Source organism: Ambystoma mexicanum, chromosome 8 (genome assembly GCF_040938575.1).
Source record: "Ambystoma mexicanum isolate Mex_15411 chromosome 8, UKY_AmexF1_1, whole genome shotgun sequence".
Lineage (NCBI taxonomy): Eukaryota > Metazoa > Chordata > Amphibia > Caudata > Ambystomatidae > Ambystoma > Ambystoma mexicanum.
In genome coordinates, this window is record NC_090929.1 from 570,212,482 (window position 1) to 570,356,660 (window position 144,179).

The window sequence follows — 144,179 nt, forward strand, 5'->3', positions numbered from 1 at the left end:
CTAAAAGTCCAGCTTTAGCATTAGACAATTTAAATAACAATCTTCTACATGGTACAGCCAAAGACCTACTCGAAGAAATAGAGCATATCCAGAGAAAATATTTTGGAAGTGAAAGCCACTTACAAAATGTAATAGCTTTACAACAGACTAGGATACAAAAAATAAATACTAAAATTTAAAAGTACATCCGCTGAAGTACAAAACCATGTGTGTGTGTGTTGCCGCAGAACTTTTTATAAAAGTAGAACAAAAACTGTAGACATAACATACAAAATAGAAGACAATGAAGATTCCAAAAGGTTTGAATTAGCTCTCTACCTTATAGCAGAAAACAAATATGAAATATATGTCCCATTAATACTTTGCAGTTACTGCACTCAAAACTTGACAACAACCAAACTCCTTCACATGCTATCACAAATAACTTAGAATTATTCCCACTACCGAAACCCTTGCAACAACTCAATTTATATGAGAGCATGATAATTCAAACAGTGCATTAATTTCTAGCAATCATACGCCTTCAAACAAAAACAGCAAAATTACCTCCCTCAGAATTAGTGAAAGGCATTTGTGGCAAATTAGTTTATTTACCATTAGATCTGAAAGAAAATGTACACACTCTAGGAGTGCAACGTCCAATAGAACAATCTTTAATTGTCTTAGTAAATGGTGTACCTACAAAAGACAACAACATTTGTCAACTCGTAGACTTGCATAAAGTTAGACAAGCCTTGCAATATCTAAAAGACAACAATAAATACTACAAAGAAATAAATATTGAAGGAAACCTGAGGGAAACGACTGAAATAATTCAAGAGTCAACAGAAACTGGTCAATTTGAACTTCTAGATTATGCTACAGTATCCCATATTTTAGACCATTATACAATTCATCCATTACACTCTAATGACACCATAGATGATGCACTAGAAACATACCAAATGGGACAAACCAAAGGATCACCAATCAGCATATGGGAAAAATTATAGAAGCACATGCTTTTCCTCTACTCTTTCCTACTGAGAAAGGAGGAATGTACGATGAAAGACCCACACAGATAACAGCATCAGAATACCACTTGTTACGAATGTATTCTGAAGATCCCAGATTTAGACAAAATGTGGAATACCTATTCCACCTACTCTTTGAAAGTGAACTAGCAACTCTATGCTCCGGAGTTGCACACACATTGAAATCAGGTACCCACTTTCAAAATATGTCAGCTACGCAATTACTACAAAAAGAGCAAGAAAAAGATGAGGTTTTACAATCAAGCATTACAAATCTGTTAGCAAACATGCATGGTACTAAAGAGTACTGGTTCCGACGTCACAGAGATGTACGTTGTATGATAAGAAACCTTGGCCCACCCACTTGGTTTGTTACATTAAGTTGTGCAGAATATGCATGGGAAGATTTACATGATTTCCTACGCATATCAAACAGAAACAAAACAAACATAGATATAGAAAGTTTAGTCTGACCATTAGCATTATTTTTCTGTCCAAAGGGGATCTCAGGGAGATTATAGCACCTCTCTCACAGATATTTTGCCACAAGGCAACATAAAAGGACATCAATGGGAGAGAGGATATAGTATTTTCGAGTCTGATAGCCTTTTCCCTAAGAGCGATCTTCAATTTGGCTTGGGAGTTAATTTGGTTAAGATCGATGCCCCACTTGTTTATCAATCTATTACCATATTTGTACCATGTATATTTTTCTTGGGCTGGAAAGAGTGTTTCCTGAGCTACATTACACCTAATAGGGTTTGGGGTATCAAATATATTGGTTTTAAGATAAAATTCCAATAATTTACGCTCTACTAGAACTGCTATGCTATTAACGCAATGTTCTGCTCGAACAGTGGCCCCTGTACACTAGGGCCAATCCCTACTATATTCCTTGGAAATTCATTCTGCACCATGTTGATCCTTGTGCAGTCAGTGTAGCCCCATATTTCACACCCATACAATACGGATGTGTGTATTTTTATGTCCATGACCCTTAAGAATTTGTCCAGTCTTTTGCCTCCATACTTATAGTAAAAACGTGTCAACCCTCTGAGGCCCGTCTGTGCTCATTTTATCGTCCTTTTGATATGGTACGACCAGGTACCACTCTGATGAAAGAAAATTCCTAAGTTATTGTAAGTATTGACCACTGCAATGTTTACAGTATTTATTGCCCATATACACTTCTTATAGTAGTTGCCAAATTGAACTATTTTAGTTTTTTCCAGGTTCAATTTGAGATTATGCTCCTTAAAAAAATTGGCTGAATAATTTAAAGACTCTTGAAGGTCCCTGTGTGTTAGGTCCAGCAGAGCCTTATCATCGGTGTATGTAAATGCCCCATATTTAGACCCATTGAAATCTGGGGGGATTGTCCTTGCTAAAGAGATATATGGGTCTGATAGATATGTAGGAGTGTTTAGCGTGTTTTGGGACCACAGAGTACAGCACCACTGCACAGGATAAATGTGTAGCATGTTTTTTTTATGCAGCACCACTGCATGGGTTTGGTGCATTGCTATGATGCAGTTGTTTCAAGCTATGTGTTGCCAGTGTAACATGGACATATAAGTAAGGGCAGGTTATTCGGTCAAAAACGATTTTTACATATAAAATGCAAATACATTTTTCACAGTTAAAAGCACACATCTGTACCTTCAAAATGCACACCATTTCTCACCTGAAATGCCTATGTTGCAAGAGACACATTTGGTAATTAACAAACTAATTTCACTAACAAGACTAATAATTATAACTCATTAATAAAAGAATGTGTCTTCACTGCAAAATGAGGCCTACTCTGAAAATCAGTTTTAAACACACATTCAAGTTTTTTTTTTCTTTTGCCTTTCTGTGCTCTGTCCACTGTAACTGCAGGAAGCAAAGACTTCGAATAAGCAGGAAATCAGTTTGGTTACAGTTGCAACTGTATAAGTCAAGCCATTGTGTACAGAGGGTGGTTAGGGCATGATAGAATTTTATTGGTTAGGATCCTTTGGTAGGAGGGAACCAGAGTTTTTTTTGTTTAATCTCGAGGAAGGAGCGAGGGGAGACATCTGGACACAGCTCGAAGAAGGACGGGGTTGACAGCTGGGGATGCCTGATTCCTAAAACAGATTCAACTTGGTTGCAGAGACTGGCTTTTCCAGTCAAGAAGTCCCAGTTCGAGTGACAGCAGATGCTTGTCCTTGCTGGGTGAACCCATCCAGAAGGCGAACAGCCAAAGAAGTTACATGCTGAATAAGCCTGGTAATTATCTCGCTGAGGTGTGGGGGCTGAGTGTGTACGAGAATATTCAGTCAGTGTAGGAAAGGAGATTCCTGTGCTTTACCCACGTGTTTAATGTTGCAAATTGAATTCTTGTCTCCGCCACTCTTTTTTCATTGTATCACAAATAACGCTGTTACTGTGCTATTTCATTTATTTTGTAAAGAGTGAGATCGTGTTTAAATGCAACTTTTATAATACACAAAAATATCTGAAAGCAGACGGGTGGTGTGTTTTATATTTACCAATTAAGTGCTGATGATGTGGGGAGATGTTTAGACAGTGCAATTGTCATTTTCAAGGTAGCTAAAAATAAGATTTGGCTGCAGCCATTCAGTGTGTGCACAATGTCATTCAGTATGAGCAATTATAAATAACTGTGTGTGTTGTAGTCTGCCGGAGGTCTATGAGTTGGCAAAAAGGGAGGCCCGGGATATAGTTCACTACCGTATATGAGGTAGTGAAAATTACCACATATAGCTCACTGTTGTAAATAATTCAGTGGGAATCGCCCATGGTGGCACACTAAAACTGAAGATGTGGTATTTCTGAAAAGTAGGCCTGAGGTCTCTCTAGTGATCACATGAAAAATCAAAACAAAACAAGGGGTCTGGATATTGGGGTCACAAATAAACCAAAGGAATTATGTTCATCACTATACATACATACCAACCGCGCATGCCATCTAAATAGGTCTGTGTGCTGAAATAATGCATGCCCACTGTATTATTGTTGTACATGGCCCAATCTGAATACAAGGAGTGATTGTTACTAAAAAAAATTTCGGCGGTAAGAAAATACCGCCAGGCCCCAAATGTACACAAAATACCCAACATATTTATGGTGCGTTGCAGGCCGGGAAAGTGATCATAGAGTACCTATTGGGCGTGGCAAGCGTGTCTCACACTGCCATTTGCACTTTAAAGGGAACCCATTTTATAATAGCAGTGTGCCACTAAAAACGAATTTCAGAATGTCACAAAGGGAAACCACATTTTCAGACATAGTGCAATATTTAGAGGCAAAGTTGTTTGCACATGGGACGTGGTCGTCGAACAATACCTTAGAATGGCGTGACCACATTCAGGGTGAGGTGCAGAAAGAAAAACTAGACAATATTTTTGCAGAAGGCAGCATAATTCAGATCTGCCTTACAAGATTATTGAATGCAGCCGATATAAGTGCAGAGAAAGACTGTTTAATATGGCTTTGCGGCAAAATATGGTTTATTTTGAATAGGTCCCTGCGAATGCAGGAAAATGATACCCAGCTAATTAACAGGTTAAAGACTGAATTAGATGGGGCAAGTAAAAATCAGGAAATGTAAGAGCAGAATTGGATGTATGCCAAAAAGACATGCAATTAAAATGCAGAGGCTTTGATGCTCAGTTATCCAAAAGCAAGAAACAATTTGAGGATAGTGAGCAAGAATTGGTACACTTAAAAGCCTTAGTGGACCACATTAGACAGGATAAAGATGAGGTTCTTTCAGAAATGCAGATTTTACAAAAAGAACATTGTGAAAAAGAATGTGATCTCCAGAGTGCAGAACAAGAAATGATTAAAATGACTCAAGTAAGAGACAAGAGAAATAAAGAGTTCAATGAATGCCAAATGCAAATGTGCGACATGCAAGAGGTGATTAATAAGATGAGTGATGAAAACAACTATTTGCAAAAGGAAGCAAACAGACTCCTTAAAAAGTGTAAGGACTTAGAACATCAAATGTGCATTCCCAGGTCCCAGGAGAGGCGGCGGGGTACCACATTCAATGGAGTGGAGGTGAATTCTAGTTCTGCCCAAAGAGCTAGTGCTCCAGTGACTGGGCCGGTGACTGAACTTGGTTGCGCGCCCTTGGGGGATTTGATACTCCCATTGGGGGCAGCCACCAATCCCATACACCTGAAACCAGGATTGAATCACAAAGTAGTACAATCCCATGCAATGAAATAAGTAGCCCCATAAAAATAATGAAATCCATTAAAGCCCTGATCAAACCATTTAAAAAGGGAGGTGAATGCTGCATTGAGGATCACTTAGAAGCGGTTCATGACATTTTTAAAGCACTCCAGATACCTCAGGAACAGTACAGACAATATTTTCATTTAACTTTAGATGCCCCGATGGCCAGCATCATAAGGGGATTAAATGAACAGCAGAATATGACATGGGTGGAGTTTGAAAAAGAAATTAGGCGTCATTTTTCTCCTTTTCAGTCATTGCAGGAGGCAAAGAAAGTTGCTTACACAATCACTGCTGGGCCTAATACATCCCCTCGCCAATTTTTACAAGACTTAAAAAGAGCATTTTCTCGCTTTGATGTATCTTTTGACCAAAATTCCAATGAGTTTAAAACTGCATACTTCTATGGGCCACAGAAAGACATCATATGCCAATTGGTCCGTGAATTTGACCGTGACAAGTCCCTTGAATGGATTGTACATCAAAGCACAAAACTATATGAGGTACTCTATTGTCAGGGTAGAGAAAGTAATAAAATGATAGATACTAGACCTAAATCTAAAGAACCCTCAGCCACAGTAATGGAAATCAGGTCAGCCAAAATGTCCCTTGAGTCTGCTCAAAGCCAAGGTAAAAATAATGTGACACCTGAACAAAGGGGTAATCAACAAAGATCGCCCTTTCCTGTACCAATGTTCCAATCACATGATCCTAGTAATAGGGAGAGCTACATCAGTCCTAGGTGTTTAGGGGACAGACCCCGGGTAGGATATCGGCCTGATATGTCAGGTATGAACAATAACCAGAGACAAAATCAAGATCAAAGAAATGATGGTCCCTACCAGACATTGGGGACACAGAGCAGATTTGATCCCAACACCATGATATATTGTAATCAGGATAGACCCCGATATGTGGATCGATTTACTGATAATGGAAATCAACATAGGGGCCAGTACCCACAATCTGAGAGACAGGACATGAGGCAAAACATGGACTACAATCCACGTCAGTACAATGATTCCCTACCAGGGGACTATAATCAAAGGATGGGTGCACCCCGCTCCCCTCCACAAATGAATCAAGAGTTCAGAAACCATCCCAACAAACATCAATCACCTGAGAGGTATCAGAGTAGATCCAATCAGGGGGAAAACAACCAATATCGACCTAGGCCACAGAAAGAGAATTCTAGAGAGATGGAAAGGTTCCAGTGCCTTGAGACCCAAGTGAAAATGTTAGCTGAGCAAATAGGAAAGCTCTATACAGCACAAAAACAACCATCTAAAGATGGCCCTAGCAATGACCGGGGGGCTTCTGAGAAGTGACTAAGTACTTATGACACCTGCAGTGCCAAAAAGACAGATTGCCCTGATGTAATTTTGCATAATGACTCTGAGATGCCTAATGATTTAAAAGTGAAAGCACCAATAAATGAACATGTAACAGAAAATGCAAATACTTCTAAAAAAAGAGGTACGGTTTAACCTAGAACTAAATCAAACATTGAAGATTTGTGCAAATAAAAAAGAAACACCGGAAATTCCAAAAGAACAAAGAGACAGATTTAAGAAAAATAACTCATGCATGGGGAATACCAGTGAACAGGCAGTACGTGGGTATGCTATAGCTCCTTCCCTGGGCAAGCAAAACAATGACCAAACACAGGCAGAAAAGGGAAATACTCAAAAGGAGGGTACAGGTCAATCATCTGAAGAATTATTTGAGCCACATATTTTTGAAGAGGCTGAAAGGGCTGGTATCACACTGAATGATCACAAATGCACAGAATTAAACAATGATAAATTGCTGAATGATGTTGTTACAGATGTTCAGTTGGAAAGTTGTAATGTGGTCTCTGATGTTACCCAGATGGATGGGCGAACAGTGGCCACACTCCAAAAAACCTCTGATCATGGAGAAATGAATAAAGTCTCTCGCGCAGAAATGAGTAAAAAGGAGGGAAAAATGTCTTTCCATTTACCAATGTGCTTAGCCAAAAGTGAAAAAGTCCTGAGAAAGGTGAGCCCTGAAATCAGTAAGTATTCACACTTCTTATGTGTATTAGAGGAAGTTGAGGACAGATATTATGCACACATCACTGTAGCAGAAAAATGCCACACATTTGCTATGATTGACACTGGCGCACAGGCCACAATTATGTCCAAGGAGCTGGTAAAGAGTATCAATGAAGGGAGACCCCCACAGAGTCAGATCAAAGTGAAGGAAAATCAAGGTCCAGTGCATAACTTTAATGGGGAGAAGGTGCCCATCATAGGTGTAACTGAGGTTGACATAAAAATAGGAAAGCACAGAATGAAGCAAGAGGTATTCATCACATCTATTTGTGAAATTCCATTTCTGATGGGGACAGATTGCCTGAAAAGATTGTCTCCTCTCATAGATGGGGTGAACGGAGTGCTGTGGTCCTTAACCAAAAAACCATTGAGGCCTAAGAAACTAAAATCACAAAACAGCAACATAAATGAATGTCACACCATTGCCAAAACAAATGATGCAGTGGAGGTATATCTCCAGAATAGTTGCATACCTAGTATCACTGTTATATTGATGTGTCAAGACAAAATGCAGAGCGACAATGAAAAACTACCTGTACAAATCTACTTGGACCCAAGGAAAAATTGGCAGACTGCCATAGATGAGCACACATTACGTTTTTATTTAAAAGAGAAAACAATCAAGCAGAATATTGCTCCTAAAATAGATTCAGAAAAACACATTACCACTCTTGCTGAAATACACATGGAGCATGAGCAACCATGGGTTCATGTTGGTATAAATGACTGTTTGAAAACAATAAAAGCCACTTTAGCGCTTGAAGAGGAAAGGAGTTTCATTAATGAGAAATAATTGCAAAAAATGATGGAGAGGGAGGAGATCCCGAAATTTAGAATTAATTAGCAATATGTCTCTGGTTTGGACAGTCCAGACTTTGAAAACCGAATTGCAGGCAGATGCATGCTGAAAATTAACATTGGACAAAAAACAATTCACCATAATGTGTGGATAGTGAGTGGAGCACAAAATGACTTTTACATGGGCAACGACATCATGCATAGGATGTGCATGGTGTTAGATTTCCTTAATCAAAAGATATGGTCACGCCTAGGTGGGCCTGCACCTGAATTTGAAGACAAAAGAAGAGATTTTCTTTGCACGCAGCTGGTCCCATATGCAGTTGAATTACAGATGAGGAAGGATACTATTATTCCTGCATTCACCAAACAGGTTGCAATAACACTGAAGTGCAGAAATGGACAGCAGATGAAAGATTCTGATGCATTTGTGTGCCTGAATGAATCCATAAAACAGCAGGGTCTGGATTATGAATACACTCCATTGGTAGATATTGGTGAAGGATCTGTAAAAATTATGGTAAATAATAAAGGTTGTCAGGATATTCATTTAGAGGAAAACTCCCCATTAGGAATGGCCATACAAAAATCACATTATACGGCAGATTTAAATAACATGGTGATTGGAAATATCCCTGAAAAGTATGTAGATGCCAAGGGTTAGATGCCAGAACACCTGGACTCTCAGCCCAAAGGAATATTTAAAATTCATTCTGTGTATCCTTATGATTCAAATGAGACAGTGTGCTGCCATCAAGAGGATTGCATAATATTTAATTTAAATGAAAATGAAACAGAAAATCAGCCCATTGAAGTGGAAGCTGATATGCCAAAATATCTAAAAGTGGCAGCTTTACAAAAAGACACAGCCACACAGTTAGAGGAAAGCGCAGAGATTCCCTTACCAGAAGATTTTCCAGAATTTTCCAAAATGGTAGAAGAGCAGATCTCCTTAGCAGATGCGTGTGACAGCAATGAGGATAGAAACAATCTGAGGGAGATATTTATGGAGTTTAAGGATGTATTTGCAAAAGATGCTTATGATTGTGGTTTAACTGATTTACATGTGGCCACACTACCAGAAGGGTGTAGCAGAAGTCCATTGTTTGTACGCCAGTATAGACTACCGCTGGCATGTTTAGAATCATTGGCAGAGATTATCAAAAATTTGGAATCGCAGGGAATCATCAGGCCCATTCATAGCACATCCAATACACCTATTTTGGGTGTGTTAAAGCCAAATGGTCAATGGCGGCTATGTGCAGACTTGAGAGAGTTAAAGAAAAGAGTACCAGTGTCCAGATGGCCATTGCCATTCATTGATCAGGGCTTAACGCAGGTACATGGTTCAAAAGTGTTTACCACATTAGATCTCACCTCTGGATATTGGTGCGTGCCATTGGCAGAGGAGATACAGAACTTATTTTCCTTTACATTTGACAGGACTCAATACGCCTGGCTTGGAGCTCCGTTTGGGTACATCAATAGTGGGAGTGAATTTGGCATATTTTTGAGAAAGGCAATGCCAGATGTAGCGGAAAGAGGAACCATAGTTTACGTGGATGATGTCTTGATAAAAAATGAAATAAGACATGTGCTTGGCCAATTGCAGAAAGCAGGCGCCAAAGTGTCTTTACAAAAAGCACAATGGTGCAAGAAAAAAGTTAACTTTCTAGGCCATGAAGTGACTGAACATGGGCTAAATCCACAAAAGAAAAAAATAGAGGCCATACAAAAACTAAAGGACCCTAAAAATGTGAAAGAGGTAAAAAGTTTATTAGGGATGACAGGCTATAACAGAAAATTCATTGAAAATTATGCTGAAATCACTCAACCATTGACTAAACTGCTTAAACTGAATACTCCCTGGAAATGGGAAAAAGAGCAGTCGAGGCAGTGGCTAAACTGAAGAAATGTCTGGTAAAGGCACCATGTTTAGCATATCCCATAAAAGGTAGGGATGTCTTTATAGAAATAGGTTTTTCTGAACATTGTATGTCAGCAGTGTTATCACAAAAACATGATTTGAATCACAAAACAATTGCCTATGCAAGTAAGGCATTTTTCCAAGTTGAAATGAAATTTAATGAATGTGAAAAGGCCCTATTAACCACTGTGTGGGCGCTAACACATTTCCGCCCCATTGTTCAGGGAGAAAAGGTGATTATTGAAACAAATCATCAACCTTTGCAGTTTTTAGAGAGTAAAGGAATTAGGTCAGGTAATCTAGCGCAGTCCAGAATCCCTTCATGGACGCTGGCATTACAAGGTTTTCCTGTAGAAGTGAGATATGGACAAAATAAAAAGAGCCCAATTGCTCAAGGGTTAGCTGACTTACATGACTGCACAGCTGAACAAATATCAAATGAAATGGAAGTGGAACCTAATTGGCAGGAATTTGAACAATCACCACACAAAGCTTTTGATGAAAACACATGCAAGGATCTGCCAACTGTATATTTGGATGGTTGTGCTTTTCACATTGAAAATGACAGTAATAAACAATTAGTGTCAGGAATAGGAAATGTATGGTTGAAATGTGAAGGAGTCCCCAGTATAGGGATGAGGATTGGAGCTAGGAGCAGTCAAGTGGCGGAATTGGCAGCCATTTATAAAGCAATTACTACTGCAGTTGATAGAAAGTTCAGTGAAATTGTCCTGGTGACTGATTCTGACTATGCACGGAATAGTTTTGTGGAGTATTTACCTGGCTGGAAAGCAAGAGGAATGATTACATACAACAAAAAGCCACTTAAACATGGAAAAATGATACAAGCCATAGACAAAATTGTGTCAGAGAATGATATAACAATATACTGGAGAAAAATTCGTGGGCATTTAAAAACACCAGGAGAGGATAAGGAGGGAAATGATAAGGCAGACCACCTGGCTAAAATTGGGGCTGTGATGGGAGAATTGCTACCTATTGATGATTTACTGGGTGAAATACAAATTGATGCAGTAACACGTTCTAAAGCACCAAAGGAGGTAGATCAACCAGTGGTGCAATGGGGCCATGACACGCCAGACCAAGATTTGATTGAGGCACAAAAGAATGATCGAATTTTGGGAATCTATTATAATCATTTGATAGATCCTGAACAAAACCCTTTAACAGAAAATGATTGTATGGGAAAAGAAGAGTTGAGGGTACTATTAAAGAATAAAAAACGAATTCGATTACAAGATGGACTCATGATTAGAGAGACCATAACAGGACAGATACAGTGGGTTTTACCCCTTTCATTCAGAGGGCTGATGCTACACCATGCACATGATGCCATAACTGCAGGCCACAGAGGTTCACAAAAAACATTGGAGATACTGAAGGATTATGCTTACTGGCCACATATGTCCCAAGATGTGGAATTATATACTAGAGGGTGTCTAGTATGAGTCCAATTTAAACCTGCTTCACCAATGCATAGAGCCCCATTGATGAAAAGAGGCCTAACTCTCCCATGGTCAGATTTGCAAATAGACTATGTAGGCCTTTTAAAAAGGTCGAGCAGGGGAAACCGTTATATTTTAAGTGTGGTATGTTTGATGTCGAAGTGGATTGAATGCATTCCTGCACCAGATTGTAGTGCGCAAACAGCAGCCACGTTGCTGGTGAACCATGTGTTCTCAAGGTTTGGGTTGCCACAAAGAATTGAGTCAGACAGAGGAAGTCATTTCACAAGTACCCTAATGAGTAAGGTATGGCAAATACTGGGTGTGAAAAGGAAACTATATATCGCATATCGGGCAGCCTCTTCAGGTGGAGTTGAATGGAGCAATAGGTCTGTTGTGGATATTTTAAAGAAATTCGTGGCAGAAGCAGGTTCCAGCTGGGATTTACGTTTACTGTTGGTTTTGATGGCAATCAGATCAACTCCTGCCAAAGCAACAGGTGTTATCCCCCATGAGGTCTTGACATGTAGGAAAATGGTGTTACCACAACAACTGCTATACAAAACACATGAGCAGACACTTGTGAGTGCATCCACAGTTCATTAGTACATTGATGAACTGAGGAGGCATTTGCCACATGCATTTGCTTTTGTGCAGAGAAATCTGGAAAGGGCTGCTGACAGTGCTAAGACATACTATGATAAAAGAACATCAGTGAGAGAATACAGTGTTGGGGAGCAGGTGTACAAGTTTCATTTTGGAAAAAGTAAACAGAAAAATTCTAAATTTCTAGCAGCCTGGCAGGGGCCATTTCGAATTATAGATAAGATCTCTCCTGTAGTGTATAAAATTTTGAAGAATGAAGGTGAAACAGCGATAGAGCAGTTTGTCCATGTAAATCAGATCAAGCCATGCCATCCAAGACACGAGATCAGGCGGCTTGAGCATGTAGAAACAGAAAGCCCTGGGGCTGCTGCCCACTGATGCACACAATACAACAGAAAGTCCCTTCAACACAAAAAGATAAGATAAATGGGTACAGTCAGGAGGCAGTGACAGAGAAGTTAAAAAGTTGATTATTATAATGGCACATAAACACTGTAATATATGTAAATAAATAAATAATATAAAAAGTAAAAAAAAATATAATGCAAGCTCATGGTCGATTTGCAGAATGAAAATGCATTGAATTTAAAATGTCGTTTCATGTATGCTTATTTTCTTTTTAACCAGTGTTTAATTTCAGAAAAAAATGTTTTATTTTTGGCAAAAGGGTGGTTAGTATTGTGCTATATACTTAATCTGTTTCTTTTCTATTTTGGTTTAGAACATTAACTATTTATACCGGAGGTCACGGGAGACGATGGAATATGGAGTCCCCTGGATGAAGACCAAAAGATGCCTGCCTCCGGGTGGAGGTGAAGACAAAATAGCCGGAATGCCAAAGAAAAGATGACTTCTATAGAGAAGGATCCAAGAGTACCAAGATGAAAGAGTACCCAAATGAACCAAAAGAGGCAGACAAGAGTCCTGACATATGGAGTGCCACGTATTTATTATTTTAATTAATTGTTTTAATCTGTTATGTTAATTATTTGTTTTAGTTAGTTGTTTTATTTTATTATTTTCAATTGACTTCAAGTATACAATTGAATTACTGGACTGGACACTTCCATTGGGAAGGCAAATGTAGAACATTTTATAAGAATTGATAAATTCAGTTGAATTTTAATATTATATTGATTGAACAGCGACTTTCAATTTTCATCTTCACAACAGGGATGTTAATTGTATTGGATTGTTACATTTTTGAAAGAAGGAAAGGAACAAGTTGGATTTTTTCCAATTGTGGCTCGGATTAGCCAAATTAAAAAAAAAAGGAGGGTATATGTAGGAGTGTTTAGTGTGTTTTGGGAGCACAGAGTACAGCACCACTGCACAGGATAAATGTGTAACATGTTTTTTTTTATGCAGCACCACTGCATGGGTTTGGTGCATTGCTATGATGCAGTTGTTTCAAGCTATGTTTTGCCAGTGTAACATGGACATATAAGGAAGGGCAGGTTATTCGGTCAAAAACGATTTTTACATATAAAATGCAAATACATTTTTCACAGTTAAAAGCACACATTGTACCTTCAAAATGCACAACATTTCTCACCTGAAATGCCTATGTTGCAAGAGACACATTTGGTAATTAACAAACTAAGTTCACTAGCAAGACTAATAATTATAACTCATTAATAAAAGAATGTGTCTTCACTGCAAAATGAGGCCTACTCTGAAAATCAGTTTTAAACACACATTCAAGTTTTTTTTTTCTTTTGCCTTTCTGTGCTCTGTCCACAGTAACTGCAGGAAGCAAAGACTTCGAATAAGCATGAAATCAGTTTGTTTACAGTTGCAACTGTATAAGTCAAGCCATTGTGTACAGAGGGTGGTTAGGGCATGATAGAATTTTATTGGTTAGGATCCTTTGGTAGGAGGGAACCAGAGTTTTTTTTGTTTAATCTCGAGGAAGGAGCGAGGAGAGACATCTGGACACAGCTCGAAGAAGGACGGGGTTGACAGCTGGGGATGCCTGATTCCTAAAGCAGATTCAACTTGGTTGCAGAGACTGGTTTTTCCAGTCAACAGGTCCCAGTTCGAGTGACAGCAGATGCTTGTCCTTGCTGGGTGAACCCCTCCAGAAGGCGAACAGCCAAAGAAGTTACATGCTGAATAAGCCTGGTAATTATCTCGCTGAGGTGTGGGGGCTGAGTGTGTACGAGAATATTCAGTCATTGTAGGAAAGGAGATTCCTGTGCTTTACCCACGTGTTTAATGTTGCAAATTGAATTCTTGTCTCCGCCACTCTTTTTTCAGTGCATCACAAATAACGCTGTTACTGTGCTATTTCATTTATTTTTGTAAAGAGTGAGATCGTGTTTAAATGCAACTTTTATAATACACAAAAATATCTGAAAGCAGACGGGTGGTGAGTTTTATATTTACCAATACAGTGATGATGATGTGGGGAGATGTTTAGACAGTGCAATTGTCATTTTCAAGGTAGCTAAAAATAAGATTTGGCTGCAGCCATTCATTGTGTGCACAATGTCATTCAGTATGAGCAATTATAAATAACTGTGTGTGTTGTAGTCTGCCGGAGGTCTATGAGTCGGCAAAAAGGGAGGCCCGGGACATAGTTCACTAACGTATATGAGGTAGTGAAAATTACCACATATAGCTCACTGTTGTAAATAATTCAGTGGGAATCGCCCATGGTGGCACACTAAAACTGAAGATGTGGTATTTCTGAAATGTAGGCCTGAGGTCTCTCTAGTGATCACACGAAAAATCTAAACAAAACAAGGGGTCTGGATATTGGGGTCACAAATAAACTAAAGGAATTATGTTCACCACTATACATACATACCAACCGCGCATGCCATCTAAATAGGTCTGTGTGCTGAAATAATGCATATCCACTGTATTATTGTTGTACATGGCTCAATCTGAATACAATGAGTGATTGTTGCTAAATTATTTTTCGGCGGTAAGAAAATACCGCCAGGCCCCAAATCTACACAAAATACCCAACAGATACAAAATAAACAGTAGTTGGGCCAGATGGCATCCATGTCTGACCCCTTTCTTGGTAGTGAACTCCCTAGAGTAGGTTGTCAAGCCTGGGCATCTTACGACCGCACAAGTACCTCTTTTAAATGTTGGATTAATGTAAGAAAACCTGCAGGAACCCCTAATCTATGTAGTTTTTTTCCACAGAATTGCCCTGTATAGGGAATCAAAAATCGTTTGATAAATCCAGGAAAGCAACATAGAGACATCGCAACCTAATCTTAGTATATTTTTCAATGATCGTATTCAGTAGAAAATAGTGATCCACTGTAGTGTATCCTTTTCTGAACCCTACCTGGCTTTCAAGTAGCATTTTATTAATCTCTGCCCATTTCTCTAGTCTTGTCAAATTAACATTTTGAAAACATTTTGCTTGTACTATCAAGCAAAGAAATGTGCCTGTTACTGTGGGGGTTGATCCATTTTTGAAAATCAGCATGATTAAGCTCTTTTTCCAAGACACAGGCATGCGCTGTCACATTAAAAACTCTAGTCAGCGTGGGGACCCAACATGCAGGGAACCAATTGATAACCTCGACGTTAATACCATCCGGTCCTGGAGCCTTTCCCCCATTAGCAACCACCAATGAAGTGATAATTTCAAAAATGCCTGAGAAATGCATGTGCGATTCCTCAGGCTTGATTATGTTAGCTTCATTGTTATCCCTCAATGTTGTACCTTTCGCCACCAACCTTCCCAAACCCTGTGTGTTATTTTCTCGTACCATTTGGTCCAAGTGATCCCATTGTTTTTCTATATAGCCAGCATTTTTTTTTTTACATAAGCTTTTATAACCCAATTTTAGAACATGGAATTCTCCCGAAATGAGAGCCCCTATCCTAGATTCTTCACATAGTCTCCATTTTGCCTTCCTGCACTCTGAATCAAACCATGGTATGTCCACTCTCCTACTGGTTTGGATATTCATTGCTTCAATTTGCTTTTGATCAAGAGGCTTTGCTATTTCTTGCACTAGGAGTTCAACATTGTCAATTAATTTAAGGTCTTCTGTGTTGGGGTTAAGAATAGCTGCTTTTGAGAGGCCAATATTTGGGCTATTTAACACTGATGCTATCCAGTTCTTGGTTAGAGTTGGTTTTGGTTTGCACTGATTTTCTACAGCCATTTCAACAGGGCCATAAATTAAGATTTCCCACTTAACCACTATAGGGTTATGGTCACTCTCCGGGCGGAAAACAACCTTAAAGTCCAGAATATTTTTAAATGTGAAATAATTTGTCAACTCATAGTCTATCACTGAGGACCACAACCCTATCCTAAATGCAGGTCTTGGTGGAAAATCTCCAGGGCATCTTCCGTTTAACTCCACCAGCCAGGCGTGTTTCATAAAATCATTGATCAAACATCCTCTGGCATCTTGTTTAGGGAGAAATGGACTACGCCCCGGGATGCCACACATTTTTGTAAGAGCTTCCTGATCCTTGTCAAGTTCATCCTTTATCCCTAGTTTGGCGTTAAGATCACCCAATATCAACCAGCTGAGATGTTTATCCTGCAATAAAACCTTGCTAAGCATAAGTCAGTTTTACAAAAATTCTCATCATGCCTCTCTTGGGTGAATATAGATGTTCACAATACATAGTTTCTCACATAAACTCGGGTTAATATCCAACAACATAAAACATTCTTTATTATTTTGGGCATCTCTCTCTGCTTTATAACATGACCTCTTATGCATTAGGGTGGCAATACCTGCACTGGGCTGACCTGGGCCCAAATGTCTTGCAGAATACGTAAGAATACGTAATAATCCTTGAAATATATCAATAGACAGCTCTCATTAACCAACCAAATAATCTGAGAGTAGCCCAACCCTACCCACTCTTCAGAAGGAACGACATCCAACATATCATCTCCAATAACCATTAGTCACCCTATCTCCTAAGCTACATTTGCCCTGGCCCACCCTATCTCCAGGCTATGAAACTTTGACACTGTTCCTATACTCCTAGTCGAATTATGTCATGCTATCTGCACCGTTTTTGTGCAATTTACCCTGCTAGTTTGTGATTCCTTGTACATTATTGTAACTTGTATAATCTGTAACATTGTAAGCTTTGCATTATCTTATTGCTGCGCCCTGCTACCCATGGGTCTGGTGCGCATTAGAGGTTAATAAACCAACAAACAAACAAACAAACCATGTTTCTTGCAGACAGATTATATCATGCTCTTTTATCCGTGCTACCCATTCTGAGTCACTGAGTTTGTTAAGAACTCCGGCAACATTTCAGCTAATTAAGCTAATAGCTTCCTTTTGCTCTAGAGAGTTGATCTGAAGACTAAACGTTGAGGCTTCTTTAGGGCAGACTTGTGGGTGCAGGTGTAATACACCCGTACACTGATGCGCATGCCTGAGCTGATATTCTACTTTGAATCATCATATGAGGTGGACAAGGAGTTTGTCTGAGGTTGAGTTCTAATTCAATGCTAGCTTGATCTATGATGAGACATCTGTTTCCTAAGGTAATAACAGGTTTGATAGTCTGGCCTCAACTCAGTGGTTGTGTTGGCTTGGCTCTCCCTTCAAAATGCTTTATCCACCTAGGGTCAAATCATGTATCATGCAAGTGACATACTTCATCCTTTGTGTCCTTATATACCTTAATGCATCTATATGACAATGCTTCACAACAAATCATAACATAAACCCTGAATAAAGTGGGTTTGCCATCCCAAATTTGACATTGCACCTCCACAAAACATACAATCTGATAACATTTGAGTGGCAGTAAAAGTATTAAAGGAGAAATCTTGGACTCCCAGAATGTCCGCTAGGGCCATAAGTAAAGTTTGTAGGAGTTCCTATTTCCACGTGTGAGGCCTTTAAAACAACATATTATATTCTGATTCCTCCATCCCTCCAGGAGATCATCTGTATTTTTTGATGACCAGTTTCATTCCTCTCTGGGGGCAGGGGAAGAAAGATTTGAGTTCCGTTCCTGGAACTCTCCTCTCGTTTGCTGCACAGTGGGCACCGTAACTCCTATTTTGCCCACCACAGTGTCTTCGGGCTTTCAAGCATTCGTCTCTAAATGTGCTCCCGCTGTAATTATTCCAGGGTTTCTACTCAACCTTGCACCAGGATTGTCACTTCCTGGGCTGGGGGGGATACACAGTTCCCACTGCTCAACGAGCTGGATAGTTTTTTTTCAGTGGTGCTAAAGCCACTTGGTCCACTATAGCCACCTCAGTATTTAGGACTGAAACTGTTGGAGAAGCCATGTCCCTCTTTTGAGCAATCTACAGCCTCTTTCCATTTGTAGCTCTCGCGGCAATGTTTCAATCCACCAAATTGGAAATAATGTCCAAGCATTTATCTAGCCATAAAATGGCCACCACCCAGTGTTCTTGTAACAGATGAAGTTGATTGCTCATGTTGGAAAACTTAGCGTTCAACTCTGCTAGCCACTCAACTAGGCGACTATTACTCGGCCTTGGCTGAATCTGATTTGGATCAATGCTAAACACAGTGGTCCCTTCCTCCAGATGGAATTCCGAGTATGAGTAATTACCCAGGTTTTCCACCACTTCAGCTTCTTCTGTCATCAAGCTGCTCTGAAGTTGATCATGGGTTTGTGCCTCCCTAGCTGATTGGGTAGATCCAGCTGTACATCCCTCAGAATCAGGCCTCCCCTCCATCGTTTGATCAGTTGGTTCAGTCAGATCAGTTTATCTTGAGATGAGATTGTCCAAGTTGACCATACAATCCCTAATAAACCCACTGAAGAAGGGAATACGGGTGGAGACAGCCCTCTGCTGTGCCGCATCCTTGGCGTGCTCCATATCCTGATGTTGGATGAAACCGAGGGTATTTATTGAAGAGGTAAAAACAACATCTGAGGCATTGTCAAGGGGGTGTGGCTTTGGTAATTGCACTGTTTCAGTCTCTGGTGCTGTCACTGATAACAATGATTGATTACCAGCTACCAGAGCCCCATGCTTAGGTCCCAGGCAGTTTTCCTGGTACAAACAATCTATATACCGTTCTAGCCCCTCTACATAATCCAAGAGAGTGACATCTGGGTTAATTTGTTCTGAAGCAGATGTGTCTGCTCCTCTGTCTGCTCCTTTTCCTATTTCACCCACCACTGTTGTTGCTGACTTTCTTGATAATAGATGAGGACCAGGGCCAGGCCCTTCCAACATAGCCTGGTGTAACTCTGATGGGGAATGCCAGAGGGCTCCTGGTGTCCTTCTGTGTCCTCTACAGAATATCCTCCAATTGGCCTTGCCCTTGCTCAGCTGGGAATTCTTTGCCTAACCCTAGGTTTGGGCGATCATCCAGCTCCAGCCCCAATGTGGTTTCATGAGCGGCATTGGGCTCTTCAGTTTCATCCAGTCTTAGTAATAGCTGGCTGGCTTGCCTCCTAAGCACCCAACTCATTAGTGCTTGCGTCCAATTGTTCATCTGAGTGGGGCAGCAGACAGTCCCTCTGCCATTAGCCATACCTCTACCTCTACGGGGCTTATTGGTGGTTTTGATAGCAGCAATTTGTTTTAATTTAGAGATCACCCCCATGCTCTCTGCTGCTCTCTGTTGCAATGGGTGTTTACCCGCAGGTGTTACTAAATGGCTTGTTGGATTATTAACTCTCGCCAGTCCACACACCGGGCCTCAAACACCACTCCTCTCTGCTTGGGGCATTAAGTGTGGCGAGCTGTCAGCATCGAGTGGTGAACCTGCAACAACAAACATTCTGAGTACAGCAGGGGAGTGAAAAGATTTGATAGAAGGAGGGGGGGTTTGGGGCTGGGTCTGGGGGCTCGAAGTCTCGAACGATCAAAGGCTGGAAGACTTGGGGCTGGTGCTAGGCTGAGTATGCCTGGTTCTCTCCAAGTTCACTCCACTCTAGACAGTGACCTAGCAGGGTGCAGCATGCACTCACTGCATGACACTGGCTGCAGAGGAAAGAGGGTGGTCAGGGGTGGAGCATGATTCGCTTGTGTGCAAAGAACGGCACAATGTTCACTCACCCAGGCAGAGAGGAGAGGAGAGAAGAGGAGAGAGAGCAGTGATAATGTATTTTAGCTCTAAGATGATTCTTCTCTCCTGGCAGTGCTCAGTCACCATCACCGTATTCACTGCAGGCTTCTAGAAGCTGACCGCCACATCACTCTTCCACCTCTGATACATTCGTTCACCACCATCCTTTGACATCAAGGAAAGGACCTGACTCCACCTGGCTCCACCGCCGCCATCAAGCCGTTAAGACGCACTGCTGTGTCACAATGTTTTCAGCAGTCACCTCCAACGGACCACAATTATACATCAAGGAATCAAAGGTGGTCCTCTAACTGTGGAGAGTCACGAATGTCTGCGGACACTGGGAATTAGCAAATCAGGTTGCGTGGTTGTGGTGTACATGAAGACAGGGCAGCACATGTTTTCTTTGCTCTGTGCGTTGAAGGTGGCTATAGCCATGGCTATGAAGAAGCAGAATGTCTGGATCATGAGGGATTCTTGGATTCCTTGGTTAAAGGTGTATGTGGATTATCTGTGAATGTTGGATTAGTAGAATTTGAAGTTTCTTGGTATGGTGATTGGGAATTGAAGTGGGCAGAATTGCTACCGTTTTGCAAGAGTATTGTTAATTTGAAGCATCCAGACATTATTATAGTTCACTGTGTAGAGGTGAGGTAGTCCTTTTAAGGATACCATTTTAAAGCTCTCTGAAGCATTTCTGACAGTGTTTTACTAAAATTGTGCCTGCTTATTTAGGGTTCTGGTACTGCTTTTATTATTTTCCAAAGTTGTGCTTTTACTTATTGCCCACATTGTTTTTTACTGTTTCTAAAAGTGTGCTGGACAGCTAGTCCTCTTTCTGCTTCTTGTGGGTGTGTCTTTGCCTCACTTGAAGCTTCCACAGCAATAAATGTGCTGATGCACTTGCCTCCGGTGGTTGTAGAGGTGAGGTAGTCCTATTAAGGATACCATATTAAAGCCTCTCGGAAGCATTTATTACAGTGTTTTACAAAAATGATGCCTGCTTTTTAGGGTTCTGGTACTGCTTTTATTATTTTCAAAGGTCATGCTTTTACTTATTGCCTGCATTGACAATACTGTTCTATTAGTGTGCTGGACAGCTAGTCCTCTTTTTGCTTCTTGTGGGCATGTCTTTGCCTCGCTTGAAGCTTCCACAGCAATTAATGGGCCGATGCACTCGCCCGCGCTAGTTATAGAGGTGAGGTAGTCCTTTTAAGGATACCATTTTAAAACCTATCTGAAGCGTTTGTTAATGTACCAATGCACTCGCCCGTCCTTGCTAAGGCTGGGCTGCAGGGGTTTGTATACCATATCCGAAATAAAAGTCTCACACTTGCTCCTTCTAATACTCAATTCCCGGCTGGGTGGCCCGTTGTCTCTGCTACGTGTCTGCCAATTGAACCACCATTACCTTCTGTGCAGCTTTTAAAGACACTTGACCTGTCACTGCTGCTCCTTAACACTCATTCGCTGCCAGCCCCTGTGACTGACATCCACCAGTTATTGGTGGATAGTCAGCCTGACTTATTGTTTCTAAGACATGTCTGCAAGAGGCGTCGGCCCCAGCCTTAGTTCAAGCCATCCGGTCGATTTTGGAATCATCTATGCTGACCGCCATTCTGCCCAAATGGGAGGCGGGGTGGCAGTGATTTTCAGATCCTCCCTAATGATATTCAAGCTTGAGTTTTCTCATGCACTTGCCCTGGAGGCTTTAGTACTTTGCTCTATTTTCTATCCTTGCCTCACTTGTCATTTCTTGGTTATCTATCGCACCCCTGGCTCCTATGCTGGGCTGTCTGAGCCCCTAGTGGGCATGGTGTCTGATCTCCATGACCGGTTCACTCACCTTGTTGTACTGGGTGATCTCAATTTGAAATGTAATCACCCCCGAACTCCTGCTCTCAATCTTTTTTTTTCAGCTCTTAGGTGACTTAGGATTCGCCCAAGTAGTTTCCGGACCTACCCATAAACTGGGCAATTCTCTGGTTTTGGTTTTAGCTAATGAAGCGCTTGTGACATCATTCCCTGCTAAAACCAGTACTCTGGTCAGACCGCTAGTTAGTGCCATGTGTGCTAAAAAATATCAAAATGCAGCAAAAGGCTGCTCCTCCAAAAAATGGCAACGGTGTTGGCGTTCCGCTGATTTAACAGATTTTGTCTCACTGGTCAAAGACAAATGTAGCAAAGCAACTGCAACCACCCTATCTGGGCTGCCCCAGTTCCTGCTTGAGGCAGCGGATAAGGTGGCTCCTATTAGGCTCATTCAACCTCAGAGACTGTCCACAGAACCTTGGTTCTCTGATACACTTAGGATGCATCGCCTTACATTGCGCCAGGCTGAATTGAAGTGGCGGATATTGTATGACCCCAATTCTAGACTTCTCTACAAAGCCTATGCTACTTCTTATACAGCAGCTATTTTGGCAGCTGAGAGGGCTTTCTATGCCCAGAAAATTGAGTCTGTGCTTGGTCAGACTAAGACCCTTTTCTCTGTGGTGAGATCTCTTTCACTGATGCTAGCCTCACGCTCTATGTTAGTCCTACACAAGATCTTTGTGACTCGCTTGCGCATTACTTTACCACAATACTATATGTACCAATACTACCTCTATGCATCTTATCAAGTCAGGGGCTCAATCTGATATCATCCCTCTCGCTTTGATGAAGGATATTTCCCCTGTACTGCTGTGTGATATCACATGGGCAGTCAATATTTCTTGTCAATCTGGCATTATTCTGCTGGAGCTTAAAGTGGCTACTGTCATTCCTTTTCTTAAGAAGCCTTCACTTGACCCTCTGTTACCCTCTAACTATCGCCCTATTTCACTTCTACCTTTCCTTATGAAACTCCTTAAGTCACTGGTCTCTCCCATGCTTTCTGCTTTCATAGAATCCACAGATATTTTTGATCCTGAGCAATCTGGTTTTTGGCCAGGTCAGGGGACTGAGAGTGTCCTGGTCTCTGTCCAAGATGACATGGCCAGGCTGGTCAATATTGGTGGGGTTGTGGCCCTGATCCTTTTAGATCTTTCAGCTGTGTTTGACACCATAGACCACCTCATCCTGCTCACCCATCTGGGCCAAGTTGGGATCTCAGGCCAGGTGCTTACTTGGTTTGCCTCATTCCTGGCCAATAGAGCCCTAATTCTCTCTCTCCCCCCTTTTCTCTCTGGGCCTTTTTCTCTCTGTTGTGGCGTTCCTTAGGGATCTGCCTTGTCTCCCATTCTCTTCAACATTTACATCTGGCCTCTTGTGTGTCTTATCCGCTCCTTCGGCATCAGGTGCTATTCATATGCCGACGACACACAGATCCTGAACCGTTTAGATCGGGATCAGGCTGAGGTGTTGTCGTGCTTGTCTCTGTGCCTGACTGCTGTGGGGGCATGGATGGACCACAATTGGCTGAAGTTGAATCGAGACAAGACAGAGGTATCCTTCTGGCCTTCTTCTCTTGGCCCTCTTCGGGTCCCTACTGCTAAGGTGAAGGACCTAGGTGTTGTGGTTTCCGCGTCACTCTCAATGGAGGCACAGGTGGTGGCAGTAGGTCAGTGGGGCCACTTTTACCTTAATATTTTAAAGACGGTTTTGCCATTTATACCTTCTCACCTTCGCCCCCAGGTAGTTGCAGCCCTAGCGCTTAGTCGTCTGGACTACTGCAATTCATTGTATCTGGCCCAACCTAAGGGTTTAGTCCAGAGGCTTCAGCACCTTTAGAATATGGCTGCCTGGGTGGCCACTGGCTGCCCCTATGGAGCACACATCTCTCCAGTTCTGCGCTCACTTCATTGGCTGCCTGTCAAACAGTGCATTGTTTTCAAGGCCCTCTGGTTGGTGCATCACGCCTGGTATGATCAAGTGGCAGAGTATATTTGTGACAAGTTTACCCGCTATTGCCCCACGCAGCCTCTAAGATCAGCGGCTGCCGGTCTCATTGTGGTCCCCTCCTTCCGATGCACCCGCATCAGCAGTCAGGCCTTCTTAGAGGTCTCGGCACAATTGTGGAACAGTCTCCCCCTTGGCCATGCACACTTTTTCAAATCACTGGGTCTTTAGAAAATCGCAAAAAAAATGTATTTGTTTGGTTACCTATCCCTAGTTTAGGATATTGCTTCTCCTCTCCTCCAGCACCATGATAACCTTGGGTGACCATGCGCTAAATAAATGTCCATATGTCCATCCTTAATCGATCAACGGAAATCAGCCTTTTTAAAATGTTTGCAACAATATAGGTTATACATTGCGACAGTACAATTCCGTTTAGCTTTAAAGTTGACTGAGTAGAAGATCTTACTCAATTTTATTTAAATTTATACTCGCATTGGAAAAAAACAGAATAACCTTATATTTTAGACTATATGATGTTTTATAACCTCTGACCGTGCACTTTATATTACTACAAACCTTTAAGAATATTTCATCTATCTGAAGCTAGTGTTTTATAATATTTGTATTTATTATGTTAACACATGTAGTTAATTGCTCTAAAAAGTTGAACTGTATTCTGGAAATTGAAAAGAACAAATGTGGAATTAAGTATTCATTGTTAAAAGTAACTATTTGAACATCACAACAGTGCTATTTATTTTAGTGCTAAAGTCGTCTAGCAGAATTATTTTGTCTAACCTTAAAACTCACATAGATAAGATAAAGATTGTTTCTTTTAGATAATTTGATGTTTCATTATTTCTAATTGCATATTTTATATAACTATGAGCTGCATTTTCCCCTTTTTTAGAATATCTTATTTACTTGAGGCTACTGTTTTATAATATGTATATTCACTATTTCAACATATATAGAGTTTTAATATGTAAAGAAATCAAAGCTTACTGTCAAATCAAAAAGAAAAACTGCCTATTTTCTACAAACATTTATCCCTATGAAGGATCTTAATGACAATGTTAAATATGCTGGATTACTACCTGTTCATTAATTGTACACAATGTGAATCAATTGGAAAAGTAGATTTTAATCAACTAAAACAATATTAAATAAAAGAAGAAAAAGTTATATTAATAAATGCATTTAACATAACATAACATAACATAACATAACATAATATAACATAACATAACTGTGGAGGCATCAGTTTGGGCTATGTGACTGGAATATCCTTACAGTTTGCCATGAAGGATACATTTACAAAGTTGATGGAACTGTTTCCAGGTTTGAAGATTATTTATTTTCGGATAGCTCAAAGGCAAATGTGGAACCCTTCTAACTTGTAAAAAGCCAAGCAGAATGTAAATAAGGAAGTATGTGGTTTTTAACAGGATGTTGGAATGACATCTTTCCACAATGAAAATATCAAGTTTGATGGTGTGAATATTTTTCATACAGATGTTGTTCATTTGACTGATGTAAATCAGATTTTTCCAATGTTCAGAATGCATTGAAACAATGTATTTTAACAGGTAACATATATTTGAAGTCTTTTTTAGTAGCTGTAGTAAGTAAAAAGCAAAAACATTAAAAAGTTAGAAGCAGTTTTTGTGAAAGTTGCAGAAATCAAGTACGTACAGTAGAACATTTGTTAGTTCAGTTTATAAAACCCCCAAACATTTAAAAAAGGCTCTTTTAAGAGCCACTATTTGTGAAACAGAAACAAGTTAATTGATTTTAACTCCCCCACCGCCTTTAAGGGGGTCCCTGCACTAATATACTGTCTGCAGACTATGTGAGCTACAAACGCTGCTAAGGATGTTATGGTCCTTATTGTATGCTTTAGAAAAGTATTTTGGACAGAAAATAGTTTCTGTCCTTGGTTTGTTATCTCTAGTTTACAATTGTACCTTATTTCCATTAGCATAGAACAAAATGTTGGGGAATCATATAGAGTCTAACTACTTTACTAACTACTTCACTGAAAAATGTAAAGCAGATGGAGTCTATAAGAACATTTGTTTGTTCTATTTTTTAACTGTGAAAGGTGGCTCCAAAAGGAACTTATTTTTGTTGGGATTATTGGATTTTGTATTTTGTTTTTTATTGTTTTTAGTTTTTCCAGGGGAGGCAAGGAGGAAAAATGGGAAAGGCGTGGTAGGGAAAGGGAACCAAACAAAGATATGGATGGGCAGGTGGACAGGGGAAATGTTGGGCCTGCCTTAAATCTAAGGTGGGGGCAGTGTTTCTTGTGCTCCTTGACCGCAGCCTCAAAAGCACAGCAAAACTGCTCTCCCCTGCAGAGTGGTCTGCCGCAGTACATACAAAGTACTCTTGTCCTAAAAAGTGAAGATCAACAGCCTCTTCTATGACCTGCGAGGCAGCCAGTGGAATCCTTAGACCCACTGGAGTGGGCTGTCTGTTGGCAGGAGCAGCTTAGGAAGATGGGGTAGAGGAAGATAGCCTACTCCCTGAGAAAGGAACAGCCTTTCTCAGAACATCCGGGTGAAATGTGCTGGTGTGAAGGCGCATGCAGGTGGTACCAAAGGAATACTGCCTGTGTTGTCCTTGACTGAGTGTGACTACACGCTCAGTGCATTTAACATGGGTAACTGAGCCTTTGGTACCCCTCCAATGGTTGTAAAATATTGCCACACCCATGATTCGTTCTCGGTTCTGGAGCTAGGTACTTCCTCTACCTCATCTTAATCAACCTCTTCATCCTCCTCTGCATCAGCACACCTGTTCCCCTGTCTTGGCCCTCCTGATGGTGGTGGTGTTGGTGGCCCATGGGGAGGAGGGATGGGCAGGACTGATGCCATTTTAGCTAAATAGCAGGTCTACAAGAAGGTCTCAAAGTAGGTCTTCTAAGAAGGTACTCTCTCCTGGAGTGCCAGATTGAGAATGACTAAAAGCAATGGGTGGTTCCCTTCAGAGGAACAGTCCGTGGACTTCTCTCCTGTCTGCAGACTACCAAGTCCCAAATAGGCCTTGGAAAGTTGTAAAAAGTTGAGAGATCAACTGAGAATGGGTCTAGGTGCTCCAGAAGGGTACACTTTCTACTTCGATCTTCATAGATCGTCTGGAAATGCAGTTTCAAAATGTCAGCGAAGCACAGACACCGATCACAGACACATCATCATGCCGCATGGACGTGGTCACATGATGCAGTCTGGGGATGTCTGCGATGCCGTCATAGGTGTGGAGTGGCAAAGTTTTCACTTGAAACTTCCTAGATTTGCTGAAAATGCAGTTTCAAAATGTCCACGAAGCACAGACATCGATCGCCAACATGTCATTACACTGCATGGGCATGGTCACATGATGACATCCAAGGACGTACGTGACACCACAGCAACATTCAAGGACCAGCAGCAGCAGGAGCAGCGGGGCGCATGCACCGTGACATCCGCAAATATCATTCATTGAGTAAATGGACACAGACATTCATATAGTTCATGAACTATCGATTGGAATTTTACAAAAAAAATGTTTAGACAAATATATGAAAGATATTTATAGTATAAACAATAACTTAATTTATTAAAGGGATGGGGTATCGGAAAGGAAAACCTAAATGTGAGTATTTGGAGTTTCAATAAAGACATCATCAGGGGAGGCAGTGAGAGTAATTTAATCGAATTGTCTGTCATATATGTTTTTTGCATTTGATTGGGGTGATTGCTGGGAGCAAGGGGGGGGGCAGGAACAAGTAGGGCAGTGATAAACAACATTTCTAATGTCATGATTTTTCACATAAATTAGAAGTTCTTTAAAGTTGTTGCTGAGTTTATCCATTTGCAAATACAAGTTCCTGAATTCATTTTGTAGAATTGGGTATTGGCAGTTGTACATAATTTCTTTGTAGTGCGGTTTATACTATAAAAAATATATATTATATCAATAAGCTCTACATAAGTTGCATTATTTGTGTTCATTCAAAGATTTATTTACCATTAAAGAATTTGTCATCACTCCATTCTTCTTTGGGAACGTTTTCTTCTAGCCACTCAAGTTTGTTTGCCATTTCTGTTAAAATAACAAATGGTAATATTTGCTTTTGAGAAATGTTTATGTAATAAGTGGTAATGATAGAAAAAAGAATAATACATAATGTGTACTTAGTGTTTAGTATGAGATTATTTTCTGATGTGTTGCTGGCATACAATAGTGTCTATGAAGGGTTGTACTAACATGATAATATCAGGTGTACAGTTATGCTTTGTTTTTGGTACATTCGATAATATTGTGTGCTAAATTAAAAATGTATTTGTCCATTTCTAAATGTTGAATTGTGTACAGATGTATGTTTGTGTGTGGTAAATATTAGTAATGTTGGTTTATGTATATGTTTGTGGTATTAGAAGTGTACAAAGTGTTCTTTTGTCCCCTGTGCTTCTGGTCTTTGTTGATTCTACCTGTTGTCGGCGGCCCTTTATACTGTCCATGGACTAGAGAGCTGCTACATTGTGGGAGAGTAGGATATTGGGAAATTTTAGCAAATTAGGGTGCACTGTTAAAAACCTATGAAATCAGTGAAAAGAACGTTGTTAAACAGACGTTATGGTTAGGTTGCACTAGTACAAACCTATGAATATCAGTGAAAAAATGTTGTTAAAGAGATGTTATATTTCCAAACAAAATCGAAAAACCCCAGAATAGTGCCAGTTATGGTAAGCTAAGCAACCATAACGCACACCACCACTGTGCACTGATAAGACTAACACCCAGCACATCAAAGATGGCATCACAAATATCATTGATGGCATCACTGATGACATCACATATCAAATTAATTCAAATTAATTGTGATGGAAAGCCTCTACAAGAGGTTGTGTTTACCATGTTGGTAGAAACATATCCAGGATGATAGGGTGTGCTCTTATGAACTACTTAATGTATTAAAAAATGTACTAATTTAAACACAATGTTATATTGGAGTTGTGTTGTTAATACAATAGCCTAATAATACATAGACATGAAAAACGGGTGCAGCATGCACCACAGAAGTACAGTATTTTTAATCTGGGAACATTGGGCAGTAAAATAATGAATGTAAATCTATCAGGATCTGGACTTATGTTAACCTTGGATTTAATAGCTAACAATACACAAATTACTACATTTGTGTTAGTACAAACAATACATATGAAGAGCCACAATGCATAGAAATCTTAGGCACATACAGGGAAACTGCTGTTTAGCAGTAAAGAAACAACATCACCAGAAATGACAATAATGTTAGAGTTTATTTTCATGTATGCAAAGTACTTGTGTGTTTGAGGTGTCCTTTTTTCCCCATGTCTGTGCACCGCGAGCTGAGTCCAAAACCTTAGGAACATAACTTAACATGGGACAAGGTTAACTTCTAAATATAAAGCAACTTTTCAATTTATGAATTCGTACTGTCGGTGAACAAAAACAATTGGCCTAGATATGTCAATGAATAAAAACAAGTTGCCCAGATATGTGATGTCATCAGTGATGTAATCAATGACATTTGTGATGTCATTTTTGATGTCCTGGCTGTTAGTCTTAGCAGTGTACGGTGGTGGTACGGGTTAGGGTTGCTTACCTTTCCATTACTGGCAAATCTCCATTTTGTTTTATTTTACTTGTAACCACAATGTCTCTTTAACAAAGTTTTTTTCACTGAATTTCATAGATTTGTTTAAGTGCAACTTAATCATAATGTCCCTTTAACAAAGTGTTTCCACTGAATTTCCTAGGTTTTTTATTCATGCAAATTAACCAGAACATCCCTTTAACAACGTTGTTCACTGATTTAAAATTAGATAGATAGATTGATCAACATGATTTTACACAAACTACAAAACAACAATGACATTAAATGCAAGATCTATGATAAAAAAAACTATTACTTTTAAATCATACCATAACTTTGTATTATTCTCAATAACAAATCAAAATAACCTAAGGATTTGGTTTAACATGTTAATCTTGTGGGTTCCTCAGATTCCTTGAGCTTGTTTTCAAATGTGCAAATGATCCAAAACTTCATATACATTTGAGAGTGAAAGACATCCCTTGAAGGAAACCTCTATTAAGCGTAGTCTTGCAGATGAATGTATGAATATGTGGGAGTGTCTCAAAATGTAGTCTTCATAAAAGTCTGCATTTACAGAGTCTCCCTACTATTGTACAAGGCAAAAGACCTGATCCACAAAAGCTATTTACAATGGCACAATCCAATTGAAAAACACTCTGTAAATCAGGTTGAAAGTGTTTTGAACAGATAAGGCATTTTATAGTCCCAGAACTTAGTCTTATTCTTATGTCCTATCCCATTTCCTCGACAACTGGGATTTTGTCCAGAGTACAGAGGATGGTGGGCAGGTGGCACCAAATGACTCTGCACTGCAGGGCCAATTTAAGGTTGCCACTTCATGCATGCCACCAGCTATAAAGGTTTTTTATCAGCAGCTCATCACACTAGGGTGATCCTAAATATATGCATAATGAAACGCATATATGTCTTAACTCTGGTTGTTTTTGATCATTTAGGGTTTGGCACTGTTGTGCTGGGTGTGGTTCCTCTCCATGAAACCTTCTGTCTTAATCTCAGCCTCAATGAATGTGCTAGAAAGCAGTAGAGTAGGATTTCCTGTGTACTCCTAACCATTATATTAGCATTGGGCCCAGTGTTAAATAGCTTAAGGGGCAGTGCTCCTTCCCAACTCCCACTTTTCTCCTCCTCTGATCCAGAATTGCATGACTATAGCACAATATGCTATTAGCTCCGGAACCTCATACTCCCTTGCAGATTACAGTCAAAGTGACCACCCTCCCTCCTGTCCAGCATGTAGGGCTTCTCTGCTCCTCATGCTGATCCATGTATGTCAGCTACCCATGCCACCTCTTCTGGTGAACCATCAAAGACCCTAAAAAGACCAATACCCAGAGGATGTGTATATTTCATATTCAGGAACGGTACTCCACAAGAGAATGCTAGAGGTGAACGTCTTCCTGTATTTGAAACTCTTTGAATGTCCAATTGAAAACATGTGATTTGGTACAGTGCTTTCTTCAGAAGCTGAAAAAACAGCTTGATGTGTGAGGGCAACCCCAAAGATGTAGATAAAGCCTAACATATTCACACTTGTAAAGGCTTCTGTTTGCCACTGTTCGCCGCAGAGAGTAGCGGCCCCTTTCCTTATCCAGCCTACTCATTCAGTCGGTCTCATCACTGCTCCGCACATTGACTCAACACTATGCAGGCATCCTTTCCACTATATGCATGAGTAGCACATATGCCCTAGGCAAGTAACCTAGTGCTGTAGTTTCAATCATCATCAGCGCTCACCTGACTCAAGGTAACTCTATGCACAATGGGCCTTTGCCTAGACTAGCCTAAAGATATCTCTCCCAACACCCCTAGGGTTCCGTGGTCGATCTAATCCTCTATTCCGGTACTCACTCCTGCTCACATGTTCTAGTCCACTTTGAATGCTGCATTTTGTAGACATGATCTCATTGAACTAGCCTACGCCATCGTATACTGAACTCACTGATCAAGCCTATGCCATTGTGTACTGAACTCAGTTGAACTAGCCTATGTCATTGTATACTGAACTCACCAGAACTAGCCTATGCCATTGTATACTGAACTCCTTTGAACTAGCCTATGCCATTGTATAATGAACTCAGTTGAACTGGCCTATGCCATTGTGTACTGAGCTCATTTGAACTAGCCTATGCCATTGTATACTGAGCTCACCAGAACTAGCCTATGCCATTGTATACTGAACTCCTTTGAACTAGCCTATGCCATTGTATAATGAACTCAGTTGAACTGGCCTATGCCATTGCTTAACTGATTTCATTGAACTAGCCTTTGCCATTTGGTGCACCGGAACATATTTGAACTAGCCCACGCAATCCAGTGTAACTGAGCTTATCAGAATTAACCTATCCCACTAAACTAGCCTGGTAGCTATACGTCATATGCACTGCTCTGACTGACCGATTACTGTGCCCTCTTTTTATATCCGAGATATGACCTTTTCTATGACTAAGATTCCTACCTACTCTGTGCACACCCTCATCCTATCCTCTCACCTTGCCCTAACCACCATGGCAGCCATTTGCAGCAGATCCCCACTAGTAAGAAAACCGAATACCACCCAAGCTCACATAAAAGCCATCCTACCATCCATAAGAAAAACACTACCCCCTTCCAACCTAATTAAACCCACATATTTCCTACTGCCTCTTATCCCTAGTCAAAAGTTAACTAGCATCAGGATTAACTATGCGCAAGACTCTTCTGAAACCCAACAGATCCTTTGCACTGCCAATAAACCCAACCCCAGCCAGCCATGCTCCACCAAATGGAGAAACTACAGACTAGGATCCAGACTGTCCAAGCCACCATCAGCCCACATAAACAGCTGTTTCCAGCCGCTGCCTAAAAGGTCTTCACACAAGCCCTCCAAATCTGAACCTATTCCTAAATTGAAATCATTCACCAGTACGCCTTGCTTGACTGGAACTTCCGCTACTATCAGCAAAAGCCCTACCAGGAACATAACCAAGGAAATTCATACTTAAGGGAGCCCTTATTAACACCAGATCGCTCGTTGCCCATGCCCCAGAAATTGCTGACATCATCACTTGCAACCAACTAGACTTCCTAGCTGTCATTGAGGCACTGTACCCTGCATTTGGACTGATCACTACCTGATCGTGTTCACTATCCAAGACATCCCTCAAACCAATGCAACTAAGCCAATGGCCCACCAGCCCTTACCAGATGTAAAAAGAATAGAACAGTCACCATCCTCCTACCGCTGATCCATCCGATCACTAATCCTACCCACCTGTCTACTGATCCTACAGAACTGGTTGGTCTGTATAATAATACTATCAACACAGCTATAGATACCATTGCGCCCTTGAAATTGAGCAAAGAAAAACCTCTGGCTCATCTCAACACTTGGTTTACCTCCAGCCTAAAAGACCTGCGCAAAGAAAAAAGACAGGTAGAAACTATTGGAAAAAAAACCTTTCGACTCAGAACAAAAATATCCTCACCTCCCTCACCGACAAATACAAAAAGGAAATTATACAAACTACAAAAGAAACTTTTCATGAAAAAATCAAAAAAGCCAATTCAAGTACCAGGGAAATCTTTTCTATTCTCAGATAATTAGAACCCCAATTGCGCCTATAGACTTGTGTACCAAAAATAAAATCTGGTGTACGAACATTCAAAATGCCCTATGCAATAAAATCACCATGCTACACGACAAAATATTATTCAGAAAAACCTCCCTCCACAAGATCAGACTTGCTACTCAAGAAGCCATCTTGCAAGAATTCGCCAACAACCAAACTAAACCACACAACCAATTCAGGTCAATTTCTACTATTGAAGCTGAAATTATCATTACTTCAATTAAACCTTCCCGATGCCTTGGGGATACTTGCCCAGCACCCATCATTAAAGTAGCTGACAAGGACCTAGCTCCTTTCCTTACCACCTTCATTAATTCCTCTTTCAAATATTGCTCTGTACCGACCAACCTCAAAAATGCCTGGGTACTACCCCTCCCAAAAAAAAAACAACCTGGACCCTAACGTCCTGACCAATTACAGGCCAATAACAACAGTACTGTTTCTCCTTAAAATCTTATATAGAACTGCCTATCTACAGATTCAATCCTACTTGGAGATTAACAACCTATTAGGCACTAGGCAATCTGGTTTCAAACCAAGACATGGTACTGAGACGGCCCTTCTTGATCTCAAGAACCAATTAGATGAGCGGAAAGACAGAGGAGAAATCTCCATTCTCCTACTCCTAGACTTTTCAGCCTCTTTCAATTTGGTTTACCGTAAAGTGTTCTGTAACCACCTCAAATCTGCCATCAACTTCTCCACAGAGGCTACCACATGGATGAACTCTTTCTTAGATAATAGAACTATAAGAGTCTTTTCGCCCTCTTCAGCAGCAGACCCAGTACCAATCACATGTGGCGTACCACAGGGGTCATGTGTCTCCCCCACTTTGTATAATATATTTACAAAGCCGCCATTTGATATACTGGACAATCTGGGTGTCTCATACACTAATTATGCAGACGACACCCAGATCCTCACCCCTATCCAGGGAGACTACAATAAAGACACAAGCCTCATAAACAAAATTTACCAAATCATACAAACCTGGATGGCCACCCATGGTCTATGTCTTAATGACAAAAAGACTGAACTCCTAATCATTGGGTCGACCAATAAACTATACAAACTCCCTCACCAATACAAATCCATCACCATTGACGGTATTAATATTAAAGTCGACAAGGAGTAAAAACCTTAGGTTTTTACTTAGACTCTGTTCTCAACCTCAACAAGCAAGTAAATGCCACAGCCTCTGCAACCAGTTACACATGCAAATAAATGTATGCATGTAAACCTTTTTGAACACTGAACGCTGCACCACGGTTGCACGGGCACTAATACTATCTAAATTGGATTACTGCAATGCACTTTACTTAGGCACCAGTAAACATAATACTATCAAACTTCAAACCCTCCAAAATAATGCCCTAAGAACGGCCCTAGGCATCCCCAAAGGTCTCTGAACATAGACGATCCTCCAAGTGGTTAGCCATCAAAGACAGAATTAAATTCAAAACACTAAACCTAACATACAAATGCCTCAACAACAAAGCACCGGCATACCGTACAGAGAAATTCACTAAACTTACATCTGAACGCCCCATTAGAAAGGCACAGTCCAATAGTATTAGAATCCCTAACTTTAAAAGAACTGGAGGTTCCAGCTTTCCAGTCTTGGCAGCACAACTCTGGAACTCAATACCGGACACCTTAAGAGCCTCACCCTCCTTCCATTCATTCAAGAACAATGCTAAACAATGGTTACATTCCAGCGACCTCTGACGTCCTCATCCACAACTTGTATAAATGTATCTATACTACTGTACCTTTACTCTAATGACCTGTTTGACCAGTTATGACTTGTATAAATGTATTACTGTACCTTCTCTGCACTTTCATATATTATTGGAAATTATCCTTGTATACTGTTGTTATCTTGTATCTATCGTGTTCCGTTGTAACTATAACCAAACATTTGCTGTTTGCAAGTGCCCAGAGGCCTGACAGCCCAGTGCGCTCTATGCATAAATACACAATACATACTACATGAGGCCTTTGTCTCCCAGACGATCCAGAATCTTCATGAGACACCTGTTGCAATGCTCTAAAATCCTCACAAACATGATGATATTATCTAGTTTTACAAGTACATATAAAAGGTTGAAATATGCAACCATCTTCTCCATACTTTGCTGAACATTGCTGCAGCACCAGAGAGTTCCAGGGGCATCCTGAGAATTTCAGATGAATGCTATCCTCTCCATGAAATGCAGGTACATCTGTAATTCATAGTTTTCCCTGCTAAGATACAGGGAAAATCTTAGCTGAGAAAAAAACTGAGAAAAATATATTCCCCAAGAGCCTGTACACATGGAGGGGGGATTACTGATCAGGGATGATGTAGATGTTGAGGCAACAGTAGCTTAAGTACACCCTGACAGCCTTGCTATTCTTTCAGGCAACAACAATGAGAGAAGCATAGGTGTGCCCTGACTAATGGTTGATCTCAACCTGAGGCAGTTAATCCAGATGATGTTGGACATCCTCCACACCTCCAGCATCCAGGATGCTCTCTGATAGCCCAGGAGAAGGTACAGCATTCATCAGTGTGTTGCAGCATTTGCTCATGCATCTGGCCTCGGTCTATCCTGGAGAGTGATGATTCACCAATATTGAACCTTTGAGGAATTGCCATCTGGTGAGTGGTTCAGAATAAAAACGATGCAGGTAATTCCATCTCAGAAAAATTGGTCTGCTAACCAGATCCCCCTCTTTTATTAAACTCCTTTCCAAAATCATAGTGTATAACTATGTCCTGCTGCCTCAGTTTCCCGAGCTGCATCTCCTGCTTTCCCAAAGCATGGAGCAGACTCCAAGTTCTTATGTGCCCTCTTTGACATGTGCTGAGATAGCCCAAGGCACTGTAATGTAGAGATGGCATTTAAGTCTACACGCCTGCATTAAATTCAATATAATTATGATATACTACCCACTTAGTGTCTGGAAAATCTAAATATAAAAGCCATATATCTTTTTGTATGGTGGTGTAGAGTTCACATAATTATTAAGGTTAGCCAGCTATGGGAGGTTAAGTAATTTCAACACCTGTCTGTCTGCATTTTAGTCAATGAGACACAGTGCAGGTTGCATATCTCTATTGACTCTGTAGGAGGGAAGTTAATACCCGTCTAGCCATGTCTGAGATCTCCCACCTGGAGGTGCCCTGTGAGCCTGAATTCAAAGAGCTCAGTCAATAACAAAGGCCTGCCTCATACTATGGGGCTACACACCAGAGATCCTGTTATGCTGCAAGCTGGAGTTAGGAAAATCAGTGCTCACAGTTGGGTTTGAGAACGGATTCCTCCATCTACATTTTCTGTGAGCATTTCTCTCCTTCCTCTTGCCTCTACTACCTGTGAAACAAACATTGGACTCTGGTATGATATGATATGAAAAAGCAAGGGGCACTGTCACAAGGACAGGGATTGGACCCCTTAAAGCAGGCTTGCTTTCCTTCAATCCTGTGCAGAATATTGCTTATAAAATACGGGGTCTCCCAGCCTTATTTGAGTCAGTTTCACGTTTGGACCATCGAAGACGTAAGGAAGAATTCATTTGAATTAATTTGGGAAAGTTAATTGTTCTAAATCGCTTAGCCATTAAGGTGTTGAAAGAGTGATTCAAGGCAGGGATAGGCTCTTCTCCATACCCTTTCCTAGGGTTCATTGGAGGTGATTGTTACCGAGGACGAACGCCTGCCACTCTGCTAGAAATTCTCCCTAAGGAAGGAGAGCAGAGAATGAAAAGGACTCTCCTTTTCTAGAATGCTCTGCAGTCGGTCTCACAGCATCCTGAGAGTCAGAACAGTCAGGATCCCTGATTTTGTAATTGAAACCGATTCGAGCCGTAATCAAATTACATTTGACACATTGGAACCAGCGGCATCAGGCGGCACTGCCTTTGGCATTCACTCAACCTTCAAACCAGCGTGCTAAAATCATCAAACAAGCTCATTGACACATCAGAGCCTTGTTAACGGCTTGCGCACAAGTGCACTGTGCAGATAACTTTGAACCATTACATCAAACTAAACCTCGAGCCATCAGGAATAGACATTGAAGCTCGAATGAAACTGCTGTACCATTGCACCATTGTCAACCCAAACCAGCACTACTTGCAGTTTCAAACCATGCTCAGTGCCTCATTGAACCACACAGAGCACCAGCTTGAATCCAACTTAACGCTGATTAACTGCCGGCGACCAACCCATATCAATGCCTTTAAATTCAGTTTGACCCACAAGCACAACCACCCGAAGCCTGGTTTAAGACCTTCAAACTGTTTTCCTTTGGAATTAGGTACCTTTTGCACCTTTCTCCACCAAGACATATCCTTTTTTAACCCTGTTGATTCCTCCCTCACAAAGTCTCCAGAGTACGTCTACAGTTTTTTTTCTGCACCCACTGTCTTTTTTTACTGGTGTGGTTATTTTGTGTGTTTGTTTATAGTTGCATGGTTGATTTGTTTAATTAATATATATAAGGCCATTATATAAGGCCATGGTTGTATTTTAAAATGGACAGTGGGCTTTGTCGAGTGATCTTAACTTCATGCCCCCTGATGTGCAGCCTGTGACCACAAAGATGATATCACAGAGGACATACCTGATCACATCACTAATTACATAATCAATGGCATCACGGATGAAAACTCTGATTACATTACACCACTAACCAGCTATGGCCAGGGCCCAATGTATAGTTTAACACATTAAGGGGCCACTAGACATGGCCTTCATTTGCCTACGCCAACTGTATATTCTACAACAAACAGTAACCAGACACTAGCCATGGCCTTCATCCATGCCCACTCTATATATTACCACATTAAGGGGCCATTAGCTATGGCCATCATCTGTGGCCATCGGCCACAGTCTTTTCCCATGCAAACAGACACTGTATATTTCACAAAACTAACCAGACAGTAGCCATGGCCTTCGGCCATCCACCTTGTATATTATAACACATTAAGAGGCAGAAGCCATGGCCTTCGGCTGTGCCCACTGTATATTTTACAACACTCATGAGCCAATATCCATGGCCATAGGCAGTGATTCAGCCTTTGGTGGTGCACCCATATATTGTACAACACTAACCAGCCACTAGCTATGGCCGTCAGCCATGCACAGTTTCCACAGCCTTGGCCACGGCCTAAATTATTTAGTTAATCAAAGCTTTTATTTGCTAAGTCATAAATTATATTATTATGTCTGATGTCAACATAGATGTAATCAGCGGTTATATATTTGATGTAAACAGTGGTCACCAGTAATGTCCCCAGTGATTCCATCAGCAATGTCATCAGTGATATCATAGATGATAAAATGAGTGATGTCACTAGATATGGCATCAGTGATGTCATCATCTGCACACCAGGGAGCATGAAGTTAGGGTTGCTTTAGCTAAGTTTCAGGGGGTTTGTTTTCTCACCTTAAAATCCCTGCAACTAAAATATTTTCCTTTGTTAGGGAGAATTCTCTGTTTAGGCTGAATTTCCTAACCTAGTGAGTCCCCCAGCAGCTTTGCTGGATTTCTGGAGTTTGTTTTTTTCCATCCTGCCAAGAGTGAGACTCTTTTCCTCCCACTCTTGGACATGAATGTGTGTAATTCCTTTGAATATCAATGTGTTCTATGGGCTATGGGGTCTTTTACTCCATGGGGTCTCATATGTTTTTCTATGTGTGTTACACCGCACCCTACGTGCCGTAACACTGGGGCGTCCTAGCGGACCTCCACCATAGACTCCATACCCGGGGACTGACTACTGTCTCCCCGGGCATGTAAAGTCACCATTGGCTTTACTAGACCTAAATTTACTAACAGAACTAGTACAAACCATCTTATTGTGGACGTACTAGTAGGGGTAATTCGATTACTCCTGGATCTGTTACTCGAGGGGGCACTGTCCCGTCACCCCTCGTCGAGTTTTGGCTGGTGGCAGTGGAAACTACTTGTTATGTTCGACCCCGAACATAACCCTATGGGATTCGTCCCATTGTTGGAGGTTGATACTTTTCCTCGTTAATCTCTAACGTACCACTTGTCTACTTATCGTAAATAAGTTTATCGGATGGTATTTTCTGCCAGAACTCGGTTTTTAAAATGGCGTCTGTGTTTCGTCTCTGTGACTCCTAAACCAAAGGTTGAGCCCTTTGTTCCACTTTTGGCGGGCTCTGTACAGAGACCCTCCAAAGTGGTGCCATTCTGTCTGGGTTACCACAGGGGTGTGGGAGGGGGTTTAGGCACCCTGGACCGAGTTGCCTTGCCAACTCCGGTCGCACTCTGGAGTGATTGGCCCAAGTGGTGAGCCTCCCCGCTCACCACTTAGCATGTGTTGATTGACAGCTAGGCTGAATGAATGGGGGTTTCTGCATAAAAGCAGGGCTTTTGGGACTGGATCTTCAGAAGTCGCCACAGGACCTAAGAATCCGACAAGGGTAACGCTGAGCCGACCTGCACGACGACACCTCTGGTGGAGCCCTGCGGAACCGACTCACCACTTCCCGACGACAGAGAAGATCTCCCTGCCGGAGAGTCTCTTCCCCTGACTGGTGGGAACAACCAGTCCCCTTTGCTTTTTATCCGCTTCAGGACGCAGTGGTCGAATTGCCCGTGCTGAGCACCTCGGCAACCGGATAGCCACTAACCCTGACCCACGGCCAAAAGGTGGTGCCTTGTGACGGAGCACTCCGCGGCTGGTCTCTGTCCCTGGTGGTGAACCAGACTTCACTTTCCTTCGACGACGAGAACATCTCTACTCTTGGCAAAGACCCGAGGTGCATCCACCACCAGGAACAACTGCCCCCGCCGTAGCTGCCGTCCACAACAAGGTACCGTGTCCGCCTGGCTTCCCTTTCAATCGGTTCGAGTGAGGTGTCTTAATCCTCTCCTTTCCGTTGGGTCGCCTCCAAGCGTTCTCACGTATTGTTCTGAACTGGTTCAATCTGCCGATAACAATTTGCTAAAAAGACTCAAACGCATTTCCACTAGAGACTTTTGGGGACATATCGCCTTGCCTCTCTCTGAGTGGGCCTGGCCTCTGAACTTTATGATCTATTGTGATTCTTGTCTTCTTGCCTTGCATTTTTCCCGTGAAGTATTGAACTGTGTTGCTTTCGTAACCTGCCTATTTTTCTCTCCCGTCCTAACTAATATTAGAGTGCCATCTAGGTTGAGGCGTACACCTCTGTCTGTAAATAAGTGGTGCCGGTAAAACCTAGACTTGTCGAAATATTGCTAGAGGGATTGATCGTTTCTTCTTCGTAGAGTAATTGGGCCTCATTACACGGTAGGCGGTAACCATGGTGCTAATAGCACCATGGTTGCCGCCGGTATTTTACCGTGTCCGCCTTGGTGGATGGCGGAATTACCGCCCTACTCCAAGGTGAGCGAGGGCGGTAATTCCCCATTCACCAAGGCTCTTCCCCATTCCCATTTTTTCCCCCATAGGGCATAATGGGAATGGGGAAGGTGCTAATTACGGTACCGCAAATTGCGGTACCGTAATTAGCTCCGAGGTCCCTTTGCGGCACCCTACTTTAACGGCTGGTAAAACCAGCCGTTAAAGTCAGGTCCCGCAAAGGGAACTCGTAGTAAGGCGGTAGAGGTTTACCGTACCGGTGCCCTTACCGGTACCGGTAAACCTCTACCGCCTACCGTGTAATGAGGCCCATTGTGTTTGATTTGTTTGCCGTGATAGTGCCATAGTGTTTTGATAGATGTTTCATTATAAATAAATACCTTAATATGTTTACACTGAAGCCTTGTTGCGTGTTTGCTTGTTTTACTGTGAAGAATTGTCCTATATTGTATACTCCACATACTGCTTAACTCTTCTTGAGAGAAGTCTGACTGCTCAGCCACAGCTACCAACAGTGAATCTGTGTGGTGCAGACTGCTACCAAGTGGGTTTACTGCCAAACACCTGTAGTCCTAAATCTTTTGCAGTGGTCCCAGAGGGAACTGCACAGGTTTCCGCCTAACACTGGTGTACAGCGGTGGGATTTGTATCGAGTATACAGTTTAGAGTGCTTTTCGACACTTTAGGATAACTAACCACGAAACTTAGCACAAAAAGCAACTTTCAAAAAACATGTCTACGATGGAAACTTACAGTCAAGAGTCCTTGTCAGGTGAAAATACTGAGAGTTGCGAGCTCTCTGTAGGCAAGAGAATCTTCCTGTAAGAGGCAAGAAGTTATAACGAATAGAGAGATTGCTGGCGAACCAAAGTCTGGGTACTGGTTCAGAGGAATCAATTACGCCAGCAAATGTAGAGAACAGTGATGGTGTTGATCTAAATCGTAATTCTGATGATAGCGATGAAGAGGCTGAAGAGGAAGGAGAGGCTAACGAAACTGTCTCCCCTGCTCCTCTACCTGCCTTACCAGCTGTGCCTATGGGGCCCATACCAGGTCCCACAAGTAACCCTGCTTATTTTGAACTTGAAAAAATGAAGCTCGAATTAGAATACAAACGGTTCTTGGCTCAATCTGAACGAAACCAAGAGCTCGAGTTCAGATGGATGAATGCCCAAGCTGAGCAGAAGCAAGCTGAGTTAAGACTCAGGGAAATAGAACTTAATCATGAGTTAGAGATGAAAACGTTGTCCATGGAAAATGCTTCTCTCTCCTCTGGTTCCTCTAGGAGCTCCAGTCCCAAAAGACCCCGGATGCCGAAGGAATTAGTGGGTATGTATGAACCGAGATTGGATGTGTTGGATTGGTTGAAACTGTTTGAGTGCAATCATGGGCTCCAGGACATCACCGGGAATGATTTACTTCCCTGGTTGTTCTCTAGGCTCCCTCCTGTTGCGACGGATGTGGTAATGGAGTTGGGGGAGGCGGATAAGACGGATTACGAAAGTGTGAAACTGGCTTTGATAGCTAGATTCGGGAAGACCCCTTCCCAGTATCTTAAGAGGTTTAGAACCCTCAAAAAGCATGATGGTACCCCTTGGGCTACCTGGGTGAGTGAAGGGTTGAAAAACTTAGAGGGATGGATTAAGGGTTACAAAGTGAACACTTATGAGGGTATGAGGAATCTTTTTATGTTGGAGTCTATTTATGATGCCTGTTCTCCTGAGCTCAGACAGCACTTGGCCGATTCGAAGGAATTGGATTCCCGTAAGCTAGCTAAGGCTGCTGACTTATGGGTTGCCAACCGGGCTACTCATAAGGATTCTGGGGCAACTCAGAAAGAGGATGAGGGAAAACAGCCTAAAAAAGACTCAAAAGAGAATTCTAATAGCTCAAATTCCAAAGAGGGCCCCAAACAAAACCAGAAGGGTAAGCCACAAGGAAAACCACAGCAGAATAGTGTGTCTTCTGGTGCCAAACCGGAAGGAGGTCAGAACAAGCCACCATTCCAGAAAGCATTCAGTAAATGCTTTGTTTGTGGCTCGACTGACCACGTGAAAGGAGATCCCAGATGTAAGGGTAAACCTTCAGGGGTCCAGCTTGTCTCCTTAGCCTTCACTCCAGAGGAGGAAGTCCAAATGGCAAGTGGAAACTTTCTACTGCTAGCTGACGAACCCATTGAAGTCTCAGCCAGCGTTTCTTTAGTATCTCTGAGGTTGTGGGACAACAGAATTTAGATGTCTATAATTCTATCCCCGATAAAACTAAAGAGTATTATAAGGACAGTGTCCAGGTGAATGGTCAGGAGACTCCTGCCATTAGGGACACTGGGGCCAGCATAACTGTGGTGGATAAATCGTTTTTTCAGGCTAAGGATGTTGCTAAGGCACCCAAACGCCTCACCAAGTTAGCTGGAGGGCCTGTGCAGATGCTTCCCCAATTACCAGTTCTCATCCAGTGTAACGACATGACTGTGAAGATACCTGTCAGCATACAGAGTGAGGTACCAGGACGCGTACTGGTGGGTAACAATTTGAAAACTCTCGGAGTTGTATCGCATACTCCCAGACCTCCTAGTAAACGGTTACAGGAGCTAACCAGACCCGCAAGAGAGAGGACCATGCGCGGTACTCTCCAGGAGATGATGAAGAAAGAAATCACTCCTGCTCCACTGGAATTGTCGGCCGCTGTCTCCAAGAAATCAGAAGCGAAAGGGAAACCTAAGACTTCTATCCCGAAACCAGCAGCCAGCATTCCAGTGAAGCCAAAACGGACTTCCCCGCGGTTGTCCAAAGTTACACCCGTAACTCCATCTCCAGCCGAGGCTGAGAGGGAGGTACAACCCTGTGTGGTAGAATTAGACTCTGAGGAAGAGCTAATGGAAGGCCAAGAACTCATTGGAGATCTGGATCCTGTTGACCATCCTGAGCTGCAGTCTTTACTGGCAGAAGATGGGCCCAGCAGGGCAGACTTCAGTAAGGGACAGAGGGAATGTCCAACTCTGGAAGGTCTTCGCCAACAGGCAGAAGCGCAGGCTGAAGGGCAAGAGCCTGGGAAATACAGGTTGCACTGGGAAGATGGCCTCTTCTACAGTGAACCGACCGAGTCTGCACCTGGAGACTACAAACGACTTGTAGTACCCCAAGAGAACAGACCACAGTTCTTGCAGTTAGCCCACGAGATTCCTTTGGCTGGTCACTTGAGTTTCAAGAAGACTAAGGAAAAGCTCTCACTCTACTTCTATTGGCCAAAGATGGGGGCCGAAGTAGAAAAACACTGCAGGAGCTGTCACACCTGCCAGACCTCTGGTAAGGTTGGCTCCAAGAATGTGGCACCTTTAGTGCCTCTCCCAGTCCTGGGAGTACCGTTTCAGAGAGTAGGGATTGACATTGTTGGTCCCCTTGATCCTCCAACCTCCCCAGGCAACAGGTTTATACTTTTTGTAGTAGACCATGCTACTAGGTATCCTGAGGCAATTCCTATGAGGACTGTTACAGCCCCGGCTGTGGCTAAGGCCTTCCTTGGTATTTTTACTAGGGTCGGGTTTCCTAAGGAAGTAATCTCTGACAGGGGGTCAAACTTTATGTCCCACTACATGAAAGCCATGTGGAAAACCTGTTGTGTTACTTACAAGTTCTCAACAGCGTACCACCCACAAACCAATGGGTTGGTAGAACGGTTCAACCGAACCATGAAGAGCATGATAGGTGCTTTAGAAGAACCCCTTAAGCGTAAGTGGGACCTTCTACTGCCATGCCTTCTCTTTGCTTATAGAGAAGTCCCTCAGGAGGGAGTAGGTTACTCTCCCTTCGAACTACTCTATGGTCATCCCGTCAGAGGTCCATTGGCCCTGATTAAGGAGGGGTTGGAGAGTGCTCCTTCCCCCAAGCCAGTTAGAGTGACTGACTACGTGATAGGTCTCCGGAGGAGAATGTCACACATGATGACGGAAGCAAGCGATAACCTGAAAGCTGGCCAAGCATTGGTCAAGCACTGGCATGATCAAAAGGCTAACATGGTTGAGTTCACTCAAGACCAGCTCGTTCTCGTTATGATCCCAACAAGGCAGAGGGCCTTGCAAGACAAGTGGATGGGACCCTTCAGAGTTGTGGGTAAACTCGGAGAGGTCAACTATCTGGTGGACTTGGGCAAATCAAGTAGGCTCTGACAGTCTTTCACACCAACCGACTTAAAGCGTATGTCTCACAACCTGATGTAGGAGCGTTGCTTCTAGCATCATCCGAGGAAGAAGAAGAGAGTGAAGCTCTTCCGGATCTCCTCAGAGGCTTACCTTTAGATGAAAAAAATTGAAGGAGTAATTCTCTCCTCCAATCTGACACCCGAGCAACAAGAAGAGTGCAAATCTATGTTGAATCAGTTTGCCTCTCTGTTCTCGCTTTCACCAGGCTTGACTCCTTGGGGCCAGCACGACATACTCACTGTGACTGTCTGTCAGTCAAAAGCAGAGGATACCGAATGTCAGAGAACGTACAAACCCACATCAAAGGTGAGGTCAACAAGATGCTTGATCTCGGGGTAATAGAGCCCTCTACTAGTTCATGGTCTAGCCCAGTTGTGTTAGTACCAAAGGCCGGATCTAAAGAACTTAGATTCTGCGTGGATTATAGAGCTCTTAATGCAGTTACCAAGACTGATGCCCACCCTTTGCCAAGAACAGATGAGTTGGTGGATAAACTTGGCGCCGCCAAGTTCCTCAGCACATTTGACTTCACGTCAGGCTATTGGCAAATAGCCCTGACAGACCATGCCAAGGAGAAAACTGCATTTTCTACCCCCGTTGGCTTATACCAGTTTAAGGTAATGCCTTTCGGATTGAAGAATGCACCTGCTACGTTTCAACGGATGGTAAACCAGGTTCTGAATGGGATTGAGGACTTCTGCATGGCATACTTGGATGACATCGCAGTGTTCAGCAATTCCTGGGAAGAACATGTAACCCACCTAAGAGATGTTTTGCAGGCTCTTGGACGAGCCAATCTGACCATAAAGGCGAGTAAATGCCAACTTGGACAGAGTAAGGTAGTCTATCTTGGACATGAGGTAGGAGGTGGAGAAATAAGGCCTTTGCTCAGTAAAATTGAAGCTGTGCAAAATTGGACAACACCGACTACTCAAACCCAAGTGAGAGCCTTCCTAGGCCTCACTGGGTATTACAGGAATTTCATAGAGAACTATGGGACCATAGCTTCTCCACTGAATGTCATCTCTTCGCCCAAATTTCCTAAGAAGGTTAGATGGAACGAGGAGTGCAATCGGGCTTTTGAAAACCTGAAAAAGGCTCTTTGCCAAGCCCCAGTACTTAGAGCTCCTGATTACCGCCAACACTTCATTGTGCAGACAGATGCTTCAAATGTAGGAATAGGTGCCGTACTCAGTCAAGTGGATGGGAAAGGTAGGGAGCACCCCGTTTGCTTCATCAGCCGCAAGCTGAAGGATCCTGAAACAAGGTGGGCAACAATCGAAAGAGAGTGCTTTGCTATCATGTGGGCTCTGAAGAAGTTTAGGCCTTTCTGGTATGGTTCTACTTTTGTCATTCAGACTGACCACCAACCCTTGAGATGGTTAATACAAATGAAAGGGGAAAACCCAAAACTATTGAGATGGTCGATCTGCCTGCAAGGGTTTGATTTCACCATTGAGCACAGGTCAGGATGTCACCACCAAAATGCTGATGGTCTCTCTAGGATGTATGTCATCGACTAGAGGTATGAGATTCATCCAGGAGTGGATTAAATCCTCCTGTCCCTTAGTCTGGGGGGGGCGAGTGTTAGGGAGAATCTCTGTTTAGGCTGAATTTCCTAACCTAGTGAGTCCCCCAGCAGCTTTGCTGGATTTCTGGAGTTTGTTTTTTTCCATCCTGCCAAGAGTGAGACTCTTTTCCTCCCACTCTTGGACATGAATGTGTGTAATTCCTTTGAATATCAATGTGTTCTATGGGCTATGGGGTCTTTTACTCCATAGGGTCTCATATTTTTTTCTATGTGTATTACACCGCACCCTACGTGCCGTAACACTGGGGCATCCTAGCGGACCTCCTGTCTCCCCGGGCATGTAAAGTCACCATTGGCTTTACTAGACCTAAATTTACTAACAGAACTAGTACAAACCATCTTATTGTGGACGTACTAGTAGGGGTAATTCGATTACTCCTGGATCTGTTACTCGAGGGGCACTGTCCCGTCCCCCCTCATCGAGTTTTGGCTGGTGGCAGTGGAAACTACTTGTTATGTTCGACCCCGAACATAACCCTATGGGATTCGTCCCATTGTTGGAGGTTGATACTTTTCCTCGTTAATCTCTAACGTACCACCGGTCTACTTATCGTAAATAAGTTTATCGGATGGTATTTTCTGCCAGAACTCGTTTTTTAAAATGGCGTCTGTATTTCGTCTCTGTGACTCCTAAACCAAAGGTTGAGCCCTTTGTTCCACTTTTGGCGGGCTCTGTACAGAGACCCTCCAAAGTGGTGCCATTCTGTCTGGGTTACCACAGGGGTGTAGGAGGGGGTTTAGGCACCCTGGACCGAGTTGCCTTGCCAACTCCGGTCGCACTCTGGAGTGATTGGCCCAAGTGGTGAGCCTCCCCGCTCACCAATTAGCATGTGTTGATTGACAGCTAGGCTGAATGAATGGGGGTTTCTGCATAAAAGCAGGGCTTTTGGGACTGGATCTTCAGAAGTCGCCACAGGACCTAAGAATCTGACGAGGGTAACGCTGAGCCGACCTGCACGACGACATCTCCGGTGGAGCCCTGCGGAACCGACCCACCACTTCCCGACGACAGAGGAGATCTCCCTGCCGGAGAGTCTCTTCCCCTCACTGGTGGGAACAACCAGTCCCCTTTGCTTTTTATTCGCTTCAGGACGCAGTGGTCGAATTGCCCGTGCAGAGCACCTCGGCAACCGGATAGCCACTACCCCTGTACCGCGACCAAAAGGTGGTGCCATGTGACGGAGCACTCTGCGGCTGGTCTCTTCCCTGGTGGTGCACCGGACTTCACTTTCCTTCGATGACGAGAACATCTCTACTCTTGGCAAAGACCCGACGTGCATCCACCACCAGGAACAACTGCCCCCGCCGGAGCTGCCCTCCACAACAAGGTGAGGTGTCTTAATCCTCTCCTTTCCGTTGGGTCGCCTCCAAGCTTTCTCACGTATTGTTCTGAACTGGTTCAATCTGCCGATAACAATTTGCTACAAATACTCAAACGCATTTCCACTAGAGACTTTTGGGGACATATCGCCTTGCCTCTCTCCGAGTGGGCCTGGCCTCTGAACTTTATGATCTATTGTGATTCTTGCCTTCTTGCCTTGCATTTTTCCCGTGAAGTATTGAACTGTGTTGCTTTCGTAACCTGCCTATTTTTCTCTCCCGTCCTAACTAATATTAGAGTGCCAGCTAGGTTGAGGCATACACCTCTGTCTGTAAATAAGTAGTGCCGGTAAAACCTAGACTTGTCGAAATATTGCTAGGGGGATTGATCGTTTCTTCTTCGTAGAGTAATTGTGTTTGATTTGTTTGCCGTGATAGTGCCATAGTGTTTTTGATAGATGTTTCGTTATAAATAAATACCTATATTTATCTTTACACTGAAGCCTTGTTGCGTGTTTGCTTGTCTTACTGTGAAGAATTGTCCTATATTGTATACTCCACATACTGCTTAACTCTTCTTGAGAGAAGTCTGACTGCTCAGCCACAGCTACCAACAGTGAATCTGTGTGGTGCAGACTGCTACCAAGTGGGTTTACTGCCAAACACCTGTAGTCCTAAATCTTTTGCAGTGGTCCCAGAGGGAACTGCACAGGTTTCCGCCTAACATCCTTGCACATCTATATGCATATCAAAAGTGTCAGAGAGAGTAATCTCGGCTGGGAGGGGCGGCCACTCTTGCAGTCTCCAGATCTAAATTACATAACTACTCAATACAAAAACGCTTCCTCATAGTGCTGCTTACTCTAAAAGCCAAAATTGCTTTATTGTTTGAAATATTAAAACAATCAGTTTATATTACGGCAATCGACGTTTCGCTGCCTCTGCAGCTTAGTCCTGGCTGCTGATAATCAAGCAACATAAAAAAAGAACTGCTATAGATACACATAATGAATAAAATAGAACAAATACTGCAAAGTGCCACACTGTTACACGCAAAACGAGAAACATGCATAGTGCTGAAGAACTATCCCTTTTAACCTACACAAAATCATCATATACAGAATGCGCATCATGAAAACAACCTTTCTTTGTAATGCCTTTAGGTAATTCGTTCATATGAAGTGTATACTGAAGCAGAACTAAACATAAATGTTAAAACAAAACAAAAATGTTGTTGGCAGAAATTGTAACATAATATAAAAATATGACCCATTCTGAGAATTCTAATGTAGAATAAGCAAACCCTCGCTACTAAACGAAATGCAAAATCAAAGCAATACTGAGTGACAACTTATATCAGAGAATATCTGTTAGTAAATGAACTTAACACAGAGAAAATGCATTGCAGGCGCAAAAGGTCACAAAAGAAAGTCATCTCCTTGAGTGCATAAATGCCTATATTGCAAGGTGCAATATAACACACATATGTTCAAATAAAAGATGGATAAGAGAGTCATTCAGCAATTCATCATAAATGTTATATATAATTGGTAGTCAATACATTAGCATTTAGTTTTATTTATTGTGTATTTATAATGCGCCTATACACAATGTGTTTTGAGGTGCAAAAAGAGGGGAGGGGGAAGTGCCAGTCAGGGCGGCAGGGCCTGTGAGAAAAGTGGGTGCCAGGGGAGGCCAAGTGGACAGAGCCAGAGGAAAGCAGAGAGTGCAGGGGAAGGAAGGTCCACAAGTTAATTGAGAGCTAAGTTCCACTAAGGGCCTGGAAGGGCTACACAGGTGCAGGCCCAGTCAGGCTAGTGCGGGGGGAGGGGCCCAGAGGGGCAAGTGCAGGTTGAGGGGGGAATGGGGGTCAGGGAAGAGGGAAGGAAGAGGAAAAAAGGAAGGTCTTGAGAGGCTTCCGGAACTTAAGGAGGCAAGGTACATGATATGAGGAGAGAAGGAGAGAGAGGAGTCGAAGATACCAAGGTTTATTGCCACACAGGGGCGTGAGGGGAGGGGGCCCAAGGAGGGCAGATAGAGAGTGGGAGGGAAAGAGAGAGCATGGATGCCAATGAGAAGTATCTCTGTCTTACTGGCATTAACGCAGGAATCAATAGCAGTGCACCATGCCTGAATACCAGTCAGGCAGTCAAGAATGAGAGAGGAAGAGAAGGAGGCAGAGAAGGCCAGAGAGTTAATTGCAGAGTGCAGATACTATATACAGTCCTCATAATATTAAATTAGAGGCTTGTTTTGTATTCTAACATAAAAAATAAATGATAAGCATATGGTACTTACAATTAATATATAGAGAAGTTAATGTAGGCAACATGGGTTAAGTGCAAAATTCCTAATATGGTACAGAAAATACAGAGTGGAGCAAATCTAAATATTGTATTGTATTGTATTGTATTTGGTTATTTATATAGTGCTTTATCCCCACTTGAGTGGCCTCAAGGTGCTTTTCCGGTTGGGACACCCTCGGTGACTGTAGTCAATGTGCTGGAAAATTCTAAAGAAGTTAGCTTAGGAGATGCATGTGTTCATGTTGCCGGTTTAGGACTTGGGTGGCTGGCTAGGCTCGACTAAGCAGCCCAAAGAGAGGCCAGGCACGTCGGTTGGCGCTGTTGCTGGTTTTTGATAGATTGCTATTGTTGAGAGAGTTGATATGTGGCCAGCTATACCGAGTTCCTTTTGGGTGGTAGTTGCTGTATGCTTGTGGCATTAGGTGTTGAGGGATGTCAGGTGTTTCAGTCTAGATGTCTCTGTGCAATATTAGACCGGAAGAGCGTAGCCATAGCAGCATTCTATGGTGCTTGGATGCTTGGCCGTGCCTGCGGCCTGTGTCCACCGAGATTGAGAGTCCTGTATAGTGGGGGAGAGGCCTGCGTTTCACTATAACGTGGGTTGCATAATATAATAGGCAGAGATAAAGGCTACACCTAGATTTGAGAATCCTGTATAGTGGGAGAGAGGCCTAGATTTCACAATACAGTAGGTTTCACAATATAATAGGTAGAGATGGAGGCTATACCTATGTTTGAGAGTCCTGTATAGAGGGAGAGACACCTAGGTTTCAAAACCGTGGGTTTCAAAGTGTAGTAGGCAGAGATGAAGGCTACACCTAGGTTTGAGAGTCCTGTATAGTGAGGGAGAGGCCTAGCTTTCACAATACAGTAGGTTTCACAATATAATAGGCAATATAACCATGGGTTTCACAATATAAAAGACAGAGGTGGAGGGTATACCTAGATTTGAGGGTCCTGTAGAGTGGGAGAGAGGCCTAAACTTTCACAGTACAGTGGGTTTCACAATATGATAGGCAGAAATGGAGGCTATACCTATGTTCGAGAGTCCTGTAAAGTAGGAGGGAGGCTGTCTAAGTTGCCTCACTCTTTGAGGAGTCTTATTAGACAGTGCTGATACATGGTATTATGTAAAACCTGAGGTGAGCAGCACATGGCACATATGAATAGGAGCAAGGAATTTCAAGTAACGTCCATATGGTACATAGCAAAGTGCAAAAAAGTCAATATAGAACTCCCTATTCATCCAAAGTGTTGCTAGGAAAAGATCCATGACTCAGTATCACTAGTTATACTCCAATAAGGGCCTGACATAGCGCAATACATCAAGATTATCTGTAAAGTAATGAAAAATAAGACATAATCCAAAATGTTAGCACATCACTTGTAAAAATTAGTTAGTATTGTCAATATCTGTAAAGGAGAGAGAAAAATAATGCAACATCAATCATAAATGGCAATGATACACGCTAAACATATTAAAAGGGTGAAATTAAGTGACTCTACAGAACAACATGGTATCCTCATGTGGTCAGACCATCTTGTATTTTACAAGTGAATCTTATAATCAATTTGCTTTCAAGTTGTCGTAGAAGGGATTCAATGTCCCACTATGTGTTTGAGAAGTAGCTTTGCTTAACTCACTTATACAAGGGGTTTACTGTTACGATTATGAACATTGTTAAAATGGGTTGCTACTGGGTAATTTCTGTCAGCATTTTTAGTGGCTCTTATATCTTCCAAAATGTCAATCTATTCCTTGCATACTGTAGGGAGAGGAGACTCTGAATTTTAGCTAGGGCTTCACATTTCAACAAGGATTAAAGATTGCAAGAGTGTGAGACTCATGTGTGAGACTCAGGCTGAATCAAGTAGATGTAAGTATTGTGAATTCATAGAACACATGCCAGAAAAATTAAGGTTTTGAATTTGGCATTGCATAACATGATGTTATCACTTTGCACCACTACACCACAGTTGTGGGCTGAGTTGCACTGAAAAACATGAGACTAACATACACTAATTTATACTAACATCCACTAACCACTAATATCCCGTACTAATATTCAGAGCAAGTAGTTCATGGCTTTTATATAAACTTGGTACAGATTGATGAACTGAATATACAAGGTATTTGGGCTGAGCAAGGTTATCTTTGAAATGCAATGAATGAAATGTGCAGAATTAAGGCTTGTTTTGTTTGGATGTTGACGTGACAAGTTAGAATTGTGGAATGTGAAATCTGTTTTGCTCGAAACTAGTTTATCATTTAAAAGACTTTCAGAGCAGGAAACAACACAGAGATATAACTATTTGCATCTGTTTGCTACAGCCTGGATCACACTGAAAGGTGGCAGGTAGAAAACGTTTCTTTGGAACTTTCCAAAGGGAGGTGGTCCTCAATGAGCACATGATGTCACTATCAGAGGCAGGCTGTGCTTAGATTTTCTTTAAGGGAACATACATCAGGGGACAGATCTCTGGGGTTGGTTTAAAAGGATTGTGCAGTGATGTCAAAAGGGCTTTTCTTCCTGGGCTGTCGTCTGGAGCATCGGGCACTGGCTTATGGTCTGGAGGCTTTCTCTCGGAAGAGTTTGGGCTGAACTGTCCTAAGCATGAAGGGGAGAATGCAGATAAAGAAGACCCAATGCGAGCGCTGTTCAGAGGACTGCTCTCAGGGTGTTCTGAAACAGCCGGTCTGAGGGGGAATCCCAACCTTGCTGTGTACAGGCACACGCTGTACCAGGCATCCTCTAGGTGTGCATGGGAAGTATAATTTAGGTGTGTGTAGCTTTAAAATCAAACATGCAGATATTCATTTTGCATGGGTTACTACATATCAGGCCTCCCAAAGTCTGTTTGTTCCCCATTCTACTTAAGTGACGTGTATTTCCCAATGCAAAATTGATTGCTAAAAAATAATAATTGCAAAGTATAGAAGCTACTGCTCTCTGTGTTTCAAGGTTGTTGCATAGTGTTCTCTGCCAAGTTAGGGGTGAAAGAGAGGGCTCTAGTAATTCTCTGATCATCGCCTGTGGTTGAGAGAGGAAAATGTGTGCTAAGTATTGCTGCTGGAATTTCAAATGCATTGCATAACTTTAAGATATTGTGAAGTCAACATGGGCAAATGCACAAATTTAGATATTTCTTCAATGCATTACATGTGCTGTTTTATTGTATTCATGAGTCTCAATTACTTATGAATAAGTCAGCTCAAGTACTTATTTGTGTGCCCTGGTTCCTTGTGTTATCAAACAGAGGTGAAGCAAGTGGTAATTGCATTTTACTGCAGGCTGAAGTTCACGGTATCAAATGTAGTAAAATGCAAAGCAAACATGGTCACTGTAAATTATGTTCTTTTAAGAGGCTGAAGAAATGTTTTGGGAGCTACCGCCAAAAGGGCATAAGATGGTATTGCAAATAAAATACCACAAGGGCATGAAGTTACTAAGTCCAGTCTTCACTCACGGTTAGTGACTTCGGTACAAAAACAATCACAAAGGAGTTCACTATATTTAGGTTCACCATGGCACAAAATACCCCGACCACTATACCACCAAAATACCACCAAAACGTACCACCCAAAAATATCTCTAACAGATTTATGGTGTGTTGGCTGGGAAGTGGTAAAGTAATTACTGCCCATGGCCTTGTATTATAAAGCATAACCATATGGTGAACTCATTTTCTGACCTAGGGCTGTGAGGAAAGTGGTAGCAATTGTGTTGTGTGCACTTTGACTTTTGTTACCTTGTCTCAGATTGAGGCTGAATTTTCAGAGTCATCAGATTACCTTGAGTCGAAACTCTATGCTTATCAATCTGTTAACATTGAAAGGTAGGATTAGCACTGAAATATAGAGGTCTTGGAAAGTATTTTTGATAAAGGAAGCATTGTCTCCTTAAACTGATTCAAGCATCAGAGCACAAACAAGAGAAAGACTGCATCATCAGGATGTACGCTCAGCTTTGGTTTATGTTACAAAGATCCATAAAGCTGACAAGGGAAGACTGTGAGGTCATGAGCAAATTGCAATGCGATTTAGATGCAGAACAAGAGTGTTCACTACAGATAGAAAAACATGTGGAGATAGACACGCAATTGCAGGCCAAATGTAGCAGATTTAGTGCTCGGCTGGCTCAGAGAGATAAACACTTTGCTAAAAGTAAGCAAGAAGTAATCCATTTAAAAACAGTATTTGATGATGTATGATAGGACAAAGATATTGCAATGTCAGAAATTCAGACCCTTAGGAGAGATAATAGTGAAAGAGATGAGGAATTCAGTGCCATGGAACAGGAAATACTGAAATTACTGGATGAGAATGAAGACAAATCTAAATTAGTTGACTGCTGTCAGACACAGATTAAACAGTTGCAAGAGATAATCACTAAAGTCAGGGATAAGAATTCCATTTTTTTCATAAAGCATAGCAGCTTCATGTGCAGTACAGAAAATTGAAACAGTGGGCCTCATTATGGGTCCGGAAGTAACCGTTCCGGTGCTACCAGCGGGTTGCTGCCAGACCCGTAAACAATTACTGGTGCCTGACTTCCCGGTACCACCAGGCTATTCCAAGTCCCGCAGCCGGGAAGTCAGGTGCCAGGAATTTTGTTAATCCCCATTCCCATAGATGGGAGTGGGGACACGGAAGCACCGGTACCGTTGTTAATGGTGCCAGTTCTTCCATGATGGCTTTGCCTGCTGTGACCGCTCTGCCAGGGAGGGTCAGACCTGTGGGGCACAGCGGCTCCGGCAGGCAAACCCGTAGTTTGCCGGTCCGGAAACAACAGTGCCAGTAAACTTCCCGGCACCATTGGTGCCGGACCGACAAACTTAGAAAGAGGCCAGAACATATTTCATCTAAAGTCTCAAGAAAAGCGGCAATGCACCATGTCACTGAAACTAAATTTGGTCACAGCCCTAGCCAGGGAAATTTACCAGCATCTGTCCACATGACCAGGCCGGTTATGACCCAATGTTACGGTCTGAATCACCTGCAACTGCTCACACACATTCTCACCCACAAGAGAACAGGAGTGAGGGACACAATGGGACATACTAGAATGCACCATGTAGTCCTTTAAATATTATGAATTCTATCAAAACCTTGATTTTACTGTTCAAAAAAGGAGGGGATTGTTGCACAGACGAATATTTGGAGGTGCTCCATGATATATTCAATACCCTTCAGATTTCTAGAGAAGAATATTAGTGGAATGTTCACCTCACTCTAGAACCGGCTTCTGCTAGTGTTATCCGTGGTCTGAATGAACAGAAAAAGTTGTCAAAGTCAGATTTTGAGAGAGGAATTAGACACCAATTCTCACCCTATCAGTCTATGGAACAAGCAAAGAAAGATTTGTATAGCGTGGCTGCACAACCAAATGAATCCCCTTGCCAGTTCTCTCAGAACTTATAAAAGGCATTTTTATGTTTTGATGGGACTTTAACCCTAACTCAGTAGAATTTAAAACTGGGTATTTCTATGGGCTACGAAAAGCCCAATGAATCTGTGAATTTGACAGGAAAAACCATTAGAATTGATAATTGGACAGGCAACCAAACTATATGAGGTAATATGTAATGAGAAAGAGGAGGGATCTAAAAATAAAGAGACAAAATCCAAGTCTAAGAAATCCCCACCCGCAATTTAGGAGGTAATATCTGTCAAGATGCCACTAGAATCATCCCAAACTCAGGCAAAGCATAACATGACACCTAATCAAAGGGGCGAAGATCCACAGAGAACACTACCCCAGGCTCCAATGTTCCAGTCTATTCTACCCAGCGACAGAAGTTCTGACATTAGTCCTCATTACCCTGAGATTGCTCCCAGAGTGGGGTTTTGCAAAGATATGCCAGGCCTAAATAACAATCAATATCCGATGTACAATGGTCCATACCAGACAATAGGGGCCCAGAGTAGATTTGGGCCAACCACAATAGTGTATGGCCATCAAAAAAGACCAAGGTATGTGGATAGATCCATTGAAAATGGAAATCAGCATAGGGAACAGTTCCCACCAAATGAAAGGCAAAATATGAATTATGACCCTCACCAATGTAATCAGTCCCCACCGCAAGTTGACCATGGTCAAACGATGGTCATCCCACGTTCTACACATCCTGTGTCATGAGAATTCAGAGGAAATAGCAACAGAAATCAATCTCCTTAAAGGTACCAGAACAGGCCTAATCAGGTTGAGTTTAATAATTACCGGCCAAGACCACAAAGAGAGGAATTCAGAAACATGAACATGTTTTGGTGCATAGAGGCCCAAGTTTAAATGCTGTCTGAGCAAATATGGAAATTATGTGTGGTTCAAAAGCAACAATCAAGTGATGGTGCAGAAGATCATTGGAGAGATCTTATACGTAGCGGCAACAAGTGACTAGTTAGTCACCTCTGCCATGATGATATAACACATGCCCCTGAATTACCTTTGAATAAGAACAGTGTGTTGTATGCCGATTTAAAAACAAGACAACACATGTATGAAAGTCAGGCAGGGACCAATAACATACACACAAGGGGAGTGTGGTTAACCTGGAGTTGAACCAGACCATTCAGGTGTGTGAAAATTATGTACAAAAAGTTGAAAATGAACAAGAAAAACCCAAAGAACAGAGAGGTAGATTTAAAAAGAATATGCAATCTGAAAAGGAAACACAAAACGAAAAGTCAGAATTAACAGGCAGTTTATTCTTGAATATCAAAATACTGTTGGTACCCCCACAGGAATACAAATATATGTATGTATGGTATGTAGGGAGGACCCAGATAAGTCTGAAAGAACAATGAGAGACTGGGGTGTGAGCACTTGTGGTCCCAAGTCAGGGGGTCAGTCAGTGGCTAAAAGTCAAATGTATTCTGAGCACAGGAGGATAGACGAATAAAATCAAAAAGAAATGGGCACAAAGGAGGGTAAAATGTCATTTCATATGCCACTTTGCCTAGCAAAATGGCAGGCTGATCTGAGAAGAGCAAGTCCCGAGATCCATAACAATTCACACTTCCTATGCTTACTGGAATAATTTGAGGACAGATACTATGCTCCTATCACTGTTGAAGAAAAATGTAAGGCATTTGCTATGATTGATACAGGTTCACAAGCAACAGTAATATCGAGGGAACTGATGTAAAGTATCTGTTAGGCAGAATTATATGCAGGACCCTTTGGGAACACCACACACAATTAAGACTACAAGTGACAGTACAAATTCACCTTTGGTACAAGCCTGTACTACACAGTAAAGTGGTAGCGATGGCTGAGCAGCCAGACTTATCTCAAGAGCAAGTGAGCAGTATCAATAGGTACACAAAAGACAGCAATTACTATGATTCAAACAAACACTGACTCAAGGTTTCTGAGTAAAAGAATATGCATTTATTTACACATCAATTGTATAACAACTCACTAACGTAAAGCAGGTGAAAAATCACACACTTAATACACCACACCACTCCCAATAGATTCTGGACAAGTTTAGCTCAAAAATGAAGTGTGAGCAAAATGGCACTCCAACAATTTAAAAAGGGAGGGAAAGACAAAGTTAGATACAAATTGAGCAGCACCAACAGGTAAGTAAGCAGGGCAATCTAGAAAGAGGAACTACAGTGATGGAATCAAATCAAAAAGGCTTAGGGCCAAAGTCAATAGGTCAAAGGTCTTTTGCTCAAGATCACACAGTTCAGGGTAGTTCGTGGTTAAGTCTTTGCCAAGAATTCTGGACGAAGTTGGTCGGCAAAAAAGTTAGTTTAAAGAGTAGAGAAGGACAAGCCTTCGGATTGGCGAAAGGATTCAAACACCTTCACTGCGGTTGGACGAAACGAACAACCAGATTTGCACAGTACCTTTAATTGGAGAAGAAGCTGTAGCTGAGGCGGATGTTCCTGGCAGGTCCTGCAGGCACACAGTTTCTGAGGCGACTGTTGGACTGACATGATGTAGGAAGACTGGAGGGTCCTGCACTGCCCAGGGAAGAAACCAACAGCAGAGCAAAGCAACAAATAAAAGGTGTGCTCCTTAAAACCCTAGCAGTGACTGACCTTCCTGGCAATCCGTTTCACTGTAGCTCTGTACAGCAAATTCGACCAGAGGAGGGAGTCCTGGCTTGTAGTTTGGGCAAACTGATTGGTCCCACCTGCTCAGGGGAAGACGATTCCTGGAAAATCTTCTCTGTTGTTGGAGTCTGAAGATTCAGACCTGCAGCAGGGCTTCACTGGCCGGTTCAGTTGTTGTAGGGGTCCTCTTCTGTCAGCTCCTCGTCGGTTCTTTCATTCCAATGGCGACTCTGCCTTTCCAATCCCAGAGACCTGCTTTTTATGCAGTTTTCCCCGATTCACACAGCCTGGCTGTCAATCATACAGCAGGGTGGTTGTCCTGGTGGGACAGTCACCTAGACAATCAAACAGGAGTGCGACTTGGGTTACCAATGGAACCCATGGCAGGGGTCCTAAAACCCCTCCTCACATCCTGCCTACCCAGTCTTTCAGGCACCTAAGGAGGGCTTCTGCGGAGAAGCCCGCAAAAAGACAGTGAACAAAGGAACCAAACCTGGTTTGGCGCGCAGAGTAAAACACAAGAAAGACATTTTCAAAAAGAAATGGCGAATAAACCCAGCCGGAACTGTATAAACACGTATATGGTCCAGCGGGTTTAAGTTTGAGGCTACCAAGATGGCCTAAAACAATTCCAAGGTTATTTAAGATAACCGCAGTAGGAAAAATAGGGTAGTTACCACTGCCACCAGCCAAGTCTTGATGAAAAGGGAGTGAAACAATGCTGCAAGAGAAACAGACAAAAAGGGACTCTATGTAAGATAGTTTGCACTGGGTTGGTGGATTTTTAAAGAGAGTAATAAAGTCAATGGCAACTTTACATGTTGTGGGAGACAGTAGTCAGGACCAGAAAATGGAGTCTGAGTTGGGAAGTCTAAAAGATAACCCTGTGTCACTGCACTGAAGGTGCTGTGTAACACATAGTAAAACGATAATGCCTATGGAGTAGGTGAGGCTCCACAGTCTATGAACACAAGAATGTTAAAACACACACAGCGCAACACATGTAAGAGTGGGAAAAAAGACTCACACTCTTACCAGGTGAAAAAAATAAATCCTAGAAATCCAGCAAAGCTCTCTGAGGGATTCAGTAGGTAAGGGAAATTAGCCATTCTGGAGAATTCTCCCTAACATTATCAATGCACGGAGGTCCCCCACAACCCTACGTAAAGGTGAGGCAAATTGAAGGCCCTGTGCACAACTACAATGGGGAAGAAATACCTATCAAACGTGTCACTGAGGTTAACAAAAAAATGGGAAGCATAGGATGAGACAGTGTCAGGTACTGTTAGGATACAGTGACATAATCTGAGACATTAGGTCTGGGGAAAATTAGTATAGAAAGGTTTTTGGAAGTAATTATGAGTTTAATTTTAAAACAGCCAATTTTGCCCTTAACATTCATTGCAGTCTATGGAGAATGCCCCAAGCCAAGATGGAGGTCCTCAGTCTAAGTTCTGATTGGCTCGTGATTGTTTATAGGGAAGACAATGAACATTCTAAACTGCCTTTCATCGTCTTTGCCCAGCTGAGAGGTCGCGTATTAAGCTGCTCCTGCTTAACTTGTTCAGGGGTTTCAAGTTTCAAGCGGTCGAGCGGCTTATTTGGAAAAGCAAACAGGAATCTTGCGGAGATTCATTTTGGCACTGAACAGGAGTAAGAAGATTTCGAGTTATCCAAGAAGAAAAATGTTTCAAAGACTCTTCACAAGATAAGTCCTTTTAAAACTCAAGACTCTTTCTATAATGTCATTGTAGAAGATTTAATCTGATTTTCAAGTTCATATGAAAAATATTTACTAAGAACTTTATTGCTGTCGCATGTTTGGCTTTGCTACGCTACGTTTTCTATCAAGCGCGTGGTTTTTCCGTTAACAGAAGCCTGCGCGTGAGAGACTTCGCTTGAGTATCTAGCGCGAGCTCTTTGGTGTCGCGTGATACTCTTGTGCGTGTGTTTTTTCTACCCGCGGTTGAACTTCCGCGCGTGTGCATCTTGTTTTAAGCGCGTGTGGATTTTTCCCGCTTTTCCGACTTTAGCGCGTGTGCGTGTGATCGCATCTTGGACTAAGCGCGTGTGGATTTTTACCCGCGGTTTGTCGTCAGCGCGTGTGCTCGTATATTGGACTAAGCGCGTGTGGATTTTTACCCGCGGTTTGTCGTCAGCGCGTGTGCTCGCATATTGGACTAAGCGCGTGTGGATTTTTACCCGCGGTTTGTCGTCAGCGCGTGTGCTCGCATCTTGGACTAAGCGCGTGTGGATTTTTACCCGCGGTTTGTCGTCAGCGCGTGTGCTCGCATCTTGGACTAAGCGCGTGTGGATTTTTACCCGCGGTTGAACTTCAGCGCGTGTGCGTGTTTTCGTTTAATCGCGTGTGGATTTTTTCCTGTGGTTTCGATTTTGCGCGTGTGGTTTTTTCCTGCGGTTTAATCTACAGCGCTTCAACGATTTTCACTCAGTTTGGATCCCTATGCGAGTTCAAGAGATTTCCACGTGAGATTTTTGACGCAAGTTTCAAGAACTGTTAATTTAAGTAAAAACACTCTAAAAAGAAATTTATAAGAAGAAATATAAATACTTTCCAGAAACACTAGAACTTCCATTTACTTTTAATGAACTTAAGACTTTGTTCAAGCTTCTTGAGTTTAAAGAAGATTACCTGCAAAGTCAATTTCACATTCATGGACCTACTAAGAAGGCTGAATGATCGTTGAGATTCAAGTCAACTAGTAAGGAAGTCTAGTCAGTTTATCACTTCTCTGGGCATTTTGTAGAGAAGTTCCAGGTATGGTTTTTACTTTATTTGGTAAAGGATATTGATACTTAAGGTTAGTATAGTGCCTCATGAACAACAAGGTGTATTATATGTTTATGTTTTACCACAGGTGAAGAACCAGCTAGTCTTAGCTTCCAGCCTGGTGTTTGTTAATTTGTCCCTTCCCCCTTTCCCCTGGAAGTGAGGTAAACTGAGCAGTTTATAGTATCAGCTCAGAGTGCCACATTTTGGGTGGATTGTCGGGGGCTCAGCAGCTTCTGCAGACACCAGGATCTCAGCCTGACAGAATGAAAGGCCAATAAAAAAGAAAAAGTCTGCCCAAGCTGTATGAACCCCGACGAGACAGCCATGGAGGCGTTGGGAGAAATGGTTAGGGAAATTAGAGAAGAGTTACGGGTGGCTCATCGAGAATACTCAAATCTTCATAAAAGAATAGATGAGTTAAATTTAAAGGTAACACAAATACAAGAAAAGGAAGTTTCGGAAGGTGCAGGAAACCCACCTGAGCTGGTGAGAGTAGGGGAAGAACAAGAACATAGACTTTCAAGGGAAGTGGTGGGTGGTTTAGGAACTTTAGTTATGCCTGTTCCTTTGGCTGCTCCTGAGCGTTTTTTGGGAGATCCGAGAAAGTTTCAAATTTTTCAGACTCAGTGCGAATTACATTTCTTAAGTCGTCCCGAGTTATTTTCAACGGATGCTTCCAAGGTCACATTTACATTATCTTATTTATCAAGAGAAGCATCTGCGTGGGGAAGTCTCTTGGTGAGTCAAAAGAGTTTGGCTTTGAATAATTATTCCCTGTTCCAGGCCGAATTTAAAAAGATGTTTGATAAGAGACAGGTATCTCTAGAGGTAGATGGAGAACTACTGGAGTTGCGTCAGGGAGGAAAGGAGTTGATTTCTTATATCACTCAATTTAGAACTTTAATTTTAGAGAGTAGATGGCCAGAGGAGAAGAGGGCTTCCTTATTTTATCGGGGCTTAAAAGATGAATTGAAAGATGCTTTGGCTGGTGTTTTGGAACGACCAACTACTTTAGATGCTCTAATTGATTTGGTGGTTCGGTTAGATTTTCGTTTAACCGAAAGACGTTTAGAGCGTAGACGTTCTCAGGGGGAAGTTAGGTTTCCAGGAAGAGTAGAGAGATCTAAGGTTGAGGTGGTGAACAGGGAAGTTAAGTCAAAGGGAAATGAGCTGCAGAGTCGGGTGAGAGGTCCGTTGTCAAAGGAAGAGAAGACAAGAAGAAGGGAGAATAAATTGTGCCTATACTGCGGTAGGAGTGGTCATTTCCTTGAAAACTGTCCTTTTACCTCCAAGAAGATCTTCAATTCTTCAGGCAGAGTACAACAAGTTGCTAACACGATACAGACAGCTGTTCCTCATATAACTGTGAACGTATCCTTAATGTTTGAAAAGAAAATCTTAGGTTCTGGGCCAATTATTATTGATTCAGGGGCTACAGGAAATTTTATGGACAGAGGATTGGCAAAGAGTTTAGGTGTTCCTTTAGTGGCTAAGAAAGAAGTTGAGCAGGTAAGGGCAGTTGATGGTACATCTCTTTCTTCAGGTCCAATCACTCATAATACAGAGGAACTTGAGATGGAGTTAACTGGAGGTCATAAGGAAACTATCTCTTTTGAATTAATTGATGCTCCAATCTTGAAAATAATCTTGGGTATGCCCTGGCTTACTCTGCATAATCCTAGAATTGATTGGAGTGCAAGAATTGTATCCCTAGAATCAACTTTTTGTAAGGAACATTGTTTCTTAGGGAAAAGTCATGGAGAGGAAGAAAGATTTGTGAATTCTGTTTCGTTTTCAATTGCAGAAAGAGGGGCAATAGGTTTTGATGTTGGAGCAGTAGTGGGTGAACTTCCTACTTGTTATCAAGATTTTTGGGATGTATTTGATGAAAAGGAAGCTGGAGAGTTGCCTCCTCATAGACTGTTTGACTGCAGGATAGATTTGGAGCCTGGAGCTATTTTACCTAGCAGTAGGGTTTATGCCCTGACAGAAAAAGAGAATGACTATTTGAAAGAATACTTAAAGGAAAATTTGGCTAAGGGTTTTATTCGGCACTCTCAATCGCCGGCTGCCTCACCATTGTTTTTTGTGCCAAAATCTGACGGTTCCCTCAGAACTTGTATAGATTATAGGGCGGTAAATAGAATGACAGTAAAAAATAGGTATCCGCTCCCTCTCATCTCTGAGATGTTAAATCAAATTCAAGGTGCCACCATTTTTTCTAAATTGGATTTAAGGGGGGCTTATCATCTGGTACGAGTTCAAGAGGGGGATGAGTGGAAGACGGCATTTAAGACCAGATTTGGCCTGTACGAGTACCAAGTGATGCCATTCGGTCTTTGCAATGCCCCAGCGGCTTTTCAATTTTTTATCGATGAGGTTCTTCAGGAATTTCTTGATATTTTTGTTATTGTTTATATTGACGATATTTTGATTTTTTCCCAAAGTTTGGAGAAACACAAAATTCACGTTCGACAGGTCTTGAGAAAATTGAGAGAGAATAATCTTTACGCTAAATTGGAGAAGAGTCAGTTCCATACGAATTCGGTGGAATTTTTAGGTTTTGTGATCACTCCTAGTGGTCTGGAAATGAATCCGAAAAAGGTGGAAGCGGTTCGTGATTGGCCTATTCCAACGAAGGTGAAGGAGATCCAGAGTTTTTTGGGATTTGCCAAGTTTTACCGAAGATTCATTGAAGGCTTCTCCAGTTTGGTGACTCCAATTACTCGACTTTTGAAGAAAGGAGTTCCTTTTGTTTGGGACGTTAAGGCTAATGAGGCTTTTAAAGTATTGAAGGAGAAATTCATAACTACTCCTATCTTAATTCATCCTGATACTTCCAAGCCATTTTTTGTAGAGGCTGATGCTTCCAATGTGGCAATGGGAGCAGTGTTGTCGCAGAGGCATAATGTTACTGGACAATTGCATCCTGTGGCCTACTTTTCTCAGAGGTTCTCACCAGCGGAAGAAAATTATACCATTTCAGATCGCAAGCTTCTTGCTATCAAAGCAGCATTTGAAGAATGGCGACATTTTTTAAAAGGAGCACGTCACACTGTGACAGTATTAACCGATCACCGAAACTTACTCTTTTTGAAGACAGCAAGAACTCTGACACCTCGACAACTAAGGTGGTCTTTATTTTTTGCAGATTATGATTTTATAGTTACTTTTAAGCCAGGAAATCAAAATAAAAAAGCAGATGCTCTGTCACGGCAATTTCCAGAAAGTGAAGTTAAGTCGGTTTGTGAGTCACTTCCTCTGATCGCTCCAGAACGTTTTGTTCTTGCTGGAATTGAGAAAGAAAACGAAATCTTTAAACAAGTACGAGAATCCATATCTGAGAGACAACTTGAACATTGGGTTCGTTTGGATCCAGCTCGCAAGATTAAAGATGGTTTACCTTATCTAGACGACAGACTCTATTTACCATCTATTGAACTTAGAGAAAAGATTTTGAAGGAATGTCACGATTCAGTTCTGGCAGGACATCCAGGATATCGAAAAACACTTGAGTTGGTCAGAAGACATTTTTGGTGGGAGAAAATTCGACAAGATACTCTTAATTTTGTTAAGACCTGTGAAGTTTGTGCTAGATCTAAGAACCTCATCGGAAAGCCTTCTGGGTTATTGGAACCGTTGCCAGTTCCACCGCGGCCTTGGTATTCAGTGTCTTTAGATTTCTTCACGGATCTACCACTAGATAAGGGGTGTACATCAGTATTGGTTGTAGTGGATTTACTCACTAAAGAAGCACATTTCATTCCAATGAAGGGAGAGGTTACCGCTGATAGTTTAGCTCACAGTTTCTTACAAGAAGTAGTTAAACTGCATGGAATTCCCAGTCAGGTCATCTCAGACAGAGGGTCTCAATTTATTTCTAAATTTTGGAGAGCTTTCTGTAAGAGATTGGGAGTTGAGGTATGCCTATCATCCGGTTACCATCCCGAAACCAATGGGCAAGTGGAAAGGATAAATCAGGAGTTGGAGAAATATTTGAGATGTTATCTACAGACAGGGGAAGAGTGGGTAGATATGTTGTGGGTGGCAGAATTTGCATATAACAACTGTAGTAAGGATGCCACCTCAATGTCTCCATTTTATTTGGGACGAGGTTTTCATCCTCGTTTTCTTAGTATAGAGATCAATTATGATGCTGAAAACCCGGAAGTGGAAAAGAGACTAGAGATCATGAAAAGAAATTTGGAGAAGGCAAAAGGGGTGTTGGTGGAGAGTAAACAAAAATATAAAAGATTTGCAGACCTTAAAAGAAAGACTAGTCCCCAGTATAGGGAGGGAGATTTGGTATGGTTATCAACCAAATTTTTGAGAATTAAGGGAAGAAATAAGTTTTGCCCTCGTTTTGTAGGGCCGTTTGTTGTTGAAAGGGTGATAAATCCAGTGGCTGTTCGCCTTAGATTACCAAGACATATGAAAACTCATCCAACTTTTCATGTTAGCTTGTTGAAACCTGTGGTTAAAGGAACTAGATTGACACCTACTCCTTCACCAGTTGTATTTGAGGAAGATGATTCAGAAGAATTTGTAGTTAAGAAAATTCTGGACTCTAGAATAGTGAGAGGAAAGCTACAGTATCTCATTGATTGGGAGGGTTTTGGTCCTGAAGAACGCACTTGGGAGAAAGCAAGTGATGTACATGCTCCTCATTTGGTTGAAAAATTCCATAAGAAATTTCCATTGAAAAAAGGCCCAGGGACTGGGCGTTAGAAGGGGGGTACTGTCAGGTACTGTTAGGATACAGTGACATAATCTGAGACATTAGGTCTGGGGAAAATTAGTATAGAAAGGTTTTTGGAAGTTATTATGAGTTTAATTTTAAAACAGCCAATTTTGCCCTTAACATTCATTGCAGTCTATGGAGAATGCCCCAAGCCAAGATGGAGATCCTCAGTCTAAGTTCTGATTGGCTGGTGATTGTTTATAGGGAAGACAATGAACATTCTAAACTGCCTTTCATCGTCTTTGCCCAGCTGAGAGGTCGCGTATTAAGCTGCTCCTGCTTAACTTGTTCAGGGGTTTCAAGTTTCAAGCGGTCGAGCGGCTTATTTGGAAAAGCAAACAGGAATCTTGCGGAGATTCATTTTGGCACTGAACAGGAGTAAGAAGATTTCGAGTTATCCAAGAAGAAAAATGTTTCAAAGACTCTTCACAAGATAAGTCCTTTTAAAACTCAAGACTCTTTCTATAATGTCATTGTAGAAGATTTAATCTGATTTTCAAGTTCATATGAAAAATATTTACTAAGAACTTTATTGCTGTCGCATGTTTGGCTTTGCTACGCTACGTTTTCTATCAAGCGCGTGGTTTTTCCGTTAACAGAAGCCTGCGCGTGAGAGACTTCGCTTGAGTATCTAGCGCAAGCTCTTTGGTGTCGCGTGATACTCTTGTGCGTGTGTTTTTGTCTACCCGCGGTTGAACTTCCGCGCGTGTGCATCTTGTTTTAAGCGCGTGTGGATTTTTCCCGCTTTTCCGACTTTAGCGCGTGTGCGTGTGATCGCATCTTGGACTAAGCGCGTGTGGATTTTTACCCGCGGTTTGTCGTCAGGGCGTGTGCTCGTATATTGGACTAAGCGCGTGTGGATTTTTACCCGCGGTTTGTCGTCAGCGCGTGTGCTCGCATATTGGACTAAGCGCGTGTGGATTTTTACCCGCGGTTTGTCGTCAGCGCGTGTGCTCGCATCTTGGACTAAGCGCGTGTGGATTTTTACCCGCGGTTTGTCGTCAGCGCGTGTGCTCGCATCTTGGACTAAGCGCGTGTGGATTTTTACCCGCGGTTGAACTTCAGCGCGTGTGCGTGTTTTCGTTTAATCGCGTGTGGATTTTTTCCTGTGGTTTCGATTTAGCGCGTGTGGTTTTTTCCTGCGGTTTAATCTACAGCGCTTCAACGATCTTCACTCAGTTTGGATCCCTATGCGAGTTCAAGAGATTTCCACGTGAGATTTTTGACGCAAGTTTCAAGAACTGTTAATTTAAGTAAAAACACTCTAAAAAGAAATTTATAAGAAGAAATATAAATACTTTCCAGAAACACTAGAACTTCCATTTACTTTTAATGAACTTAAGACTTTGTTCAAGCTTCTTGAGTTTAAAGAAGATTACCTGCAAAGTCAATTTCACATTCATGGACCTACTAAGAAGGCTGAATGATCGTTGAGATTCAAGTCAACTAGTAAGGAAGTCTAGTCAGCTTATCACTTCTCTGGGAATTTTGTAGAGAAGTTCCAGGTATGGTTTTTACTTTATTTGGTAAAGGATATTGATACTTAAGGTTAGTATAGTGCCTCATGAATAACAAGGTGTATTATATGTTTATGTTTTACCACAGGTGAAGAACCAGCTAGTCTTAGCTTCCAGCCTGGTGTTTGTTAATTTGTCCCTTCCCCCTTTCCCCTGGAAGTGAGGTAAACTGAGCAGTTTATAGTATCAGCTCAGAGTGCCACATTTTGGGTGGATTGTCGGGGGCTCAGCAGCTTCTGCAGACACCAGGATGTCAGCCTGACAGACAGGAAGTATTGGTCACGCCCATTAACAAAAGACCCTTCTTCATAGGGACACATTGCTTGAGGAGACTGGTGCCCCTTATTGATGGGGTGAATGGGGTATTGTGGTTCTTAGCCAAGAAACAACTGAAACCCAAGAAAAGTTAGAGAAGGGAAGGAAGGCTGCAATCATTCTCTGAACTTCTGTAGGGTTCATTGCCTGGGGGAGAGAGAAAAACATGTGCAAAGTATTTCTGCTGAAATTGTAAATGCATTGCATAACATTAACAGATTGTGAAATCAACATGGGCAAGTGAACAAGGTACATATCTCTTCAATGCATTACATGTGCTGTTTTATTTTATTCACGAGTGTCAATTACATATAACGTGCTTGCAAAATAAACAAGTCAGCTTTTGTACATATTTATGTGCCCTGGTTCCTTGTGTTATCATACAAAGGGGAAACAAGTGGTAATTGCATTTTACCGCTGGCAGTATTTCACTGTATCACCTGTGGTAAAATGCAAAGCAAAAATGGTCACTGTAAATTGTGTTCTTCTAAGTACAAATACATGTATTCTGAGATACCGCCAAAAGGGCATAACATGGTATTGTAAATACAATTCTGCAAGGGCATGAAGTTATGTTCTAGAGTGTACTAAGTCCAGTCTTCACTTACCGTTAGTGACCCCTGGGCTGCTTTACAGGTTTTCCCTCAGAGTAGAGATGGGGATCCTGCAGGTGCTCCCTGGGACTTCTGCTGGACTTGGGGATGGTCGACACACATGGGAGACAGGCGCCCATGCAAAGGGACATCACCCTGGACCGTCCTGGAGCTCGAGCTGCCCTGCCTCACAGCAATTCCCTCCAGGGAGGGATGTGGACCTTGCCAGGGCTCCCTGGGACCGCTGCTGGACTTGGGGACAGTCAATCCACTTGGGAGACAGGCGCCCCAGGGCAAGGGCAGCAACACCGGCCGTCCTGGACCTCTGGCTGGGCTCAGTTACATTTTTTGCCTCCAGTGAGGGGGGCGCACCCTGCCAGGACTCCCTGGGACTGCTACTGGGCCCGGGGACAGTATACCCTTTTTCTTTTCCACCCAGGTAAGCACATCCACACATGGGAAGGTAGGACATCTGCTGTTGCCAGTGTGTTTCGGTGGTTTCCAGGTGGCAACTTTCTGAAAATGTAGTTTTCTCCCCTACATTTTGAAATTTTCCAGGCTTTGTGGGTAAAACATTCTAGGGCGACTTGTGCAAATCGGACCTCTTTTGATTCCCACGGGTATCTTCTTTTCAGAAATACATCGGTTTACCTGTTTTCCTTGGTGGTGGCGACAACCCAGGCTCAAATCTGTGGGTTATCCTCAAGACTGACTCTAGTAAAAATGTGGTCTTCCCAGGCACTTTGGTGTACCAGTGGTTTAGCCTTTTCTCTTTGAGCCCTGGTAAGTGCACCCACACAAGTGAGGTACCGTTTTTGTCGGGACACCTGTGGAAACGTGGGAAGGTAGGACATGTGTTGTTGCTGGCGTGTTTCTGTCTTTTCCTGGTGGCAAATGTCTCGAAATTTAGTTTTTTTGCCCACATGTTCCACATTACAGGGGCTAGTGGGTAATACATTCTATGCCAAAGTCAGACTCATTGGATTCCCACGGGTGTTTTCTTTTCAGAAACGCATTGGGTTCCCCATTTTCCTTGATGGGTGTGACAACCCAGGCCCAAATCTGTGGGTTGTCCAGATGGGCAAGACCAATATTCCCCAGGTCGTCTGATGTACCAGTGGTTTAGCCTATTACCTTTGTGCCCGGGTCAGTGCACCAACACATGTGAGGTACTGTTTTCATCAGGACAACTGTCGGAACGTGGGAACGTGGGAAGGTAGGACATTGATTGTTTTATCTTGGTTTTCTGAACATTTTCATAAATGTCCTACTGCACGTTGTTACAATATGGGCGCACTACTACAATTGTATACCTGTAAGTGAATCCATTCACCATATCAATTTAACCTATATGGAGCTCTTTGGAGGGTCCTGTGGGGTGGGACAGTGTTGGTTTCAATGTCTTTAGTGTATGGCCTGGATGAAACATGTGTCATGTGTCACAGTTTGCCACTCATTTGTTGACTTGTTCAGCCACATTATTCACAAATCAGTCCTCACTAATGTTAGCAGCAATTTGCTGCTTAGGTGCGTGCGTGGGAACATGAAGTTGTTCTAAGGTATTGTTTACTAACTCTATTACTACTTTACTTGTGCTTTTCTGTCTGCATATGATGTCAGTGGGTGACAGGGCACATCACCTTGTTACCCTAAATGCCTTTTCTTCTGGTGGGGCTCTTTCTTACAACTCAATTAATTTTGTCTTCAGCTTAAAGCGGGGTTGTAATAGGAGATCCTTATCGTTAGAACGCAAGGTACATCCAAGAGGTTGCTTCATGATCTGTGACTGAAGGTAGATTGGGTCAGTGCCTGCAAGGCACTCATTGACCAAGCAAAAGGCCTTGAAATGGATCCTTTCACGGACTGGCAGCCAATGCTATTGCCTCCGTGCATGAAAGACATGCTCTCTGAGTCCCAAGCCACATACAGCACATACAGATCCATTTTGTGTAGCCTAAATTCTTTTTTTATTGGCTATTGTAGTGCCCGCCAGTAGGCTATTGAAATAGTCAATTTTAGAGTTGATGGTAGCTGTCGCTATCATAACTCAGTTTCCTTCTGAGGGGTAGGGTCGCATTTGCCAAAGAAGGTGGGTGGTATAGGTACAGCATATAAGCCACTTGTTTTTCAAAGTTTAAGTTACTACCAAAAAAGACACCCAGTGTTTTAACAGAGCTGGAGTCCAGGATGGTGGCTCCCCCCACCGAGAATGTTTCATAGTGCTGTTCAAGAGCCTTCAATTTGGCTGGGCTACCGACAATCAGGATCTTTGATATTTTATTATTGTGTGCCATCAAATTATCAGTGGCCAAAAGTGAATCTGCCTCATAAGAACCCATGAGTTCCAGGACGATCTGGGTGTCATCTGCATAATTTGCAATTTTGAAACCCAGGCATCCAGCACATCAAAACATAACTTTGAATAAAGAGTGTAAAGCAAGGGAGATACACTGGAAACCTGGGGGACTCCGCAATTGAGGACCAATTCCTCTGACTTAAAGTCTCCTTGGACAACCCTTGTTCTCCTGGGGCCCAGAAATGATTGGAACCAGTTAGCCACTGATCTTGAACAACCGCCCACCTCTATTAGCATGTCTGCCATCCTATCATGATTGATGAGATCAAAAGCAGCAGACAGGTCTAACAGCATCAGTCATGGCCACCTTCCCATTGTCAGCTATACCAGTAGCAGGGATTTAACATCAACCAGCACTGTTTCTGTGCTGTGATGTTTTCTAAATTCCGATTGTCTGGCAAACAATAGGTGTCTCTCCTCAATGAAAGCATCGTATTGAACACAGGCAACTTCGTCGATGATCTTGAGGAGAAAGGGAACATTAGTAAAAGGGCAGTAATTCAATGGTTCATGTGGATCAATAGCACCCTTTTTCAGCAGGGGGAAAATCCAGGCTTCCCGGATATACTCTGGAACTATCCCCCTTTGAAAAGAGAGATTTATGAAGAATGTGACAAGGGCAGTGATATTGGAAAATAGTTTTCCAAAGAGAGATGCAGAAAAAATGTCTCCGCTGCAGGAGGTAGGTTTAAGATTTTAATGATATTTGTGATGTCATGTTTGATGTCCTGGGTGTAAGTCTTAGAAATGCACGTAGATGGTGCGGGTTATGGTTGCTACTCTTAACATAATGGGGGAATGTGCAGAGTTTTTTTATGTCGCTGTGAAGTATAACATCCCTTTAACAAAGTTTTTTACCAAATGTACATATTTATATATGGCAGGGAACAAAAACAAAGGCGCTAAACATGTAATGCCGCCAGTGCTGTCATCAGTGACATTTGAGATGACATCTTTCATGTTCTGGGTGTTAGTGTTAGCAGTGTACAGTGGTGATGACAAGTAAGGGGGCCCAGTCTGCCATAACTGGCGAATTTCAGGTTTTTTTTGTTTTTAATGTGAAGCATAAAAGGGAGGTCGAACATTTGCACAGGTTTTTTGGTACAGCAACTTAACCATAACGTCCCCTCAACAAAGTTTTATTTTGTAGTATATATATATACTACGGTAGTGGCCATGTAGTTATGGTTAAGTTGCTGTTTCCATAGGAAGAGCACTTTTTGGGTGGCTTATAACTTCGCTCTCCCTGGATGGATCCTCACCAAACTTTGCAAAAAAGTAGTTGGGTCATTCTGAATTTTTTTGCAAAGTTTGGTGAGGATTCGTCCAAGGGGGGAAAAGTTATAGGGGGGGTCCCAAAACATAACATGAATGGGAAAAAACTTTGCGCACGGCTACAGCCCGAACCGCTGGACGGATTTACACCAAATTTGCGGCAGGAGCGGCGGCCTGGTCCCAAAAGCGTGCTTTTGTAAATTTGGTGTAAATCTGTCCAGTAGTTTTTTTAAAAATGACCAAAATGTAAGGCAAAAAAATTAGTGATATCTGTGTTCGCTTCGCGGACGGACTTCCCTGTTCGCTCCGCGGACAGCACCCTGATTGGCCCATGGCCTTGCGTCATGTCCGCGGACATGCGACGTGTTCGCTGATTGGACGGCGAGGGGCGTGGAGCGCGTCAGATTTTCTGTGGCGCCCGCCATCTTGTATTCGCAGTCGACCGCGTACAGCGCAGTGAAACGTGGATAAAAATTGTATTTAGTGCCGTGTGTTGGTGTGTAAGAGTGTTTGGGGAGGGAGGGGGAGTATGAGATAGGTTCAATGTTTTGTTTTTTTATGTGCTAGACGTTTTTGTTGCGTTCGATTTGTCCGCGGAGAACACGGCTGTTCTGACATTTTGTAAATAAACTAAATGGTGGGGTGTTTAGAGGATGGAGTATGTGTCATTTTTGTTCGCAAGGAAGGTAAAAATGAGCTATGAACACTTGCGGTGTACTTAATTGTTCGTAAATACACAAACTGGGGGTGTCCTCAGGACGCTGTCCATATTGTAATCTGTCTAGTTGAATGTGTTCTAAGAACACTCGCAGTGTCCCGAAATGGTTGCAATTACACAAAATGGGGGTGTTCTGAGAACGTTGTTTGTATTGTTCGTTGTCAGGGTGAAAGTGTTTTAAGAGCACTCCTTTTGTCCGCTAATAGTACAATTTCCTAGGGGCGTCAACCGACTTTTTGTCCACTAAAGAAACGATAAATACGGCTGGTGTGCGCCGACATTATGTGATAATCCTATGACTGGCGCTATTGACCTGGCTGACTTGCTTTTGCGACACTAAATCATATCTCCCGCCCCTAAGCCTGATATTATCAAAGCATTCATATTCCCCGCCTCTCTGTGTGATGTTACAGGGTGCGTAATCAAACGCGCCCAGTCGTCTCCAGTACTATGCGACTTTACACAGAACCCGGAAGACAACACACATTATGTCACAACACAGGGCGCCACAATTCGGAATATGAAACTGTGATTTAAAAGCAAACAGCAAGATTGTAAATGTTGTAAAGTACATTTATTTGACATCAAATGTTTAGAGAATATTCAGCAATTTGCATTTGTCTTTGTTGTCGATCCGTAAAAGTTCATGTTGAGACACGCGATGTTCCTTTGCGATACAGAGAGTGTTAGATCAGCTTACAACTCAGTGCGCCACAATTCGGAATATGAAACTGTGGATTAAAAGTAAACAGCAGGATTGTACATTTGGTAAAGTACATTTATTTCACATGAAATGTTTAGTGAATATTCAGCGATTTGCTATTGTCTCTGCTGTCGATCAGCAAAAGTTTATTTGGAGCCACGCGTTGTTCCTTTGCGGTAGATAGGCTGTTGGTTTATGATAAAAGCAGTAAATGGTCGCTCTGATAATCGAAAGGTTGCTCCAACAACGAGCCATTAGACCACCCTATTGGTTGGTATGTTGTTTGTAGCCGCTAGTACTGCGTAAGGGCATATTGGTCCTTGGCGATTGTCCCATAAAATGGTGAGGGTCATGAAGTTGCATATTTGGACCTGCACCTGGCAGTTGAAGACCCCATCCGCTGGAGTCTGTAAATCGTGACATAGGCAAAATGGAGCCACATACTTGTTTTAAAAAACATAAATTAGTCTCACCAGCCGATCTTCATTAAAAATCAGCATTTTATTTATTAGGGAGTGAAAATATTTGCTATCGAAGATAGTGCAACAGAGTATGTTAATAATAAAATAATAACATTTTCCCATTCATATAGCGCTAAGAACCGTGAGGTATCTAAGCTGTGCTTATTATTAACCCCGGTGTGTGGTGCTCATTTATTGACCACGGAAGGATGAAAGGCTGAGTTTGTCCTTGCCGGGATTCAAACTTGCGTTAGCAAGCTGTGCACGGATGTCAAAGTGAGCGCTGTACTCGCTGTGCCACTTGACAGGCTACAGTGAAGTGGCACAGCGAGTAGAGCGCTTGACCGCCTATAGACCGGTTAAATTATTTCTATTAACCCACCTTGTGTCGTCTGCCTTTTTCAGAGCCCTCTAAACGACAGGGGATCAATTCGGCGGTGATAGTGCGCGGTAGAAAACATTATGTCACTTTCAACGAACAAGTTCAACTTCAGCGGTCTTTAGTGCTACGCTATTGTAATTATATTTGGTATAAAGTAATCTAAAGGGTTACTTACAGTACAATTGCAATTTCCATTGTCTACGAGTGGGGCAGTTCCAAAATACGACTCCGCGTGTGCCAACGATCTTTCGCATAGTGGTATAATATATAAAAGTGGTTTTGTTTCAGAAATTTCATCTTTATCTTCTCTTACGTTTTAGCAACACTCCTTCAAGAGAAGTCTTTCATCACAATCTCTGTCTGTCAAGGTCAAAACACAATACAACCTTATAGTCTGCTTCGTGAGCCTCTCCGGGGCCCGAGAAAAAAATGGAAGCAGCTGACCTTCACTGTGAACAAGCATAAATTCTTACTTTGCAACATTCTGTGTAAAGCCATCTGTAGAAGTTGTGGAAGCAGCTGACCTTCACTGTGAACGAGCATAAATTCTTACTTTGCAACATTCTGTGTAAAGCCATCTGTAGAAGTTGGTTTTTGCACGCCATGTTTGTATATTGTTTGCGTGATATTAAAAAAAGTTTGTTTAAAGGACGTTATGGTTCTAAGTACAGCCGAAAGACCCCTGGAAATCGCAAGTTATGGTAAGCTTTGAAAAATAACTGGCGCCACCACCGTGCACTGCTAAGACTAACACCCAGGACATCAAAGATGACATCGCAAATGTCATTGATGAAATCACTGATGACATCACGTGTGTATGTACTTTTCATGGAATTTGTGTACTAGGGATTTTTATTATAATGTTGCGAAAAAAGTGTCAAGGATATTGCAATTAATATCATACCGTTATTAGTGCTTTGAACGATGCATTGATATAAATAGCATTGTATTATGGTATTCTATCTAGTATACTGAGCTACTAATGGAGAAACATAGCATTGTGTGCAGAGTACAAGATGAAAGTATATGTGTAATGTTAATATGTTGAATAATGAAATAATAATTGTCCTGAAATGTTCGAAAATTCACAAAATGGGGTTGTTCTGAGGACGTTATTCGTATTGTGTGATTGCTTAGCTGTATGCAATGAGGGAATGGCACAGAGAGTAAAGTGGACGCCGTCCGCGGACACCGTGGCTGTTCGTGGACAGGGCGTGCTACATCCGGGTTTTTCCAGGAAATCCAACATGGAAAGAAGACTGTACGGATCAGCCAATCAGATGTCAAGGTTGTGGATTTGTGTTGAAAGAGACTGTGTGTGGTGAAGATGGCAGAAGTGGAGAAAGTCAGGGTGTTGGTGCTCGGAGATATGTTTGTGCATGGTTTACAGCAGTACGCTGAATGCAGGCATGTTGCAAAGAACTTTGCTGTGAAAGGAGTGGAGGTGGTGTGGAGCAGTGTGCCTGATTTCAATGTACAGGGAATTGTACAAGTTTGTGAGGATATGGCCACGATGAACAGTCCGCATGCGGTAGTTTTGCACTATGGTGCTTTCCATTTGGGCAACGTCAGTGCCCCTACTTTGTTGGCTGATTTGGAACGCTTGGTTCAAGCAGTAATGAAGATCCTTCCAAATGCAAAAGTAATTTTTTCTGGATTACTACCTAGGGCAATATGGGACAATAGTTCAGTTTTTTGTCCTGAGCAAAATATTGCTAGGTGTGTCATCAACCGAGGCATGTGTGCCTTCATGCTTAGAGCTGGTATGTTCTTCTGTAACAATGAGAATATTGATGCCAGTAATGCTGTTAATTTTAAAGAAGATGGCATTTCTTTATCTTTTACGGGAAATGCCTTTCTATTTTGGAATGTAAGGGTTGCTTTGGAGAAGGTTATGTGAAGATTTTAGGAGTAAAGTAAAAAAAAAATACAAAATAACAGGTGTCTGTCAAGCATCTGTAAAAAAAAAAAAAAAAAAAAAAAAACGGCTCTTTTCAGAGCCAACTTCAAAGGGGAAATGGGGCACACTATTTAAATTTACATTCACCACGCTCAGATTTTCGATGTGTCCGCGGACATGCGGTAGTCCGCGGACATGAAAATCACTACGAGGGGGTTAGTATGTTCTATGTTACATGTATATGAAGTCAGGGATATTATTGTTAAGTTGTGCACTAAAAACCTATGAAATTCAGTGAAAAAACTTTGTTAAAGGGACGTTATGGCTCAAAGTAAAACCGAAAAACCCCTGAAATTCGGCAGTTATGGTAACATAAGCAACCATAACTCGCGCCACCGTGCACTGCTAACACTAACACCCAGGACATCAAAGATGACATCACAAATGTCATTGATGACATCACTGATGACATCACATGGCTGGCTCTCCCTTTTTATCCTTTACTGACATATCAAAGTGACATAGTTTTCTTCAGTAACAGTCAGGAAGTAAAAATTGAAAAGGTACTATATTTGTAGACTTAGGGTCCAGTCACATTATATGAAACATATACATAGCAGAAGATACAGGCTTGAAAGAGAGCAATCCTTTCTGTGCATGAAGATAATCATTATGGTGATCAGCACTTTCTCATAGTTTTATTTTTATTACTCTACCTTCCCTCTATATGCTCATATTTGTATACATTATACTCACTCTCCATAGAGTGAATGGGAAAAAAATGTTGCTCGCGCCTACAGCCCAAACCGCTGGACGGATTGGTGAAAATCCGTCCAGTAGTTTTTTTTAAAATGACCAAAAAGTAGGTAAAAGAAATTAGTGATAGCTGTGTTCGGTTTGCGGACACACTTCCCTGTTCGCTCCGCGGAAAGTGTCCTGATTGGCCAATCGTCTTGCGTGATGTTCGCGGACATGCAAAGTGTTCTCTGATTGGACGGCGTGGAGCGTGAAGCGCGTCAGATTTTTCGGTAGCGCCCGCCATCTTGGATTCGCGGACGTCCCCGTACAGCGCAGTGAAACCTTGTTCAAAATGTGTATTTTGTAGAGTGTGTTGGTGTGTAGGAGTGTTTGGGGAGGGTGGGAGTGTATGAGATAGGATGAAAGTTGTGTTTTTTATGTGTTAGACGTTCTTTTTGTGTTTGATTTGTTTGCGGCCATCACGGGTGTTCTGAAATGTTCTAAATAAACTGACTAGGGGGTGTTCTAAGGAGTCAATATGTGTCTGTTTTGTTCGCAAGCAAAGTGAAACTGTTCTAAGAACACTCGCGGTATCCGGGGAGTGTTCGTAGGGGGTGTCCTGAGGACGCTGTCCGTATTGTTCTCTGTCAAGTGGAATGTGTTCTAAGAACACGCGCGGTGTCCTGAAATGTTCGTAAATAAACAAAATGGGGGTGTTCTGAAGACGTTTTTGAGAACACTCCCGGTGTCCTGAAATGTTTGTAGGGGGTGTTCTGAGGACGCTGTCCGTATTGTTCTCTGTCAAGTTGAATGTGTTCTAAGAACACTCGCGGTGTCCTGAAATGTTCGCAAATAAAAAAAATGGGGGTGTTCTGAAGACGCTTCTAAGAACACTCGCGGTGTCCGGGGAGTGTTCATAGGGGGTGTCCTGAGGACGCTGTCCGTATTGTTCTCTGTCAAGTTGAATGTGTCCTAAGAACACTCGCGATGTCCTGAATTGTTCGCAAATAAACAAAATGGGGGTGTTCTGAAGACGCTTCTAAGAACACTCGCGGTGTCCTGGAGTCAATCCTTTGTCAATTGTTCGTTGTTAAGCTGAAAGTGTTCTAAGAACTATCGCGTTGTTCTGAAATGTTCATAGGGGGTGTCCTGAAAACAGTGTCCGTATTGTTCGCTGGCAAGTTCAAAGTGTTCTAAGAACACTCACATTGTTCGCGGACATTAAAAGTTTCCCATAGATCATAGTTGAAATGTTTGACTCTATGGATGTTAAATGCTGCGGAGTCCTGGGTGCATGGCCATTTGGCCAAGACTCTATGCCCTGGCAACAACCACTGAAGCATATCACATTCATATTTGCTTATAACTTTGGGTGAAAAACAAATGTATAAGGAACAAAGGTATTAGACACTATGGATGTGATATGCTGCTATGGTTGTCCTTATTATTGTATACTTACTGTTTGGTCTAGTAATGGGAGTCCATGTTTTTCTTCTTCATTTCTGTGATAAAAGAAAATAGCATGTTAGTATTAGTATTTTGTAATGACTTATTACATTGTATAAGCAATATACTTTTATTTTTTTTCGACCCTCATAATTAGTAGAGTACAAATCAGAGCAATTTGCTCAGTTTCTGTATTTGCTGCTAAAATCATTGGGTCTGTGGGAGAAAAAAAAATCCATGTTGGATTAAAAAAAAAACCTTTTTCTGTTATGCTACAGTTTATTTGTTTGTTTGTTTTCAGTGTTCACTTGTTGTTTCTGGCTAATGCTTTATAGTTTGCTTTGTTGTATTTTTATTGGAGCAGTAACAGATTCTTCATTTGTTTTGATATTATAAAATTTTGGAGCAGTTAGATACCAATTGGCGTATTCTAACTGTCTATTTTTTTAATATATTTTAGTGGTTTTGATTTATCTATTTGGATATTGTTAAATTTTGGGACAGTTAGATACCAATTGGCGTATTCTAACTGTGTATTTTTTGGTCTAATTTAGTGCTTTTCATTAATCTGATTAGTTGTTGTAGAATCTTTGAGCAGTTAGATAGCTTTTGGAGTATTCTAACAGTTTATATGTTTTTAACACAAATTTACTTAAAGGTTTAAATACAGTTTATTTATCAAATTTTGGTTTTAAGAACATCAAATAAGCGTTTGTAAGATTTGCTGGTAATCTCTGCTTTAGAGTAATGGTACTATCATTACATTCAAATCATCCACATTTCTTTTTTATATATGCAGTGTAGTGCCCTGAATTGGTTGTGGCTCCTGCGTGGTAGATTATACCTATTGTTGTGAAGGTTTTCTTACCAAGTGATATTTGACCATGGGTGAATACAGTCAGCTTGCAGTTGTTTTTGGTACCATCTGCATTGTAACGTAGAAGCATTAGTATTACGTATGTACTATGTGTTTGTATTACTAACGTGGAGCGATTATCTGAATTGCAGGAAGAGCATAATCTACCATGGTTTGCATTTTGTACAAGTTGCTGAAATGGAATGGATTCACAATTTGGTATTGATATATATATGAAGCGTTCATTGGGGATTTCTTCTTGTGTCACATTGTTGTAGAGAGTGCATGTATGTTTCCACATGTATGAAATCTGAAAGATTTCATTTATAGGTATGTTTTTGTTTTCCAATACTTGTAGTAAGTACATTAAAAATTCTTGTGGATCTTCCTGTGAGTTTATAGTGAATTTCACCATTCCAGCACAGTAGTCCAATTGTCGTCTTATTCCAAAAACACTATATGTGTTGTCAGGATTGTTTGCTGCATTTCTGTGAAGTACTAACATTTGCAAACACAATGGGTCTGTACTGTGTAAGTAAATGTTGTCAACAATTGGTGGTAATTGAAAAAGAATATTCATTGCTACATTTGCATAGCAACTTACACCAACTATATTTGAGAATTTAAATGGTCCAGGTAGTTCTGTATCTAACTGCTTTTTTTGGAGTTTGTCTTCCTTCTTTAAAGAAGTACCTGGTTTACTTTCTCTAATATATTCTTTTTTGTTTGTGGTACTTGTTGAAGTATTAGTTTCTTTTACTCTCTTTGGAGGATTTGCAGTGACGTCTGTTGCATTTCTGTTTGATTTAGTTTTCTTTTACAACGATTTAGTTTTTGTGGAACAGAATATGTGTTTAGATGGGGAGTGTATAGTGAGCGAAGTCTATTATATTCTAAAATGCAAGGAATATCAGCGTTTACTTTACTTGCATCAAAGTTGATTAGAAATAGACCGTCAAGTGTACGTAAGCGTGATAGTGCTACGTAGCTCATGCCTTCTTTAAAGACTGTGTTACCAATATCTATCATTGCTTTGTCTAGGGTAAGACCTTGTGATTTATGAATCGTGACTGCGTATGCAAGAGTTAGAGAAAATTGTTCTCTGCGTACATACATATCTTTGAAGAGAAGCAATCTAGCTGTTGAGCGTCCTATCCATATTACTTTTGAAAGTTTGTCAAAGAGTATATTGACAAACTGAATTTTGTTGTCACGTGGGTATGTTTGAAAGCCAACAACTGTACCCAGTGCTCCATTAACTAGTCCTTGGTCCACGTCAAGGTTACGTTTAAGCATTACTCTGCAATTTAAGGATAATTTTAACATCTTTTCTAAGCCTGCTGTGTTTGAGATTGATTTTTCTAAATTATTTAGTCTTGTTGTTGCTTGGTCACACATGGGTAGTGTCATACCATGTACATCTAGTTTGTCTGTGGCGCTAATTTCCATTATTGGTTGCATTTCTTTACTTAACATTATTTCATTGAATTTGAGACAGCTTGCAAGAGTTGGCATTAAGGCCATACAATTGACATTTTTGTGGGCTAATTGTTCCATAACATCTGTAGCACATGCATTATCGCCATAAAATGCATTAATGTGCCGGGTTTTCAATGTTGCTTCTGCTTCTTTAGAAAGTATACCAACTCTCAAACTTTTTAAAATGTTGGCATAAGTTAGATCTGCAGATTGGCGCATGTTTTCTGTTAATTCTCGGTATTGGAAATGTTGCCAAAGGTTGACATTTCCAATGCTGCCAACAGTTTTACGGCAGAGTTTGTGCCCTAATGTTTTAAAAATAGGTTCACCTTTTACTGGTGTTAATTGAAGCAGATCTCCAAAAACAATAATGTGTTTTCATGCAAAGAGCTCTTCATAGTCTGTTTTGAGTACTTCTTGTAATCTGAGGTGAATCAAAGCTAACATCAGGTTGGAGACCATGCTCACTTCATCTATTAGTAGCATTTCCATTTGTTTCAATACTCTGCGTAATTCCATTGCAGCTTCTGCAGAAAGTTTGTAATAGTCTAATTTGTTCTGGTGTTCTACTGGTAATAGTAGTAATCGGTGTAATGTAACACCACCTATGTTGTAGGCAGCTAAACCTGTGGGGGCAGTGACTACAGCTGACAGTTTGTTGTTTGTCAATTGTTGAAGGAACTTACTAATGATTTTGATTAGGAATGTTTTGCCAGAACCAGCTTCACCACTGATGTACAGTAATACAGTGGTTCTTGGCTTCCTGTTACAGAAGGTTGACTACTGTCAGGAGTATCCTTATCTAGTTGGGCTTGGAGTTCTTCTTCATGTTGCTGTTCATTGTGCAACATTGTTTTGTACTGTGTAAAGTTTACATCAGTTATAGTGCTTTCATTTGCTTTGAAAGCATCCTCATATGAGTCATAGTTATCTAGTAATTGTTCTTCTTTTCTCCATGGTTTGAAGAGTTGTAGCAGGGACATGTAATATACTTCTTTATGTTGAGGAGTCTTCAATGACAATTTGATATGATTAATTAAATTTGGTTTAGTGAGTTTAACTAAGCTGCCTTCACAGTCTGTCACTCTATATTTACCTTTTTTTTCATCAGGTTTCATATTATTTTTGTATGTGTAGTTTTGTTCTATTTGGTATAGACACATGTTTTCCAAAGTATTACTTCTGTTTGGGTAGTATGTGTCCAATAAATTGTTTTTTAAAATGTCTTGGCTGTTGGGATCATGTTTGGCTATTGTTTCTATATCTTCATATGATTTCAGAACTCTTTTTCTAGATTTAGCTGGACGAAGACTTAGCCATACTATATTTTCAGATTTACCATACAATGAAGTACCAGTTAAACGATCAGCTGCTTCATAAGATCCACATTCTCTATGGGTGAGCATTTTTATGCCCAAGCTGTATAATTTCTGAGATAGTGTTTTATCTGATGACAGGTCATTCCAGAGGTCTTGGAGCTCTGTCTTTTCTGCTTTAGTTAAGTATGCTGTGACATATCGTGCAACTCCAGTAGAATTGTTTGCAATGTACTGCACATCTATGTTTGCATTCCATAAGTGGGCAATGATTGCATTATAATCATTGATATATTTTTCTTCTTCTTTACTTTTTATGTAATATGTATTTTTAGGTGACTTACCTTTAACACTATGTCTAACTGAAGACATGAGGTTGTTTACTTGACCTGTATTTGTAACTGGTTTAGGGAAACCAAATCGGCATTTGGTGTAGTATTTGCCTTTGTTTTTGTATTTGCGACGACAATATTTTGCACATTTGTGTCTTTGAAATTGTAAAATTTGTGCACGAAGATCACTATTTGTGGCTTCTGATGGAATTTCACAAGTGACATATTTTTCAATAAACTGTAAAACAGTGGCATCACTGTCTTGACCAAATTTAGGAGCATCGTTAATCCATAAAAGCATGTGGATATGTGGTGCTCCTCTGGCTTGGTATTCTTTTCTCCAAAAGAAGTGTTGCACTTCTCCAAGGTGAGGTACAGTTTTATTACAAATAAAATGTAGCATAGCAATGAAGCGATGGTTAAAATATCTTGAAACATTAACAGGATCCAAAGAACAAAGTTCTCCAGGTGTTAGAATATCTATGTTTGTTTTGTTTTTATTTGATATGCGTAGGAAATCATGTAAATCTTCCCATGCATAGTCTGCACAACTAATGTAACAAACCAAGTGGGTGGGCCAAGGTTTCTGATCATACAACGTACATCTCCATGACGTCGAAACCAGTACTCTTTAGTACCACGCATACTTGCTAATAGATTTGTAATATTTGATTGTAAAACCTCATCCTTTTGTTGCACTTTCTCTAATAATTGTGTAGCTGTCATATTTTGAAAGTCTGATCCTGATTTTAATATGTGTGCAACTCTGTAACATAAAGTTGCTAGTTCACTTTCAAAGGGTAGGTGGAATATGTATTCCACATCTTGTCTTAATCTGGGATCTTCAGAATACATCCGTAATCAGCGGTATTCTGAAGCTGATATTTGAATAGGTCTATCATCATACCTTCCTCCTTTGCCAGTAGGAAAGAGTAGAGGAAAAGCATGTGCTTCTATACTTTTTTCCCAAATACTGATTGGCGATCCTTTTGTTTGACGCATTTGGTAAATTTCCAGTAATCTTGTACGGTGTTATTACTGTGTAAAGGATGAATTGTATAATGGTCTAAAGTATTTGATATTGTAGCAGGATCTAGTAGCTCAAATTGACCAGCTTCTTGTGTTTCTTGAATTATTTCAGTTGTATCTTTCTTTGTAATATTCATTATTCTCTTTAAGATATTGGAAGGCTTGTCTAACTTTATATAAATCTACCAGCTGTTGCCATATTTTTTTGTCTTTTGTAGGTACTCCATTTACTAATATAATTAAAGATTGCTGCATTGGACGTTGCACTCCTAGAGTATGCACATTTTCTTTTAGATTTAATGGTAAATAAACTACTTTTCCACAAATGCCTTTTACCAATTCAGAGGGAGGTAATTTTGCTGTTTTTGGTTGAAGGTGTATTATTGCTTGAAATGGGTGTACTGTTATGATGCTCTCCTATAAATTAATTTGTTGTAGAGGTTTTGGTACTGGGTATAATTCCAAATTATTTGTGATAGAACGTGAAGGAGTTTGGTTGTTGTCAAGTTTTGTAGTGCAATAACTGCAAAGTATTAAGGGCTCAGTTATTTCATATTTGTTTTCTGCTACAAGGTAGAGAGCTAATTCAAACCATTTAGAATCTTCATTGTCTTCTATTTTGTATGATAGGTCCACAGTTTTTGTGTTACTTTTATAAAAAATTCTACGGCAACATACACATACATGGTTTGGTACTTCAGCTGATGTACTTTTAAATTTTAGTATTTCTTTTTTGTATGTGTTTAGCAAAAGGTTTCCATGTGTAGAATTGTTGCTTAATTGGTTTAAAGCTATTTCATTCTGTAAATGGCTTTCACTTCCAAAATATTTTTTCTGGATATAGTGAATTTCTTCAAGTAGGTCTTTTGCTGTACAATGTAGAAGGATGTTATTTAACTTTGCTAGTGCTAAAGTAGGACTTTTAGCATAGTACAGTTTATAGACTAGATTTCTTATAGTTGAATGATGTGTTGATATCCTTTTGATATCATGGAAAGTGGTTTTACAAGTAGGTCCTGTAATGCAGGCCAATGAATGTCCTTGCAGTCCTGTGTACTTGCGCACTGAACAGGTATCTATATTTTGCAGTAATTTAATTTTGATTTTGTCTTTGCTTTTTACATATTTATTGAGGAATTGGCATAAAGATTTGAAACATTGTTTGGGAATGTTACACATTGACGTGCATGGCCATTTGTACACTAGACGTTCTGATTCAGTTGAATGGAGGGGTAATTCTAAGTTTTCAGGGCATATTTTTGTAAGAAGTACTTCTTGTTCCATTATGGTATTATTCACTTTTTCATAACCTCGACCACTGCTCTGTATGGCAATTGTATTAGTTTGCTTTTGTTTGTACGCTTCTTCATTAAAATATGGTTCTGTGCTTGTAGTGTGATTCCATTCACCTCTGCTGATACTTAAGAAGTTCTTTCTGTTGATATTTCGCTTATTGAGGAGTCTTTTTTGTAATTTAGTTATTAGTTTTGTTAGTGGTTTCATTTTGTTTAACAGTAAAATAAATACATTTCTTTTGAGAAGAATTGCACTGTCCATCAATGCTTCTAAGATTCATTTCCTACGATAGGTTTTAAGCTTTGAACCTGATTTCTCTCCTGTTTTTATAAGATTTTGAAGGACTTTGTGACGGTATATTTTGACTAAAAAACTTTTCTTGGTATGCTTACTTTGCACTATATTAAAATTTAAAGAAGTAGTTTTATCTGTACTGATAGCTGATTTTCTGTTAATTGTTTTTTGGTTTGTTTTACATTTTGATAGAGGAAGCGAAGTTGTTGTACTTGAAACTTCTTGTGTTTCACTAAATGATTGTATTAGCTGTTTTGTTTCAAGAAGATATGGGTTGGGGTGTTCTGGAATGTATGTGTGCTGTGTGCATGAGTGTTTGAGTAAGATGATAAAGATGTATGTAATGGTGTGTGATTGTGCATTGGGAACTAAAACTAGTAGGGATAGGTATTCTTGAATTTATGTGTTACTAAACTGGGGTTCAGATGACAAAAAAAAGTAAGCTAGTGGTGTGGAAAAGTACAAATAGTAAATCTAATGTATACAATTAAAACAGTTGTTTGTTCTATAATATGAAAATTGTAGTGGTTCAGTTGGGTAGTTTGTGTGTCCAAAAATAGAAATTTGTGGGCCATTCTGGCTGTAAATCGCTGTTTAAGACATGGAAATGTTTGGACAAAATGGTACAAAATCTCTATTTTTAGAAACCGAAATAGCTTGTATTAATGTTATAGTATATTTGATTAATAATACAAATATTATGGTGATATTTTACTTACTTTTTTTTAAATTAACAGGTAACTTCTTAGTTTTTCTTTCTTCTTCGAATTCGGCTGCTTCTTTTCAGGAAACTGGTCTTCACTGCAATTGTAAAAGCTTCAAATTAGTAACTTTGTTTGTATATAGCATTGTTTTTAATTTAGATATTGCTTTTTTTAATTGAAATCCTCAGTGCCTTCAGAAAAACCATTAAACTAATTTATTTACATAAGATACATTGCATCAGTTCAGTACATATGATATGTTCTTAATGAACAAATTCTATTGAATGACTAACTGTAGCAAACAAAAAATATCTTTACTATGTCTTGTGAAATTTATAATATATTAGTGAATACCACTATTTCTGTAAGTCAACTTTTCTAGGTAATAGCGCCTCAATGTCTTGTCTAATTTAAAGTAATTAAGTAAATAAATAAATAAAAACAAGAAATATGAAATTGTATAAGTATTTTTATAACATGATTTGAGTGTGTGTGTATAAAGAAAGTAAAAAGTATAAAGGTTTATAAGTGATAGTTGATTTTAGGAAATTGAAAAAAGTACAGTAAATTAATTTTACAGATTTTACAAGGTAAAAGTCTGTTTGAAAATGTGTTCATCTACTATACAGAAAATATGCATACCTGAAGTTTGTGTTCATGCATATGGATATGCATGGAGCTGCAAGTAGAAATCTTGAAGACTTGTACAGTATTTCTGGTAGATGCTGCTTGCCAATGATATGACACTTGTACTCAGAGAGATTCAGAGTACATTTGCAGTGCTGATCTATGATGATGCAGTTAGATGTAGAGGTCTTGAATGTGATTGGTGCATGGTCATGTGATTTTTGAGGTACATCCAATGAGGGAATGGCAGAGAGAGTGTAGTGGAAATGGTAGAATGGCTGTTCATGTTATGATATGTCCGCGGACATGGCGGTAGTTCGCGGACATCGGGAGTTACACCCGGGGATTTTTGGGTTCAGAAGTCATGCAAATGAGAATAAGCACTGAAAGGGATTGGTCAGGAAAGTTTGGTGGGTGTGTTGTGCCATGAGAGATTTTCTCAGATACTCTTTTTGCTGAGAGAACAAAAGATAGCTATGGCTGTGTGTTTCAGAAAACAGATTGTTTGGATTTTAGGAGATTTGTGGATACATTGGTTGAAGATGCACGCAGAAAGCTGTGGAGTAGCTGTAGATCTTGGATTCCCACATGTGGAAGTACACTGGCATGGAGTACGTGGAATGAAGTGGTTGGACTTGCTACCTCTCTGTGCTACTTTGGAGACAGAGCAACATCCAGACATAATTGTAATTCATTGTGGAGGGAACAGTTTAGGACATGTGACTGGAATTTTTTTGCAATTTGCTATGAAAGAAGGACTTAGGAAGGTTATGGACATGTTTCCTAATTCTCAAGTGATATTTTCACGGATTGCGCAGAGACAAATGTGGCTTCGTTCTTCTTCATTTAATCCACAAATGGAAAAAGCAAGGCGCAATGTTAATAAGGCTGTTTGTGCCTTTCTAAGAGATTTTGGCATGTCTTCTTTTCACAATGAAAATATTATGTTTTGTAGTACATACATTTTTCGCAGAGATGGAGTCCATCTTACTTATGCTGGCAATCAGATTTTTCTGAGAAATGTACAAAATGCATTGCAACCTTTTTTGGAATTACAACAACGATTTTGAAGTAGATGTTAAGCATTTACAATTTTTGACTTACAAACACCACCCAAGAGCCACCACTTCTTTCCAGAGAAAATTACAATGTTTGTGATGGAGTAGCTGCCCAATTTTTTTAATGTTTGCGAACTGTCCGCGGACTTCTAAAAAATACAAAGAGCCCTGCTTCATTTATTTTCACTTCTATTTTTTAACTGGGAAAGGCGGCTCTGAAAAGAGCCTTATTTTTTTTGATTTTTGTAATTTTGTATTTTTTTTGGTTTTTCAGACATAACACACTAGGAGATGAGGGTAAAGGAGGGTAAAGGGGGGGACACCAACCACAGGGATAAGAAAGGGCGAGCTGAGAGAGGAAGATGTAGAGTGGGTTTTGTTTGGGTAGTGAGCAGGTCTTCTCGTGCTCTGAGACGATAGTCTCAAAAGCACTCCGAAGTCGCTCCCCCCTGCAGAGTACTGTGTCACAGTACATACATACAACTGTGACCCTCGAAAGGTAAGGGTCATCAGCATTCTGTATGGCCTGTGAGGCAGCTTGAGAAAGACGCTATCCCACAGTGGTGGTCCTTGTGGTGACAGGATCAGAAACAGAGGATAAAGCAGAGGAAATCAAGCTGCAACGTTCTTCGCAAGGTACAACCCTGCGAATAGCCCCAGAGTGAAATGACCTCAGGTGTCGCTTCATAGTAGTGGTCCCAAAGCTGTACTTACCGTGCTTCCCGTGACTGAGTATCATTTTGCACTCATTGCAGGTAACACGGTTCGCACGAGCCTTAGGACCATTCCCATGAATGGTAAATAACCGCCACACCCAAGACTCACGCCTAGTGCGGGTAGTAGGGATTTCCTCTACCTCATTCTCACCATCCTCTTCTTCCTCCTCCGCATCCTCACTCCTGTTCCCCTCTTCCGGCCCTTAGGGAGGTGGTGGTGGTGGAGGGGGTGGGGGTGGTGCTGAAGCAGGTGCAGCACCAAGTGGCAGTTCAGCAGCCAAGGATGGCATCTCGATGATGGTGTAGTCTGCAGGTGGCAGCAAAAATCACTGTGTTCTGAAGAATAGCCAGAAACACAATGGGAATAAGCTCTTGGGCGTGGTCTTTTATAGGGGTGCTTATGCGCAGTCCGCGGACATGCGCACTGTCCGCGGACAGATCGAACACAAAAAAAGGATTGGAAAGTTTCAAAAGGTATATACAAACTCAAGATTGCTATGTGGGACTTGTGCCATGGTGAGATTTTATTGAAAAATATTATGGATTAACTGAAAATGTACTTTTAAATTGTTCGGGGACACTAACAGTGTCCGCATTTCAGGACACACGATGAGCGTGGGCACGGTCATATGATCCGTTTGCGAACTAGTCCGCGAAGGAAGCGCCTGTCCACAGGACACCAAGTGCACGGAGATTTGTTAGCGCATGCGTATTGATGTCCTATAGACACTGTTCGGGTTCTGAAGTAATTAAAAGTGCGTCACACGTGAAACGAACATTTCAGGACACCGCATGTGTTCTTAGAACAGTTTAAACTTGGTAGCGAACAGTAAGGACAGATATAGTGTTCTTCAGGACACATGTAATTTAGTTTATGTACAAACATTTCAGTACACCAATTGTTTTCTTAGAACAGTTTCAATTGGGTAGCGAACACTACGAACAGGTATAGTGTTCTTCAGGACTCCTCCATTTTCGTTTACGTACGAACATTTCAGGACACCAATAGCGTTCTTAGAACAGTTTGAACTTGCTAGCGAACAGTACCGGACAGGTACAGTGTTCTTTAGGACACTTTAATTTTTGTTTGTTTACGAACTATTCAGGACACCGCGTGTTTTCTTATTACAGTTTCATGTTGCTCGCGAACACTACGAACAGTTGTACTGTTGTTCAGGACACATCATTTTCGTTTATTTACGAACATTTCAGGACACCAATTGTGTTCTTAGGACAGTTTTAAGTTGATAGCGAACATTACGGACAGATATAGTGTTCTTTAGAACACTTTAATTTTTGTTTCTTTACGAACATTTCAGGACACCACGTGTGTTCTTAGAACAGTTTCAACTTGCTAGCGAACAGTACAAACATGTGTGGTGTTCTTCAGGACACCTCCATTTTCGTTTGTGTAAGAACATTTCAGAACACTCGCACTGTCTGCGGACACTTTTATTGTTTTAAAAAAAAAAACGGAAACTATTCACAATACAATATAAAAATTAAATTTTATTTAACATATATTAATAATTTATGACAGAGAAGGTGAGGCAGAAACAGAAAAAACAAAAACAGGACAATTTGGGGTTTCAACATGATTGGTATTAGGTGAAGAAGGGATGGAAATCTCATCAAAACGTTTTGGATTATGGAGAGGGTTTGGGGATATTTGACTGGGATATGGTGAGGAGGGACAAGTACATGTGGGGCAATGGTACGAGGTTTTTGGTTTGCAATGATTTTCTACAAAAGTTTTTAAATTATTAAAATTAGCCAACAATACATCCATTTGTTCTTCTATATTGTGAAGACTGTTATCCATAACAGGGTTTTCTGAAGTTTTTTCTATTCTGGTATGCTCTGTACAAAAAAATAATATATATGTTAAATGTATATAAAAAAAATAATAAATAAATGGTTTATATTATAAAGTGTTTACCATTAGTTTCACTATCTTGTGACATTTCTTCATGTGGGAAAATGTCCTCTAGCCATTCCAGAGTACTAGACATTTCTGTGAGAAAAAAAAAAGATAATATATTTTTTAATCTAATACAGAAAGTTTATAAATATATGAGTAAAATGAAGTACACTTACTATTTCTGGTAAGATAAGTCCTATGTATTCAGTGGGTCTGGTCTTGTTCTCAGTTCTGTTGTGTCTGTGAGGTAATTATGTTGGAAGCCAATTTATCTTCTTGTGGTATATTCCATTTCAGAACATATTGTATTTAAATGAATGGTTAGTGTGTTACATATATGGGTTACATTTCTTATGTATTACTACATATAATGTGTTTGTGTGCTGCTTTTTGAATTTGTTAAATGTTCCTATATTATGATATAACAATCAAACATACCCCAACCCCCTCCCACAGTTTTTAGGTAGTGGTACTGTTCTCCGAACATGTCCGCGAAAATTAAATAAGTTTGCGGACATCAAGTTCATAAGAAGAGATCTAGTCAGTTCCATATGACATGTATATAAAGTCAAAGTCATTATTGTTAAGTTGTGCTACTAAAAAACTATGAAATTCAGTGAAAAAACTTTGTTAAAGGGACGTTATGGTTAAGTTGCGCTACTAAAAACCTATGAAATTCAGTGAAAAAAACGTTGTTAAAGGGACGTTATGGTTAAGTTGCGCTACTAAAAACCTATGAAATTCAGTGAAAAAACTTTGTTAAAGGGACGTTATGGTTCCAAGTAAAACCGAAAAACCCTTGAAATTCCCCAGTTATGGTAAGCTAAGCAACCATAACTCACGCCACCACTGTGCACTGCTAAGACTAACACCCAGGACATCAAAGATGACATTAGCAGTGCACGGTGGTGGCGCGAGTTATGGTTGCTTAGCTTACCATAACTGGCGAATTTCAAGGGTTTTTCGGTTTTACTTATAACCATAATGTCCCTTTAACAAAGTTTTTTCACCGAATTTCATAGGTTTTTAGTAGTGCAACTTAACCATAACGTCCCTTTAACAAAGTTTTTTTCACTGAATATATATATATATACATACACTTAAGAAGAACAGGCTGTATTGCCTGCATTTTGTCTTTTCAGTCTTCTCAACCAGCCAAGCAAACACCACCACCTGTCATCTCACGAAGTGGTGACAGGAAGGAAGATGCATTCCCCAGTTGTGCCCACACAAACAGTGTCTGAAGCACTAAGACATGCATACTAGTTAGGGGGAGGAATTGATTGTATATCTCAAGAATGTGTTGACCTGTGCTAAACATCAAAGTGCACCATTGGGCTCCAACATATAAACAAGAGAAAGCAACAGAAGAACATCTTCAGCTACAACCTGTTAACAAAGTCTATGCAAGGCAGCATCCACATTGTTGGAATCAGTCAAAGTTCACAGGACCCTATGAAGTAGACAGAGCCACACCAACTGCAGCAAAGCTGAATTGCTGTGCCTAGATGCATCCAACCCATCTGTGAAAAGACACCAGCACAGCACCACAGCATTGAGAAGAAACAGCCTTTGGGACTTGACAAAGAGTCAGCAGCCAAAGTGGAGCTATTTTACAACACTAGGAGAAAGTACATTAAAATAATGAAACATTTTGGGCACAGCAGAGCAAGCGCAGCAGCCAGTATTCAAGAAGCCAAAATGAACAATCATAGACGTTTCAAAAATGTTTTTATAGGAATATGTTGTCTATTTTTTTCTCTTCTTCTTTCTTTTGCACTAATGGAACTAATAACATTTGGTACTATAGGTAAGAGGTTCAATGACACAAAAATATAAAATGTAGTCACTCTTAGAGATAACGTCATGACCAGACACAAAAGACAATTCAATGCAGAAGCAAAACATTTTTTTTCTTTTTTTTTAAATGATGTAGTTTAGTTATAAACTTTTTAATTAGTCTAAGAAGACAATGACGATTTGCAGACAAGTGTGTCTTAGATCATTCTTTTTTTAAGCTCCAAGATGGTATGGAGAAATAAGGTGATTCTGTATGTGTATTTGTTGTTTTGGCCACTAATTAGTGCAGTCCATCTTTCTTGAGTGTCCATTTTGTTGCGCTGAAAGTTCAAAAAAGGCGCCAAATTGTTCCCGTTGGGTCGAGAATGATTGGCATTCCATCACAAGATGGAATGAGGTTTGGGGTTTGGTTTGATCCTTGCAGAAACCACAGTAGTTATCCATGATGGGTATCTGTCTGGTAATGGCGAGATTTGATTTTGTAGGTATTGTGTTCAGACGTATTTGTGGAAATGTTGTTCTGATGCTTGGATCTGGGAACAATTAGAGGTAATTCAGTAGTTCATGAATTGTTTGATTGTCTATAGTACAGAGAAGATTCTGCTGGTAGGTGTTTTTGATTTGAATGGTTTTGATCCAGTCATTGCGTTGGAGTTTGGTTTTTGCTTTTTGCGGATGCAGAGTTAGTAATTCATCTAATATGTCTTTGTTGTCCATCTCTTCCTGAAGTTTTGTTTCCATTTTTGGAAGACTGTGTTGTTAAAGGTGTTCGGGTGAAGCCTCAGGATTTGTATGGCTGGGGTTTTCTGATCAGTCAGAATTTGCCGAAATATGTCCAATCGCTTCTAGAGTACGATGGAGGCCATTGATTGAGTTGCCATTTCATATCTTATTCTTGGCATTGGATATGACGATGGCAGATGTAAAATTTTGCGCCAAAAGATTGCCTCGTACCTTGTCCAGTTTATTGATCTTGCATTGAGCATAGCTTCTGTGCCGTAGGTAATGATAGGAATACATTTTTGGCTGTAATAGGCTATGATGGGTTTAAAGGAACATTTTCCGTATTTGCGGTGTAGCAGACATCTTTGTTGTGCAAGAGTCTGTGCTTTCTTTTTGATTTTGTCTAGCCATTGTGGCTCTGATTTCGAGTGATTTAATGGAATTCCAAGGTATTTAAAGGTAGTAACCGTCTCCAGTTGTTTCCCATCAAGAATGAAGGTCGCTTGTTTTTCTTTTTTGAAAGGTATTTTGGCAACTGCCATGCTCTTGGTTTTTGTGATGTTGATAGTTAGTTTGTTTATGTTCATATACCCGCTTAGCGATGTCAAGCTCGTTTGTAATCCTGATCTGGTCTTGTCGAGGAGGATGATATCATCAGCGTAATCCATGATGGGAACTGAAATGGAGTTTATCTTTGGTGGATTCGTAGAGGTGTTGAATATATGTTCTTCAATGTCAGCAGTGAAAAGGTTATACAGGGTTTCAGCAAGAGGACATCCTTGCTTCAGGCCATTTTCCATATCGATGGAGTTTGTGGTTGCACCTTGTTTTGATAATCTGACCTTGATTGATGTTTCAGAGTAAAGGAGTTTGATTGGCTCCAGGATGTTTCTTGGGCAGTTCCATGCTTTCAATTTGGACCAGAGTTTTTCTCTTGTTATGGCATCAAATGCCATGTGCAGGTCTATGAAGGCAGTGTATACAGTGGTATGGTTTCTGATGGCCTTGTGTTTGATTAGGTTGATCAGTATCAAATTGATGTTGGTTCCCACATTGGGGGTGAAGCCGGTTTGTCTGGCAGAGAGCCTGCCAGTAGTTGTTGCCCAGGTGGTCAGATCTTTCAGTAGGATTTCCGTGAATAGTTTTCCCAGAGGATCAAGGAGGGCAATGGGACGGAAGTTCGCTGGATTGTCTTGGTCTCCTTGTTTGTGGATGGGGACAATTGTAGCAGTCCTCCATGAGTTGGGAATTTGGTTGAGTGCATTGATCAAGGTTAGAAGATTGCACATGAATGATGCCCATGCTGGTGGATTTTCTTTGATGACAGCGTTAGAGGTGCCGTGTGGACCAGGTGCTCTTGAGGCATTTACGTTTTTGATCAGAAGAATAAAGTCATCATAATTTGCGGTTTCTTGCCATTTTGGTTTGTTGAGAGTCTTTTTGTTGAGTTCTTGCGCTGGTCGCGCTTTGTAGATGTTTGAGAAATATAGGGTCCAAGTTTCTTGGGAGACGTTGGCCGTCAATTTATGTTGGTTTTGAGCGTTGTCGTTTAACAAGTTCCATAGGTCTCTGGTATTATGGGACTTGTAGATCTTCATGATATTCTCAGCGTCAAGTTGCTGGAGGATTTTTTTGTTGGGATTTTCTCCAGTTCGAATATGATTGCTTTTCGTTTTTTGCCGTTGCAGTGTTTTCTAAAGTTTTGATTTTGTACAACTGATGTGGAGATTTAGTTAGGAGTTTTTTTTGTTTCAGCTGTTTCGTGGTTGTATGTATGTTGATGATTTTTTCAGGGATTGAGTACTGGTCGGTTTTTGAAAAGGTATTAAAATCCATTCGTAGTTGAGTTTATCCGCATCTCTCAGAAAAGGATTTTGTAGTGCGGCTGGGAATTCGGACATCGCTTGCTGGGGGATGCGTAGTCTAGTTGATGTGTCAGTTAACTCAAGAGGGCATTGAGAAGTGAGTTTAGTTTGTCACAGTAGGGTGCAGAAGTGCGTGATTAGTTGGGAGTATTGTTTGTGCTTTTGATACAGATGCGTGCAAGTGTTGGGATAGGAAAATATAATCAATTATTGCATTTGAATTTCCTCTAGACCATGTCGGGATAATTTGGTTTGAATTGTCAGTGGCGGGGTCAAGAAGAATGAGGTTGCGAGTCGTGATTTCTTTCATCCATCTTCTGGCTTGTGGCGATTGGTTTAGTAGAGTGCCTTCTTGAGTATATAAGTGAATATTTAGATCGCTGCAGATTATTATTTCAAGGGACTGATGGTTTGCCGCAATTCTGACAATGGATATGAAGACTCCATCCATGGAGGTTTCGCTCCCAATTGCCACTGGGTTCCAGTATAGGTTTAGTATTGCGATTACAGATTCATCTTATTTGGACTGTGGGTCTCCCTGGGCCGATCTACGTGGTTCTGTAGTTGTTATTGTTGGAATTTGTATCCAGTAGTTAATATTTTCAGTGTTCAATACAGACCATTGTGGATTGATCTTAATCAGAGAAATCAAACCGGACGCCGGTATCCCTTGTTTTTTTTTACAATTGCCGGGTTAAGAAAACTTAGGAATCCGTCGCACGCTGGTGTTTCGTTGAGCCAAGTTTCTTGAAGGCAAATTATTTGGTAGTTATCGAATTCGTGTGAGGGATTGGTGAAGAGATGGTAATTTCCTATGGTATTCCACGAACATATTGACCAAGTGGCATTGGAATTGGTTATGAGCTGGTGGTTGCAGTGTTGTTGCACCTGAAATTTCTGTGTGTGTGATTTCTGTGTCATAATTCCTTCTGAATGTTTGCTGAGATCTACTGCACTGTTCGGATTGTTGTGCTTGGATCTGGTTGGAGGCTGATGTGGGTTGGTATCTCGAGGAGCTAGTTTTTGAGTTTCCAGGTTGCGGTAACTGGGGATAGCTTTCGGCTCTGAATAGCCTGGAATTTCGTGTAGTAGTTCCGGTACTGTCTGAAGGAGACCAGCAGTTGAAGCCGAGTTTTCTCGGTTGGGTGCGTACAGATAATATCAGATCTAGGTTGATAGGATCCCTTAGCTCTATGTAGATTTTGTCTAGATGCAGTTCATCTTTAAAGATTACCAAGTTGATGTCTTTTGTGGAGATCCGGGCTAGTTGTGGTATGGTGCAAAATTGTCTGCTGAAATTATTTTACTTTTCAATTCATACAAATCTAGACTGTCTTGTCTCCTCATGGAACAGTTAAGTTTATCTTTGATTACATTTAGATAAAAACCAAATATTATAAATGTAAACAAATTCATTCAAGTGACATAGACAAAGAATTGTTACAAGTCTAAACAAAAATATTATGCATTATGTATGGAACTACAAAGAAAGAAGCTTATTCAATGTTGGAACTGGGACCATCTGTCAATGGACATTAGCACTCTAGTTTCAATGAGATCAAAAAATGTACAGTTGCTATTTGGATTGAAACATTTTTGGTACACATCAAATAATCCCATCTTTTGGCAGAGTCGAATGATCCTAGCTGGACACAGTGATGGATGAAATACTTAGAGCGTTCTTGAATTAGCAAAGGACATAACAAAATAAGATGCTCCAGTGTCTCAGGTGGCTCAGAGGACATTCAAAACAGACAAAAATTAGCATTATCTGGAATGAGTCTACGTTTGGCCAAGATGTCACGAGTGTGCCACCTATTAAAACATAGGCGTAATATGCCAGTGCGTATATGAGGGGATGGAAATTTGAGCAAATAAGGTTCTAGTGTGGCAATATTTTTATGTTGAAATCTCTGGCTGGAGGTATTTTTGTAGCGTAAGCACTCATCTCTCGTGCTGATCCAATCACTGAGCTAAATCAAGGACTTTGCTTTGTCAGGATTGGTTACTAAAGTGTTAATGGACACCTCGGCTTTTAGCAGAATATGGAAGATGCCCTTTAACCAACCTTTGACAAAATTATGAGATGATGTAAATATATAATTTGACAAATAATTCAAGATGTTATCATCACGGGGTGATATTAGGCATTTCCGAAACAGAGCACAGATCCCCCATTGATATTGAGCGTATAGAGAAACCAGTCCCAATTCATAGCATATCAATGAACCAGGGACGCATTGTGGAAGATGCAAAACGGTCTTCCAAAATTTGGTTTCAAGCTTCTCAAGAGACTGCTTAGACCATACCAGTTGAGATTCAAGGCCATATAAAATACAGGAATCGCTTTTTGTCTCCAGTAAATTAAAGCCGGTTTCAAAGTTAATTTGACATAGCGATGTAAAATGATTTTAGTTTGAGAAATTGTTGTGGCTAATTTCTGATTGATTGATACTAAATGACATTTAGATACAACAGTACCCTCGAATATCATCCCGAGATAGGTGTAATTTGGAACTACTAACAAATTATTTGATTTAATCTTCCAATGAAGATTAATTGCACTAGATTTGTTTGCCGAATAAACAACTATTTTTTTTTTTTTTTTTTGTTAATTGTGTTATGTTCTATATATATATTCAAATTATCGAGCAATCATTGTAAACCACTGGGGTTTTTGAAATAAGGACCAAATCATCAGCATACATAAGAGTGTGTATCGGGATGTTATTTAATTTCAGTGAGTCAGAAGGTACTGTTGTGAAAGTTTGTCTAACGTCATGTAGGAAATATTGAAAATGGCTGACGCAAGCAGACAACCGTCTTTGAGACCCTGAACCGTTGGAATAGAAGCAGATAACAAGCCCTAAACGGATAATCGAATACGGATTGAGGTTTGTGTGTGTAAAGAGCAGATGATTTCTGACACCGTAAGAGGACAGTTATCTCTTTTAAGTTTGGAAAAAAGTAGGGGTCTAGAGATAGCATCAAAGGCAGTATGCAGATCAACACATGCAAAAAATACTGGTTGATTTTGTATTTGGCATTCAGAAACAGCAGGTTTATGCTAGTACTCATGCCCTCCAAGAATCTAGTCTGGAAAGGATCTCGCCTGTTAGTAGTTTTTGTCCACAAGTTAAAGGCACTCAAGATTAGATTCGCAAACATTTTTCCTGGCACATCTAAAAGTGCAATTGGTCTATAATTGTGCGGATTCTCACGATCACCCTTTTTGCGGCACAATTATAGATGTTTTCCAGGATATAGGGATTATGCGTTGAACTATAATCTGGTGGAAAAGACTATTTGAGATTTCTGCCCATATGCCAGGATTTGCTTTAAACATGGAGTTGCTAAGCCCATCAGCTCCCATCGCTCTAGAAGAGCTGATTTTTTTGATATAGTCTTCGAGAATGTCAGGAGAACATTCTACAAGCCATTCAGCACCCTGCTGGGACGGTGTGGCAGATTAGAAAAGTTGCTGTCTGTGTATAAGCTAGTGTAATGTACTATGCATTGAGCTTCATTGACATTATGCACTTGTAACAAGGGCTGGGTCTGTTGAGAACAATGGTTAAAAACAGCCCAGATTTCTGCTGAGTTTTTACTGGCAATCAATCTGAGCATGTGCTCACTATCATTTTGGAGGGCCTGTGCTCAGTATTGTCAAAGCCAGTTAAAAAATTTACATTTGGAAGTTTTTAAGAGCTGAGCAGTAAGCGGAGACTGCAAAAGAATATTTTCTTTTCTCGTCTAAATTGTGATTTTCATGTTTTTATGGCAATATTAAATGAGAGCCAATGACAAGACCCCACTTTTGAAGTGGGATGCTTCAAATTACGAAATTGGGTAAGTAAATTTGGATAATGAGCAGACATTTGAGTGTTGTTATGTAATGATAACAGCTTCTGAAGAGCCATGAGATTGGGTTGGGACCAACAGAGGGGAGTTTTAGCATTATTGACTATTAGATCTTGTCAATGTAATACTTGTATAGGAATTTTGCATGACCAACTGATGCTTAATGATAGCAGATTAAGAACACTATGCTTTTGTGTTATAATGTCAAACGACTGAATATGCCCCCTTAAAGTCGAGTGGACATAAATATAGTCGATAATGCTGCTCGCATTCTCCTAATGCCAGGTATGACCGGCTGGTCTATCACTTTCTATGGAGTTGTTGACCATATGAAAATTCCTCTCGCTCATAAATGTGACCAGCGATTGACTTTAAGGAAATTCGATTTGCTTTTAGGGTAAAAACAATATAAATTAAGGTCACCAACAATGATCCTGTCAGTGATTCCGGGGGCAACCATCACTAAATCAAGTAATCTAGTGATGCCTACATAGAAAGCTTCATCTGAAAGCCCAAGAGAGTTGCGATACATATTGATGAGAGCAATTCTATTTGGCAGGCACGAGATCTGGACTAATTGAAGGTAGGCTGACTCTGAATCCCATGGTAAATTGAAAGACCTTTTCTCACTGCAACCAAAAGACCAGAAGACGGCCTTCCTTTGGTTCCCGCAATAGCAGGGATCAATGAGACCTCATAGTTGTTCCAAACAGGGAGCCGAGTGAGCCAAATTTCTTGGAGTGCTATGGTATTGTACTCCAAAGGAAAGCTACGTATGGACGTTTGTAGATGCGAATGCCCACGTGTGTTCCAACTAGCTATCAAGCTAGTTGTACTTAAAGAGTTTACTGGTGGTTACGATACAGAAGAATGTGATTGGTGTGTGAGGGTCCCATTCGAGTCACACAGATAGGGGTTAATTTCTTGACAAGGTGATAATGATTTAGAATTCAAGCAAGCAGGATTTTGCACCAATAAAAAGCGAAAAAAATGAAAAGTTGCAGTTTGGCTTTCCATATTGTATTGAGTACAACTCCTGATGGGATCCAAAGTCTTACCACTGAACATGTGGATTATGAAATGAACTCAATCTGATCAATGTCACCAGATGAAATGTCTTCTAGTTCCACAACATCAGAAAAAATGCTGAGGATGCTGCGCCTGTTCAAATCATAGGATGCAAAAGCCCCTTCTCTACATTTGAGAATAAGCGAGTGGCATTGTTACTGCTGTTGAATATGTTGAGATACAGATGTAACCATTGTTTTAGGCTGCATAGAGAAGGTGCGATTGTCTCCTATTTTTGAGATCTGTTCAGTGCCGCCCATGAATATTTTTACGGAGCAACATACTCTTGTGACTGTACTGAAAGATTTTGTTTTGAAGGAGGAGCTGACAGCTGCGAATATGTGTCACTTGGCAGGAGCCAGTGTTGCAATTGCAGATCTCTAGGCTTTGGGGCAGAGTTTATTTTTTCTTCAGATTCAGAACTTGAAGGAGATAAGTATCTACTGCTTGTTTCATGTGATCAAGCACCGCAGCTGACACTAGATCATGCCCTGAATCAGAATTTGATGGAATGAATGGAGATTGGTGCATGAACTGTTGGGTTGGTTGTTAGCAACATAGTCAAGTTCACATATGAAGTCATTTAATGGAGGATAGGAGAAAGGTACACCAGCATCTACAACCTCGGTCAAAGGACACAGCTCGAATGTAAGGGCCGGCAACATAGATAGTGACGGGATTGAAATCGCTGCGCCCACCTCTGGTTTTGTAGATAACGCTTGCTCTGTTTCTTTCAGAATTGGGTCCTGGCAGGTAGAAGATAAGTGCCATGGAAAGAATGCATGCAGAGTGTGTTTCCAAAGCCTAGCATTTAAATCGTTTTTTAAGGACAAGACCGCACTCACATCCACCTGCTTATGTTTTCTTGTATTTTTTCTTTTTTTTTAATTATTGTTAATCTTTGGGTCCGGACAAGCTGATTTGGATTTTTTTGCTTGTAGCTGAGCTAAGAGAAGAACTACTTCATTATCATCCTGCGCGTGGGATACGTTAGGGACACTAATCCACGAGTCGTGTTCCTCTACCACACTGGAAGGTGGTTCAATCTGCATGCCATTAGTAATGACATTAGGAAAGGCAGGCAGTGCTGTTAAGGAAGTTCAAATAGGGATCAAAGTGGAGCATACTGTCACAATTGAAACATTATCGCTCGGGCACATTTTTCCGTTCTTGCATCGGTAACATCTGAGACAAGGAGACAAGGTGGTGGAAATGGCTTTGGAGAGTAACTTTAATGGCGGCAAGCGCCACTTCAATCAAGGGGGATGTGAGTACTGAAGGTACTTCTACTGTGTAAGGCTTCGCTCTGCGTGGAGTTGGGTAAACAAAGGAAACAGGGCTGGAGTTCAGGGAACACCTCGACATCACAGTTGCCTCACAAGAAAGTAACAAGTGATCAATTATAGAGATGGGTGACTCGCACTGACTTGCTTAAAGCGAGAGATCTGCATCATGAGAACAGGAAGAAGAGCGATAAGTGGGAGGTGATAGATCTCAGGATGACGGGGGTGATGAACATGATAAAGATGTATGTAACATTGTTTGGTCTGAAAGATGGTGTGCGGTAGTTCCATTGCCGCATGGAAAAAAGGGTAATGATTTAAAAATAGCCTGTGACTGAAGCCGCAGCAAATGAGAAGTTATCAGATTAGAATTACATTGTGCAAGCGCCGGCTTACTAATGGGTGGTTTGAGCACTGCTAAATGAGCAGGTGTTAAAGTGATGGTTTTATGAGATGCACACAGTGCACGAGCAGTGCAACCAGCTGGGGCCATTTTGGGAATAATCGAATTGGTGAATACATTAGTGGCATTTGGCATGCCTGAAGTGAGATTGAACAACATCTTTGACATCGAACTTCAATAAAACAGTTGCGAATGGTGCAAAGGTCAAACAAATCAACAAAACAATAAACCTAGAATCCAAATAGTAAAACACGTTACAAACAAACACAATGAGCAATTCAGGTGCAGTGATATTTATTAAGGTGCACTCTAAGGTTCGCCAATACAGTGCAGTGACAGAATCAAAACAAATCAAAGCAGACTAACCTAGTGGGAAGCACCGGGCACAGGCTGAGCAGCTAAGCAGCCAAACTGCACTTAAACACGGTACTTGCCACAAGTGCGCGTGCACCGGTGGGCATGCGTTCTGCTTATATTAGATTGACCAATCTGGTCAACAACGAAGGCGGAGCTTTGTAATAGAGTGAGAAAAATGGTCAGAGTCCAAACAAAGTCCAAACAAAGTCCAACAAAGTCTATGTCATGACGTAAAAACGATGTGAAAGTGCATAGATTAGAGATTCACCTTCTTAAAGGGCTGGCAGGATTCTTGCAAGTCTTACAATGCATGTAGCACGTAGCAAACAGAAGGCAGAAGCACCAGGAAAACACGCAGCCAAGCGGCACTTAACCACGGTACTTTGCACGAGTGCACGCGCGCGGGTGCGTGTGCATTCTTCTTATAGTAGATTGACCAATCTGGTCAACGATGAAGGCGGAGCTCTTCTTAAAGGGCTACCAGGATTCTTGCAAGTCTTGCAATGCATGTAGCACGTAGCAAACAGAACGCAGAAGCACCAGGGAAACATGCAGCCAAGCGGCACTTAACCACGGTACTTGCCACAAGTGCGCGCATGCGGGTGCACGTGCATTCTGCTTATATTATATTGACCAATCTGGTCAACGATGAAGGCAGAGCTCTTCTTAAAGGGCTAGCAGGATTCTTGCAAGTCTTGCAATGCAGGTAGCACATAGCAAACAGAAGGCAGAAGCACCAGGGAAACACGCAGCCAAGCGGCACTTCACCACGGTACTTGCCACAAGTGAATAATCATATATCCTTAGCAGGTAAGAAACATCTAACATTAGTCAGCGAATCAGTACAGGCACTTATAATAATAACAATTGAACTCTCTTCAGTAATTGAATACCTAACACAAATAGCCCTCAATACACATTCGACCATCCCTCCAGCTTAATACGTCTTTTCAATTTAATAGAATATATCAGCCAGATGCTCGCAGTGAAGCACAGTGAAGCACACACATAACACGTTACAACTTCCCTTTGAATGCTGCAAAAGTGATTGGTTAAGGCAAGTTGGTGAATACATTCCCAAGCCTGTAGTGAGGTAGTGAGGTAATGAAAAACCAACGCAAGATATATCAGACCCCAGAACTAAAAGACAAACACTGCACACAGATTGGTCAAAACATATCAGCTTAGTTGAGTTGCCAAGCCTGTGTTCAAAGGACACATAACTTATAATCCTAGCCAGTGCATCAAAGCATATCATAATGAAGGACTCAACCTGGTAGGAATTGAACTATAAGCAGTGAAGAACATTTATGTCAGGACATACATAATCAAGGAGCAACACTGCCATCTGTAGGAGAAGAAAGCAATGAAAGAGATCAAATTGCTAAGGTGGCAACCAAACAAAACACCATTCATGGAAACCTTTAAGTAACCCTGACAGCACAGATACAGTATTAGTGAAGAATATGTTTATAATATTGAACGTTACATATATACACATATCCATATCATTGTAAGAGAATGATGTTTGTAAGCATCTAAGCCCCCAGCTCATAAGGTCAGAAGCAGGGCAAATGGAGCCAGGAGAAAGGAAGGGAGAAGCAAGTAATGTTTCCAACGATGAGTTGCAAAGTTTAACTGGTGATGCACAATTCACAGTGATGGGAACGGTAAGACGGTCCCAGCTGATGAGGTCTTTTAACAAGAGGATGTAAATATTATCATTGTGTTTCTCACAGTGTCACATCTCACACAATGATTGGTTGAAATCTATCAAGGCATTCACTCCACAAATACTTCTCCTGGAACAACTAATCAAGTACCAAGTCTAGCCGATACAAAACAAAAAGAGTGGCATCCAACCAACACCATGGGAAAGAAGATGATTGCATTGCTTATTAATTAATAAACTGACACCTTATTTCAGTCACAATGGTAGAATAAGCCAATACAAACCGGTATTGTATTTATTTACCTATAGTGAAAATCACGGTGCCCAATCAGAGGCTGGGAAAGTGTGAATAACCTGTAATATTTGTTGTCATTTTACCTCTGTTTTGTGCCATTTTCTGTCACCATTTTGAATGTCTTTTTGACAATTCCCTGGCCTAGGCTGTATTCTAATACACCTTTTTGTTTTTCTCACATCTTGTGCATTCTTTTTTGGCTGTTTGGATTGATTTGTATTATTGAACTTGGGACTTGCCTTACAAATTAAAATAATTGTTGCATATTTTTGAGTCCTGTGAACAGCCGATTTTCATCCTAATCTCAGTGCTTAATTTGTGCCAGTGTTTTCCGTTGTCCAACACCAGAACTTATTTTGTAGGTAGGGCTGAGTACCGGCACTTCTTTCACTTGAAACACTTGTGTATAGGCACGTTATAAATGCCATATCATATCATAAGCTTGGCATGCACACAATGCACTATTCTCTCTGTGTCCGAGGTGACTTTTTTAAAACTCAAGTTTCCTTAGCTTTTTTTCTACACCAAATGCAGTCACCCACATGATGAACATGCCATGTAGTTTGTTTGTTTGTTTGTTTATAATGCGCGCCAGACCCGAGGGTATCAGGGCGCAGGGAACATGAATATTTTCAGCTTAAGGTTACAAGGTAGGAGTTCTTTTAGCTACATTTTTCTTGTAGGGTGGGAGCAAAGTAGCTTTGCAGCTAAGTCTGTTCTTAGGAAAGCACCTTGGCTACATAGTGCACTTTTTATTTTTGAGAATTACGTTGGTCTTTGTTTTTTTTTTTCCTCATTTCTAAATGTGTCTTTGGCCTCACCCTCGTTCCCTCTGTCTCTCTGTCTCTCTGTCTCTGTCTCTGTCTCTCTCTCTCTCTCTCTCTCTCTCTCTCCTTTTATCCTTCACCTAACTTAAACTCAGTTTCTTTACACTTTCCACCTCCGACTCCCTCCCACTTAATTGATTCTGAAGGAGTTCTCTCAACTCAAAATGTCCCTCAGTGAACCCTTTAGTTACATTTGGTAGCAGAGGTTGCTTTTAGGCCTTTGGCACAGTGCATCCCTCTAAAACCACTCTGCGTATATTTTAGAATTTGGGTGAATTAACAGATCTCATTGTATTGCACATTGTGTGATTACCGTAGCAGGGAAGATGGAGAGATCTGATGTTCTTCCATAAATAAGCTGTTTGAGAAAGGCCCTAATGGCTTTGGGTCTCATGGTCAACTGAAGCCTTCCAGATGCAATTTAGTTTGCCTTGATAAAGACCCTTTTGGGGTCAAAACACCTGTCAGCACCTTTAAGCAACAGTAAATAACCCAATGGTAAGAATTTCGGAGTTAGAGTGCTCTTTATTTATTATGATTACAAAAGGATAAGTATCCCCTTCATCGTGGACCTGGGTAACATAAAATATCAAGTAAACCAAGGGAAACAGCCACACAGAAAAACATATATTCAGTTTGTAATGAACATTCAATATATTTTATGACTAATATTTTGTCATTTTTTTACAACTGCGTTTATTATATTAATAAAATATGACTATATAATTATCACTACTGACCGTGATTATCCTCTTTGCCATCCACCCGAGTCGACTGAATTTTCATTCCAAACTGATGTTTTTTTTTCCGTGAGACTGTTTCCCTTGGTTTTCTTGATCCTTTATTTATTATGAAGCAGAGTATCTAATTACTTCAGCAACCCTCAATAAACTCATACTCAGTGCCACTCTCGCAAGATTCCCACAACCTTTCACTGCTCCCATACTTGGGGCACATGAGCACTGCCCCATGGGAATCTTACGACCGGTAGCTTGGCGTATCAATACCTATCGGACCAGTTTAGCGCAGAATCCACATGTTCCTTGTGTTCTCGCCTAACTTTTGATATCACTTTAATTGTGTAGTAGTGATAGTGCAGGTATGAATGGTGGCAGCGGTGGAAGGGAACTTCCCACCTGCAGTGTCACAGGAGTGCTAGAAAATATTTGGGCCATGGCACTTATCTTTTTACAAATTAAGCACTGCCTAACCTCTCTTCATTCCTGGCCTTGGTTCTGCCTTGTGAAATGAAAATATTTGTAGCATATTGTGATGAATCTGATGGTATCATCACTCCTTTCTAGGCAGTGACCCCATGTGGCCAGGGGATGGCAGCCGCTAGCTCATCTTGACCCTGGGAGCAGCCATATCATGGAGGATCACATGGGGGAGACAACCTCTGGGAGGGAGTGATGCTATCAGCGGCCGAGACCTGCTATCCCCTTTCTCCTTGCAGATTAAACCTCCAATTTACAACACTGTAATCACCTATTTAATATTTCCCATTCTTCTTCCACTGCTACAAGGAAGAGGAGTGGAGGAATGCAGAGCAAGAGAAGTCCCCAGCCCAAGCAGGGCTCTAGCACACCTGTGCCTGGGACATCTAAATCAGGACTACCAGAAACTGAAGGAGACCTCTATTACCTGTATAAATGTGTAATCATGTAAACTGTATATTTCTGTAACATTGTAAACTGTAGATTTCTGCAATATTGTAAGCATTGCATATTCTTACTGCTGCGCCTTGCTACCGCTTGGTTTGGCGCGCATTATACATTAATAAACAAACAAACAAACAAACAAACAAACTGCTGGTGGGAGTGGGCTGCTCCTCTCTATGGGATCGATGTTCTGGAAGAAGGTTGATGGAGTCAACCTGCATAGGAGCTCAGAAAACAAAGGCTGCACAGAGAAGATAACGCACGGCGGAAATGCCAGAAGTCAGTGCAGGACTCCAGGGCATTCAGAAAGTAGTAGTTCACCTACCAGAGACCTTTGTGAAGCAGAGAAGCCCAGCTGGAGGTGCGGGAAGCAGGGACATGGAAATCAAATGGTTTCGAGGAAGAAAGCACCTGAAGACTGTTTCCAGCGGGCTGCGAGATGAATACGGAATGCTGTGAAGAGCAGGTGAGTATATGCTGGGACAGAGGAAACACAGAGGCATCTTGGTGGCCACACCAAATTTGAATAATTAAACATAACAGAACTGAGAGAGAAACATAGACATTTACAAAACCAGAGAGTGAGAAAGTGAAAGTGCATCTTCTAAAGAAGAGAGACTTCGAAGTGTGTGAGTATTTTCCGCATATGCATATAAGAAATGCTTAACAGGCCATATACAACAGACAGAGTGTATTAGCCAATTAGGCTATCGTGGCAAACTTTCAAGAGGGGAAGTGTAAGCAAAAGCACACAAGTGGAAAGCCCCATAGGGAGAGTACAGCAGGCAGTTGCAAGTGTATGTTTGCAAGAAGCCATGGCAGGAGACTATACGAGGCAATTGCAAGAGTGTGATTCCAGGAAGCCAGGCAGGAGAGTATACCAGGCAGGTACAAGGTAAGTACAAATTGAGGAGCATATAAGAACAACCATAAATGTAGTGCTGGTCCCTCAGATTAAGGAACGAAATCCTGGCAGGAAAAAACACCAGGTATCCTGACAACACAAAAGGTCCAAACAATTGTTGTGTATGATTCTGTTGTAAATCAAGAGGAAAAGCCCAACTGTTATTCGTAAGAAAGCATGAAGAAAAATCCAGGGCACAAGAGACACCCCCTGGACAAAGGAGCCATATCCTTGAGAAACCTTTTTTTGGGTACAGGATCATTTTGTTTTGGACATTCTGACACTGACAGTTTCTTAGTTTTGTGTTTAGGTAGGGAACCACCTCTAGTGCACCTACAGCAATGCCTTTTCCCAACCCTCTTTTATTTATCAATACAAGTCTTTAGGCAAAACCATGTATAACTCAGAGTCCAAGTTTCCATTCTGACTCCTCACAGTATCTAGTTTTAAGTCCTGGGAACAGCCAATTTCCACAGCTTCAGCAACGCTGCCTGGTGTTGTTCAACCAGAAGTCAAAACTAATGCTTTTAATACGACTAATATGTTGTGAAGTTTTAAATGGGGCCTCTTATTTTCTGTGAAGGGATCACAAGGACACCATGAAGGAGGTAAGTCCACTTTATTTCTGTCAACCAGGCAGTTGAAATAGGCAGTCTAAAAGGAGCAGACCGGCACCAACAGCCAGGCAAGGCTTCACCAGTATCCCCTCAACTGACTCTTTTGGAACACAGGTGGGCATTCAAACACTTGCATTCTGAAGTGGAACTCATGGCCTCACGCTTATTGAAAGCTGGTGGCTCTGTAAACGTAAATGCCCACACACACCTATCCTCTTACACACGTAAGAAAAGTAAATCACTTAACTATCTTTCAGACAACTCACCATCACTAAATAAGGTAATTTGATATTTTACATTAACACTTGCATTGCTATATTTGAAATTCTATGAAAACAACCAATACTATCCTGAAAACATGCACATTACGAATAACTGTACAATATAAATTGGTGCACATAGTATCACTGTACATGGTACCTCCCCTTCACCAACAGGACAACCTTAACATGGCGGGCAAAAAATGAAGACCCCACTATTCAATAAGACAAAACTAATATTCAAAAAGATAAACCACTTAGAGAAACACCAAAGGCAGGGACAAAACACATCCCAAACATCAACCAACAGATACTCCGTTTCGAGCCACAACAAACAAGGAAGGGTGATATGTTAAAAGAAACAAACATTGCAACCCAAAACAGATGATCCATCTACATACACTTTGCATCTGCAATCACAACCAGATGGAAACCGTTTCAATAAGAATGTAACACACAAAAACCTTTCATTTACACTACTACCTCTAACCCAGGACTGCCACTCATGGGCCTCAGCACTCTAACTGCCAAGCACAGACAAACTCATAAAAGAGCATCATACTATTCAGCTGCTAACACCCAACAAGGTGCCACCCGCAACTACTAGTCCTGTCATGAATGGGCACAACTACATACCACTCTAGAAAACCTTTACACTACATAGAAAAGGGTGAGAACTACAATAAAATGCACCACACGGCAGCACAGCATAACAACTCCAACAACTCTCTGCAGCAATGCATTGCACCTGTGGCTTCACAAAGCTATACAAGCCCTATGGTATAGAATATGCCACTAAATATTTTAAAGTTAATAAGCTAAACCTGAACAGGGACAAGAACAACATTGTAGTATTTAGCAATGGAAGGAAAAAAGTGAATTACTCTTAGTGTCTTAACAGGGAGAAATTTGAGATTGTGGACTCATTCCGTTACCTTGGGCTGACTTTCGAGAGTAGTGCAAAGTGGTGGAAGCATTTGGAACCAATCAGCTCGAAAACCAGGACGAGGTTGAATGGGTTACTAAGATTTTACCATAGATTTGGCAGGCGTATGTTGGGTAAAGTCATAGAGCTCTATAAGTGTAAGCTGGGGAGCTTGCTTTTGCATGGTAGCAAATTATGGGGGAGTACTAACTGCGACAAGCTGAAGGTTGTTCAAAACAGGGTTATGAAATGGATACTAGGTTTGCGCACAGGCCAAAATGAGACATGGCACCTTCTTTTTGAAGCTACTGCAGGTAGCCTAAAAAACATGACATACAGTATATCGTAGCAGAGAATGGTAAGCTCAAGTTTCTGCCCAAGGTTTAATTGCTTTCAGGATGGTCTTAGACTCATGTGGACGGATGGGATTGAGTCACTAAATGCAGTAGGCATGTCAGACTTGAAATCAAGGGTTAAATGGGGGATACTAAGAAGGGCTCAGGTTTAGGAGCGAAGTGTGCTCCAAGCTCTAGGCTCTCTGAACCTGTACCCATCTGTGAGAAGTATTGATGAGCCTGGCGCAGTGTGTGCAGTATCCCTTCGCCTAACTGTAGATGTTCCATTCTATTATTGTGCTTGAAAATGTTACCCTTAAGAGCTTGCAGTAAAGGGGGGAAGGGTGGCGCGACAAAAAATTGTGTGTTAACAGTAAGGGAGGACCTTAGCCATGTTTGCTAATCTGTAAGTGGTACTTGGATCTGCGAATGCATGTGTTAAGGCCCTTCTTTCTGAAAAGCAACATCAGGGACTGTAAAAAGGCACTTTTATCTGGAACTGCACAGACCTGGACTTTATTTTTAATGTGGGCAATTATGTGAGCCAGGCTCTGATGAGACCATCAAGGAAAGTCCCAGTCTAGTACCCTAGTTTGGGGTTGGCAGGTTCATAGGGCTTGAGGGTAGAAGGGAACTCTTAACTATTTTAAAAATGTTAACTCTGTTTGTATTATGGATTTTTACTATTTGTATGACTTTGTATAACGTTTATTTGTGATGTATTTACGTTTGTTTGTTAATGGAGAATTCTGATTAATGCATTTACTCAGTCTCAAAATGGTGATACCCTCTCTCAAAGTTAGAAACACAACTCAACAAAACAAACATACCCTGTCCCACTGTATATGCCTGTGTATTCATCAACCTCAAGCTCGCTTAATTACAGCAAAACAAGTTCCCTGAAGAGTGGCGAAACTAACTCTATTCTAATAGTGTTCATAATCTACAAATCAACATGGCAACTTAAACAACGAACATGCCTAAAACCTTTCCTAAAAGAGTTTTCTTATTTTCTTTTTCTGCTCTTGTTTGGGAGGCGTGGGAGGTGGTGCATGATGTTGCATCTGCCCTACCTGCACCATCACACATGGTCCAATTTCCTCATGTCCACTTCCATGTGAATAGGATAATTTGGGTGGATGCGTTGCAGAACAAATAATGGCATCAAGAAGTTATTTCCCACTATAATCAGCCTGTTTTGATACATGTGCCCCCAGCGTTCCACACACTACAGACTTGTTGTTCTCTCCCGCACCCTGTTGATCTTGACTGTCAGCAATACACTGTTGCCTCTAAATCATGTATTTCATAGCAGAGTATCCCCTACTTGTCTCTTCAACACAGATTCACTCTTTTCTATCTTCTGTGACCTTAAGCCAGTCCAGTAGAATTACATGTCTAAATAATCGTAACTGTCAACCTGGGTAATTGCATGGCCCTCTAATTCCAATAAAATCTTGTATAATGTTGTACTTATGGCATACAATTACTCCAATTTTTGAAGTGTTGATGGTTAATGCTTTTTCTTTCCAGGCGGTCTAAAACAGTTCCATTTGTTCTTTATTCCTCTATGGGGTGAATTTGATAGAATTGTGAGCATTATCAGCTAACAGGAGGATGCTGGTCACTTTGCAGGTTCTGCCTCCAGATTGGTCAGTGTATGGGCCTACTCATTTATGTATTGTGGTAAAAGAAAGCCAGAACACAGCCTTCAGGTATTCCCACCCCAATTCCACCTCCACTTGAAATGCATTTGCCACCTCTCTTCCCTGACCCCAAATAATCACTGCACAATTCTGTGTGTGGATATTTATTATGATTTCTAATAGAGGGGCAGAATTTTAACAGAACTCACTCAGGTCTCCTCTATACAGCCATATTGTGTCTACAGTGTTGAAGAGTACCTTTAGATCACTAATAAACTGTATAGCAGCTTGTTCTTTTTTCTACACAAGTTTTTTTAACATTTTTCATTTATATCATCCAAGACCTTGTCAATCATTCTTACTGCCAACATAAATCTCGATGGAATGTGAAAGGATTTTCTTTTCATTAACCTAACTCTCCAATCTAACCTAGAGTATTTTGCCATTGGTTTTCTCTAAGTTCTCAAGCAATAAGATTGGCCAATAGTACTCTGGTAATGATTACCTCTCCCTTTCTATAAAGGGGTATGATTTCAGAACCTCTTCATATGCTAGCAAATATCTTTGAAGCGTTAATTGCATTGAAGAGCATTGCTGGGAATAGTACTCTTTCTTTCTTTCTTTCTTTCTTTCTTTCTTTCTTTCTTTCTTTCTTTCTTTCTTTCTTTCTTTCTTTCTTTCTTTCTTTCTTTCTTTCTTTCTTTCTTTCTTTCTTTCTCTCTATCAGCGTTGTTTGCAAATTGCTTACGGGCAAATGGCATCGAAGCGCTAATACTAGAGTTACATAGAAACCAATTCTAAGGGATCGCTAATCAAAGAGATAGTTTTTGAGTTTTCGTCTGAATTATGTAAGTTGTATAATAGATGTCAAGTTGTGAGGTAGGGAACTCCAAAGTTTGCAGACCAGTATTTGAAAAGATTTCCCCATAGCCCTGGATAGTTTAAACCTTATGTTTACCAAGGAAAGTGTTAAGGCTGATCTCACAGTGTGTGGTGAACAGAGAGATTACACTTCCGTTTAAGGTATTTTGGGCCTTTCTTCTGTAGAGCTTTAATGACAAGTGTAACTGTACTAAATGTGACCCTGGCTCAAACTTCTAACCAGTGTAACTTCCTAAGGAAAATTCTTGAGTGACTTCCATATGTGTCTCTTGTGACCATCATTGCAGTCGCATTTTGTATTACTTGAATAAGATTTAAGATTTACCACGGTGTGCCTAGTAATAGAGCACTTCCATAATCAACTCTTGAGCTAATTATTGTTCGTGCAATATCAGCAGCACTGCGTTCTGAGATAAAAGTTCAAATTTGTTTTAGAATCATTACATGGTAATTAGATAAAATTATTATTTTATTAACGTGTTCATTGCTGGTCAAATGATTATCAAGATAAACTCCCCGATTATTTACCGATGATTGTATTGTGAGATTAACTTTACCGAAAGGGATTTCTTTCGGAATGTTCCATAATGCAGGACCTAAAGATGTAATCAGTCAGTCTGTTGTTTGTGTGCTAAGATTGGGCCAATTTGACTTCATCCAAAGTTCAATGCTTTTAAATGTATATTTTATATGCTCTCAATTGAGTTGGAGACTGTATTTACTCAGTTGAAAAATCATCTTGTGTCATTGGCATAGTTCTAAAAGCAGATGTGTTGGGGTACTAGGCTCATCTTTAAATAAAGTAGTATATTGGAAAATTGCTGAACCCTGATGCTTTGCCAGGCTTTTGTGCTGTGAGAGCACATCCTACCTCCTTTTTTATTAAATATCTGTGGTGCCAACTATGTTCAATGTGCAGTGTTTCCTCAGGCAGAATATGTTGCTTCACACTATAGAGCAGGCCAGCATACTCAGCCCATATTGCTGCTGAAATAGGGACCTCGATTTTAATTTTTGTAGTATCCCATCCCATTTCCACATTTCTCCAAAACTTATCTTGATCTTTTGCTTTAACCATCTTTTAGAGATGGTCCCAATTGGATTTTATTCTGCTTCATTTTGTCTTTTCTATAATGATATTATTTTATTTTGTGAAATTAATCTAGTAATGTCATTGAAGTATCCACGTTTTTCCAATTTTAATTTCTGGATTAACTCTTTTCAGCATTCTGGCATTCTCTGTTAAATCAGGTGGACAGAACTGACATTTGTTTTATTTACACGTGTTCACCTTGTTACAAACGTATAGATTGTTTTTCCCAGTAGTTGGCAGCTCCATACCAATATCATTAGATAGCCCTTATGGCAAATGAGCATTCCGAGAAGGATGGAAGAACCTCATATATGACTGGAATTATGTCTTCATGGTTTGTCCGCCCATCAGATCATTCTTCTGTTGTTATATGTTTCAATATCGGCATTCCCTTAATGAGCTCTGAACAGCTATATCTAATAAAAGGTTATCTAAATACCTTTAGCAATTAACTCTTTTAATGATTGGCTGTCCTGGTGAATCCCCATGTCAATAATAATTTCCAGTGCAAGCTCTAAATCCTTGTACCAATATAATTGAGACCATGTTATGTTTTCTTTTTAAATGGGGTGAATGCAATATCTGTGATGGATTTACCCCATACCTTATCCTCTTCCTCAATCAAATTCTGTTTAGTGTTAAGCGGATTGAACTGTGTATTAAAATCACCCAGCATTACCTGAAATCACTGTGTTGCAGAGAGTTGCATTCCTCAAGGATATTTACGTAATCTCTAAATCATTTAAAGACAAACACATTTTCATATGTCCCAAATGTCTCATATAAACATTAAAAAAATAATACAAAAACAGTTTGGGATAGAGATAATCAAGAACATTGTATCTGCAAAGTCAACCTCTACTTGTGCAATGATGGCATTTAGACCACAATTAACCCACTCAATCCACCCCTCCTCGCTTCCATTAGAGGCTGGAACCAAAACATTCTTTCATCCTTGTTTAGTAATTGGGTTCACGTAGCCGGTTTCTTGGAAACAGAGGATATAAATGTCTTTAATAAAATCATGCCATCAGATCATTCTTCTGTGGTTGTCTGTCTGAATATCAGCATTCCCTTAATGAGCTCCAAGCAGGTATATCTAATAATATGTAATCTAAATATCTGCAATAATTACCCCTTTTAGTGGGTGGCTGTTCTTGTGAATCCCCTTGTATAGTGCCACTAATTAGTCCTAGCACAAATATAATTGAGACCATTTATTAGGTTTTAATTTGTATATGGTGGGAATGCAATGTATGTGATGGATTGCTCAATACCTATTCCTCGTTCATAATCAAGTTCTGTGTAGTGGTAAGTGGATCAAATGGTATGTTAATATCAAAACATCAGTATCAGATATCACTGGTTTGTGGAGAGTAGCATTCCTCAAAGGATGTTCAAGTAATCCCCATATCATTTAAAGACAAGCACTTGTTCAAAGTCCCCAAATGTCTCATATAAACATTAAAAAATAATAGGAAAACATTGGATAGATTTGATCATTTTACCTGCAAAGTCATGATGACATTTAGACCACATTTAAATCCGAACAGTTAATCCACCACAGCAAAGCCCTCATTTCTGTTAGAGGCTGGAACACAATCAATCATGTATCCTTGTTTAAGAATTCTATAAAGTTGCCAGGTTTCCTGGAATCAAAGGATATGGCGGTCTTCAACAAAATCATCCTATTTTTGTAATGCATGTTATTATTCAATCCGTTGATGTTTCAATTGAAAATCCTTAAATTCCTAAAATCAATAAATGGGTATTTATTTTGAAAGAACGTCTAGCAGCAAGCAAGGGAGTGGTACATTATCCACATACTATTATAGTTGGTCCACCAGCTTCCTGTAGCGCCAATCCGACACAACCCCTGTAAGGAATGCTACCAGCTCATTCTTAAAGATAATAGCTGGCAGGTGGAAGTTTCCTCCATCTTTTCGATGAATTGAATGTATTTCTCTTAACTGCATGTATGAGTCAAATGGAGCAAATAGTTGTATTAAATTGAAAGCAGACTATGACCTAAATTGTCATCATTTCGATAATATTTTGGTTGGATTTTTTGGATCTTTTTATCTTTTTACCTGATAGCCTTAACTAAATAGTCATGGATATTAGGCAAACATTTCTGTGGATAATCCAGTTGATGACATAAATTAGCACTTTATTGATTGATACCATTATATAATTCTGAAACATTGGATGATATTAGGTTACAGTTAATTCAGCTCTATTTTGTTATTGTGAGTGGAGATTCTTCCTATTATCAATATTCTTTCCCATTTTAATAATACTAACTAAGAGGGATTTGGTAATAATTTCTAATGGATGGCCGGCAGGTGGGATCCCACCTAGTTTGAGATTAATGCAAGTAAAGGGTAATGAGATTTGGTGGATTGGGAACACAATACTTTCTGGCTGGGGTCAGAATTTCATCTCTCATTTTGACTTTCCAAAATGTGTGACAGTACATTATACCATGAAGCTTCGTTGTAGTTCCTTCATTTTTCTAACTGCTTTATTTTAGGGATAAGAGATTCTCTCGTGTCAATTAGCTGGTCCTGGGGATTATCTATTAAGATTTTCCAGTTTTGGATATTATCAGGCATTTACATTGCACTTAGTGCATTCATCGGCAATTACTGTGTCTAAAATATTGGGAAAGATACACAGATGACACCTTGAAACAGATGAAATGCTTGTTATTTAACTTAGTCATATTCAGTAGAAAATATATTTGATGTAATTAATGAATGTATAGCATTTCACAAATTGATATTTCCATAAATGGTGTTTGGAGCCAATACTCAATCCTCTTTAGATATCTCTGATTTTAAGGCATGATAACTATGTTTGTCATTTTCTTCATTGATTATATTATTATTATCATGGTTATCTAACAAAATGATCAGAATCATTTTGTCCCAAATGTCCCAAATGGCTCATATAAACATTAAAAAAATGATACGAAAACAGTTTGGGATAGAGATAATCAAGAACATTGTATCTGCAAAGTCAACCTCTACTTGTGCAATGATGGCATTTAGACCACAATTAACCCACTCAATCCACCCCTCCTCGCTTCCATTAGAGGCTGGAACCAAAACATTCTTTCATCCTTGTTTAGCAATTGGGTTCACATAGCCGGTTTCTTGGAAACAGAGGATATAAATGTCTTTAATAAAATCATGCCATCAGATCATTCTTCTGTGGTTGTCTGTCTGAATATCAGCATTCCCTTAATGAGCTCCAAGCAGGTATATCTAATAATATGTAATCTAAATATCTGCAATAATTACCCCTTTTAGTGGGTGGCTGTTCTTGTGAATCCCCTTGTAGAGGCCCACTGCTTAGTCCTAGCACAAATATAATTGAGACCATTTATTAGGTTTTAATTTGTATATGGTGGGAATGCAATGTATGCGATGGATTGCTCAATACCTATTCCTCGTTCATAATCAAGTTCTGTGTAGTGGTAAGTGGATCAAATGGTATGTTAATATCAAACATCAGTATCAGATATCACTGGTTTGTGGAGAGTAGCATTCCTCAAAGGATATTCAAGTAATCCCCATATCATTTAAAGACAAGCACTTGTTCAAAGTCCCCAAATGTCTCATATAAACATTAAAAAATAATAGGAAAACATTGGATAGAGTTGATCATTTTACCTGCAAAGTCATGATGACATTTAGACCACATTTAAACCCGAACAGTCAATCCACCACAGCAAAGCCCTCACTTCTGTTAGAGGCTGGAACACAAGCAATCATGTATCCTTGTTTAAGAATTCTATAGTTGCCAGGTTTCCTGGAATCAAATGATATGGCGGTCTTCAACAAAATCAGCCTATTTTTGTAATGCATGTTATTATTCAATCCGTTGATGTTTCAATTGAAAATCCTTAAATTCCTAAAATCAATAAATGGATCTTTAATTTGAAAGAACGTCTAGCAGCAAGCAAGGGAGTGGTACATTATCCACATACTGTTATAGTTGGTGGACCAGCTTCCTGTAGCGCCAATCCGACACAACCCCTGTAAGGAATGCTACCAGCTCATTCTTAAAGATAATAGCTGGCAGGTGGAAGTTTCCTCCATCTTTTCGATCCATTGAATGTATTTCTCTTAACTGCATGTATGAGTCAAATGGAGCAAATAGTTGTATTAAATTGAAAGCAGACCATGACCTAAATTGCCATCATTTCGATAATATTTTGGTTGGATTTTTTGGATCTTTTTACCTGATAGCCTTAACTAAATAGTCATGGATATTAGGCAAACATTTCTGTGGATAATCCAATTGGTGACATAAATTAGCACTTTATTGATTGATACCATTATATAATTCTGAAACATTGGATGATCTTAGGTTACAGTTAATTCAGCTCTATTTTGTTATTGTGAGTGGAGATTCTTCCTATTATCAATATTCTTTCCCATTTTAATAATACTAACTAAGAGGGATTTGGTATTAATTTCTAATGGATGGCCGGTAGGTGGGATCCCACCTGGTTTGAGATTAATGCAAGTAAAGGGTAATGAGATTTGGTGGATTGGGAACACAATACTTTCTGCCTGGTATCAGAATTTCATCTCTCATTTTGACTTTCCAAAATGTGTGACAGTACATTATACCATGAAGCTTCCTTATAGTTCCTTCATTTTTCTAACTGCTTTATTTTAGGGATAAGAGATTCTCTCATGTCAATTAGCTGGTCCTGGGGATTATCTATTAAGATTTTCCAGATTTGGATATTATCAGGCATTTACATTGCACTTAGTGCATTCATCGGCAATTACTTTGTCTAAAATATTGGGAAAGATACACAGATGACACCTTGAAACAGATTAAATGCTTGTTTATTAACTTAGTCATGTTCAGTAGAAAATATATTTGATGTAATTAATGAATGTATAGCATTTCACAAATTGATATTTCCAGAAATGGTGTTTGGAGCCAATACTCAATCCTCTTTAGATATCTCTGATTTTAAGGCATGATAACTATGTTTGTCATTTTCTTCATTGATTATATTATTATTATTATGGTTAGCTAACAAAATGATCAGAATATATATATTTGAAATAGAAATCCCCTTGACTATCACTCATCGCTCTCTGTGTATGCCATTCTTGATTAACTGTGCTGATAATAAGTTTAAAATAAATACCTTCCAGAATTACAAAATGTTGTTCCTCTCATCGTTGCCATCATATTGTACCACAAAATCCACAAGATAATCACCATCTATTGAAGAATTAGATGATTCTCTGGGCTCTTCTTGTCTGGTGTCTGGCGATTTAGCTGTTAGGTGTTTCAAAGAAAATTCAAAGGTTGTTTAAAGCATAGGTGCAGGCAAAGAGCATGCAATCTTATAAGCTGTTCTAGCAGTTTAGTTGAATCCTTTCCAGCTTCTACAGATCACTTGGACATGCTAATTCCTCCAATCAAGGTGTTACTATCCACAATGGGAGCAGTTTTCAATGATGACATTTTGATTCCATGCTCAGGTGGTAGGTGAGATTTTGTTTTCTTTTTCCCATTGTACATGTGATTGACCTCTTCTCGTTCTAGAGGAGATACATATAATAATAGCACTCATTCACATCTCCATACAAATGTTTTGTCAGTCTGAGCAAGTTTGTATAAATGAACAAAGTATCTAGTGTACAGGAAAACACCAAACTGCTTTTAGCACACCATCTGTAGTCCAATCAAGCAATATTACACATTCTGCAAACCTAAGACCAAGTGCTTTCCCCAATAGTTTCCGCCAAGCAATAGAACTGCAGAGCCAGAGCAGTCAGTAGAATCATAAAACTAGTATTTAGTTCCTCGCCAGCAACCAGGGCCCTATGTGTAAGCCCTCAAAATGTAGCCTGGAGATGGTTCTAATGCACGTATTGGGAGACAGGTGTAGGTAGGCAGACACAGCAATATACTTTTTTATCACACTTGATTTCACTTTTAAACACTTAACCTGCCTCTTAGCTGTCTCCAGCAACCTCCGTTTACCTGAGCTCTGGATCATCTTTTGGATGAAAAGGTAAAGGCTAGGATTCCCCAATTCCCTAGGTAAGAAACACTAGGTTGTATACAACTTTAAACACACACAAGGAAAAGAAATGTGTGGATATACCACCAAACCTGATTGCAGTACTGCCACTTCGTCCCGTAGTAAGTGGCGGTAATTCTCCATAAGGACTTTATTTTATTTTTGGCAGATTTACTGCTTGTGGAATTACTGGGTAGTAAATCTGCCAATGTTGGCTTTAAGGTGGCAGATTCAACTCCAGCTTGTTGCTGGAAGTCATTATTTCACTTCAAATCCAATGTTCAAGGGTGTGGGAAAAACAGTGTCCAGTACCAGTAACAGAACTGCCACCACTTTTTGCTGCACCCACAAACTTTTAATGAGGCGAAAAGAATGTTTATACAATGCTTGTACGTATAAAAAAAAAACGTACTTGTCCAGAGCTGTCTCAACGTCCTTTCTTGTGTGCATGGCTTCCTCTTCACTGCCCCTATGTTTTTATGTGGCAGATAGGGCAGCAGCAGCTATGGGGGACCCACAGTTTTCTGTTAGCTTGACTGTGCATGAAAGAAGCAGTGCAGAAATTCAGCATCACGGTGTGGAGGAGTCCTTTAATGTTTATATGGTCAGGCTGCATATGTCAAGGGCAGCCTGGCATTGTATTGAAGCAATAGTGGGGGTGCGACCGTCTCCTCAACCCCAGTCGTGTATGCCAGCTGTGGCCTGAGGCATAGCACTAGTTTTGGTGCCACCTTGGCAGGGGGAGGACACTTTCAGTATGCATATGGCACTCCCCTCCTTCTCAGAGGGAGCACCATGTTTGCCAGTCGCTGCCCGGGAGGGGCGGCGGTGACCTTAGCATTAGTAGCGTTAGTTGTGGGCCCACCTTGGCAGGGTGAGGGCCCTTTCAGTATTAATATGGCACTCCCCTTCCTCTTAGAGGGAGCAACACATTTGCCAGTTGCTGCCCGGCATGGGTGACTGTGACCCTTGGGTGCTTCCTGCTTGAGGAGTGCCACTGAGCCATGTCCCACGGCAGTGAAGAAGGGTGCCTGGTGGTGGCAGTGTCTTTTGGTACTCCACTCCCTGTCAGGGGAGCTCCATACGTTTAGTCCGGGCCACCTCAATTAGTTTTGGGCCCTTTACTGAGTCGACTGCCAGTTCGACTCTCTGTCATGAGGGTTGAACTTTAATTTTTTTCTTTTTAATGGTGATCTGCTTGCACCATCCCCAACATTCGTTGGTTTTGTTTTGAAGGATCCCCACACGGCTTCATGTGCTGAGGGATGCTTCATATTTTCTTTCTTATTGTTCCTTTTTCCATGCAGACGGTTACAAATAGATTAGGGGTCAGCACACAGAAACAAGCTAGAATGTTCATGTCTGCCTGTGATTTTAAGCCTCCTAATCCTTTTCTGGAGTCAATTGTGATATTGGGGCTGCCTCCCCACTAGTACTGTTTGGTATTTTGTGGATATTTGGGGCTTTGCGGTATTTTCTTACCGCCAAAATACCTTTAGCAATAATCACTCTATGTATTCATATTGGGTCACACATGACAATAATACATTGCATTATTTCAGAATTCAGACCTATTTAGATGGTATGCGCGGTAGTTTGCGTGGTTGGTTGGTATAGTGGTTGGTTTATTTGTGGCCCCAATATCCAACATCCCTTGTTTTTTATCTAGATTGTTCTTGATCACTAGAGAGACCTCAGGCCTACATTTTAGGGATACCACATTTTCAGTGTTAGTGCTGTGTGCCACCATGGGCTATTGTGGTATTTTTGTGGTTATTTCCACTACCTTATATACGGTAGGGAACTATGTCCAGAGAGTCTCTCTTCCCGTTGACTCGTGTACCTCCAACAGGCTATGCTACAAACAGTCACTCACAACTGTCCATACTGAATAAAATCATGCGCACATCTGCTTTAAAATGACAATTACACTGTTTAAAAATCTCCCCACGTTTAAACCTTTCCCCATGCAAAATGAAAGAGAGAAATAATACACACTAGCTATCTGTTTTCAAATGTTTTTGTATTATAGAAATTTCTTTTAAACACAGTTTAACTTTTTTTACAGAAATAAATGAAATGGTACAACATTATTTGTGATAAAATGAACAGAGAGCTGCGAGAATATATTCAATTGGTAACATTAAATATGCGGATAAGAGACTGAGACTCCCTTTAATACACTGACTGAACAGTTTTGCACACTTTCGCACAGCTCCCACTCGCTTCTATAATTACCTTATCTGTTCAGCATGAGTTTTGTTCGGCTATTCTCTTTCTGAATTTGGCTCCCTTGAAAATCAACCCCAGTGAGAACAAGCGTCTGCCGTTCTCAAACCGGGGTTATTGCCTGGAACTCTCAGCTTTTGCAGCAGGAATGCCTCAGCCAGGAAACAGATCCTTCTCCCAGCTCTGCAAGATCTCGATTGTTCTCCCCCTCCCCTCAAGCTTCTCCAGCAAAGTTCTAATCACAGCCTCTATCATGATACTTGCTATGACGCTGCTCCAATCAGAGTCAATCATGTCATCTCCTCCCTCAGTACACAATGGCTCACTTCTACAGTGGCAATTGTAACAAACTGATTTCCTGTTCCTTCGAGCTCTTTGCTTCCTGTAGTTATGTGAACAGAGCAGCAGAGAAAAAAAAATGAATGTGCGTTTAAAAGTTCACTTTCAGAGTAGGCCTAATTCTGCAGTGGAGACACATTTTTATTAGTGGGTTATGTTAAATGAAGTTTTATTAGTCGGGTTAGTTATTAATAAGGTTAGTTATTAATTTTCAAATGTGTCTCTTGCAACATAGGCATTTCAGGTGAAAAATAGTGTGCATTTTGAATGTGTACATGTGTGCTTTTAACTGTAAAAATAGATTTGCATCTTATATGTAAAAATCGTTTTTGACTGAATAGCCTGTCTTTACTTATATGTCCATGTTACTCTGGCAACACATATAGCAATGCACCACACCCATGTGGTGGTGCTGCATCAAAAAAAATGCTACCTGTGCAGTAGTGCTGTACTCCGTGCTGTAACACGCCAAATATCCTTACAGTACCCACACTGCTCCTGAACAGCCTGTGCTATTCTGCTATGGGCTTACCATTTCAGCACATTAAATACTGGGGTAGGGTAAACCATCAGAATTGTTGGACATACTTGCATAGCTCCAGCAACAAGGGAATTTGCACCAAACAGCCGATATCCATCTGCCACAGGCTTACACATGCAGAAATGTCTGTACCAGGAATTGTGTGTAGGAGCAGCAGTAGGAAACGTCCTCGCTTTGCTCCTGAAGCAAGGACATTTCCCAAGATCGAAAACCCTTCTCAAGTGGGCTAGGGTATGGGCTTATGCTGGCAGAGATTTCAATTGTGGTGGCAGGGCATAGCAGCTGCAGCAGCAAATATACTCTCTTGGCTCCAGCAACAAGGAAATGATCCCCGAATAGCCCACACCCATATCCCATAGGCTAACACTGAGGGCTTATATTTTTGCTGAATTAAATCCTGGGGTCAGAGTTTACGAGCGCTGGCTGCAGCGATCCTCGTTTCTTGGCTCTAGCAACAAGAACCTGTGTCTCAAATAGAGCAGGCTATTTTCCCACCGGCCTTTAACAGCGCAAGGAAATATTAAAAAACACTTCTCTTGCAGCTTCAAAATCCCACTGCGTGTTAAGATTTTAACTTACATTGTCCACCCTACCATATAAACTCAACACCATGTAGACTAAAAAACATGATTCCGAGAAGATAAAATATACAAATATGCATTTTTAAAAAAAATATATGCTGCATTTGTTGCAGTTTCATATTACTGTAGGAGTCACACAGCTAAATGTAGGACTCTGGCAAGAGTATACGTGAAATGGTAGCTTTCTGTGGAGGTCAGTGATAGGAGTGCCTCATATACATGGTATAGCCACCATATGTAAGGTACAGAAAACTGATTATTATAAATCTGAATAATAGTGATTGGTGTGGTATAAAAAGAACATCCTAACATAACATAAATAGTTCATAAAACAGACGCTTTAGAGTTTCATAAAGTATCCCTTCAATCTTAATGAATGACACTTTTTAGGAATGACACCTTAATAGTGTGGGTAGAAGACGGTTTAAATGTGCCTCAAAAGCTGGTACACGAGATAGAACATAACATAAAGTCAACACCAAAACTCTAAAAGATGATATTTAAGAGATTCATACAGTTACCTTCTCACTATCAGTGACACATTCAGAGGAATGACACCTTAAAAGTTGATCCATGGCATTTCAACATGTGCATGCAATTTGAATAAAATAACATTCTACAGCATACACAGCACATTAGTAGATGATTTTATGACCATACACATATTAGCTACTAACTAACTATGATCAAAGTATACTCACGAGGAATGACACCTTAAAAGTTTGATTTGGAAAACTTTGAATTTTACATTAATATCTACATGACATATCATAATATTACATAACATGAATAGCACTGGAAACTCTAGAAGATTACATTTGGGAGATTCAGATGTAGACCCACCCAACAAAGTACACTGATGAATATAGCATGTCACCTTAAAAGTGTTGGTACATTTCAAAATGTTCATTAAAGCCGAGTAACATCGTATGCTACAATAACATAAATAGTGCATAACATTATATATGATAAGTAGGCCCTCACTACCATTGAAGTATACAAATGAAGATTGCCACCTCAAATGTGTCATTTAGCGAAGTCCAAGATTCTTATAAAAACTGAGTAACATAACTTCGCTAGAAAATGATACTTCAGAGGTCCAAAATAATCCCTTGGTATTAGCAAAGTAAACCAGTTAGGAAAAAGGACTCCTTAAAAGTGTAATTTGGCAAAGTTACACATTTGAATTAAAAGCAGAGTGACATACCAAAACTTAACAGGTATACAAAACTCCCTCTAAGCATTTTTTAGATGTCCAAAATTAGCCACTATACTATGAGCAAAGTATATTGATGAGGAGAGATATGCTAAAAGAGCCAGTGATCTATGACAATTGTATAATTAATGAGGATGTGGGGTTATCAAAAATATGCTTACTCCAGTGGGTCAGGCACTGGGTCAGACATAGAATGTACTTATAGTAATTTGATGTTGAGTTCAACCATGAAAACTATGTTCACCTCACGTGCCAGTGGTGATTGCTTCAATGGCATAAAGCATGTACTTGTCACTTACAAAGTTCATAAATGCAACCTGTCAAATGGCTCTTTTGAATTTACTATTGCACAGCCTTGTAGGTTCTAATGCTTATTATTTAGGGCAGAATCGTTGACTTCACTTGCACAGGGTCAATGTCTGCGATCAATGAGTTTCACAGCAGCTCTTGTGGTCACATAATGCCCATGGATGTCTTATTCATATGTAAAAACTTGTTTAATACTCTTGATGTGTTTCTTGCCTTATTTATGCTTTGCATTCTATTGCATCTTTGCCTTTAGATGTCAGTTAGAAAAGCATTATTCATATATGATATACTTGCTTACATAAAGCACTCTATGGTAGTGGTGCTGAGATTGCAGAGGTTACACTAAGCCAATCCATTAGCTCCTTTTGCAATTTGTAATGTTCCAATACTGCTCAATCTGATCTCAAGAATGTGTGTGATTTAGGTGCTCTTGGCTTTCTACATATCCAGGAACTTGTCAGTGGGGTGGTAGCTCCACTAAATTCGCTCTGTTATGCACAGACATTCATCTTCCTACGAAGTCTCTTCTGCCCTTTGGCTGGGAGGTGCCAGGGTTATTAATCTGGTGTTTGACCTGTGGTATAAGTCAATATTAGGACAGGGGGAGGTAAGCCACCCAATATGTTAGGATTGCCCAAACACCTCACAAGGCCTTACATAGATATAGGGCCTCATTACGGCCATGGCACTCCCGTAATGAAGGGTGCCTGTACAGGACCGGCACCCTTCATTACGGGATGCCCTGTTACGAGGTTCCCTTGCGGGACCCGGTAAGGACGCCTGGTAAAACCAAGCGTCCTTAGCGGGTCCCGCGAGGGGCCCAGGGAGCTAATAACGGGCCCGTTACTAACGGGCCCATTATTAGCTCCCTCCCCATTCCCATTGAGCCCTATGGGGGCTCAAATGGGAATGGGGATGGGTTTTTCCAATGAGGACTTACCGGATCCTCCATGGTTGGAATAGCCCGGTAAGTCCTCATTGGAGGAACCCGGTACTGGAACCCGGTATGGAGGCAGCCTTGCTACCTCCATACTCGTAATGAGGCCCATAGTGTGCTAACGTTCATATTCTCTAAATCTGATTATAACGCATTCCAGTTACTCAGATACACACTGGGAAACAAAACCATCTTTTCTACATCATAAATTCTATTGTGTCCCCAACTGGACTGTCATGTATCAATATTATGTCAAGAGATTCTGTCCCCCTGCGTCTCCATTCTGTCCTTTTGCAATTTTCCTCTTTTCCATCCTCTTCTCTTTACAATGCTCCTTTTCCTTCAATAGACTAAGGTTTCAATACACATTGTGTTGGCACTATACAAAAACTTTTGGACAGCCTTTGGCTCGCTGGTGGTATCATGTGATGATTTTGCACAGTGTTGAAAACTATTAACATAACTTAAAATATGTCAGCAATGCACAACCTGGTTATGTCATATGCCTTATGTGAACAAGCTCACAGGCTGTGCAAGTCACGTTTGTATTATCTTAAATTGGCAGGTTTGTAAGACGACACTCTCTTGCCATTTTAATCATAGCATCTTACTGTGAATGTCTTGGCATCATACCTTCTAAAGAAACTTCTTAAACGATTGTTCTCCCTGAGCACGATCAAATTCATGTGAGTCATATTTGCACAGGTTTAGTTCTATAAATACTCAATTGTTGATGCTAAGAGGTTGAAAAGATTTCAAAGAACGTTCACAACTCAGTATGTTGAAATAGAGCAATTAAGTAGAAAGTTTAATGAGCTGTTTTACGTGAGGCCTGCTGTCAGCACAAAATACATTTCATTTTAGTTCTTACATGCATTCCTTTCCCTCTCAGTAATTATAAACGATCCTGTTTCACAGTCGCAAAGGCACAATAGCTGTTCAAGTACACTGCTACATGTCTAAGTTAGTGTATACATTAAGCTGTCGAAGTCTTATTTTCATGTTACAGGATTAAAAGTGTTCCAGCTAATACCCTCAAAGCTACTGTGTTATTCGGTTAAATTACAACCCACTGCCAGCAAGTTGCACTGCACATCTTCATTCGACCTCACTGGCACGTTCTTGTTCTCTTTTCATGGCTTCATATACACTTGACAAGATGCTCAACAATATCGTTCACTTCCAATACCAGTGAAAGCATTATTTTGACTTTCATTCATTTCTTTTCATACTAAAAACTGACTGCATAGCCTATTTCGTTTTTGCTCGTGTATGTGGTGTTTTAGCTCCATCTATGCGTGAGTGTGACAGAATGCTACCTGTGAATTTCTTTAGTGTGTGTTCTAACCTCTGATGCACTGATTCTGTGGCAGTGATACATGCATGAGAGGTTTTGTGCCTGAGTCTCCTGCATGTTAGGTTTTAAAATGTTTTTGAATCTGCCAATCATTGCTAGCTGCCACCTGAAATGCCAGTATAATTGAATCATTCTGGGTGAGGGGAAAAATGGGCAGAAGTAGGCCTCACATATACACAGAGGACCAGATTCTCAGAACTTTTGTTTGCACAACTGAGGAGATATGCTAACCTATCTCCTCACTTGCGCCAATAAATCAGCAGCCCAAGTCACAATGGGCATCTGAATATTACCCCCCTGCACCTTTTGTGCATATGTGCAAATAAGGGGGCATTTGAAAGTGCATTCAGACTTCACAAACAGGATGTGCTTTTAGATGCCCTGAAATGAGGGACATCCCCCTGTGCCTTTCATTCCTGACCCTGTCATAATTGTTGTCTTGGAATTTGACAGCCACATATTAAACTGCAGCAGTCACCCTTGCATTTCCATCCCCCAAACATGGATCGAATAAGTTGTTATGGGCTTATCTGTAACAAGAGTAAATTAAATGAGTCGATTTTTCACGCTCCTTTCATTTGCTCTGCTTTTTGAGAATCTGGCTCACAGGGTTTACACCAGAGAGCATTTTATGAGTGAACCATTAAGTCACCATCTGTTGGATAAGCCTGCGTGAAAAAGCATTTTGTATACACACTGACTCACACTTTAAAAGAAAAGGCAGTTAACACTGAGTCAGGGGGAATTATTGCTTCTCCAACAATAAACATCATGTAAAAATAGAATTGGTTAACTCTCCTGTGCCTTCCAGCAGTAGAATATCCAGGAGCTGCTTTTTAGCCACCTTGCAAAGAGCAACCATGTGTTCGGGTGGAGTTTCTGTAGGTAGATCAATGTTATTTGACATTGTGCGGGCAACAATATTCTGAAAGCGCCAACTGATGCTGGTAATGGTACATATCAAATTGGGTGATTGGTGGAGTTATTGTCAGGAGCCAGTAGAAACAATAACCTCCATATGAAATACATTAAATATGGGTGGTGAGGCTGAGGGGCAACACATCACAAAGTTTGTAGTGGTCAGGAATGGTCCCCATGATTACGAGGGGTTAATGTTATGCGTGCCGTATTAATGACTGGGGAAGTCTGTGAACTGGGCGTGATATTGCAATTTAATATGTATCGAGTGTAGTTAATTATGGATGGGATATGTTTCTTTTATTGTTACTGTTTGTTAGAATTGATACATATTAGATTTGCATGTATGTAGAAAGATACAATGTTAAAACCGCAAATGTAACATGAACACGATCTACTCGAAGTACAGGGAATCTGGGAGATGGAGAGAGTTTCAATGCGCACAATAAGGGGGACCTGTCCTGAGTTCCTGTGGTAAAAAAAGGAATAACATTTATAAGATATACACACATAAAAACATATAGAAGGAGTTTACTAAGGAGATTATATAAATCTGCATGTAGTGGAGTTTTGTGAGTTTATTAGGAATTTGAATTTAACAGTTGCACAATGCATTTTAGATAGCTGGGAGATTCTGGTTTTGTGGGCTTGGGTTGTTGATGGAGGAAGAATGATTCATCCAGTAGAAGGTCAGCTATCGAGAAGGACGTAGGTTTATGGCTTAACAGTTCCGCAAGGAACATCTGCAATCTTGCTCATTGTATTGAAGTCACAAAGAGGGGTTGAGCATTTGTTTAGGCAGGCAATAAAGATGGGGCCTGAGGCCAGGGTTTCTCTGATGTTCAATTGGTTTCACAGGGTGAAACTCGAGGCTGTACGTGTTGGAGTAGTGGCGGCATACGTTGAAATGTCTTAAGTGGAGCCAAAAGTCTGGGGCAGATGAGATTGCAATCGATAGTTCAAAGAGAACCTGTTTGTCCGGCCTTTCCTCTTATTGCTAAAATACCTGAGCTGTCCATGTGCAATCACACTTAAGGTTAAATTACCCTATGCTAGTTGTTACTATGTATTGAATTATGTTATATGTGAATGTTTCAGTGTACCATGATGTGACAGTCACAGACCAATCCCCAGCAAATGCAGACTTCAAATACGATCCGGGCATGAGATAAAAGATTGTCAATGACCAATAAGAAAGAATGAATTTGGAAAAGATGGAACTTCTTTGTAAATTTGTTGTCCATCCATGTTTGAGGGGTGGGTGGTAAGAAAATATCTGGTAGTGAAAAGTGAGAAGTGAGTCAGAAGCGGCCTCTGAGACGGAGAGAGATGGAGAGAGGTGCAGCTTGATTCACGCATCATTCCACGTCCAGGGGTTTCTTCCTCTAACCCCATTTTTGCCTTTCGCCTCCCGTGAGAGAGCGCATTGTGTTGTTGTGTTGCTGAAGCTGAAGCTTCTTGAGCTCCCTCTGCTCGTGCCCGTGGGAGTCTGACCAAAGCCTCGGTGGGGAGCCTGCAGGGGAGTGCCAGGTACCAGGTACGAGCCAGCCACGAGCCCGGAGTTCAGAGACAGCTCAGAGGCAGACAAGGGTAAGGGTAAGGTTAACGTTGAGGTTACCACCCAGGACTCTGCCAGGCATACAAGGCATACCGCAGAGAGCATTTAAAATGTTCTACGCACTTTAGTGCTGTAGGAGTCCCTGGCTGTGTTTGGCTGTGTCTGGGTTAACTCTGAGTCATTGGAGCCCATGTGGGGAGGCAATAATCAACCTACCTACCCTGATATAGGCAAAGCCACGTGTGTAAGAGCACACAGCACAGGGTATCTAAGTAGCATGCCCGGACGGGAGACTGTGGGAAATAGATCCTTTCATCCCGACCGGAGCGTGAACCTCCCATTTACTCATTTCACTTAAAATCGGTTAGTTGGCAGAGTTGGCAGAGTTGACAGAGTTGACCAACAAGGGAGAAAGTTGAGCTGCGCTTACTAAAAGGAGTGAGATAAGCACAGCTCCAGCACCTAGCCCCTTGAGAGGAAAGACCTTCCCCATCTTTTTTTTAACCTTTATTTGTCCTATTTTATTTTTTTCTCTTTTGTCCTTTGCTGCTTGTTATAACGGAATCTCAAAGCCAGAATGAAGTTTCGTAGTAAGGCCTTCCTTGATGACATCAGAAGTCCAGAATGGGACGGCTCGTATGTAGGAGTGGCCCCCGGTTCAGGGGATAGAAACTCCAATGCAGAATATAACCAATTTAACCAATCTATCATCAATCCCCTCAACACATACGAGAGCGCAAGTGCATGTGCAAAGCCCCAACCTGGGCGATTCCTCTTGCAGAATAACACAACTATGGAAGCAGGGGCTTGAGTATACTACTACAACAAAAAACAAAACAAAAAAAAAAGATGACCACTTCAGCAAGAAAATAACTAAAAGCTTAAATGACCTAACAAAAGAGGTAACAGTACATGCATTGGGGAGAACCCTGCGTGCCGGAAATTACAGAACAAAGTCTCCTTATATGGGGATGAGACTGAAGAAGAAGGAAACAGAGAAAATGAGTCTCAAGAAATCAGAGTGACTCCTGCAGACAAGAATTAATACAAACGGCAGCAGAACTAGAAGAACATGGAAACGATGACCAAATAACTAAGTCAGATCCCCAGGCCATGACAGAGATTGAGGTGACCGACCTGCTGGTGTTAGCAACACTTCCGGCGTTGAACTTCATTCTCATCTCTTTAGTAACAGTGTTTGAACATATCAAAATAGAAGTTCAATCGCAGGCAGGATGTCTCATAGAACTGACAAAAGAGACATCAAACTTTGAAACAGATTTAGTGGGCCTACCCAATACAATTACCACTGTCATGTCACGAACCCTAAAAGATTTGAGGCTGGAGACAATGAAACAAGGACTCGACCAGCCATACAAGTGGCACTTGAAAAAAAAGGCAAGGAAGAGGAAAATCAAAACAGCATGCTTCAAGAAGTCCTCCTCTTGCTGAAAAATCCTTTGCCGGAAAGAAATGGAGTAGAGAAAGAAGGAAGGATAGAAGAGCTGGATAAAATCCTTATTGACGACACACTTCTTTCAGAATTGGTTTTGGAAGAATGTATCAGGTTAGCACAATTTGTTGAAGAAGAGGAAGAAGAAGAACTAAACCACCTGCAAGTATCCGCAAACACTCCGTAACAGGAACAGGAACAGGCTGCACATACCCCGGCATGGATAGAAGCGGGGACACACCACTCCAACTCCAAAGGCAGAAGGAAAGTTAAGAAAAGAACTGCAAAAAAAAAGAACAGTACTACTGCCTTCCCCATAATTCGTAGAAAAAATAAGAAAAATGTTGCAACTGAAAAGAATGAGGCAACAATAATCCCTGCAATTCAAAAGGGCAATATAACATAAATCTCTGAAAAAATCACAAAGCACAAGATCCCAATGGAAATATCGCAAGAAGATGAGTAAGTAGATCAAGAGCTACCACCCTCCATGGGAAGGGCATGGTGTGAAATGGGCAAGAATGTGTCATCCGCAGGGTGCAAAACCCACAAACAGAAGCCCAGGGATACAGTCGGTAGGAGAGATAAACCCGACCAGATTGAGATCACTAATGTGAGTGTGGGGCAACAAACAGAGACCCCAATTATTCAAATAGAAGAATCATGTCAACAGGGCCTTGAAATCAACAATTTGGCAAATGTACTAAATAAAAGAGAAAAGAAGGGAGCAAATAGTGCAAGACATCTGGGCCAGTCATACAAAGGTCCACCATGGGCACCCATCTTTATGAAGACAAATGGTTTAAGTGTCCCCAAGGAAACAACTAATGAATCAATAGATAAATCAACTAAGAAATTTGCACCAATCGTCCAGAAACACCTAAACCTAGAAGAGACTAAAGACATAAAGGGTGCAGAAACAAAAAATGGACAAGGGAAGACAATGGTAATCTAGGAAGCCACAAATGGCAGTAGCAAAATGGGCACACACATGACACAGAGCCCCAGAAAGAAGAAGCCTGAGGCCAGCCTACGGACCATCTCGGAATCAGAAGATGACAAATGGCTGGATTGGAATATGCAGTCCCAAGATTGTGGCTCTAAGCAGTGGGCAAAACCTTCCAGTTCATTGTGCACAGGGGTCATACTGAGCCTCATTTAATAAACATCCAACTTATTTCTGTTCGACTCAGGGGACAAAGAATATGTGAAATTCCCAGACAAAGGTAACATGAAATTATTGGAAATTGGACTTACAACTAGAAAAACACATAAGGCTGTGGTAACTAACAAAAAAGAACTGGAGAAGCATAACCTCTTGGTTTTCCTGACAGCTCCAAATGAGGCAAACATTGACGGACCAAAAAGTAAATCTTTAGAACCTGGGTCATCATTGAATCATGAGGGGGCCCAAGGGGGCCTTAATTTACAAAATCTAAATATGACTTAGCGAGAGCCACATGTCAATTTGATTGCAGCTCTCCCAGTTATTTTAGCCGAAGTGCTACAGAAGCTAGGACTGGGCTCACAAAGTCTTTAGACAGAATAGCCTAAATAGGGTCAATTGGAACACACGGTGTCTAAAGACATTCACTTCTAGCTCAATGAGGAGCACCCTAACCCTATTCAGTAGTATGGATATTATTCTCCTCCGGAAAACATGGTTAATCCATCCTGTGCAGATAGAGGGGTACATAGTCTTCTCAGCACCAGCCCAACAAAAAGCAAGGGGCCGTCCACCGGAGGGACTCCTTTTGGCAATTAAAAACTTGCTGGCCAAGGATGCAACATTAATTTTTAGTAAAAGAAACGGCATCCACGCATGCAAATTTGATCTGCAGTCGTCCACAGGAGATACCCAAATAGTAATTGTGAATGTCTATTGGAACCCCGCCTGGATCAACCTCCAGGCATTTCTCTCCATAGTATCAACAGTATTGGAGAAGATTAAATTGGACTTTGGGGGAGCGTATGTAATCTTGGCGGGGGATTTAAATGCCCAGTGCATTCAGGCCCCGAGACACAATGACAACCCAAGATACGTTGGAATCTCCAGGAACGGGAAACAATGGGTGGACTTCCTTAATTCGTGGGGTCTAAAATTGCTGAATGTAGCAGATTATGTTTTTGTTACAGAAAGTCTTCTGGCAGAGAATGTTCAGTTCAAAATTAGCTGGGGGGGGGCGATCATGCCCAATTAAAAACAACAATAACAAACATCAATGTTGCCCAAATAGACAAATACCACTCAGAAATTGGCAATGAGAAAGGACAGAGTGCGTCTTGTAAAATATAAAAGAGGGGGAGAAAATTAAATGACATCCTCTCCGCTTTGTCAACTAGAGAGTGGCAGGAACACTGTCACTCTATAAAATGTGTGAGTTTCATATGGTCGGTCTGTCCGCCCAATATAGGAGAAAAGATAGGAAGCCACCAGCATCGTCACTCATTTGACGAAGAAACATGGTTACAGAAAAAAACTGCACAGGAGCAAAGTTAGACACTTAAGGACCCTTAAACTCGATCCAAATGCGTTACAGGAAGAAGTTAAAAAACCTACGAGAATATACAAACAGTGGTCCCTATCAAGGAAATTTCAGCGCTGTCAACGAGATGATGCTGGAAGCACTTTGTGAAGACAGTTTTAGAAATTTCTGGTCGATGATAAATTGACTGGAGAACAATAACAACAGTGCCCAATTCAATTTAGTCTCAGGGAAAAGTTAGTCAGAATACCTCACTAAACATGTTGAAAGCCAACACAAAGATAAGGGAAGCCGGCAAAATAAGACCAATTGGGTCCTTACCTTCAATGAACTAACAATAGAGGAATTAATAACAAAATCCTCTACATCAAAGGCAGCAGGACCCAACGGTCTAATTTACCAGGTTCTAAAAAGTAATACAAAAATATGGTCAGAATTTCTATGCAGGCTGTTTAGAGAGATACTGGTGAGACACACCTTTCCACCTTCTTGAATATCAGCTATAGTAATCCAATTCTATAAGGGGAAGATACCGGTCACAACCAGAGAACTATCAACCAATCGCTCTCCTAGACATAGAGAGCAAAATCTTTATGAGAATCCTAGTGAAGGAATTGGAAGATTGGGCCATGGAGGAAAACATCCTATCATGGTTTCAAACAGGCTTCAGAAGAGGGCTATCTGCATTACTAAATGGGCTGGCACTTGATTTGACAACTGAGTATACAAGAGAGTCAGGAGAAGACCAAATGTATGGAGCCTGGGTAGACTTCTCAAGAGCATTCGATCTAGTGAATAGAGAATGGTAATGGGCCAAATTAAGGAACTGGGGTGCCCCAAAGGGATTATTATCCTTCCTAATCGAACTACACAGAGGCACATCACTAAGAGTTTGTTTAGAGGAGGTTGGACATCTCACAGATCCAATTATTGTTGAGAATGGAGTAACGCAAGGATGCCTGGGCACAGCATTCTTCTTTAATCTGCATTTAGCAGATATGGGTAACCATTTGTCATCATGGCTGTTGGCGAGTCCAAGTATCAATACAACCAAGGTGCATTGGCTCACCTACGCCAACAATATTGTCCTGCTAGATAGGACAGCCGTGGGCCTGCAACTACTCCTGAATGGATTGAGTGAATATGCCTAAAATAATGGCCTAATTATTAACCCAAAGAAAACTAGGGTGATAATATTCAAACACCCTCGCAAGCAATTTAAATTTGTAAATTGGGTTCTAGAAGATCAGGTAATCCCGAGAGTGGATGAAGTACTGTACTTGGGCTACATAGTTCATGCTTCACCATCAAAAGTCAAAACAGACCACGAAATACAAGAGAAAGTGGACAAGTTAGTGCCACAGTTGAAGAAGATCCTTTATACACTTTGCAAATTCTTTATTAAACCTTTAATTACATTCTAGGTGGCAAAAATAGTACCAGTGATCCTGTATGGCTTAAATGCCAAGCCTTGTCTGTGGGACATGAATTGGCAAAAAGTCGAAGGGTTGATCTGGAAAAGGGTACTTGGGTTCCCCCTGAGCCTCACAATGTCATGCTTAAGATTTGAATTGGGCCGCAAATCCTTGGGATCAATAGCAGAATGGAGGCTGATTTCCTTGTATAGACTTATAATCTTGCTGCAAAAAGAATATATATATGAAGAGATTAAACTACATCTAGTAGCTCAAAAATCTAAGATGCTGCCCACTTAGAACAAAAGGTTCAGAAAGTCTTTGAGAAGGCGGACAACACTGTAAAGGTGTTGATATTCAATCCACTGAGAGCTAAAAAAAGAGATTGAAACAATGGATTGGATCGCGACAGTGGAGAAGCTGCGCCAGACCAAGCCCTGGAATAGCTTTATGGTGGTGGACAAGAAACTAGGCCACTGGCCGGATTATTTAATACAATTCCCAGACAGGGAATTTAGAAATATATTCCTGAGAGTACGCCTTAATGTTGTACACACTGGTGAAATCCTGAAAATAAGAAACAAGGCAAAACTGCAATTAAATTATGTAGTATTTGTGAGAATCCAGCCATGCAGAATCTGAAGCATATACTGATGGACTGTGAGGGCACATGGGAAATAAGGTCACACTTTTTCTCCAAATTTGTGGAAAGGGAAGAATGGTTGCTCTCTGAAGGCTTTTGGAACTTGCTGATCGCAGGTCACAATATAGCCATAACAATAGCAGTAGTACATGTTTTAATTAGGAGTGGAATGATAAAGGATCAAAACTCACACTCCACCGATAATGATTAAATGATGTATTTGTACTGTATAGCCGCAAGCTACAAAATTTCACACTTTTTAGTATTTTTCGTACTTTGGCATTACCTTTTTGCCTTGGTAAATTTCTTTGTTTTGTTAAATGTATACTTTTTAGGCAAATGTACAATAGATGAACACTGTAAAGAAAAATATGTATTTTGATTCTACTCCTGAAATGTTTTTTGTTTTGTAAAGGTTGTTGTTCAACCATAAACAAATACAAATAATGTAAACAAATATCTGGTAGTGTTTTAACAGTTGCTAAAATGCTTCAAAATGTATCATGTGATGCAGTTTTTTGAGGCATGGGCTAGTTTCGTCCACCAGTACCATCTAACTGCTCCTCTGATAGTTTGTACAATACACCTTGCTTTACGTACAAAATGTGCACTCACTGCTCAGGTGGTAGACCCGGTTTGGGCTAAGGTAATTAGGGCTCTGCACTTACAAAGACAACATCTATTAATCATCTAGAGTGGGGTGAAATTTGGCCATGTTAACTAATGCCATGAACATATACATACCACATAATGTTGCTTATTATGGATATATTAACTTTCTTATAAACCCTGATAAATTAATCATGGAAATACTCAAATATTAATGTTTGTCCTAATCCCTTCCTCATTTGAAAACATTTATTTTTCAGCAGTTACATAAAGAAAACATCATTTAATCCCATCATATTATTCTGCAATGACATCACTTAATTACCCTTAGTTGGAGGCTTCTGGTCACTGTGAAAATATATTATTTACAACAATTAATCACAGTCCACAAATTCTGATTAAACATTGTTGCTGCAATTACTTTACAGCAAAACTAAGTCTTCCTCGAGATATCAACATGTCATGAATATATATTGCACAAGTTGTTTCATGTGGTATTCTTAGACATCAATGACCAATAGCTTAAATCCAATGGCTCCTGAAATGAATCACAAAATAATAAGAGATAATCAAATAGTAATAAATTCTACTCATTAACATTATGATTGATTTCAACATAATGAACTTGTATATAGTTTATTCTCATAGTACAACAAATTAATCACAGTTATGTGTCCTAGTGATACATGTTCATTTCAGGTATATTCCAAAATTGGTTTTAATCATGAACAATGCCTGTATGCATATATGTAAAATGGGTGTGGGTGGAGTCCATATTAAAAGAACAATAAAGTATTGTATGTCATGTCCAAAGACTAAGTATCTGCAGGGTATTTAGCAAGCAGGTGTTGATCAAAGCTCATCTAGATTTTAACACGGTCTATAAAACTAGTATTATGTGTAAATGTCCCTTCATCAATGCTGAACTTCTTCTGAATGGCCTGCAAGACACACACAATGTATATGATTATCATATTTTTATTTGATAACAATACATAACATTGTGATCTGATTTACAACTCACTTATCTGCTCAAATGTGTTGTTCCATGTGTCTACAGGTTTACACAGTTTATCTCTCTTTTCCTAAAGCTGACAATTGCATGGGCCTTCTTAAAACGATTATTAGTGAGACTCAAAAAAGTTACTGAAAAGAAAATTTGGCCCACATTCATAGGGTGTTACTCACTGTCAAAAAAGACTTTGGGCCTCATTACGACCTTGCCGGCTGCCATGCCGCTATTGGCGGCATGGCTGCCGCCGAAATCACGTCAGGGTCCGGGTTCCCAGAATGAGGAATTACCGGGCCATTCCGAGTTCTGAGGGCCCGCTAATTCCTCCCTCCAAGGACCCAGACCCGGACCTTCCCTGTTCCCATTTCAGCCCGAATAGGGCTGAATGGGAATGGGAGAGGGAGCAAACAATGGGCCGATTACGAGTGCCTCGTTATTTGCTCCCTCTTCCCCTCGCGGGACCCGGTAAGCACGCCTGGTTTGCTTACCGTGTCCCGCAAGGGGACCTCTTAATGTGGCGGAACGGGTTTAACGGGTCTGCATCCTTTTGCGGCACCCGTTAAGCCATTCCTCCAGGGTCTTAATGAGGCCCTTTATCTTATGTTTTAAAGTTTCCTAAAACAGTATCTTAAAGGTTTGTTTGTTTACCGCAGACAGGTTAGCCTTCAGCTATAAATGGTACACAAATAGAGTGTGCATTTTCATCACAATTTTGATTTTGTCTTGTCATTGGCATGTTGGGGCAAACAGATGTTGCCATTTTGACTGCTGTAAGAGCAATGTTTCTCTCTACAAGTACTACATTTCCAAGGTTTGCCAGTTCCGCTGCCAGTATTAGTTGCTAAAATCAGATCAAACAGGAAGTGGGTACATGTATGAGTTAGATCAAACGTGTTTTTTCTTAGCAGAATTGGAGAAGGAGCGGTCATTCTACAAGCCTAAAAGAAGGCAGATGAGATGGGGGGCTGTGCAAGCCAGTGTAGAGAGGCAAGGAGATTACCGAGTAGTGGAATGGGGAGTTCAGTCTACTGCAGAGGAGAAGTGAAGTATGAAAGGTTCATTTAGATAGGAGACAGTCCCAAAACTGCGAGGAGGAAGATTAGTACAGGGTGTTGGGAAGCAGAGCGAGGTGACTCAGGCAGGAAGAAGGACAATGGGGGTTGCCTCAGCCTCTAGACAAGCAAAGGTGTGCAACCAGATTGAGGGCATTCTCAGCCCTATCTTAGCAGCATCCAGCCCTAGTTTTTGACACTGCTTAAGCCGAATGGGCCACAAGATCCAGGTGAATATACTCGGGTCTGTATCTACAGTCCTTTTCCTGCACTTATCAGACAGCCGTTGTCTATGCCTTATGCTTGCACTTGCCACCTGATGGCTGCACTGCCTGCTGTTGTTCACTTGTTCAGCACTTTCCACTCCTCCCGGTACCCTTGCACTTTCCTCCCTCCCTTCTCCCTGCACTTGTGTGTTGCCAATGTCACTGGGCCTAGTAAGATTGTTTTGTTTCCTCCCCTGTAACACTCCCGTGTCTTGTTGCGCCCAGAAACACTTGTGTATGGGCGCGATATAAATCAAATATCATATCATTTCATATCATAAATACTGAGCATATGGTGTGCCCAGAGATCTCATACCCCATTGAGCTAACATGTTAGTGGCAGAAGGGTAACTTTACATATCAGGAAAGGATTTGAAGGCATTTTACTGTACTTTGAACTATGTGTTGCAGCTTTCCTATTCAATTCGTTTCTCAATTTGTGCCTGTGTGATTTTGACCACATCAGGTCCATACCACTGCCTAATTTGAAATCAAAGAAATGGGAATATGAGGGGTGCATTTATTGTCAAATCAAGTTTCACTTCATAGAGGGCACTGAGCATACTAGAAAGTGCTCTATTTTGAAAACCTGTTTTCATTGTGTAAATTGTTGAGCTAATTTTGAGCTTAACTCTCAGGGTGGTGGTATTGCATTACAAGCTTAGTGTGGCTACTGATCTACCTTTAAAAAACAGTTATTGCTCTTAAGATGACCGTTTGAACTGTTGACAGTTTGTCCACACAGGCATAGCCGCATAGCATATTTGTCAACCCTTTAACAATGCCGAGTCTACCTAGCTCGAAAATCATTAACGGTTCACCCAAGGAAAGAACCTTTGAGTAACTTAAATGCAAAGTAGTACGCTTCATCGAAATCTTCTTAGTATTCCTTTAAAAATTTCCCTGAAGGGATCAGGGTCTTTGCTCTGTGAATTATGATGTAAAAGAGCTTTCTTGAACCGATTGACCAATATCAACCTGTTCCTCTCCTTGTACGCCACTTTATGTGGCACTGTGCACTGCTCATATTTCACTGTGTTTCTAGCCTTCGTGCCTGTACGAAGACCAGTTTTGCACATGTCTTTATTGCACAGGGCTTGTATTGGACCAAATCTACTGTGGGAAAAATCCCAGACGTTGAGGAGAAGAGATAGGTGTAGAATAATGTTTGATACCCTGAATGTGGATGCTGGTTGCTTTGCATGACATCAGAATGTATTTTGGGATTATAAGAATGACCCCCTATTTGACAAATATTTCTGTAGAAGTGATTCAAGCACGCAAAACATATGTAAATGTAATGCACACTAGGTGTGGTGCACATTGCATCTATCACGATACTCACCTCCCATGCAACAGCAAACTATGTTACCTGCTGGAGCGTAGCATTCTCTTGGTCCAGCCAAATTCCTCCCCTGTTCTAATATAAATAAAGTGAACATATGAAAGGTCTTTGGTGGCTGTGTTTTTCCACATCTGATAATCCAGAAGAAGGTCTGGTCTAGGAGATATCATTTGGCTGAAATTGTCCAGAAGGTCCCTTCCTCTCTGGCCTCCAACTGCTCTTCAGCAAGCAAAGGTTCGAACTCTAAGTATCTGCAGGAACACTGTTTCCCATGCAGAGTGGTGTGTCATCCAGAATTTGAAATCGAGTCTGCTGTTGGAATGCCCTGTCTCTCATAAGAATAAACAAATCCAAGGAAAGCTCTCTGCAAATCCTTCAATTCCTTGATCAGAGATCCACCTCACGATTGCATGCATGTTATATTTATAACAAAATGTAACACTCTACCTAAAACAGCAAGAAGTTCTGTGACTAGTCCCTCTGACTTCCACCAAACTCTCAGTGAAAGATAACAAGGAGGTAGAGACCTGCAATTTTGCATCAAAGAACTCAACACTGCTGAAGTCCAAAGTGCACAGCTAGGCCTCTAGCCTAGCCCTTCTAGCCACTCCTACATCTTAAGCAACCGAGAAAAGAACGGGGGCCGACCTTTACCACAAAGTCTTTAGCACCTGCTACACCTCACCAGATCTTCTAGAGAGAAGTTTCATGCCCCAGAAACCCACTGCCCCCACCTCTTCAAGCTCATAGCACCAGGCAGGGAGAGCAGCACCAAGATGGCAGATGATTCAACATAGAAACCAGTGCCAGCCCCGCTGATCATCACCATCTACAACCACTGGGCCCCATTCAGCAAATTTAAGTAACTTTGGGTCTCAACCTAAGTTACTTAGGGAATCCAGACGTGGACCCCTTGCTCACTATTCTTAGAGAGCCACAGCTCCACCCTACTGATGAGGTCCAACCAGACCGAAACGTGTCTGGGGTTGCTGTTGGTACTCTTGATCAGAGGAGAATTGCCTAGCATTTCGGTGCTGGACTGCCGCAGGGCAGGACAAAGACTGACATGTTTGGGATATTTCTTCTCTGTGAAAGATAGTGAGCTAAAGACTCTGGGTAAGTCTCTCGTACCCAGGACTAATGTCTGGCAGAGGGACTCCCAGGACCCCCCTTGTTAGTTTGCATATTTAAGTAACTTTGGGTCTCACCGTAGGTAACCGGGGGAATCCAGACGTGAACCCGTTGCTCACTATTCTTAGAGAGGCACAGCTCCACCCTACTGATGAGGTCCAACCAGGCCGAAACGTGTCTGGGGTTGTTGTTGGTACTCTTATTCAGAGGAGAATTGCCTAGCATTTCGGTGACAGACTGCCCCAGGGCAGGGCAAAGACTGATATGTTTGGGATATTTCTTCTCTGTGAAAGATAGTGAGCTAAATACTCAGGGTAAGTCTCTCGTAACCAGGACTTATGTCTGGTCGAGGGACTCCCAGAACCCCCCTTGTTAGTTTGTATATTTAAGTAATGTTGGGTCTCACCCTAAGTTACTAGGGGAATCCAGATGTGGACCCCTTGCTCACTATTCTTAGAGAGCCACAGCTCCACCCTACTGATGAGGTCCAACCAGACCGAAACGTGTCTGGGGTTGCTGTTGCTACTCTTGTTCAGAGGAGAATTGCCTAGCATTACGGTGCTGGACTGCCCCAGGGCAGGACAAAGACTGATATGTTTGGGATATTTCTTCTCTGTGAAAGATAGTGAGCTAAAGACTCTGGGTAAGTCTCTCATACCCAGGACTAATGTCTGGCAGAGGGACTCCCAGGACCCCCTTGTTAGTTTGCATATTTACGTAACTTTGGGTCACACCCTAAGTTACTAGGGGAATCCAGACGTGGACCGCTTGCTCACTATACTTAGAGAGGCACAGTTCCACCCTACTGATGAGGTCAAACCAGACTGAAACAAGTGTCTGGGGTTGCTGTTGGTACTCTTGTTCAGAGGAGAATTGCCTAGCATTACGGTGCTGGACTGCCCCAGGGCAGGACAAAGACTGATATGTTTGGGATATTTCTTCTCTGTGAAAGATAGTGAGCTAAAGACTCTGGGTAAGTCTCTCATACCCAGGACTAATGTCTGGCAGAGGGACTCCCAGGACCCCCTTGTTAGTTTGCATATTTACGTAACTTTGGGTCACACCCTAAGTTACTAGGGGAATCCAGACGTGGACCGCTTGCTCACTATACTTAGAGAGGCACAGTTCCACCCTACTGATGAGGTCAAACCAGACTGAAACAAGTGTCTGGGGTTGCTGTTGGTACTCTTGTTCAGAGGAGAATTGCCTAGCATTTTGGTACTGGACTGCCCCAGGGCAGGACAAAGACTAATATGTTTGGGATATTTCTTCTCTGTGAAAGATAGTGAGCTAAAGTCTCTGGGTAAGTCTCTCTTAACCAGGACTAATGTCTGGCAGAAGGACTCCCAGGACCCCCCTTATTAGCTTGCATATTTAAGTAACTTTGGGTCTCACCCTAAGTTACTAGTGGAATTCAGATGTGGACCCCTTGCTCACTATTTTTAGAGAGGCACAGCTCCACCCTACTGATGAGGTACAACCAGACCGAAACACGTGTCTGGGGCTGCTGTTGGTACTCTTGTTCAGAAGAGAATTGCCTAGCATTTCGGGAACCCCCCCCCTTGTTAGTTTGTACATGCTGCCTAGAGCCAGAAAGAATATATTGTCATGCAAGTATAGCATCAGGGCCTTCCAACCTTTTCAGGTTAAAGGGCCCAGGTATCAGGGGAGCACCCATCAACAGCCTCCATGTTGACAGTCAGATTTCTTATGACAGGGTAAAATGAGAATGTCATTCAGGACTTTAAAAGTGCTGCTTTCCAGCACATCCGTTAAGGTTAAATTCGCTAGAACCCTTCAGTGTGTCGCCTGCCTGGAGCCTCTACTGTACCATTTTATTCTGGTTTCTCAACAATATCACCTTGCTGACAACGGCTTGATGACTGTTCTCCACTCTAAGCAAGTGGGGGGCAACCATCATGTTTAAATGGGGCTCCCTGAGCCGTGACACCTCCTCAGCGGGCCGTGTTGTCACATAATCCTGTATGTGGTTTTCAATTTTTCATTTATGGAGGTAACCTAAAATTTGTATAGTTGTTTTTCAATTTTATTTTATAGACAGGATGGAGATTAAGCTTTCAGCATTAAGATATTGGCCCTCATTAGCAGTATGCTGGTCCGGAAACAAGGGTGCCAGTAATCTGACCGGCACCCTTGTTTCCCGATCGGCAAACTCCGAGTCTGCCTGCTGTGGCTGCTCTGCCCTACAGGTCTAACCCTGCCGGGCACAGCTCCGATGGTAGGCAGACCCATCACGGAAGCACCAGCATCGTTAGCTCCGGTGCCGGTGCTTCCGTGTCCCCCACTCCCACAGATTCCTGTGGGTCTCTATGGGAATTATTATTTACAATTTACTGGCGCCTGACTTCCCGGGCCACCGGACACGTAATCAGCTGGTGGCACCGGGAGGTCAGGCACCAGTAAAATATTACGGGTCTGGCGCTAACCCACTGGTAACACCGGCAGGGTTACCGCCGGACCCGTAATGAGGTCCATTATATTATTGGGACCAAGCGCAATGCTATTTTCACATTCAAGAAATTTGTGCTGTGTCAGAAAAGTTCACTGAAACACTTTAAATGTGGGACTCCTGGTGCTGTGACATTTCAGTGGACTACTGAAACATTAAAGAGAACCTAACTTCATCTATAGAAAGTTATGCAACATCCAAGTTTTGCTACAACCTTAGAAAATACATAAACACCCACAGAAGGGATGTAGATATATATATTTCTGCCCATTATGTACTGTCAGCAGGATAGGAGACAAACATCCTGCTTACTATTTTGGAGTTATCTGCAAAAATAAGTACACTGGGCAGCATGTGCTTTACAATTTCACAAGTCAATCCCATTACAAGATCCTAATACAACCACAACTGCAAGATGAACAATTTTGCATTGCACATTCTGTGAAAGAGAAGGCGACACGTCGGATTTTCAATTGAGAGGAATAGACGTTATGGCGAATAGTCAATAAATGTGTTTATTTTATATCTGGTTTATAGTGTTTATTAGAAGAAATGTGAGGGTATGAAATTCAAATACAACTATACACTCCTGTAAAAAAGATACCTGTACAGACAAGAGTGAGGACTTGATCAATCAGCACAGACTTCAGCGATAACTCATGGGTTCTCAAACTACCACTGAAAGGAAGAGATTGAGAGTGAAACAGCCTTGTGTATAGGGAATTATGTTTTTGTAAATCCATTGAAAACCGGGATTTACTTTTTTTGGTGCCTTTGGATTTTTGGGATTTAGAGGGAGCAAGGCATGAGGGGATACTACTGAGATTGTCCGTTAGGATTGAGGACATAACTTTTATGGAGGTAGGCTCAATGAAGTTAATTGCTGTTTCCAGTAGAAGTTCAATTTTGTCCTCACCCCTGGATGAGTCTCGTGTTCAGGTCGGTTAAACATTCTGAACAACCCATCGGCATTGCTATGTTGGACACCTGACCTATGCTCAATAGTGAAGTCAAAGCCTAGTAGACTTATGGACCACCTAAGCAACTTTGGATTCTCTCCCTTGATGTTCATTAGCCACTTTAAGGCTTATAGTCAGTTTGCGCAGTGAAGTGGGTCCCATAGAGGTAGGGCCTCAGCTTCCGTAGGGCCCACACAACAGAGAAACATTCTTTCTCCACTGTGGACCATCTGAGCTCTCTGTCCTTAAGCTGGCGACTAATGAAACCAATAGGGTGTTCCTTACCCTTCTCATCTACTTGCGATTGTACAGCTCCTATCCCAGTATCAGAGGCGTCCGTCTGCACAATAAAAGGTCTTTGATAATCAGGGGCCCTGAGGACAGGGGCCTGGCACAAGGATTCTTTTAAGCCGTTGAAGGCCTTCTCACACTCGTCGGTCCAAGTTACCTTCTTGGGGTTCTTCAGAGTGGTGAGGGCACTCAGAGGGGCAGCTATGGTGCCATAGTCTGCCACGAAGTTGAGGTAATACCCCGTGAGTCCTAAGAAGGCTCTCACTTGGGTCTGTGTAGTGGGGGTAGGCCAGTCTTGTACTGCTTGTACTTTACTGGGAAGAGTCTGTATCCTCCCTCCACCTACTTCATGTCCAAGGTAAACCACTATGCCTTGTCCAATCTGGCATTTACTAGCCTTTATGGTCAAGTGTGCTTTCTGAATAGCCTGGAGCACAATCCCGAGGTGTTTCACATGGTCTTGCCAGGTGGCACTGAAAACTGCTATATCGTCCAGGTATGCAAGACAGAATTTGTCCAACCCATTCAACACATGAATCACAAGCCTCTGAAAAGTGGCAGGTGCATTCTTCAATCCAAACGGCATTACCCTGAACTGGTAATGGCCGTCTGGAGTAGAAAACGCTGTCTTCTCCTTGGCATGTTCTGCTAAAGCTATTTTCCAATGGCCCGCAGTGAGGTCAAATGTGCTGAGGTACTTGGAGGCACCCAAAGTATCCACCAGCTCATCTGTTCGAGGCAAGGTGTGTGCATCTGTCTTGATGACAGCATTCAGAGCCCTGTAATCCACGCAGAACCTCAATTCAGAAGTGCCTGCCTTTGGAACCAAAACCACCGGGCTGGACCAAGGACTACTAGAGGGTTCAATCACCCCAAGGTGT